We start from the raw sequence: 144,179 nt of genomic DNA, 5'->3' as shown, positions 1-144,179 counted from the left end.
CCCAAACACAGTTAGTCCAACCTGCCTGCTCCTGGCCCATATCCCTCCAAACCTTTGCTATTCATGCACTTACCCAGTTAAACCCTGTAATTGTACCTACATCCACCACTTCCTCAGGAAGTTCATTCCACACATGAACATAAAAAATTGACCCTAGCGTCTTTTTAAAATCTTTCTCCTTTCCCCTTAAATATGTGCCTCAGTCTTGAAATCCCCTATCCTAGGGAAAAGATAACTACCATTAACTCCATCCATACCCCTCATTGTTTTATAAGCTTCTATGAAGTCTCTTCTCAATCTCCTACACTTCAGCAAAAAAAGTCCCAATGTATCCAGCCTTTCTCTATAACTCAAAACTCTCCATCTCCAGCAACATTCTGGTAAATCTCTCCTGAACCATCTCCAGTTTAATATCCTTTTTATAACAGGGCGATCAGAACTGGACACAGTCTTCCAGAAGAGGCCTCACCAATGTCATGTACAACCCCAACATGACTTCCCAACTCCTCTCCTCAAAGGATTGTCTTTTTCAATTTTCTTCACCTAGTGACTCCAGCTCACTGTTTGCTCTTCACCCCTCACCAGTCACCAATATCTCAGGGCACAATTCGGGCAGTATCCATGCACACAAACATTTGCATCCAACACGTACCAGCTGCAGGCCCCCCTTATGGCACACCCTCATGGTACACCCACATGGTGCACCCTCGTGGTACACCCTCATGGTACACCCTCGTGGTACACCTCATGGTACACCCTCGTGATACACCCTTATGGTACACGCTCATGGCACACCCACATGGTACACCCTCATGGTACATCCTCATGGTACACCCTCGTGGTACACCTCCGTGGTACATCCTCGTGGCACACCCACATGGTACACCCTTGTGGTACACCCTCATGGTACACCCTCGTGGCGCACCCACATGGTACACCCTTGTGGTACACCCTCATGGTACACCCTCATGGTACACCTCATGGTACACCCTCGTGATACACCCTTATGGTACACCCTCGTGGCACACCCACATGGTACACCCTCTGGTACATCCTCATGGTACACTCTCGTGGCACACCCTCATGGTACACCCTCGTGGTACACCCTCATGATACACCCTCGTGGCACACTCACATGGTACACCCTTATGGTACACCCTTATGGTATACCTCATGGCACATCCTTGTGGTACACCCTCATGGTACACGCTCATGGTACACACTCGTGGTCCATTTCCACGCCACACTTTGGGTCATATTGGCATCTTGCACTGCGATGCCGCTGTAAGGGTGCCCTGTGAGCGGGGATCTCAGAGATTCCTGCAGGCTGCATCTGAGGGATGCTTGTCCACTTGGTTGCCCCTCACTCTGTGCCTGCTTCTATACTCACAGCGTCTCTGTCTTGCCTTTTTGGCACTTTGTCCTCTCGACCAACGGTGGCGTGGACTCAGTGGTTAGCCCTGCTGCCTCACAGCGCCAGGGACAATCCACCCTCAGGCGTCTGGCTGCGTGGAGTTCGCACTTCTCCTGGGAGCTGCAGTCTCCGTTCCAAAGACATGCAGGTGAGGCGGATGTGGCCCTAGCAAATTGCTCCAGGGTGTGCAGCCTAGATGGGTTAACTACGGTAAGTATGGAGTTACAGGGGTAGGGTGTGACGTTCTTCACAGGCTTGCTGGGTGGAAGGCACTCGATCTGCTCTGTAGGTGACTCTATAGAGTGTTTCCCAGCTTTTTACATCTGCAGTCAAAAATGTACCTCGTGATGAGGAGGTGCTGGTTTTGATTTGTGGATGTTTTCTAATCAGCCTGTTCTCACCTACCCACTGGAGCAGCTGGTACTTCAACCCTCCTGCCTCAGAGGTAGGGAAACTGCAGACTTTAATTATTGAACGTTATCCCTATTTGTTGTGTGAGCCATTCAGGTAATGCAGTTGATAGTTGCCTACAGAACAACCTCATCAGGAAATCAGGACAACAAATGGCAACTCAAACTCTCAACACTGATCTACTGTTCTAGATCATGGCTATTATCTCTCTCAACGCCATTTTCCTGAACAATTTCAGTATAACCTTGATGTTACTTGATATTAGAAATCCAACAATCTGAATCTGAAATGGACTCAATGCATTTTCATAGTTCTCCAGGGTAGGACAATACCAAAGATTTACTCACTTCTGAGTGAAGCACTTAATCTCAAGATGTCATATGAGTGAGAGGCAACATACAGTTTGTGCGCAGCCTTCATAGTTTGAAAAAAATACATGATTTAGTCGTTCTGAGGAAGGGTCATCAGACCCAAAACGTTAATTCTGATTTCTCTCCACAGACACTGCCAGACCTGTTGAGCTGTTCCAGCAGTTTCTATTTTTGCTTCTGATTTCCACCATCCACAGTTCTTTCAGTTTTTATTTTGTGATACAATTACAGCCTAATCGCCTCCTAGTCCAAGCCAGCTCCTTTCCCTGATTGCCAGCTTTATTTCACAGCTGGTATTAGTGGCCTAACACCCTGTGATTGAAGGATCTTCAACCCTTGTAAAGTCCCACAGCCTCGTCGGATTCGAAGCGATTGTCCGAATGCCAAGCATCAACTCAATTTATGACCCGAGCAGCGTCATTTCCTCACCTGCATTAGCAAACATACAGGAGAAATCTACCTGGGAGTGTTGTATACTCCCGTTAGCCAGCACAGAGAAAATGCAGTGCCAATTCATCAGGATTTCAGCCAGGGTGAGAAACTAATTTATCAAGGTCTCAGAGACAGTAGCAGAAAAGTCCAATTTAATGGAGGTTTAGTGAGTTTTGAGAAGATTTATAGCTCAGGTTGAGGTTCTGGATGTAAACCTTCCTGACCCACTCTCACTAGTATCCTTGCATGCAGATAAGGAAAGACACCACTTCGACTGGGACAACACATCCATCCTCGAACAAGCCAAACAGAGACTCGCACGAGAATTCCCAGAAGCATGGCATTCCAACCGGAACTCTATCAACAAACACATCAACTTGACCCCATTTACCATCCCTGAGAAAAAGAACAGGAAATGACATCACCATTGGAAATGACATCACCGTAGGAAATGACATCACCGACCCAAAGCAACCCAAACATATAAATAGAAAGCAGGAAACACCAGCAGTGCTTTGCCTGGAGGCTCACTGAAGATGTGACGAAATGTCTAAAAATGAACATTGCAGCTCAGCGAGCAGACCTACATTCTTATTGTGGTTTTGGTTGGCTGAACAGACAAAGCTTATTTTCAGTCAGGAATAAGGGGTTATTTGTTGTTAGGATGACAATAATGAGGGAATTAGAGAATCATAGAATAATAGAATCTCTTTCAGACCACACTGACCCTCCAAAGATTGTCCCACCCACTCCATAACCCTGCATTTACCATGGTTAACCCACCTAGCCCTGGACACTTCGGGGCAATTTGTCATGGCCAATCCACCCTAACCTATATATCTTTGGACTGTAGGAGGAAACCGGAGCAGACACTGGGAGAACGTGCAAACTCCACACAGTCGTCTGAGGCTGGAATCGAACCTGGGTCCTTGTTGCTGTGAGGCAGCAGTGCTAATCACTGAGCCATTATGCTGCTCCATTACCTAGTGGGTTGTTGGTTTATGATAGAGAATGACTAAGGAAGAGGCCAGTGCACTTTATATGGGAAAAATGGATGAATAATGATAGATGCGCCACTGTAAAAGACAGCAGAGGAATGGGATTAGGTTTATGCTCTGATTAATCACTCATCTTCATCACCTTAACTCTTCACCCTGTTTCCATGGCAGGTCCCCACTGGAGTGGAGCTACTGCATAAGAGAAACTATTCAACTAGTGTTGCCTCCAGTGAAGCACCAAGTCCATCCCAGTCCCCACCATCGAACTACAGGATATAGGCAATGCATGGATGTAAAAAGTGAGGTCTGCAGATGCTGGAGATCAGAGCTGAAAATGTGTTGCTGGTTAAAGCGCAGCAGGTCAGGCAGCATCCAAGGAACAGGAAATTCGACGTTTTGGGCACAAGCCCTTCATCAGGAATCATCCATCCTCAATGTATGGATGTGCACATTCCTCAGAGACAAGGCTCCGAATAATACCTCTTGCATTCGTGGAGTTATATAAGAGAATGGACATTAGGCTAAACATCTTGAAGACAAAGTCCTCTACCATTCTGCTTCTGCCACACCACATTATAATCAACAAACAAGATCCGGTAAGATGACAGTGTGTTAGGGCTTCTGAGCTGGGGCTCATCCACATCTCTTTTCCTTACTCGTTAATGAAGAACTCAGATATAGAGTCATAGAGATGTACAGCATGGAAACAGACCCTTCAGTCCAACTCATCCATGCCGACCAGATATCCTAACCTAATCTCGTCCCATTTGCCAGCACTTGGCCCATATCCCTTGTTAGGACGGTTCTACCGTCCCCGTGTTCGTTTGGATCCCAACACCCTCTAAATCCTTCCTATTCATATACCCATCCAGGTGCCTTTTAAATGCTGTAATTGTATCAGCCTCCACCACTTCCTCTGGCAGCCCATACCATACATGCGCCACCAAACCTACAGAGCAATCTCTCTGGGAGTGATGTGTACTCTCATCAGTGAGCACAGAGAAAATGCAATACCAATTCATCAGGATTCCAGCCAGGATGAGAAACTACATTTATCAAGGAGAGATCTGAGAGACAGAAGCAGAAAATCCTCATGGCAACAGAATTGACAAGGGCACGTAGGCCCAGCATAGACTCGTAGGCAACTTGGCACGGCTAATCCACCCTAACCTGCACATCTTTGGACTGTGGGAGGAAACCGGAGCACCCAGAGGAAACCTACACAGACACGGGGAGAACGTGCAAACTCCACACAGACAGCAGTTAGAGGGTGGAATCAAACCTAGTATGGTTACAAAATGACTGAAAATGAACCTTCCAGCTCAGCGAGCAAACCTATTCCAGAAACTCAACCTGAGCTCCTTGAAAGTGGAGTCACAGGTAGGATAGTGAAGAAGGTGATTGGTATGCTTTCCTTTATTGGTCAGAGTATTGAGTACAGGCATTGGGAGGTCATGTTGCGGCTGTACAGGACATTGGTTAGATCACTTTTGGAATATTGCTTGCAGTTCCAGACTCCTTCCTATCGAAAGGATATTGTGAAACTTGAAAGGGTTCAGAAAAGATTTACAAGGATGTTGTCAGGGTTGGAGGATTTGAACTATAGGGAGAGGCTGAACAGGCTGGGGCTGTTTTCCCTGGAGCGTCGGAGGCTGAGGGGTGACCTTATAGAGGTTTATAAAATCACGAGGGGCATGGATAGGGTAAATAGACAAGGTCTTTTCCCTAGGTGAGGGAGTTAAAAACTAGAGGGCATAGGTTTAGGGTGAGAGGGAAAGATATAAAAGGGATCTAAGGAGCAACTTTTTCATGCAGAGGGTGGTACATGTATGGAATGAGCTGCCAGAGGAAGTGGTGGAGGCTGGTACAATTACAGCATTTAAAATGCACCCTGATGGGTATATGAATAGGAAGAGTTTAGAGGGATATGGGCCAAGTGCTGGTAGGTGGGACTAGATTAATGTAGGATATCTGGTCGGTACGGACGAGTTGGACTGAAGGATCTGTTTCCATGCTGTACATGTATGTGTGGTTTAAGGGAAAACTGTGCCAGTGCAATGAATGAAAGATTATGTAATGTTTAAATAGAGTCATTGAGTCATAGAGATGTACAGCACAGAAACAGATCCTTCTGGCCAACTCGTCCTTAATCAATGTCTGGCACATTGAAACCAGCCCTGTCAGTCTGCAGTCTCTCATATGGTTAGTTATTGATTACTTCCTGACTACAAAGGCCGTTCAATGATTGACAACACAAATCATCTCTGTAAGACGCCTATGCTGAGGATTGCTAGGAGCTGCATTAAGCTGCACTACCTCCTAATAGCCTTACCATCACTGCTGCTAAGCGACAAACACTCTCATTCCTCTGATGCCTTACCAAGAGGCTCTTCATACTGCATGAACCACCTACTGTGGATGTTGCTTGGTTGAAATTGTTTCACTTTGAAGTCTAATCTTGTCCTCGGTCGACACCCACGCAGTTGTATTTTCTAACAGAAGCCAGTATTCATTGTGGAGGACTGTTAGTGAGGCTCCAGCGTCAGAGCTTGTCTTGAAGTTATCTTGTGCAAAAGCATGGTTTTCAGCTCCTACACATGATTAGATATTGATGGTAAACATGGCCACATACACATGGGGGCCCTCAGGGATACTGATGTGCTCAGAGTCACATTGATTGAACCAAGTGTATTGAAGTCCCCCATCTTTATGACATTCCCATCAGGGCACAGCAAATAAGGGTGCCATGGTGGCTCAGTGGTTAGCACAGCTGCCTTACAGTCCCTGGGGACATGGGTTTGATTCCAGCATCAAGCATGGAGTTTGCATGTCCTCCACGTGGTCTAGTCTCCTATCACAGTCCAAAGGTGTGCAGGTTAGGGTGGATTGGCCATGCTAAGTTGCCAAACTGTCCAGAGATATGCAGTTTAGGTGGATTGGCCATGCTATGTTGCTCCATAGTGTTCAAGGATGTGTGGGTTAGGTAAAAAACAAGGACTGCAGATGCTGGAAACCCGAGTCAGGATTAGAGTGGTGCTGGAAAAGCACAGCAGGTCAGGCTGCATCCAAGGAGCAGGAAAATCGACGTTTTGGGCAAAAGCCCTTCATCAGGAATAGAGGCTACGTGGGTTAGTCATGGCAAATGCAGGGTGATAGGGTAGGGAGGTCGGTCTGGGTGGGACACTCTTCAGAGGGTCAACATGGACTTGATGGACTTAATGTAGGGATTCTATTGTATGAAAGATTGAAAATTTGCTTGCAGCTATGTACTTGGTGATATCATACGTGAATTCCCTGTGATACCCTCTATCAATGAGACATTTTACAAATAAATGTCCCTCACTTTAGTGGACCCACCTCAATCATTTGCTGGAAAGGTGCAGCAGGTCAGGCAGCATCCAAAGAGCAGGAGAATCGACGTTTCGGGCATGAGCCCTTCTTCAGGATTCCTGAAGGCTCATGCCCGAAACATCAATTCTCCTGCCCTTTGGATGCTGCCTGACCTGCTGCGCTTTTCCAGCAACACATTTTCAGCTCTGATCTCCAACATCTGCAGTCCTCACTTTCTCCACCTCAATCATTTGTAATGTTCTCTTTGCTAATACCCTGTTGGTGATGTAGAATAGGGACTTTTGTTTTCCAGTTAAAATGAGGTTACTATATATATCTCCTTGTTGCTTTGCTCAGTGAGATGGGGCAGCTTTCAAGGTGAGCAGGTGACTGTGAAGGATGGGTCAGACCCACTGCCTAACTTCCAATCTCTGTACCTGCCTTGGTACGATGCACATGATTTGGTTTCAGTACTCTCCCTGAGTAACATAGAACGGAGGTGGTGCAGGCTTGAAGGGCTGAATGACCTCCTCCAGCATTTATTTTCTATGAGGTTATATAACATTTTCTGCACAGAAATAGACCAATTAGCCGAGCGAGTGTATTGAATAATGGAGAAGTCCTGAGAGGCAAGAAAGCCGATTTCTGCTTCTTTCATTGATAGTGCGTCAGCGCACTAGCGCATCTTACCGTACCAACATATCCTTTACAGCAGATCAGGCAACTTCTGTGAAGAGAGAGAAAGTGAAGACTGCAGACGCTGGAGAGTCAGAGTCGGAAAGTGTGGAATGTCCTGATGAAGGGCTTGTGCCCAAAACAGATCCTTGTGGCACACCACTAGTAACCAGAGTCCGAGCTGAATATTTTGAGACATATAAGATTAAGATTATGAAAGGATTGGACACTCTGGAGGCAGGAAACATGTCTCCGCTGATGGGTGAGTGCCGAACCAGAGGACACTGCTTCAAAATACCGGGTAGACCATTTAGGACAGAGATGAGGAAAAACTTCTTCACCCAGAGAGTGGTGGCTGTGTCGAATGCTCTGCCCCAGAGGGCAGTGGAGGCCCAGTCTCTGGATTCATTTAAGAAAGAGGTGGATAGAGCTCTCAAGGATGGTGGAATCAAGGGTTATGGAGATAAGGCAGGAACAGGATACCAATTAGGAATGATCAGCCATGATCATATTGAATGGCGGTGCAGGCTCGAAGGGCTGAATGGCCTACTCCTGCACCTATTGTCTATTGTCTATTGTCTACTTTCCATCAGCCATCACTCATTGCCTTCTTTCAGAAAGCCAGTTTCTAATCCACACTGCTAAATCACCCTCAATCCCATGCCTCTGCATTTTTTTCCAACAGCCGACCGTATCAAAGGCTTTACTGAAGTCCATGAACACCACGTCAACTGCCCTACCCTCATCCACATGCTTGGTCGACTCTCCTGCTCCACGGATGCTCCCTGACCTGCTGTGCTTTTCCAGCACCACACTCTAGACTCAACATCAGTGGAGAGAGCAGCAGAGTTAATGCTTCTAAAGAGAAATCATACTGGACTTGAAACATTAACACTATTCCTCTCTGCAAAGATGCTGGCAGATCTGTTGAGTTTTTCTGTGTTTGTTTCAGATTTCTTATGTGTCCTTTTTTTCTTTTCTCATTTGTGTGCTTATTTACTTTCCCGTTAAATGCACTTGTCCTGTCCAGCTCAAATTCTCCCTATAAAAAGAAACTTGCATTTATATAGTGCCTCTCACCGTCACTGGATTATATAAATCAATTTGCAGCCAATTAAATACCTTTTGGACTTTGAAGAGTGGCACAAGAAGCAACTCACTGCAACGTGGTCGTGATGGGGAATCAATACTCGATATAAAGAGTCAATCAGGAGCGATTAAGAAAGTAAAATGCCAAGGAAAACACAAATAATTGGAAACCACAGCCGACTGGGCGGCATCCGTGGAGAGACAACAAGCTAATGGTTCATGTCTCGATGACTTGAGAGAGCTCTGACGAAGAGTCATAAAACACAGAACATAGAACAATACAGCGCAGAACAGGCCCTTCAGCCCTCGATGTTACGCCGCCCTGTGAACTATCTAGACTATCCCATCATCATCCATGTGCTTATCCAAGGATTGTTTAAATCTCCCTAATGTGGCTGAGTTGACTACATTAGCAGGTAGAGCATTCCACACCCTTACCACTCTCTGGGTAAAGAACCTGCCTCTGACATCTGTCTTAAATCTATCACCCCTCAATTTGTAGTTATGCCCCTCTCGTACATGCTGACGTCAGCATCCTAGGAAAAAGACTGTCTACCCTATCTAATCCTCTGATCATCTTGTATGTCTCTATCAAATCCCCCCTTAGCCTTCTTCTTTCCAATGAGAACAGACCCAAGTCTCTCAGCCTTTCCTCATAAGACCTTCCCTCCAGACCAGGCAACATCCTGGTAAATCGCCTCTACACCTTTTCCAATGCTTCCACATCCTTCCAGAAATGTGGTGATCAGAACTGTACACAATATTCCAAGTGTGGCCGCACCAGTGTTTTGTATAGTTGCAGTATGATATTGCGGCTCGGGAACTCAATCCCGCTACGAGTGAAACCTAACACACCGAATGCCTTCTTAACAGCACTATCCACCTGGGTGGCAACTTTCAGGAATCTATGTACATGGACTCCAAGATCCCTCTGCACATCCACACTACCAAGAATCTTTCCATTGACCCAGTATTCTGCCTTCCTGTTATTCTTACCAAAGTGTATCACCTCACATTTAGTTGCATCGAACTCCATTTGCCACCTCTCAGCCCAATCCTGCAGTTTATCCAAGTCTCCCTACAACCTGTAACATTCTTCCAAACTATCCAACTTTAGTGTCATCTGCAAACTTACTAATCCATCCACATATGCCTGCGTCTAAGTCATTTATAAAAATGACAGACAGCAGTGGTCCCAAAACAGATCCTTGTGACACACCACTAGTAACTGGACTCCAGACTGAATATTTTCCATCAACCACCACTCACTGCCTTCTTTCAGAAAGCCAGTTTCTAATCCAAACTGCTAAGTCACCCTCAATTCCATGCCTCTGCATTTTCTCCAACAGCCTACCATGTGGAACCTTATCAAAGGCTTTACTGAAGTCCATGTATACCACGTCAACTGCCCTACCCTCATCTACATGCTTGGTCACCTTCTCAAAAATGTCAACAAGCTTTGTGAGACATGACCTACCCTTAACGAAACCATATTGACTATCTGCAATCAGATTGTTGCTTGAAATGCTAGCTTGCTCTCTCTTCATAGATGCTGCCTGACCCACTGTGACCTCGAGAATGTTTTTTTCTTTTCAGTACAGATTCCAGCATCAGCAGTAATTTGTTCCGAGAGAGTTCCAGGTGCTGTCTCATGAAGTGGCTCAGGGTTAGCCAGAAAAGATGCAACAAACAGAGCTTGCAGAACATTAATATGGGTCAATCAGAGGTCGCACCACAGGAGGAAGTGCTGTTTGCAAACTGGACCCAGGATATAGGAGAATAATCGCAACCAAACTGAAGCAGAAATAATGACTCCAGCAGAAACATAAAGGCCTGATGAGAAAGGAGAACGGTAACTTCAGAGTAAGCTTAGCTGTGGACTGAATAGACGTCATCAAAGACGAGGAGAGAATGATGTCTAAATGGTGCATTTGCCAGAAGTAAAGATGTAGGAAAGGCTGATGGTGGGGTGGCATGGTGATTCAGTGGTTAGCACCGCTGTCACAGCACCAAGGACCCGGGTTTAATTCCATCCTCGGGCGACTGTCTATGTGGAGTTTGCACTTTCTCCCTGTTGCCTGTGTGGGTTTCCTCACAGTCCAAAAATGTGCAGGTTAGGTGGATCAGCCATGCGCAATTGCCCACAGCATGCAAGTTACTGGGTTAACTTTGGGAAATGCAGGATTACGAGTCTGGGTGAAATGCCCTTTGGAGGGTCAGTGTGGACTCGATGGGCTAAATGGCCTGTTTCCACTCTGTAGGGACTCTATGAACATCAAATATATTTAATCACTAGGTCATAAACTAATGTGGAAGCTGGTTCGTTCAAACACTGTCAAGAAAAGTATTTCATAGTCAACTATAAAAGGCTCCATTGTATCTGAAAAATGAACAATTTGAGGATAACAATCATCTCAGCAGAACGAGCTGTGACAATAGAGAATTGAGGAAATTCACTGAACAGCATGGGTTCAACATCATCATCGTACCAATACACTACCCAAGGCAGATGTGTTTATAGAAAAGTGTATCTAAACGGTTAAGGTAACACTTACAAATGCTAAGTGACAACAGAAACCCAGAGCTGGCCTTATTTTCACTCCTATCCAGGTGGACCTGAAACCACATGCATTACTATCACACAGAAGACAGTTTGAGAGGCTGTATTAAGTGACCAGGAAACCAACAATTCAGAAATGCATCGCTACAGGCGCGTGCATCAATATGTGACATCCCAACTTGGGATAGCGAAAGGACAAACTGTACAAGATCCAGAGACCCGCAAAACCTGTGGGTGATGCAGAGATTCAAGGTGACACCTCTGTGAGTTGGAACCCCAGAAGCAAGTGGGAAGGAACCGAGTCCGTGATGGACCCATGTCTCAGCTGAAAGAAAGCACAAAAAAGATCATGACGAGGGCCAGCAACTTGACTGACCAACAGACATCATGAGGACACAGTGCAGCACACCCAATGTCACCTGCAAATGACAGCACATTAGCAACCCCAAGGCAAACCTCTGCAGCACCACAACTGTGTGCCTAATAACCCGCCTGTGCAGTGTCTGAGCTCATTGCTGAGCGATGGATGACAACCCTACTGCACAGAAGTGCAACAAACTACTGCATGAGATATTACCTAAGTAATGCAGCATGGGGCTCAGTGCTTAGGACCGCTGCCTCACAACACCAGGGACCCAGGTTCAACTCCAGCCTCAGGCAGACTGTCTGTGTGGGGTTTGCACGTTCTCCCTGTGTCTGTGTGGATTTCCTCTGGGTGCTCTGGTTTCCTCCCTCAGTCCAAAGATGTGCGGGTCAGGTGAATTAGCCATGTTAAATTGCCCATAGTGTTAGGTGCATTAGTCAGAGAGAAATGGGTCTGGGTGGGTTACTCTTTGGAGGGCTGGTGTGGACTTGTTGGGCTGTGGGCCTGTTTCCATACTGTCGGGAAACTAATCTAAAAACAGTGAATTAGCAATGGGTACTGTATCTTTTATTCTGTTAAAATTTCCAACACTTGTTATTCTAAATGCCTCTTTCATTTGTTTGCATTTTTACTGCAGTGTTTCAATAAATTGTGTTTTGCTTAAAGTGGAGCGGTTTGACCAGCTGCTTCACATCTGGAACACACACTTCACATCTGGAACACACACTTCACATCTGCCTTTAAAATAAGAAAAAGTTGGGGTCTAGGCTACCTTCTTAACATATTTTGACAGGGTCTGGCCTGGCCCATAATGGTGGGTAGGGGACAATTTCAAAGTCTACAGATGATACAAAACGTAAAAGCATCATCAACTCTGAGAACAAGAATGTGCAGCATCTAAAGGAACTTGACAATTTGGCAGATTCAACCTGAAAGGCTGAATCCTGTCCCTAACTTTTATGTAGATTTAAACAACTGCCTTAAAGGTACGTGCCTGTAATCTGGAGCTGGAATCGATGTCATAAACCAACAGAGGGAAACAGAGCGAAGATCACCAATGTCATTCCGTGATTAAATTTGACAGGACTATCAGATTCCTGCCTTTATTGGTCAGTGCATTGAAAGGTCATGTTGCAGCTGTACAGGGCATTGGTGAGGCCACTTTTGGAATACTGTGTTCAATTCTGGGCTCCCTGCTATAGGAAAATTGTTGTGAAACTTGAAAGGCTTCAGAAAAAACTTTCAAGGATGTTGCCAGGGTTGGAGGGCTTGAGCTATAGGGAGAGGCTGAACAGGCTGGGGCTGTTTTCCCTGGAGCATTGGAGGCTGAGGGGTGACCTTATAAAGGTTTACAAAATCATGAGGACATGCATAGGGTAAATAAACAAGGACTTTATCTCCAGTGTAGGTGAGTCCAAAACTAGACGGCTTGGGTTTAAGGTGAGAGGAAAGATATAAAAGGGATGTGAGGGGCAACGTTCTCATGCAGAGGATGGTACGTGTATGGAATGAGCTGCCAGAAGACATAGTGGAGGCTGGTACAATTATAACATTTAAAAGATATCTGGATGGGTATATGAATAGAAAGGGTTTAGAGGGATATGGGCCAAATGCTGGCAAATGGGACTAGATGAATTTAGGATATCTGGTCAGCATGGATGAATTGAATCGAAGAGTTTGTTTCCGTGCTGTACATCTCTATGACTCTATGACTCCTGTTATTACCTGCTTTCAAAGCCAAAAGCAGATGTTCCCACTCTTTCTACAGTTAATTGAAGCTGGTAAATCTTATAAAGCAGCAGCCCAACACGAAATATTAAAACACTACACTGCCCTATTGATTAATAAGTCTTGTTGACATCAAGTCAGATGGAGGGAAGAACGTTCTGACATTTACACAGCACCATTTACAATCCCACAGTGCCTTCAAAATCATCGATTCCTGTTGAAAGTGTTGTCTCTGTAGTTGTGGAAATAAACCTGACCACACCGGCGACACAAACAGTATGGAGATGAAAGCTTTCTAATCTGCTGGTTGTTCTCATTTGGGGGATAAATGTTGACCAGGAATTTGAGGAGACAACCATGCTATTTGTGAAATAATGCCATGGGATCCTTTGTGCCCACTTGAACAGGAGACTAGGCCTCTGTTTGATATCACATTTGAAACAGCGAGTGTAGCCCCAGTTATCAGTTTTGTACTGTGTCAGTCAAGAGAATTCACACAAATCCAAACAGGCTTGAAGGTTGACTCAGTGCTGTATTGTCAAACTGATAAAAAAATGCATCAGAGAGAATATCCTCATCATTTTAAACCTTTGTACATCATAAAGGTTATGCGCAGCCTACTTAAAATTCTGAAGTCTCAGTTGCTAACTGAAGAGCAATCTCAGTATTTCCTCCAGCAATATATTGGTTACGACAGCCTGATTGAAACACTGCTGTATCAACTGTGCTATCAAAATGCCCATCGAAATCTGTTGCAGAAATTAAACTGATCAAACACGAAGTCAGTGTTCTCATAATAACAGAGGAGGCCCATCTGAGGGGGAGGGCAATGGCCTAATGGTACTCTCTCAAGATTTATTAATCCAGAATCTCAGCTAATGTTCTGAGGGCCCATGTTCAAATCTTGCTATGGCTGATGGTGGAATTTGACTTCAATAAAGAATCTGGATTTGTAGTGATTGGGACCAGGGCCAGGTGGATCTCATTGTGTATGAGTTCCCTGATTGGGGCTGTTAACCTGGGTCAATCAGGGAGCCCTGGCTGACAGATAGACGCAGGAGATTCAGAAGGTCTCCTTATTCCAGGGATTGGCTTTGATCACAATCCATGTACAGTGCACGTATAAATAAAGGGTGACCTGGTGTCGGGATACCAGCCCCTATTTCAAGAATTGACAGTCCCTTGTCGAAGATGAAACCATTGCCGATTGTCAGAAATACCCATCTGGGTCACTAATGTCCTTTTGGGAAGGAAACTGCCATACTTACCTGGTCTGGGCCTACATGTGACTTCAGACCCCAGCAATGGGGTTGACTCTCAACTGCACTCTGGGTAATAAATGCTGGCTTAATCAGAGATCCCCACATCCAGTGAGTGAATTTTAAAAAAGAACACTCCTTTCTAAGTTATTTGCCTTTGCATTTCTGGAAATGCCAATGTTGATAGTCCATTCCTGAAAAAATTTGAGAAGTGGGTGGTGAGTCAATTTCTTTTTTAAGTGTTATGGTCTGTGGGGAGTATGTCCACTCACAGAGGATTTATAATAACGACTAGAAACTATTGCATAAATGCTGCCCCATCCGAACTTCACATCAGCTCTGATGAAGAGTCAGCTGGACTAGAAACATTAACCTGGTCTCTCTCCGTGGATAAAAGCAAATTACTGCAGATACTGGAATCTGAAATCAAAAGAGAAAATACTGGAAAATCTCAGCAGGTCTGGCAGCATCTGTCAGGAGAGAAAAGAGCTGACGTTTCCAGTCTAACTGACCCTTTGTCAAAGTTCCAACATTTTGATCAGTGAAGAAAGGTGATATAGTTCCAGGTTGAGATTAACAATGGCTTGGAGAGGAACCTACAAGTGGTGGTGTTCCTGTGCTGCTGTCCTGGTCCTTTGTAGACAGGCAGGAGGCTGGAAGAACACAGGAAGCCAGGCAGCTTCAGGAGAAGTCGACGTTTCGAGTGTCACCCTTCTTCAGCCATGGCCCTCTGAGTTGATAGAGGTTGTTGGCTTAGAAGGTGCAGCCTTGACAAGTTGTGACCTGGTAACTAGTAGACACTGCGGCGACTGTGACCCAGTGACAGAGGACATGGACGTTTGAAGTGGTGGACCGGGCACTAAGAAAGTTAACTGTTTTATTCCACATTTTGTTGAGCTTCTTCAGTGTTGTTGGAACTAAACCAGACCCTCATCTACTCTCTCAAAAGGTTGAATATTCCCTATCACTGTTTTGAAGCACGAAAGGGGTGTGGACTCTGGTATCCAGGTTAATATTCCTCTCTCAACTGATATCACTAAAGCAGATGTAGGAGCAAATTACTGCAGATTCTGGAATCTGTACTCATCAAATGCTGGAGATAACAGCAGACCAGGCAGCATCCATGGAGAGAGCCCAAAGAGAGAGAATGCTGGAAAATCTCAGCAGGTCTAGCAGCATCTGTAAGGAGAGAAAAGAGCTGATGCTTCGAGTCTAATTGACCCTTTGTCAAAGCTGGGCTCGAAACGTCAGCTCTTTTCTCCCCTTACAGATGCTGCCAGACCTGCTGAGATTTTCCAGCATTTTCTCTTTTGGTTTCAGATTCCAGCATCCGCAGTAATTTGTTGTTATCCACGGAGAGAGACCAGGTTAATGTTTCTAGTCCAGCTGACTCTTCATCAGAGCTGTTGTGAAGTTCGGATGGGGCAGCATTTATGCAATAGTTTCTAGTCGTTATTGTATAATAAGGGGGATGATGGTCAAGAGGGATTATTACTGGACTGTTAAATCCAGAAAGGAGAAAGTGAGGACTGCAGATGCTGGAGATCAGAGTCAAAAAGTGTGGCACTGGAAAAACACAGCCAGTCAGGCAACATCTGAGGAGCAGGAGCGTCAACGTTTCAAGCACAAGCCCTACATCAGGAATAGAGCTTATGCCTGAAACATCAACTCTCCTGCTCCTCGGACACTGCTTGACCAGCTGTGCTTTTTCCAGAGCCACACTTTTTGACAACAACGTTAAATCCAGAAGTGCAGGGAATGTTCTGGAAGGTTTGAATCCTGTCATAGCAGATGGTGGAGTCTGAATTCAGTAAAAAGTCTGGAATTCAGCGTCTAAGGGTGACCACAAATCCATCGCCGACTGTCACAAAAAAACAATCTGGGTCACTAATGTCCAGCAGGGAAAGAAACAGCCATCCTTACCTGGTCTGGCCTACATGTGACTCCAGACCTACAGCAATGGGGTTGACTCTTAACCGCCCACGGGGCAATTAGGGATGGGCAATAAATACTGCCTAGCCTTCATCCTGTGAACGAACATTAAAAAAGTGTGTGATCTTGCTGTGTGCAAATTGACAGCTATGTTTCATAAATTACAAGAGTAATTCCATTTTATCAGCTTTAAAATACATTCTGATATCACGCAGGATATTCTATAACTTTAAGCATTTTTAACAGAAGTTTTGTAGCAACTTTCAGCTATAAAAAGAAGGTATAAAAAAGAACCCTCCATGATCATTCTGGTTAAGGTAAACTGTTGGCTGAAGTAGACAAGCAGGAGGCTGGAGGAACATAGGCAGCCAGGCAGCATCAGGACCTGAAGAAGGGTTATACCCACAATGGAGCTTTGCCCACCTGCCGACACTGCCTGGCTTGTTGCATTCTTCCAGCCTCCTGTTTGTCTACCTTGGATTCCAGTGTCTGCAGTTTTTATTTGTCTCTAACTCTGTTTCGTTGAAAGCTGCCATACATTTTTCAGCTGTGCATTAATCCCCACTCAACAGCCCACTGGGTCTGCACTGACCCTCCAAAACGCATTCCACCCAGACTCTCTCTATCCCCGTAATCCCACATGGGGTTTTTACCATTGCCAATCCACCTAACCTGCACATCCCTAGATGCTATGAGCAAGGAGTGTGCAGGTTAGGTGAATTGGCCATGCTATATTGTCCATAGTGTTCAGGGATGTGTAGGTTAGATGCATTAGTCAGGAGTAAATATAGGGGAAAGGATTTGGGTAGGATACTCTTTGGAGGGTCGGTATGGACCTGTTGGGCCAAAGGGCCTGTTTCCACACTGTGTGGACTCTATGATTCCATGAATTCCCCACGGCTAATCCAGTCTAACCTGCACATCTTTAGATTATGGGAGGAAACCAGAGCACCAGGAGGAAACACACACAGACACGGGGAGAATGTGCAAACTCCACACAGTAGCACAATGACTATTCAATGTCAATGAAAATATCAATATTGCTGTTAATACAGAGACAAGACCAACCCGGAATTTACTTTTACACCAACGTAAGTGACCGTCCCTGTAGTTCTGGCAGAATTGCCATTTTTCACTGAAATTACTTCTAATTCATCTGAGTAGCCATCTCTAGGTAGCACAAATGATTAATATAAAACAAAGGACTAAGGATGTTGGAAAACCTGAAGAAAACAATTCCAAAAAACGGAAATTGCTGGAGTAATTCAGAATCTGTGGAGTGAAAACAAAATTAATACGTTGAGATAGTGACCCTCTCTCACTAGTATCCTCACATACGGATGAGGAAGGACACCACTTCGACTAGGACAACATATCCATCCTCGAACAAGCCAAACAGAGAGACACACGACAATTTCTAGAAGCATGGCACTCCAACCGGAACTCTATCAACAAACATATTGACTTGGATCCCATTTACCAGAAAAAGAACAGGATATGACATCACCACAGGAAATGACATCACCAACCCAAGGAAACCAAAACACATAAATAAAAAGCGAGCAATACCACCAGTGCTCCACCTGAGGCTCACTGATGATGTAGTAAAAAGTAGGTCTGCAGATGCTGGAGATCAGCGCTGAAAATGTGTTGCTGGTTAAAGCACAGCAGGTCAGGCAGCATCCAAGGAACAGGAAATTCGACGTTTCGGGCCAGAGGCAGCAGTGCTAACCACTAAGCCACCATGGCGCCCTGTGTTCCAATGTAGCAACATCCCATAATCACACCCTTTGGCAAAAACTGAATTCAAACTCAGACTTTTATATGCCGTTCAACATCGGGAGAGATTTCAGAGAAAGTTACAATTAGGAATCATTTCACAGAAGCTTCCAACTCTCCTGCAACTCAAACAGATTCTCAGTGTTACTGCAAAAATAAACGAGAAACCCTGATCTGGCTGAACTGACCTCTCCCCTTTCCATTATCACAATTGCTTTAAAAACAACCGAAGAGCCTCTTGACTGATTGGCTCAGACCATGTCCTGTAGTCACTTCGGCACCTCTGCCTTTATAACCTCTTTTCAAATAAATCCCAGGACAAAATAACCTTTTAAAAGTGACAGCATCATCACGTACCAAGATGTGGATCATTAATATATGTTAGGAAAAGCAATGGTCCTATTATTCATCCACTATAAGCCTTTCTCCAGTCTGAAGAATACTCATCGACTATTCCTCTCTGCTTCCTATCATGGAGGCAACTGTGTATCCATGTTTTTACTTTCCATTTTGTACAGTGGGCTCTAAACTGGTTCACACGAGTGTTGTATGGCATTGTATCAAGCCATCTGGTGCCTCAGTGGTTAGCACTGCTGCCTCATAGTACCAGGGACCTGGGTTTGATTCCACTCTCGGGCAATCTCCCCATGTCTGCATCGGTTTCCTCTGGATGCTCCAGTTCCCTCTCACAATCCAAAGATCTGCAGGTTAAGACCATAAGACATAGGAGTGGAAGTAAGGCCATTCGGCCCTTCGAGTCCACTCCGCTATTCAATCATGGCTGATGGGCATTTCAACTCCACTTACCAGTGTTCTCCCTGTAGCCTTAATTCCTTGTTAGTGTGTGGATTAGTAGGTTAGTGTGGATTGGCGATACTAAATTGCCCATAGTGTCTAAGGATGTGCAGGCTAGTTTGGATTGGCCACGGGAAATATAGGGTTATGGGGTGGGACAGTCTTCAGAGGGCCGATGGGCCAAATGGCTTTCTTCCACACAGTAGGGATTCTAAAACGTCTTGTTTTTTTTGTGTACACCACATCAGCAGCATTATCCGCCTCACGGTATGGCTGAGACAGTGATCTCTTTGTACCAACAAGTTATAAAATTCTAGTGTTAAATCAGATTAATACGGTAAGGTTTACTTTGGATGGGAAAAGCGCTTTCTCCGGTATTCAGTTGTACAATTAGAGCAGCCATACACCAGCTAATTCACTGCATCTCAGGCCAATGCCTCCATCCTCTGACGTTGGCCAATTTCAGTCCCTTTAGTAGTATCTCTGTGACTGATCACTGATCATTATTACTTTGTTGTTTGGGAACTTTGCAGTCTACAAATTGCCTGCTGGATTCCTGATGCTACACAATGTCCTGAGATCCAAACATTACTTGATGGAGTGTACAGTCTTTTACTCATTGCCAGAAAAAACACTCTCCTTTGACTACATTCATCTCATTTTAATGAAAGATGTTGCTGGAGGAACCTTTATACTTCTGAGCTATGATTTTCCTTCAGTGGGAAAGGTGCTCGGTTTCTGTCCAACGCCCCCTCCCTTTCCAGAGGAATGATCAGTGCTACAATCTGCTCTTGCTCCCAGCAAGAAAATTTAATCAATTGTGCTCAAAATTTTGACCCACTTTCGATTCTAACCTTAAGTAGCTATCTCTACCATGTCCCCACTCTTGTGTAAGTCCCTTTTCTGGACCCTAATCATCCCCACTTGGTCATTCACCACACTTTTTACTGAAGTGTCTGTAGACAACTTTGGAATTTCCTTTTTATCAATATGCTGCCAGTCATTTTTCATCATCCCTTTGCTTAGTCACTTCACCAAATCGCAGAATCCCTACAGTGCAGAAATAGGCCAATCAGCCCATCGGGTCTTCACCGACCCTCCAAAAGGGTATTCCACCCAGACCCACTCTATGGCCGTAATTCCTCATGGCATTTTTCTTGTGGCTAATCTGTCCTACCCTGCACATCCCCGTGCACTAGGGGACAATTTCCCAAGGCCAATCCACCCCAGCCTGCACATCCCTGAACACTATGGGACAATTTCCCATGGCCAATCCACCCCAGCCTGCACATCCCTGAACACTATGGGACAGTTTCCCACGGCCAATCCACCCCAGCCTGCACATCCCTGAACACTATGGGACAGTTTCCCATGGCCAATCCACCCCATCCTGCATATCCCTGAGCACTATGGGACAATTTCCCATGGCCAATCCACCCCAGTCTGCACATCCCTGAACACTATGGGACAGTTTCCCACGGCCAATCCACCCCAGCCTGCTCATCCCTGAACACTATGGGACAATTTCCCAAAGCCAATTCACCCCAGTCTGCACATCCCTGAACACTATGGGACAGTTTCCCATGGCCAATCCACCCCAGCCTGCACATTCCTGAACACAATGGGACAGTTTCCCAAGGCTAATCCACCCCAGCCTGCACATCCCTGAGCACTATGGGACAGTTTCCCATGGCCAATCCACCCCATCCTGCATATCCCTGATCACTATGGGACAGTTTCCCATGGCCAATCCACCCCATCCTGCACATCCCTGAGCACTATGGGACAATTTCCCAAGGCCAATCCACCCCAGCCTGCACATCCCTGAACACTATGGGACAATTTCCCAAGGCCAATCCACCCCAGCCTGCACATCCCTGAACACTATGGGACAGTGTCCCACAGCCAATCCACCCCAGCCTGCAATCCCTGAACACTATGGGACAATTTCCCAAAGCCAATTCACCCCAGCCTGAACATCCCTGAACACTATGAACAATGTTCCAGAGCCAATCTACACCAGCCTGCACATCCCTGAACACAATGGACAATGTCCCATGGCCAATCCACCCCAGCCTGCACATCCCTGAATACTATGGACAATTTCCCATGGCCAATCCTTTCAAACTGCACAGCTTTGGACTGTGGGAAGAAACCAGAGCACCCGGAGGAAGATACGGGGAGAACGTCAAACTCCACACAGACAGTCACCTGAGGGTGGAATCGAGCTGGGTCCCGGTGAGGTAGCAGTGCTAACCACTTTGTCTGAGAGGAAGTGAGGACTGCAGATGCTGGAGAGTCAGAGTCGAATAGTGTGGCGCTGGAAAAGCACAGCGGGTCAGGCAGCATCCGAGGAACAGGAGAGTCGACGTTTCAGGAATGTTGGTTTATGCCCGAAATATCGATTCCTCTGCTCCTCGGATGCTGCCTGACCCGCTGTGCTTTTCCAGCGCCACACTTTTTGACTCTGAACGGCAGCATCTGAGGTGCTCACTTTCATCCAGACTTCAAGCAAAAGCAAGTTTTTGGAACCAAAGAGATCGACAGAGAGACATTGAAGGCCTGAAGGTACCCAGAAGGGAAAAGAAACAACAAAATTGTGAATGACACTCCCTAGTCCAACTTGTCTGGTGTACTTCAAAGTAGAGCTCCAGCATGATGTTCCTTTCATTTCCAAGAAGCACTCCTTTCTCATGACATTTTTTTATCTCCCGGGAAAGATTAGGATGAAAACGAAACTTTGTTAGACTGTGGGCTGTGGCAAAGGTGGGTGTTGAGACCACACATAGCTCCGAAATCTAGTTTATACTTAGATCTTATAAGCTTCAGATGATGTCATTGGGGATTCTGAAATGGAGAGAGTGTTAATTCAGGCGGTAGATGTTCGTCTGTTCAGTTGTGAGAAATGAGAAGAGATTCATTTCAAAGTGAAAACAGGGTAAATAAGCATTTTTCTGGGACGATCTTAAATAGTGTTAGAGGAGGACAGGAACTATATGTGCAGACTAAAGCATAATTAAAAGCAACGGCGCTAGAGATTAAGTAATAAGCAAGATGGATAAAATCTTTGACGAGATCTCATGGTTTGAGATTTAGAAGCCAGAAATTAATAGTGTGAACTTGTTAAAAAAAAACTTCGGTTAGACTGTAGCTGGAATCTGTTTATTATTCACTCACGGGATGTTACATTTATTGCCTGTCCCTAGTTGCCCCCAGCCCTTGAGAAGGTGGTGGTGAGCTGCTTTCTTGAACCGCTGCAGTTCACCTGCTGTGGGTTGAGGGAATTCCGAGATTTTGCCCCAGTGACAGTGAAGGAACGTAGATATATTTCCAAGTCAGGATGGGAAGGGGCTTGGAGGGGAATTCAAAGGTGGTGGTGTTCCCATGTATCTGCTGCCCTTGTCCTTCTAGATGATTAGGGTTTGGAAGGTGCTGTCAAAGGATCTTTGGTGAATTTCTGCAGTGCATCTTGTAGATAGTACACACTACTACTAGGGAGCATAGTGGATACAGGGCACTATTGCTTGTGGATGTGGTGCCAATCAGGGAAGCTGCTTTGTGCTGGATGGTATCAAGCTTCTTGAATGTTGTTAGAGCTGCATTCATCCAGGCAAGAAGGGAGCATTTCAATTTGTACTTTGTAGCTGGCGGGACAGGCTTTGGGAAGTCAGGTCATGAGTTGCTTATTGTAATATTCCTGACCTGCTCTTGTAGCCACTGTGTTTTAAAGGTCGGTCCACTTCAATTTCTGGTCAACAGTGAACGCCAGGATATTGCTAGTGGGGCTTTCAATGATGGTAACACTGCTGAATATCAAGGGGTAGTGGTTAAGTTGTCTCTTATTGATGATGGTCATTACCTGGTATGTGTGTGGAGCGAATGTTACTTGCGACTTTGCAGTCCAAGCCTGGACATTCTTCAGGTCTAGCTGCATTTGGACAGTATCTTCAGTATCTGAGGAGTCATAAATGATGCTTGACATTAAGTAATTATAAGACCATAAGGCCATCAACTAACACCCCCACTTGTGATGTTACAATGGAGGGAAGGTCATTGGTGAAGCAGCGGAAGATGGTTAGGCCATGGAAACTACCCTGAGGAACTCCTGCAGAGATGTCCTGGAGCTGAGATGACTGATCTCCCACAACCACAACCATCTTCCTATGAGCCAAGTATGACTCTAACCAGCGGAGAATTTGTCCCCTGATTCCCAGTGATTGCAGTTTTGCTAGGGTTCCTTGATGCCACACTCAGTCAAATGCAGCTTTGATGTCAAGGGCTGTCACTCTCTCCTGGCCCTGGGGGATCCCAAACGGGGCATCACTGAGCAGGTTATTGCTGAGCAGGTGCTGCTCGAGAGTACTGTCATTGACACCTTCCATCGCCTTATTGATGATCGAGGGTAAACTGGTGGGGCGGTAATTGCCAGGTTGGATTAGTCCTGCTTTTTGTGTGCAGGGCATACCTGGGAGATTTTCCACATTGTAAATTAGATACCTGCAATGTGTCTGCACTGGATCAATTTAGGTAGTGTGCAATAAGTTTGGGAGCACTAATCTCCAGTACCACTGCCTTTGCAATATCCACTGCTTCCAATTGTTTCTTGATATCATGTGGAGTGAATGGAGTTGACTGAAGACTAGCATGTGATGCTGGGTACCACTGGAGGAGACGGAGATGTACCGTGGTGTACAATGGTGTATAGTGAATCACACATTGGTGTACATTGGTGTACAATAGTGTATAGTGAATCACACATTGGTGTACAGTGGTGTACGGTAGTGTACAATGGTGTACAGTGGTGTATGTTGGTATACAGTGGTGTACGGTGATGTACAATGGTGTACAGTGGTGTACAATGGCTTGTAGTGATCTATAATGGTATACAATGGTGTACAGTGGTGTACACTGGTGTACAGTGGTGTACAAAGGCATGCAGTGGTATACAATGGTGTACAGCAGTGTACAGTTGTGTACAGTGGTGTACAATAGTGTAAAGCAATATACAATGGTGCACAGCTGTGTACAATGGTGTACAATAGTGTAGAATGGTGTATAGTGGTGTACAGTGGTATACAGTGATGTATAGTGGTGTACAGTGGTATACGACTGTGCAATGGTGTACACCTATGTGCAATGGTGGAAAGTGGTGTACAATGGTATACAGTGATGTATATAGGTGTACGATGGTATACAACAGTGTGCGATAGTGTACAGTGGCGTACAATGGTATAGAGTTGAAAATGTGTTGCTGGAAAAGCGCAGCAGGACGGGCAGCACCCAAGGAGCAGGAGAATCGACATTTCGGGCGTGAGCCCTTCTTCAGAAAACTCTTCCTGAAACCCTTCTTCAGGAGCCCTTCCTGAAGGAGGGCTCACGCCCGAAATGTTGATTCTCCTGCTCCTTGGACGCTGCCTGTCCTGCTGCGCTTTTCCAGCAATACATTTTCAGCTCTGATCTTCAACATCTGCAGTCCTCACTTTCTCCTGTACAATGGTATACAGTGATGTATATAGGTATACAATGGTGTACCGTGGTAGTTTGTAACCAGTTTTCTTATGAAGTGGTAAAACAAAGTTTTCTTTCCAAGCAATTGGATTAAAAAAAATCTCTGAAAACACACTGTGATTATTCCTGTGGCTTCCTTCTAATTGCACTATGTTTTGAGATATCCTGTTCTGAATTACGCTTAGTGACAGTAATTCCCTGCTTCCCGGGAGCATTGGCTGTGCCTGGGCATAAAAAATATTCATAAAAGATGATGCTCCAGCTATGAAGCTATTTCCACAGGCCAGGCACAATTTATCAGAGGCATGATGATCTGACAATTGGGTTTATATCTCTGTAGGTTGGCATTAATTGTTGCTTTGGGCAGGTTTCCCCACAGCTGTCATTGTTTTATACAATGAGAGAACCCTTTTTCTTCCTGATGCAATAAGTCATCAGCTTGTTCTGAGGATATAATAGCTCTTCCACTGACGTCCCTTTGTTTACGAAATAGTCACACACACCTACACAGGGACACACACAGGCAACCATTTATCCACAGCCAATCTTTGTATGTTTCACTTGTCAGTTTTGCTTTAACAGCTCTCAAGCAAAAACCCATCACATCCACAGCTCACTTCTGAAAACCAAATCCATGCCATTAAAGGCTGAATATGTCAACCACCAGTCGCTTGTGCTCACCCGCACAGTGTGATTTACCAGCCTTCATAGCATCTCCGAAAGTTACAGCACAGAAAGAGGCCATTTGGCCCACTCTGCATCTGTCAGCTGCTGTGTTCCAGATGTAATTTGCCTGGTCTAATTACTCGAAGTGAAGAAAAATACAGTTTATTCAAAAACTGTGATTAAAACACAACAAAACTAATTACAGAAGCTGGTATGCACAGCATGGACCATCATGGAATCCAACCTTCCATCCTTGGACTCCATTTACATGGATTGTTGCTGCAGTAAGGCAGCCAACATCATCAAAGACCCCTCCCAACATGGTAATAACCTCCTACAACCTCTTCCATCAGGCAGAAGATACATAAACCTGAACACATGCACCAACTGATTCAAGAACAGCTTCTTCCTGCTGTTATTGGAGTGATGAATGGACCTCTCTAAATTCAAAATAATGTTGATCCTGCTTTATACCCCTCCTGTGCAGTTCTAACCCTGTATACCTCATTCCTTCTAAGCACCCTATGATCTGTATCTCCTTGTTTGCTATGATCTGTCTACACTACTCGCAAAACAAAACTTTTCACTCTACTTAGATACGTGTGACTACAATAACTCACATCAAATCAGATCAAAGAAAGGGGAACTTGGAATAAATCAACTGGATTGAAAAGCTTTGCAGATAATATATACTGTAACTATTACTACAATTGTTGAAGTAAGTTATCCATTTTGTCACAATCCCTGACTCTTTCTGTATTTCCCCCCAAATATTGACCCACTTCCTTTTGCATAGTTATCATTGAGGCTGTTTCTCTTATCCTTCACCTCAAAAAAATCCACACATCCCCTCTGGCTCTTTTGCCAGTCACCTTAAATCTATGTCCTTTACATTATGGACTAAACCAGGTCCCCTGAAAATATATTAAGAAGGTAGCCTAGACTCTAACATTGTCTTATTTTAAAAGTAAAAGTCAGCTGCTGTGTTCCTGAACAATTTGATTGGTCAAACCACTTGGTGTTAAGTAAAAAACCATTCATTCAAACGCTATAGTTAAAATACAACTAAAGAAAGAGAAACTTGGAATAACCTAGCCCTATCTGGGTGGCACGGTGGCTCAGTGGTTAGCACTGCTGCCTCACAGCACCAGGGTCCCAGGTTCAATTCTACGTGGGTTTCCTCCGGGTGCTCTGGTTTCCTCTCACTGTCCAAAGATGTGCAGCTTAGGTGGATTGGCCATGCTAAACTGCCCATAGAGTTAGGTGCATTAATTAGATGGAGATGGTGGGTTACTCTTTGGAGGATCGGTGTGGACTTGTTGGGCCAAAGGGCCTGTTTCCACACCGTGGGGAATCTAATCTATTGAAAAGCTTAACAGAATAATCAATACAGTAACTATTACTAATTAACTGTTCCAATATAGTCACATCACATAAACACACCCTTGGCAAAAAGCCAAGTTCAGAAAATAGATTTGTCTCACTTGCAGTTCTCCAATCGAGGGGAAAAGAACATCAAAAGACAATTCTGAGAGAGTGTGTTGCAGCCAGGAGTGATTCACCGCAAGCTAACGAGAAACCTTGGATCTGTGAGAGCTCGACAACACCCACTCATGCTGCTTCTATTGTTCCAACTTTTAAAATAATCCCCAAGGGCTCTCAAGTGGTTCATCTTCGCATACATTGCTCATCACCTGTCTCCAAATCTCTCTTTATGAAAAAAGGATAAAGCACACCTTTCAAAGCCACAGCAACACCACATTTGGTTATTCATCCTTCTGAGACCAGGTATCTTTCATTTATAGTGTCAAAGTCCTTGGCTGATTTGAATACCTTAGCCAAATCTCTCCCTAATCTTCTCTGTTCCAATGGGAACAAACTTTATTTCTCTGACATCTCCCCATAACTGAAGTCATTTCCATTCCAGCATTCCTGGACCCTCTCAAAGATCCTCTCTAGAATATGACATCTGGAATTGAAACACATCACTCTGACTGAGACCTACATGGTGTTGTTCATCACAATTTATTGTCTTTCATCCTTGACGGCTCTATGATTAAAACCAAAGATCCCTAGAATGTACCTTTTAAATAACCTTAACAATTTTCCTACTGTGATCAATGACTTGTAGAGGTACACTACCTTCTTTAAACGAAATGTGGAAACCTTATAATGGAAGTGGTGTCAACAGGCTTGGACTCATAGAATTAGCAGCATCCAATCAATGTTTAAATACAATAAGAACAGAAACTGTAGAGAAACTCAGCAGGTCTGGCAGCGTCTGTGGAGAGGGAAGCAGAATTCATTTTTCACGTCTAATCGACTCTCCTTCTGAAATGGAAAGGTTCAATGCTATAGAATTTCATCAGTGCCTTAAAAAAGTCATAGAGTCATAGAGCACAGAAACAGACCCTTTGGTTCGACCAGTCTATGCCAAATATAATCCCATACTCAACTAGCCCCACCTGCCTGCTCCTGGCCCATATCCCTCCAAACCTTTCCTAGTCATGTACTTATCCAAATGTCTTTTAAAAGTTGTAATTGTACCTGCATCCATCACTTCCTCAGGGAGTTCATTCCATACACGAACCACCCTCTCTGTAAAAAAAATTGTCCCTCGTGTCTTTTTTAAAATATCTCTTCTCACCTTAAAAATGTGCCCTTAGTCTTGAAATCCTCCATCCGAGGGAAAAGATATCTACCATTAACTCTGTCTATACTCCTCATTAATTTATAAACTTCCAACCTCTCAACCTTCTACGCTCCAGTGAAAAAGGTCCTAGACTATCCAACCTCTCTTCATAACTCAGACCTTCCATACCCGGCAATATCCTGGTAAATCTCTTCTGAACCCTCGCCAGTGTAATAATATCCTTCCCTTAACAGGGCGACCAGAACTGGACACAGTATTCCAGAAGAGACCTCACTCACTAAACCTTCGTAAAGCCAGTGGCTTGTTATGATCACTTTTGTTGATTCTAGCTTCACAATTCCAGGTTTTCTTTTAATCTGAAGTCAAATTCTCAGAACACTTTGAAGTTTGAAGTCATCTGGACCCTCTGTTCTATTCCTTTGGGTAGTTAAACCAATAACATCATTGCACTGGTGTGACCATAGCAACAACAGATCAAAGGAGGGGAGAGTGTGTATTAGAACCATCTGTGTATTCACAATGCCAACTAGTCCTAGCTCTTACACACTCACCTCTGCATTTGGCATCGATGGAAGGAAAGGATGCCAACTAGCCCTCATTCTATAAGTGCTTTGGAATTATCCTGGTGGAATACAAATAGTTCACCAGGAGTAGAGTTCTGAAAAGATAGCTGCCAGGAAATAGGAGGAGAGATTAATAGGTCAAGCATCTGTTAATGAGATGATAAGTCTCAAGTTTTGTTTTAATAAGTTACCAAGGTTTCGAGGGATGTACACTAACAGATGGTACCCTTTCCGTTTAAAATATAATTCTACATCCTTCAATGTGTTGGGTACCAGACCGGGAAAGCAAGGTGGTTTATCACCTGAGCTATGTTTCAATATCAATGAGAGTGTTTGGGCACAGACCAGGCTAGAAACTCTAAACACCAAAAGAACCGCAGCCACTGAAAATCAGAAACAAAAGCAGACATTGCTGGAAAAGCTCAGCAGCTCTGGTAGCATCTGTGGAGAGAAATCAGAGTTAACATTTCAGGTCAAGTGACCCTCCCTCAGAACCCAAACCCGAAACATGAACTCTGATTTCTCACCACAGATGCTGCCAGGCCTGCTGAGCTTTTTTGGTTAAAAATCAGTGTCAAGTGATGTGCAAATATGTTGTGCTTTACTTCAAATGAATGGAGAAAGTGAGGACTGCAGATGCTGGAGATCAGAGCTGAAAATGTGTTGCTGGAAAAGCGCAGCAGGTCAGGCAGCATCCAAGGAACAGGAGAATAGACGTTTCAGGCATGAGCCCTTCTTCAGGAATGAGGAGGGTGTGCCAAGCAGGTTAAGATAAAAGGTAGGGAGGAGGGACTTGGGGGAGGGGCGTTGGAAATGCGATAGGTGGAAGGAGGTTAAGGTGAGGGTGATATGGTGAGGGTAATAGGCCAGAGTGGGGGTGGGGGCGGAGAGGTCAGGAAGAAGATTGCAGGTTAGGAAGGTGGTGCTCAGTTTGAGGGTTGGGACTGAGACAAGGTGGGGAGGGGAAATGAGGAAACTGGAGAAATCTGAGTTCATTCCTTGTGGTTGGCAGGTTCCTAGGCGGAAGATGAGGCGCTCTTCCTCCAGCCATCGTGTTGCTATGGTCTGGCGATGGAGGAGTCCAAGGACCTGCATGTCCTTGGTGGAATGGGAGGGGGAGTTGAAGTGTTGAGCCACGGGGCGGTTGGGTTGGTTGGACCGGGTGTCCCAGAGGTGTTCTCTGAAACGTTCCGCAAGAAGGCGTCTTGTCTCCTCAATATAGAGGAGGCCACATCGGGTGCAGCGGATGCAGTAAATGATGTGTGTGGAGGTGGAGGTGAATTTGTGGCTGATATGGAAGGTCCCTTGCGGCCTTGGAGGGAAGTAAGGGGGGAGGTGTGGGCGCAAGTTTTGCATTTCTTGCGGTTGCAGGGGAAGATGCCGGGAGTTGGGTTGGTGGGGGGTGTGGACCTGACGAGGGAGTCACGGAGGGAGTGGTCTTTTCGGAACACTGATAGGGGAGGGGAGGGAAATATATCCCTATGGTGGGGTCCGTTTGGAGATGGCTGAAATGACGGCAGATGATACGATGTATATGGAGGTTGGTGGGGTGGGAGGTGAGGACCAGTGGGGTTCTGTCCTGGTGGCGATTGGAGGGGCGGGGTTCAAGGACAGAGGAGCGGGAAATGGAGGAGATGCGGTGGAGGGCATCGTCGATCACGTCTGAGGGGAAATTGCGGTCTTTGAAGAAGGAGGCCATCTGGGCTGTACGGTATTGGAACTGGTCCTCCTGGGAGCAGATGCAGCGGAGACGAAGGAATTGGGAATATGGGATGGCATTTTTACAGGGGGCAGGGTGGGAGGAGGTGTAGTCCAGGTAGCTGTGGGAGTCAGTCGGTTTATAGTAAATGTCCGTGTTGATTCGGTCGCCCAAGATAGAAATGGAGAGGTCTAGGAAGGGGAGGGAGGAGTCTGAGACAGTCCAGGTGAATTTGAGGTCGGGATGGAAGGTTTTGGTAAAGTGGATGAACTGTTCAATCTTCTCGTGGGAGCACGAGGCAGCGCCGATACAGTCATCGATGTAGCGGAGGAAAAGGTGGGGGGTGGTGCCAGTGTAGCTGCGGAAGATGGACTGTTCCACATATCCGACGAAGAGGCAGGCATAGCTGGGGCCCATGCGGGTGCCCATGGCAACTCCTTTGGTTTGGAGGAAGTGGGAGGATTGGAAAGAGAAGTTGTTCAGGGTGAGGACCAGTTCAGTCAGTCGAAGGAGGGCGTCAGTGGAAGGGTACTGGTTGGTACAGTGGGAAAGGAAGAAGCAGAGGGCTTTGAGTCCTTCGTGATGGGGGATGGAGGTGTACAGGGACTGGATGTCCATGGTGAAGATAAGGCGTTGGGGACCAGGGAAGCGAAAATCATGGAGGAGGTGGAGGGCGTCGGTGGTGTCCTAAACATAGGTGGGGAGTCCTTGGACTAAAGGGGACAGGATCATGTCAAGGTATGCAGAAATGAGTTCTTGTTCCTGATGAAGGGCTTATGCTCGAAACATCGAATTCTCTATTCCTGAGATGCTGCCTGGCCTGCTGTGCTTTGACCAGCAACACATTTGCATCAGTGGGGCAGGAGCAGGCTGAGACAATGGGTCAGCCGGGGCAGTCAGGTTTGTGGATTTTGGGCAGGAGGTAGAAACGGGTGGTGCGGGGTTGTGGGACTATGAGGTTGGAGGCGGTGGATGGGAGATCCCCTGAGATGATGAGGTTATGGATGGTCTGGGAGATGATGGTTTGGTGGTGGGACGTGGGGTCACGGTCAAGGGGGCAGTAGGACGAGGTGTCCGCGAGCTGGCGTTTAGCCTCAGCGGTGTAAAGATCGGTGCGTCAAACTACTACCATGCCTCCCTTGTCTGCCGGTTTGATGGTGAGGTTGGAGATGGAGCGGAGGGAGTGGAGGGCTGCACGTTCGGAGGGTGAGAGGTTGGAGTGGGTGAGAGGGGTGGACAGGTTGAGGTGGTCAATGTCACGGCGGCAGTTGGCTATGAAGAGATTGAGGGCGGGTAAGAGGCCAGCACGGGGTGTCCAGGTGGATGGGGTGTGTTGGAGGCGGGAGAAGGAGTCGCCAGAGGATAGGCAAGAATCCTGGCTGAAGAAGTAGGTGCAGAGGCGAAGATGGTGGAAGAATTGTTCGATGTCTCGCCGCGTGTTGAATTCGTTAATCTGAGAGCGTAGGGGAATGAAGGTGAGGCCTCTGCGAGGACTGATCTTTCATCCTCAGAGAGGGGGAGGTCTGGAGGGATGGTGAAAATATGGCAGGGCTGGGAGCTAGGACCTGGTGTGGGGCTGGAGCTGGGGGTGGGGGCGTGGTTAGGCATGGGGGGCGAGAATTGGGGCGGGGACGGGGTTAGGCGTGCGGACGGAGATCGGTGGGGGGTGGAGATGCATGCGGCGTAGTCGTTGTGCAGGTGAGTGATGTCACTGGGGGGGCGGAAGTGGCTGCGGTGACGACAGAAACGGTGTTCCTGACAGCCATGGACCCCGCGGAGGCCGTGAATATATTGGCGATGGTCTTCCTGGCGATCGCGGAGGCGGCGAGGTTGGTGGAGGCGGAAGTGATGTCATGGTCTGCGGCGGCGGTAGCTGCAGCGGCCGCATGGTCAATGGTGCCCGAGTGATTTTGGAGGCTGATGGAAGATTCTGGAACAGTTGAGGAATGGTTGGGAGCTACTCAAAGGCAAAGCTGCCTCTCAAGCAGTCCCGTTATAACCACAATTGGAGCGGGCCTCATCAAATTGTGAGTCAATTCATAAAATGTTACTGGTTTAGACCATCCAGAGAATTAACACAATGACTGAGAGGGTCACAGGTCAGGGGTTTAAGTATAAACAAGAGCTTCACGTGGACGCACTGGTTACAAAGGCCCAACAATGTCTCTTCTTCCTCAGGCAACTGAGGACATTTAGCATGACGGCGAATACCCTTGCCAATTTTTATAGGTGCGCTATCAAGAGCATTCGTCTGGATGTATCACTACCTGATATGGCAACTGTACCATTCAAGATCAGAGACGGTTACAGAGAGCGGTGAACTCAGCCCGGACAATCACAAAGGCCACCCTCCCATCTACAGAATCCATCTCCCAGGCCCCGCTGTCAAGGAAAGGCCGCCAGCATTCCTAAAGATCCATCCCACCCTGGCAATGTTTTTCTACAACCTCTACCATCAGGGAGAAGGTACAGAAGCCTGAACGCACACACCAGCCGGTTTCACAACAGTTTCTACACTACTGTTGTTAAAATACTGAATGGACTCACAAACTCTTAACATTCCCCTGTACCTGTGTTTTTGTTATTGCCGTTGCTTACCTATTATTTACTATCGATGCTACTTAACTCTGTGATCTGTCTGTATTGCTCACAAGACCAAAGCTTTTCACTGCGCCTCAGTACACATGACAATAGATTCAATTCAATTCAATTCGCAATCAAGCAGAAAACAATGCTGAGAAATTGCATTCAACAATTGAATTAAAATGATCTAGCACTTAATCCTTGTTAGGGAATGATGGGAAGCATTGAGGTTCAAGGTAGAGTTGGAAAGATTTGGTAATTGAGAATGTGAATAGTAAACTGCACCAACAGTGATTTAAGTTTCACATGATGGGGAGAATTTGAAGAGTGATGATAATGTGTAGACCTTGTGCTAAGCCTAAGGGCATAAAGGCGTCAAGGTAAGTTGAGTGAAAGAATTTGAAAGGAGAGTAAAACGTTTTCATTAACCATTCTCCAGTATCTATATTAAAACTGCAATATCAATCCTCCGTTTTGCTTCTATTCACACAGTTTGTTGAGTGTACATTATCCCATAGTAATGTATTAACAATATAGAAGTGAATAGAGTCATAGAATCATAGAGATGTACAGCACAGAAACAGACCCTTCATTCTAACTTGTCCCCATTGACCAGATATCCTAAATTAATCTAGTCCCATTTGCCAGCACCTGGCCCATATCCCTCTAAGCCCCTCTTATTCATACACCCATCCAGGTGCCTCTGAAATGTTGCAATTGTACCAGCCTCCACCACTTCCTCTGGCAGCTCATTCCATACACGTACCACCCTTTCTGTTAAAAAGTTACCCCTTAGGTCCCTTTTCTATCATTCCCCTCTCACCATAAACCTACACCCTCAGGTTTTAGGGTCCTCTACCTATGATTAGATTAGATTACTTACAGTGTGGAAACAGGCCCTTCGGCCCAACAAGCCCACACCGACCCGCCGAAGCGCAACCCACCCATACATATACCCCTTACCTAACACTACGGGCAATTTAGCATGGCCAATTCACCTGACCCGCACATCTTTGGACTGTGGGAGGAAACCGGAGCACCCGGAGGAAACCCACGCAGACACGGGGAGAATGTACAAACTCCACACAGTCAGTCGCCTGAGGCGGGAATTGAACCCAGGTCCCTGGCGCTGTGAGGCAGCAGTGCTAACCACTGTGCCACCGTGCCGCCCTATGGGGAAAAGACTGTGACTATTTATCCTCTCCATGCCCCTCATGATTTTATAAACGTCTAAGAAGACCCTATACAGACAACAAGCAAAACTAACGTAATTTACAAAATACTGTGCAAAACTGTAACAAATACTATTTTGGACAGACAGACAGAAAACTAGCCACCAGGATACATGAACACCAACTAGTGACAAAAAGACGTGACCCTCTCTCACTAGTATCCTCACATACAGATGAGGAAGGATACCACTTCGACTGGGACAACACATCCATCCTAGGACAAGCCAAACAGAGACATACACGAGAATTCCTAGAAGCATGGTATTCCAACCGGAACTCTACCAACAAACACATCGAGTTAGACCCCATCTACCGCCCTCCTGAGAAAAAGAACAGGAAATGACATCACCAACCCAAAGAAACCCAAACATATAAACAGAAAGCAGGAATCATCAACAGTGATTCTCCTGGAGACCCACTGAAGATGTTACCAAGTAGAGTGATGAAATGTCTGGAAATGAACCTTCCAGCTCAGTGAGCACAAGGGAAAATAGCCGCAATCTATTCAGCCTCTCCCTGTAGCTCAATATCTCCAGTCGCGGCAAGGTCCTTGTAAATATTTTCTGAACCTTTTCAAATTTCACAGCATCCTTCCTATAGCAGGGAGACCAGAATTGCACACAATATTCCAAAAGTGGCCTAACCAATGTCCTGTACAGCCGCAACATGACCTCCCAACTCCTGTACTGACCAATAAAGTGTAATAGGTATTGTTGCTGAATTCTATTTTAAAATTTCTTCCAATATTTTCACGAAGAAGAATACCACATCACGTCCTCATCAAGGGCAAGAGTGTGTACTGCACTGATACATTTTACTACACTTCTGGCTTTCTTAGGAACCCAAAATGAACATGTAGCTCCCTTACCCACAAGAATACTTATAAATCCTCCTGCACTTAAGAAACCCATCAGAGAGTTACCCATAAGAACCATCACTAAAAACAAGTTCCATCTCCCAATGATGGGAATTTCAAAGAGAAAAAAAATTTTTTATTTTTCCAGTGGGTGAAATGTTGGGATTGGAGCGATGTGTGCATACCAAGGTATGAGAGAGAATCAGATGATGAGAGAGGGTGAGGAACATTGAGGTTGTCTTGCTCCATTTGATGTGTTTTTCACATGCGGCATGGTGAGACTCTCACGAGGCAATGATGAGATACCAATTGTTGCGATTTATTGATTGTTAAACACTTTGTTAACGGAGCAACCTGACTCAGGATCACATATTACAAAAACTCACAAAACTCTGGGTACACAGGACACACCAGCAACCCACAGACTGGACCAAGTTACTCATTTGGAATCATAGAATCCCAACAGCATGGAAAGAGGCCATTCAGCCTATTGTGGCCAAACCGGCCCTCTGAAGCAGATCGCACCCAGTACCACTCGTGATATAGCATCTCCCATGCACCTAGCCTGCACATCCCTGGATGCTACAAGGCAATTTGCTCATGGCCAATCCACCTTACCTGCACATCTTTGGACTGTGGGAGGAAACTGGAGCACTCAGCAGAAATAAAGAGAGCGTGCAAACTCCACACACAGTTGCCTGAGGTTGGAATCAAATCTGTGAGGAAACAATGCTAACCACTGTGCCACCATGGTGTCCTCCTAGTGCTTGCTCACTCAGCACCTACCTGCATGGTCACAACAACCTGCCTTGACTTGCCAAATAGCACAGTCAACTGTTCCAATCACGAGATGGGTGCTTATTGTTGCACATAAATTCATTGGCACTGCAATATGAGGTAACGGTGCACTCCAGGGTGCAGCACTGAAATAACAACCAATATTCCAAGTGAGTCAGAGATGTACCATGATGAAATGATGAAGGTGATGCAGGTCTGATGCAAAATGTTGCATCCAGTGGGGTATAGGCAGTTGCTGCCCATGGAGTGTGCCCAGTGTGGTTTTTGGGATGGCTGGTGTGCCAATGCTGTGCTGTTAAGAGGTGTATTTTGTCCTGGTTTCCTTGAAGAGAGAGATTGAACTAGAGCTGTCTGTGATAATGAGGCCTTAGTTTTTTTTAAGTTGGAACAATAGAAGCAGCCTGCCTGGGTGGGGCCAGCTCTCACAGACCAGGACATCTAGCTTTTTTTTTAATTTTTAGGTTTAGCTTTAAGCAGTTGGATTCTCAACAGGGCAGAAACTGCTGAAGTTTTGAAAAAAAAAGGAAGCTGTCTTTTCCCTCTCTCAGTTATAGCTGGAAGGTGGGGTTTCTCTCTGCTGCTGGGTTACCTAGGAGACCAATGTATTTTTCTGCATTTGCCAAGGGGTGTGCTTTTGGATGTTACAATGCTGGCACAGTTATTTAGAATAGTTACTGTATCTATTATGATGGTTCTCAATAGAGTTAAATTATTCTAAACTCCACTGTCTTTTATTATATTTTAATTATATTGTTTAAATAAATTATGTTTTGCTTAATGTTCAGTAGTCCGACCAATTGAATTGCATCTGGAACACAGCATCTGACATTATCTTTAAAATCAGAAAAAGTTACGGTCTAGGCTACTGTTTTAATATCCTGAGGGGGTCTGGTCTGGTCCTTAACACTGGTCAAGATGGAGACCTGAAGAGGAAAGAGCTGAGCTCATAGTGCTAGGTAGCTGACCTGATTTTAATGTGGGCAATTGTCACTGTCGGGTTTCTCTCAGCCTGTGTAAGAGTATGGAAATTGCAAATGAATAAGACAAGAGTCAGGCACTAATGAGATTCAAATGCATGCAAATGGGCCTGTTATCATTCACTAGCAAGACCCTCGTCTTGCTGATCAAACCTTGGGCAGCAAATGGAACTTTTTTTTCATTTTTCAAGATTAATATCTCATTTTTCCAATCTGGCCACATTTTCCGAACTTGACTCACTCACATCAGAATCCGGGAAAATTCAGCCCCATTTCCGCAGTGTGCTTCTTTAACAAGGGATATGAGCCACTCATTCCATCTTGCTTTTCTCTAAGCTCAATTTCACAGCATTGTTACAAAGATGTGTTATTTGAAATGTTAATTTAGAATATCATTGACTTTTTAACGAATCTTGAATGTCTTGAAAGATCATTTCATAAAGGAGGCTAGCTGAGGTGTAGAAAATTGCAGTTGCAATTAGCCCAAGCTTTTTACCTGGAGATGCCAAGTCTATTATACTTTCAGAGTGAGCTCACAAGATCCAGGTCCCAAATATAAAAACAGTTTTGTATTTGAATAGTGAGATGATGCAAGATGACTTGCCTCAAAAACTACAGCTGAAAATATGTTGCTGGAAAAGCGCAGCAGGTCAGGCAGCATCCAAGGAGCAGGAGAATCCACTTTTCGGGCATGAGCCCTTCTTCAGGAATGAGCCCTTCTTTCCTGAAGAAGGGCTTATGCCAGAAACATCGATTCTCCTGTTCCTTGGATGCTGCCTGACCTGCTGCGCTTTTCCAGCAACACATTTTCAGCTCTGATCTCCAGCATCTGCAGTCTACACTTTCTCCTCAAAAACTACAGCCTTTTGATCTCTCTTTGTTTTCCCCACTCTGTCCTTGGTGAGCTGTGAACCCACTGGAATAACTCATTTCCAAAGATGGAGTGTTCCTAGAGGAGCAATCTTCATTCCTGCAACCTGGGTGTTCTCAAAGGAGAATCCCGAAACTACTACTGCTGTCTCCAGACGTAAAGGCTTCAGCCAGCCAGCCCTGATCCAAAATGTAACCGACAGCTTGCATGCAGTGACTCTAACTACAGACCAACATGTGGACAATGTGGGAATTATCCTTTTCTTATGAACATAAGCGTTGCTCATACAAACTACTTTAAGGTAGAACACTGAAAAATTTTTTTTTCATATTTCTCTCAAACTGAAAGGATGTATGTGTTTGTATGTGTGTGCACATGGGTTAGTTTTCAAGAAATGTAGCTGTATATAATAGCACAGTTGAACCCTCCCTATTAGCAATCTTTACATCTTTGCTTGAGTAAATGTTGTTTGCTGGTTCTCAATCTTTCACTTAAGGACCAAGCCGGTTGTTTCTGACACTGAGCTATATACTGTCTGACCAACACAGACCAACACAGACGATATGTCATTTAAATTCAGACTTTGTTGAGGCCAGTGGAGATGTTGGACAAAGGAAAAAATCAGTTCATCCCTAGTAACTTGGTCATAACAGGTTTCAGGCGCTGCTAGTTGTAGAATCACAGAGTGTAGAATAAAATGGTCTTATTGAGTAGACAGGTCTGGTTGAAGATTTGTAGCTCGGGTGTCCATTGTTGTGGTTCTGTTTGCCGAGCTGGAGTAGACAGGCTTCAGTTTCACGACACTAAGATATCAGAAAATCAAAGACAATTGCATTCCATTAACAAATGGAAGATGGAGTGTTTAACATAAAAACATTCCCTTAAACATTCTACCAAGCAAGAAACAGAGTAAAGAGTTTTGGGGAATCAATGAACTTGCGAAATGTTATTTTAAATCTTTTCATGATATTCTTTATCACAATGAACTATAATTACAACAAGTCCTGAAATAAGTTATAACTGAGAACATCATAGCCTCCTATTTATTCCCAAGAAACAAAGGTGTTAACTTGTGGCAAATGCTTGCGGTTACAGTGTAAAAAGAAAACATACACGGAAGTTTGAATTGATTTTTTTCATGCCACTTGTGCTGAGATACAGTGAAAAGTCTTGCATAGTGTGCTATCCAGACAAAGCATCCCTTCCATATGTACATCAGGGTAACAGGACAGAATGCAGAATATAGTGTTACAGCTACAGAGAACTCTAATATACAAGAGGTCTGTTCATAAATCTGGTAAAAACAATGACTGCAGATGCTGGAAACCAGATTCTGGATCAGTGGTGCTGGAAGAGCACAACAGTTCAGGCAGCATCCGAGAAGCAGCGAAATTTGCTGTACTTTGAATGCTGCCTGAACTGCTGTGCTCTTCCAGCACCACTGATCCTGTTCATAAATCTGACCGCAGTGAGGCAGAAGCTGTTCTTGAATCAGTTGGTAAGTGTTTTCAAACTTATGTATCTTCTGCCCGATGGAAGAGGTTAGAGGGAGTATAACCGGGTGGGAAGAATCTTTGATTCTGTTGCCTGCTTTCCTGAGGCAATGGGAAATTATAGACAGAGTCAAGGGAAGGAAGACTGGTTTGCATAATGGGCTGGGCTGCGTTCACAACTCTCTGTAATTTCTTGCAGTATTGGGCAGAGCAGTTGTCATACCAAGTTGCTCAAAGTTTGAGTCCACAATCTTTTGGCTGCGGTAAACATTGTTATCAGTGCACATTTGATAAAAGCTGTGTGAGTTTAAACACCAATGCTCAGGACTTGACGAGATGTCCCTGAACAGAGCCCTTTACGTCATAGACAAAATGGGATGAAAGGTAATTGCTGTCGGTATTGTATTGCTTAGGTTATGCAGTGTACACATTTGGTACAATAAACAAGGGTAGTACTTGCACAATTAGTTATAGAGCCATGGGTAGTGTTATAGAAAAGAGGGATCTAAGGATTCAGGAACAAAGTTCTTTGAAGTTTGCACCACACATAGACACGGTGGTTAAAATGAAGGCATGTTTGCCTTCATTGCACAGTCCTTTGAGTATAGGTGTTGGGACATTATGCTGAGGTTGTACAGGATGTTGGTGAGGCCTCTTCTGGAATACTGTGTCCATTTCTCGTCGGCCAGTTATAGGGAGTGTATTATTAAGTTGGAGAGGGTACAGAAGAGACTTGCCAGGATGTTATTGGGTATGGAAGGTTTGAGTTATATAGAATGGCTGGATAGGCTGGGACATTTTCAATGGAGTGTAGGGAGTTGACAGGCTACCTTACAGAAGTTAATAAAATAATGAGGGGTATTGATAGAGTGAATGGAGGGTTTTTTTCCCCCGTAGGATGGGGGATTTCAAGATTGGGGCACATTTTTAAGGTAAGAGGAGAGCAATTTAAAAAAGACATGAGGGACAATTGTTTTACACAGAGGGTCGTTCGCGTGTGGAATGTACCTCCTGAGGAAGTGACAGCTGTGGGTACAGTTACAGCGTGCGTGTGGGAAAAGATTTGCTAACCCACGATAGGCCCACAAAAGCAAATCGGCCAAATTGTACCAGGACACCCAGAATTCCCGAGCAGCTCCCGAACGGGTCAGACAGCACGCAGATAATGGAATACACTTTAAGCTCCCATGGACATGACAGAGATCTCAAAGTCCTGAGGGCAGCTTCACAACCCAGCAACACCGAAGCCACACAAAGAGTAGGACAGACAGACAGGCACCAACAGGACAATGAAGCACCTCACCACTTCAGTAAAGACGATAACACCTACCTGGGAAGGTGAATGGAACCATGATACTGTCAGGCTGTTGCACTGTGTGAAGGAACAGGGCATTCATCCGATAAACTGTTTGCCAATTTGAATCCTTGCAACTGAATTACTCCATTCTCAGAAACATTGTATTTTCCCATTTCTTAATCAGTGTCATTGTGCAGCATTACTATAAAACTGGTCTCATCCTCAACTCTGGGAGGAGAAATCAGATTCTCTGTGCAGACTGTCAGTTCTGTGTCAGCTCATCTGTTCTCTCCTCCAGCGATATCGCTCGCAATAAACGGTTTGTCAATTTCACTTCAAGCTGTGTTTTGTGATCGCTACTCGGCAAATTTCTCCGACAGTTCGAAAGGCATTTGAACAAGTACATGACTCAGAAAGGTTTGGAGGGATACAGGCCAGGAGCAGGCAGGTGGGACTAGTTTAGTTTGGGATTATGGTTGGCATGGACTGGTTGGGCCGAAGGGTCTGTTTCTGTTCTGTTTGACTCTATGTAGTTGGGTGTGTGTTATGTAGTTATTGTGCTTGTGCTTCACTCAAACCACAAAATAGAACATGAGGCAGATGAGGGTAAACTTGATTAATCGATTATTATGGGTTCTCTCAGCTCCATAGTTGGTTCTACACTGCCTTCGCAAGCTCTTGATCCAGATCAGCTGACCCAATCTCTTAAAGAGGAATACAGCTAACCACATACATAACAGGGTAACATGATAATGTCGGATTTCCTACCCTTGCAGACCACAGCCCTGCACCCCTCCCCATCATATCCATAGGGGGTGACGTCTGTTATGGACTAGGCCAGACCACTCAAACCATTCTAACGCAGGCAGCCCAGACCATAACTTTGCAATTTGTTTCAGTAAGCATACAGTGAAAATTACCCAGAGTAAGTTAGCTAGGCTGACTACGAGATTTTAAAAAGACAAAAATTTATTCACAAACTTGCACAATGAAACACAAAGAACAGAATAAAGAATCCCTATCCAAACTAAGCTTAATTATGGTGTTCCAAATATACAGAACAGTCCCAAAAAGCAAACTCCCTTTAAAACCAGTATAAATGGAACACATACTTACAGGTTGAATTGAAAGGCAGTAATAGAGAGAGAGAGTGTCCACACAGCTCACTGTTAAACTCCTTGCCAGTTCAGGACTGAACTAAACTGCTCAGCTAAAGAGCTGACCACTCCCCTTTCATTATACAGGTCACTTCTAAAACATGACCACTTTGGGCTGAAATCTCATCTGTTTACATATAAACAAAAAGGCCTCTCAAAATCCTTTCCATCTCTGTACCAAACCAGACTGATCAGAGCCTGGCATGGTTTATTACCCCACTGAAAAAAAGCAAAGACAGAGTCTCCTTGAGCCAAGGAACAGTTTCTAGAAAAAAGAAGAGACTAGCTTTGTGACATCTCTGAACCAGAGGGAATCTCTGACGCTCCCCATTGGCTTCCTACCTGGACCTTTAGAAAATAGGCTAGCAATAGGGACAAAAAATGAGGTCTGCAGATGCTGGAGATCACAGTTGAAAATGTGTTGCTGGTTAAAGCACAGCAGGTTAGGCAGCATCCAAGGAATAGGAAATAGCAATAGGGACAGCACAGTGGCTCAGTGGTTAGCATTGCTGCCTCACAGTGCCAGGGGTTTGATTCCAGCCTCAGGTGACTGTCTGTGCAGGATTTGTGTACTCTCTTGTGTCTGTGTGGATTTCCTCCGGGTGCTCCGGTTTCCTCCCACAGTCCAAAGATTGCAGGTTATGGTGAATTGACCATGCTAAATTGCCCGTAGTGTTCAAGGATGTGTAGGTTAGGTGCATTAGTTAGGAGGAAATGTAGAGTGATAGGGGAGTGGGTCAGGGTGGGATACTCTTTAGAGGGTCTGAAGGGCCTGGTTCCACACTGTAGGGATTCTAATTCAATATACAAAAGAGGCTGAAATGCTCAAGCACTTTTACACTGAAGTGGGGCAGCTGCCACCAAAACTCCCCATGAATCCCCTAAAGTCTGAATTTGAACATCTCGAGACAAGCTATGCTTCGGTCTTGTCATCATTGCACCCCTCTACTGATCATTGATAATTGTTTCTTTGTGTTCGAGGATGTTGATCTATCCAGAAGGTATCACATTAAGCAATGTAAGGAGACCATTTTAATTAATGTAGCTTTCTATTTTGAAAAATTAACTGCAGTTTTGATTTTTCATACCCACTGCGTGATGTTTATCCTTGTTGTCTTAGCTAATTGCCCACCAGCAGCAATATAAGAGTTCAGAGTGAAGCAAATCTAGCTTTGGAAACTAGCCAAATGTATTTTCAATGCTAAAACATCCCTGTAATTATGATGGTCCCCATTATCTTGATCAAGAACAGAGTATGCTGTTAAGACAAGCATTGATTAGCACATCCTCATAAACAATGATGGATGTAACTCTGTCTCTTCTCAAATATAGAAGCAAATTACTGAGATATAATCTTAAGTTCCATGAACCTTGAAAGTAGGTCGCTATTGCTGACTGGAGCTGTTTTACCTGAGATGAATCTTATTAACACACAAGAATCATGTTCAGGGGTACAATCTTACTGAACAGAAATGGATACCAAGTGTTTATGAGCCTGACAATATATATGAAGCAGGATGGATTTTACAACTCCAAGCTCATGTGGATGGAAATTCCTTCACTAACATTATCTTCATAACCAAGATAAACGCTCACAGGGTTATGAATGAAGTCTCTCTCTGTTGCTCAGCTCATGAGAAGTCTCTTAGTCGTAGGCTGGTCAGATGCTCATGGTGATAAGGGTGAGACCTGATGAAGCCAATAGCTGTTCCCATGGGATGTAGCCACATAGGGTAACACGAGCAAACATGACCAAGTCAGCCAAACGAGGACATTTGTGTAACCGTGTCCTTGTTTTGTGAGAAACTTTGGTGGAAATCTGTCGGACATGGACCTTCTCCGACATGGGAAGGTCAGTAATTTGAAACAAAAACAGAGAGCACTGGAGAGAGTTAGTTACAGACCTGACAACATCTGTGGAGACAGTAACAGAGTCAATGTTTTGAGCCAAGTGTGACTTTTTTTTTCTCCAAAAGGATCTGGAAAATGCTGCTTTTAATGCAGTTGTCATTGGGGGAGGGAGAGTAAGTGTCCAGTTCAAATGGTAATAGCTGTGATAATCTTAGAATCCCTACAGTGTGGAAGCAGGCCATTCGGCCCATTGAGTCCACACCAAGCTTCTGAAGATCATCCCACCGAACCCCAAACCCCCCGCCCCCCTAACCCCACCCCAACCCCCTTCCCAATCCTATCGCCACAACCCTGCATTTCCCATGGCTAATTCACCTGACCTGCACATCTTTAGACTGTGGGAGGACCAGAGCACCCCATGGAAACCCACGCAAACCCGGGGAGAATGTGCAAACTCCCCATAGATAATCGTCCGAGGCTGGAATGGAAAGGAAGTGATAGAGATGCATAATAGGAGCAAATGATAGGTGTGAAAAGAGGCTACTCTGCTGAGAGCAGAAACACAGCACAATGCAGCTGCTGGTGTGAGTAAACGAGAGCTCAGAGGTCAGACTCTGAATTTGTGGAGCTCAATGTTGGGTACTAGAGACTATAGTGCCCCGAGTGGAAAATGAACTATTGTTCCTTCGTTTAACCCTGTGATTCATTGGAACACTGTAGCAGGCATAGGACAAAAATGAGAGCAAGGGGGCTTATTGAAATGGTAAGTGACTGGAAGCTGAGAATCATTTCTGCAGACACAGTAGGGGGTGTTCCGCAAAGCAGTCACTCAGTCTCATTGATGCGAAGGAGACCACGTTGTGAGCATCGAAAGCCGATGACCAACTTGAAAGAAGTTCAAATAAAACATCGCTTCACTTGGAGGGTGTTTTGGGGCTCTTGGATCATGGAGGCAACTGTTACACCCTTTGCAATCTTTTTCAATCATCCTCAGGATGAGGATGTCACTGACCATGCCAGCATTTACTGCCCAGAGGGCAATTAAGAGTCAACCCACATTCCTGTGGGTATGGAGTCACATGTAGGCCAGACCAGGTAAGGATGGCAGTTTCCTTCCCTAAAGAACATTAGTGAGCTGTTTTTTTTTTCTCTCCCCCAACAAATGACAAAGGTTCCATGGTCATCATTAGACTATTAGATTCTAGGGTTTTATTGAATTCAAATTCCACCATCTACTATTGCAGGGTTTGACCCCGGGTCCCCCAGAACATTTCCTGGTTCTCTAGATTAACAGTCCGGTGATAATACCACCAGCCCATCACCTCCTTCCCAGGAACTGTCTTGGAAGATGCCGTTGTGGGGTGGGAAAATGTAGAGAGTGATGAGATCAGGGTATCACAGAGGCAACAGTCCTAGTGGAACACTGACTGAGGAGGGGTTGGCAAGATTGGATGTGTTATGTTATTCAGGTGGATATCCTCAATAGGTATGGGTTACTACCGGATTAAACTACAGTACCTCGGGCATATACCTGAGGCCGTTACCTGTCAAGTTTACCAGTGGTCCCTATTGACTGTGTGGTCCTGATAGCTACAAACTCGGCTGGGTTTATCGCAGGTCTCTAGGTCCCTTCAGTTTATCCTTTCACCTAGGAGTGAGAGGGATTCACTTTAAGTCAATCCTAATGCCTTCTCAGCCAAGTTCTAGACTTAACATACCAACACAAAGGTAAACATATCTTATCAAATAAAGGTTCGGCGAATACGAAGTGTGTGGTGTAAAATATAATAGAAATTTATCAATATAATAAGTTGAATACTCACAATCAGATGTTTTCAGTTAATCACAATCGTTACAGCCTTTTTGAATGTTCTTAAAAGATACCTAGGATAAAAGCAGAGCTTAATACCTGAGTGTCCCAAATGGGATCTTCTTAGACTAGCGTGTTTCAGCTAGTTGGTTCAGATTGTATCTTCTTCAGGCTAGAATGCAGTGCCTCAACCGAGAATCTTTTAGGCAGGCATATTTCAGCAAGCTCTTAGCCGTCCGTATGCTTCATCCGATCGGTCTGTATTTTGCACAAATGTGTCTTTTCTGCAAGCCTGGTGGTTCAGAGGATCTGCAGTTAAGCCGAGATGGTTGGGTGACTCATTGTCTGTGTTTCAAGACAAGAGTGAGTTCTGTCTGTTTTAGCTCTGCTTTTATCCCTTACAGTCTAAGTTAAGCAATTACATCATTTGTTTAAAGAACTGGAATCTCAAACTGTGCCTCGGTCAGCATTGTTTAAAGGTCGCGTTAAACACTTAATTAGCTGAGAAAACAATAAGTAGCTGATAAGTAGCTGGTAAAGAGCAGCTGCCACGTAGTCATAGTTATACTTAATTGTTGCTAGGCTAAAATACAATAAAGAGTTAATAGTATCATTGTTGCTACAATCTAATATAATCAGGTAAAATTCCACAGAAGAATTGAGTTTTTTCATGAAGAAGTAGACGGATCCCATGACACTTAACGAGTTAATAGCATCATTGCTGTTAAGCTTAATCTTATACAATATAATATAATCAGGTAAAATTCCACAGAAGAATCGAGTCTTTTCATGAAGAAGTTAATGGATCCCATGACACTTAACGAGTTAATAGCATCATTGTTTTTAAGCTTAATCTTATACAATATAATATAATCAGGTAAAATTCCACAGAGGAATCGAGTCTTTTCATGAAGAAGTAATGGATCCCGTGACATCCCCCTCTTGAAAAGCGAGATTTCCCCATGTGTCTTTAAAAAGTTCAAATGATAGCTGAACAGAGTTCTACAATGATTGTTGTACCAATAGCAGCATGTATCAGGAGTTTTTCATTTTTCTGTGCTCCATTATTATTATCTTCACTTTATTCACCAGCGGTGTAATTTGTTGCAGTTGACGCTCTTATTATGAGAGCTATTGTGAGTTAAGCGGAAAAGGCAACATTAAATCAACGCATACATTTCATTTAATTATGCGAAATCATTCTGAGTCAGACTTCCCATGACGGGTTTCATGATCAGATTCAGTTGTTGGGGTTCCGACGAATTTCATCAGTGGATTTCGTTTCCAATCATGTTGGCGGTCAAAGAGCCGGACCTCTGGTTTCCATGTTGGTTTTGGATCGGGGCCTTGACAGCCATCGTGTTTCCAATTGTACCATGAAGTTTGTTGGACCATCCGTTTTGGTCTTTCATTCAGAATCCTCATTTTGTACTCATGGTAGTCTTTGAGATCCTGTTTGCGGTCTCTTTCGCATGCCATGTACGGGGATATTTTGTGTTGTCTCCGGAGTTCCCTCAGGAGGCAGTCATTGTATCCAGGTGGGTTCTTATATTCTCTTTCCGTCCATTTCCAATCAAGGGTCGGTGATGTATAAGTTACCACCGTTTCTATGGCTTTAGGTGACCATGTCCATTTTGACCATTCGGTTATCATATCGATTTGTGGATGAGGTAACGGTCTGTTGGCTTCTCTGGTTACGTAATTAAACTCGTCTTGTTTTATGTTAGATCGGAGCATGTTTAGGTCAGTTAGGTTTTCTTCATTCCGTTTTTGTAATTTTGCAACATAGTTCAGACAGTCCACAAAGGTATATTTTCCTTTGGAGAGTATCATTAAGTGTTCAGCCAGGTTATGGCCTCTTCTACGGTCATACTGTACCATATATTCTTTTGAAAGGGGTGTTTGTCGAATGCGTTCCCCTTTGATCAAATCTGGGTCTGGCAACATCTTTGTTGGTTTGCATACAGAAAGTAATATGTTCATATTCAATTCTTCGAATAGCATTGAGCAAAATGTGCATATTAGTCTCTGTGCCTTTTTACGTCCATTACAATTTAAACATTGTCCAATGTTGTGTTCTTTTAGAACTGTTCTTGGCTCAGTCCACCATCCGTATTCCGTGTGGTGTTGGTTTCCTTCTTTCTAGTTACCCATTCTTTAATTTTTGGATATTGATAAAGGAATATTGAGGTTGTTTTTTTTTCGCATAGTTGCAGAGGGTTTGTTGAGTTCCAGTAATGTAAGTTTTTGGTTCCATTTTGGTACACAGGTTTTCTGTGGTTTTGGTTTCTTCCAAGGTGGTAGCTGCTTGGACTTACTTTGTTTTTCTGGTTTAGCGTCACCCAGAGACGGGTCGCGTCTGTGTTTCAAAGGTTTGGTTTGGTTTTTGGTTTGGACAAACGAAGGTTTATCTTGGTTCGAGGTCTGTGTTAAGACCGAATGACAGACAATTAATGTTTTAATTCATGATTCAATTAATGAATCAAGTGAATGGTAGCACAATAAATGGCCCATTCTGGTTCATAATTAAAAGATATGATTATGGTTGAGGAGATCAGTGTTAAAAATGATCCCCATTCTCCCTTAGTAATTTCAAATTTTCTTCGTTTAAATTCAAAGCCAATCATAATTGTGAGAATTAGTCCTATACCTAGGGTCAAATGGACCCATTTATATTCTACCAAGCCCCAAAGGAGCTGGAGTCTTATCAGAATGTTTCCTCCTATAATGGGTAGGTGGTGGCAGTAGGCGTCCCATAGACTTACGGGCATGACTACAGGGCTAAATTGTTCTTTCATGTGGGAGAAAATACCACATTGGTTCGAGGAATTCCCGTTCCTTCACAATAGTTCAAAGTCCCAAGTAAGTCTTGGTTTTGTTTTCCCAGGAAGTCTAGGACTTCTTGGTATTTGGTTGTGGTTTCATCCATGCTTGCCGGTCGAGGAAGCAGAATGTGGTTTATTTTTGTTCTGGAATCAATCCCTCGATTAATGGCTTGAGAAATGGCCAAATTACGACCACAAACACCCAGAGTAGGATAAGTCTCACTAAGAGCGGTGTATATTGTTCTAGGCCAAGCCATGATAGAATCCAATAAATCCAATCATAGATTTGCACCCAAATGTTTGCAGTAGTTTGTAATACTGACATAGTCCCTGCATTAATATGCAAGTTATCATACCAATTTTTTCTTGATTCTTCTACACATATTTTTATCTCTTCCTGTAGAGTTTTTTGGTCAGCCTTCCTTTCTTTTGATATTAGGTTCTGGAGGGTCTTTAGCTTCTCGTCATCTGTTGGGCCCGAGAAGGTTATCTCCATCCATTGCTTTTCTGAATAGATGGTTAGCATTCTTTCAAAATGTTCTAGGTCAGGTTTGGGTTTTTCTATTTTTAGATTAATTTTTTCTGCCGGGTTCTTATAAGTTTCTCTGTTTTGTCTCATAATTTTGCCATTACATCCGACATGTCCTGTCGTAACATTAAATTCTCCTGACTGGTTTGTTAGCCAGGTATTTCCAGATGGAAGTACTCTATCTGGCAATCTTTTTTAACATATTGAACCGTGTTATTATCACAGGGTTTTAATAGGATTAAATTAGAGAATTCGATCAGTTGAGGCTGATTGTTAATTTGAATACATTTTTCCTTTTTCAGCCACCCATTTTTTAGGCTTTGCCAAATTGGTTGTTTTATTTTAGTTTCGTAATTTTCGTTTGTGAGAATGGATTTGATCTCTACTAGTGAGATCTTTAGTTGTTGATCTTTGTTTTCCATGTGGGATCTGTATACCCTTGAGGTTAAATCAGCTGTTGTCCTGTTTTCTGTTCTTACGGTGTTATGCAACCATCGTCTAGTTATTACATTTAATTGATTTCTAAGGTCATTAAAGGCAATTTGCCAGGCTTGGTCTTTTTTGATTGTTATCACCTCTATTATTAGGTTTTTTGAGTTTTCCCATTGTATTTTCTGATTTTTGAATAAATCCTTAATATATGCTTCTGCCTGTTGTTGTCTATTATTATTATTATTATTATTATCATTATCGTTGCTGTTATTGCTTTTTTGATTTGTGGTTATCACCAGCCATCTATCAGGAGAAGATTGTTCCCAAAAGGTGGCATTCTGCTTTGTTTTGTAGCAGTACATCCTGCCCCAATGGTAGCAGTACAGAGTTGTATTTTCTACTTTTATTTCAGTTCCCTGTCTTTGTGGGTCCTTTTAGGAAGTATCTTAATTTTTTCCAGTCTTGATATACTGATTTCCATTTAGATGTTTGATTTCCATCTGGGTTTTCTGCCTCAGTGTTATACTTTTTGGTATTATTTTCATAGTAATTATCCTAAGGAACTTCATAAGTGTATCCACATTTAAATCTACCGTGTTCTATATATACTACTTTTCCTGAGTTGGGAATTTTGCAGGACCATGGTCCATGGGTTTCATTTCTTTTTGCTCTATTATCATTTGGGCGGTTTTGGAGGAGAGCGGTATTGTATCCTGATGGACTATAACATTGTGTGGCTTTATCGGTGCATCCAATTATATGGGTGTTATTTTTATAATAATAGTAACAGGATTCATTTGTTTGTCTCTTGTGGTTTACATCTTCCCATTCTTTCCCTTGGGTCTCTTTAGGTAAGGATAATTTTGCTTCATACCCTAAGGCAAAGTGGTTACAGACATCTATATCTTGTCTGAATAACTTCGTAAAGTTTACTGGTTTCTTTAGTAATTCTCCTATTTCTTCTCTGGACTTGGATTGGTTAAAGATGGTAGGATCGCATATTATCAGTGTTTCGTTTTCTTTAAACATTTTCTTAAGGTAATAAGTTCCTAATCCTTGAACTTGCGTATCATCTTGTCCTAGTAGAGTGAGGTAAACCTGATCCATGTCACCTGTGGCATTCCATCTTTGTCCTTGGTCACCTCCTTCTTGGTAGTGCCAAGTAGAGTTTGCATATAGTATTATCGGTTGGTGAGTGTTCATATTATTTAGGGGGTTGCCAATATTTGGATAGGAGCAGTTATAGTGGTTTTTCGATCCTGGACTCTGATAGTCTGAACAGTTATACGTTTTGTATAAACAGTAGAGCCATCTATCTCTCTCTGAGGTTTCTTCATTTGTTGTAACATTGTGTATACTATAAGATAGTAATTCGTCTATCCAATTTTGTATAAGATTATCTATTCTTTGATCTTGTTCTTGGTTTTCATTCCCAAGCTCCTGTTTTAAGACTATTATGTCTAAGGTGTATGTGTGTCCTATAATTTCTTCTCCTATTATTTCTGCTGAGGGTCTTGGATCTGTCCAAGTTTCATATTTTTGAGCTTGCGCAACATTTATCATAATTAGTCCTAACATTTCTAGGGCCATGTTAGATAGGGTTAATCCTCCTATTATTAGAGGCATTCCTGCTGAATTTGTCGAGTTACTGTTGCTGTCGGGGTTATTACCTGTGTTACATTCCAGGCTGCGCTTTATTACTGCCTGAAGTATCCATCCTATGGTTAGAAAGGCTAATACTATAAATAGTAGGGTGTGTTGAACTATATTACACTTAGAGCAGTGTTCTGCCGTGAGTTTCTTTTGTTTAATCGTCTTAGTCTCTTCTTTCTTGGGTTTTTTTGATTTAAGTTTAGGAGGGTTTTTTACTTTTGGTATCCTTTTGCCTTTCCCTAATTGTCCTAACTCCATATTGTTCTGTTTTTGTTTTTTTTTTCTTTAAATATTTGTTTCCAATTTTTTTTTCATTTCTGCTGTTTACATCTCTCTTGGAGGTTAAAAATCCCTCCATTTGTTCCCTGTGTTTCTCTTCTTCTCCTAAATATACAGCCATCCAATCTGCCATGTTCTTAGTCTTTGTTAACTGGTCTTATATTATCTACAGATAAAGTCCTTTCCTTGCCTTCCTTCCCGACTGTCACTGTCCTATTTCCTACTTGGATTATCTGTTGAGGCAAATGATAGCGGGCTTTAAAGGCTGTTCCTGATTTATTTTGTTTTTTCTCTTGTACCCAATCTCCTACTTTAGGTTGCCAAAATTTTCTGTCTTCTTGAATTTTCTGTTCCCTTTGTTGTCTTAATTCTTCTTTTTTAGTTTTTAGGAGATCTATCCATTCTTTTTTAAGTTTAGTTTGGGTTTCTATTTCAGGCTTATTTTCTGTATTCATTTGTACTCCATATCTCAAATAGTGCGGAGTTATATGGTTCTCTGCTCCTAAGAGATCTATGGGTGTGTTATTGATGGCCAGCTGCACCTCTTTCAACCATTGACTCCAACTACCACCGCGAGTGCACAATAATTTTGCCAAGGCTAGTTTGACATCTTGGTTTCTCCGTTCTACCTTTCCTGCCGATTCAGGATGGTAAGGTGTGCTAAACGCAAGCTGTATCCCATGAGCGGTACACCACATGTTAAAGTCCTGGTTTTTAAAGCCAGCTCCTTGGTCTGTATGAATGACTCTGGGAGGCCCGTTAGCGACCAGAATCAACTCACTAGCTTCTATAACATCTTGTGTCCTACAACTCTTTGTTGGGATCAGGGTGGTGAATCCGGTACATTCATCAATACATACTAGGCAATATTTATTCGGTCTTTTAAATGGCTTTTTCCCATGAGAGGTCGGCAATGGGCCGATAAAATCCATTATCCATTTATCCCCGGGCTCCATATTTTGTGACCGAATAATTTTCGGTTCTTTTTTAGTTCCTCCCTTGATATTATATTTTAGGCAAGTTTTGCATTCATTACAATATCTTTTAACTTCTGCATTCATCCCAGGCCACCAGTATTTCTGCTTTAGGTGTGACCGAGTGGTTTTTATTCCTGGATGCACGGCCCCTAAGCCTTCGTGGGCCGTCTTGATAAGTTCTTTTCTCCCTTTCCTAGGGGGTATTATCTTAGCCTGTTCTGTGGTTTGATCTTTAAATTTGGTTTTGACTACCCCATCAGATTCTTCCCAGTAGTCCTGATTTTTAGGGTATCCTTTTACTTCCTTGCCCTGAAGTAAGTCTTCCAATTCTTTGTCCTGATTCTCTTTTTTCATTTGCCTAGTTATTACTCTTATTTTATATTCTTTTCCCAAACTTGCAGCTTTGGCTGCTCGGTCAGCTAGATCATTTCCTTTTTTGTGTTCACCTTCTTTCTGGTGTCCTCTGACATGTATTACTTTTACATTTGGGAGGTTTTCTTTTAATCGAGCTATTTCTTCCCATATTTGTCTATATTGTATGGGGTGATTCCTACAATCATGGAATCCTTTTTCACTCCATTTATCTAGTTCCTCGTTATAGCCTCTACTGGCATAAAAGCTATCTGTACAAATGAGAATTTGGAGTTCTGCAGGAAATTGGCTTGCTTCTTTTAAGGCTAATTCTAACGCCTTTACTTCTGTTTTCTGGGCTGAACCTCCCAGTGGTCCTTTTATTTCTAAGACCTTTTCTTCTTGGAACTCATTGTTTAGTTTTGTACCGATTACTATTCCTATTCCTGTTAATTTTTCTTCTTTACCTTGTTTATTCAGGCCTCTTTGGGCACTACCATCTGTATAGATGTACACATCTGGATTGAATTCAGTTTTTTCTTCAGTAGCAGCTAGTTTATATTTCGGTGTCCACCAAGTATCTGTTTTTCCTGTAAGGGGCTGTATTTCTATAGTGGGGTCAGCTAGTAGGATATCCCATTTTTCATACCTGGCCGAGTGGACCCTTTGGCTCCTTTCTATTTTTTGTTGTTTGGATTGTAATTCTGCCAATTCCGTGAGGATTATTATCTTTCCTTCCCCTTGGATTTTTCTGATGGGTTCCACTGCTCTAGTTATGGCTACCCATGTTTTTTCTAATTTTGGGTATTTCCTCTCTGTTTCTGTAAAGTTTAAAGAGATATCTTGGAAGGGTTTGTTCTGTCCTTGACTGGTTACTCTTACGGTGGCACTTTCATGCCCTATAATTACTTCTAGTGTAATGTCTTTCCCTGGTTCATGCTTTCCCATGTTTTCTGCTTTATTTAATTGGTTGATTAGTTCATTTAGGTTATTTTGATCTTCTTCAGTCCATGAGAATACTTTCTCGGTTAGTTTTTTGTACAGGGGTTTAGATATTTCTGCATATCCTGGGACAAAGTCTCTGGCATAGTTACATAGGCCTAATATTGCTTGTAATTCTTTAATTTTGGTAGGAGGTTGAATATCAGCTATTTTTTCACTGTATTCTTCAGTTAGTCCTTTCCCTTCATTGGTTAGTTCCACTCCTAAGTATTTTACCTTTTCTCTGGCGATCTGGGATTTTGCTAGTCCAATTATATATCCCTTATGGTACAGGTGTTCCATTATTCTATGTAGGCAGGCAAAATGTTCTTCTAGGTCACCATGAGTGATATAAATATCATCTACATAGCATTCTATTTGTCCTGGCGGAGCTAAGTTTTGTACTGTTTTTCTGACTTCTGCAGAAAATATTGCTGGGCTGTTTAGGTATCCCTGAGGGAGTCTGGTCCAAACTAATTGTCTCCCTAGGGTGTCTGTTATGGCTGTATATGGCCATTCTTCTTTTGGGATTGGATGACTCCAAAATCCATTTGATAAGTCTAGAGTAGTCTTATATTTCTCCCTTCTTAAGGTATTCAGTGTAGTCTGAGCTCCTTTAAAGTATGACGAGAAGGGCACTGATCCTGAATTCAAGTCTCGGTAGTCACAGACAACTCTGTACTTTCCTGGCTTATCAGGCTTTGGTATTCCAATTATGGGTGTGTTGTATGGGGATCCTTTTTCTATTAGGACTCCCTGTTCCTCAAGTCTTTCTATGACTTTTTGGATTTCCCTAGCTATCTCTGGTTTGTTGATGCCATACTTCTTTTTGATTTTGAAGTGTCCCATTCCTGTGGGAGTGGGATCAATGTTTAGATTACCGCAATGGTATGAGTCTTTTTGCCAGATTTCCCAGTGAGTTTGCACTAGGTATTTTATTTTTGCTCTGATTTTGGGGTTGCTTTCTTTATCTAAAATTTCTTTTAAGTCTTCTGTTCTTTTGTCTTCTGTTTGTTCTAGTAGTTTGTGTCTTTTAATGTCTTCCCATCCAAATATTACTGGTTCTCCCTGGTCTTTTAGACCTTCTATAATTAGAGCTTTAGTCTCTATTTGTTTTCCATTTTTTAGGGTTAATTTGATTTTTCCTACATCTGCCCATTTTACAGGTGCTCCTATGCCCTGATAAGGTTCTGTTCCTACTTTTGGTATGTTTAGTTTTTCTGCCAAACTTTTGTCCATTAATGACATTTCTGCCCCTGTGTCTAGCATTATTGTGAGCCATTGCTGTCTGTGGGGTTTATACCCCTCTATTTTTCCTTGTTCTTGAGGGTAGCATGGTTCTGCTGCTGTCTGTCTGGGTTTTCTCACCATCCCTGTCTGGTGGATTCTTTGCCCTTCTGTATTCCTTTCGTCCCCTTGTGCTTGCACTCTGGCTGATCCAGAGGTTATTGCTTGTCCCTGACTGTTTCTGGGTCTCAGGTTGTATCGTTCTTGTTGAACTTGTCCATTTGGAGGCCTAGGTCTAAAATTTTGTTGGGGTGGCCTATATTCCCGAGGTTGTTGTGGTTGCTGGGCTGACTGTAGTGGAGGTTGGTATCCCCCTCTAGCTCTTGGGTCTTGATAATTCGGAATGGGGTTTCTCCCTAAATAGTTTGGGCTTACTCCTGGAATTGGTCTAGGAGGTAGCTGCTGTCGGGAGGTCCCTGGTTTCTGGGTTGGACTTTTTCCACTACCTGAACCAATGGTTCATATTGGGGTCGGTATGTCCATGGTTTTCTTTGGTTTTGTTGGCGTCCTTGCGCCTTGGATTTCTGGGTTTCTGATTTAGGTTTTTCTGATTTCCTTTCCTTGGCTTCTGGTTGAGGTCCGTGGGGATTTTGTTTTCCTATTCTATCTAGGGATAGATTGAGGACTTCTCCTAAGTTGATTAATTCTTGTCTGAATACTTGCCATGGGTTTTGTCCCTGTCCTAGTGCTCTGTTTGTGGCTTCCCTGAGCCTGTTTGCATGGCCTTCGTTCTGGAATTGTCTGAATAATTGCGACCTGACTTGGACATAGTTTATTTCTAGATCTTCAGCGGATTGTGCTACCTGGAGCATTGTTCTCCCTGATTCCAGGAGTGTTTTGAATATCTTGTTGGCTGCTTCTGCTCTTTGGGTTCCATATACCCGGTTGTGGGCTTCATGGAGTATGGTAACTAGATTTATGGTGGTGTGCGGTTCCTGATCTAAAGCAGGACAATCCAGGGCTTTAAATAAATCTGAATTTTCTTGGGGGGTTAGTCCTTCCAAGAAGGCTTTTAGTTTTTCGAAATGTTGAATTATATATTTTATTGCTGCTCTGTCATCTGAGGGAAAGTCTAGGAAGCAGATTTTAAAATTCTTCAGTGAGGGATCACCGTACACACGGCGGGCTGCTACCGGTTGTGGTGCTTGTCCGGCTTGTCCGGGCCTGGGATTATTGATTAGCCATCGGGCTTTTTCTACAGCATGTTGTGCCACTAGGACTTGTGCTGCTACTCTATTTAGTTGGGGTATTTGGAGCACTCTGTCTGCTGCCACTATAATTTGCTGAGCTATATCTTCTGCCCAGGCATGTTCTGACATGCCTGGTACTAGTGGTACTTCTCTTCCCCTTAGGTCTGTTTCTCTTCTAATTACTGTTACCGTATGTTGAGCTGGTAGAATGCCAACGGTATGCTGGTGGGCTGGTTCTAGGGGGTTTCCAGTTCCATCTGCTGGTATACATCCATCATAGTGATGGTGAGTTCCATCTACATATTCTATTCTGAACCTGTATCGGAGTCTTGCTGCTATAGGTTCTCCACTGAGTCTGTTTAGTCCTTCTAGGACTGACTCATCTGCCCTCAGTCTTACCTCCTGACCTCTTAGGTTAGGTGGGGAGACTATATTGTTGTTTCCTGCTGCGACTATTTCTGCCCAATCATTTCTAAAATAATAGGCAGGTATATTGGCCATTTTCTTTTTCTTTTTGAGGGGCTTTTATTTTTTTTTGTACTATTCGCTATATCCCTACAGAAGGAGTTTATTTGGTGACAAAGATAATATTTACGCCGTGAGGTTCAAGATAGTGCAATCTCTCGATCCCCACGTTGGGCGCCAATTGTTATGTTATTCAGGTGGATATCCTCAATAGGTATGGGTTACTACCGGATTAAACTACAGTACCTCGGGCATATACCTGAGGCCGTTACCTGTCAAGTTTACCAGTGGTCCCTATTGACTGTATGGTCCTGATAGCTACAAACTCGGCTGGGTTTATCGCAGGTCTCTAGGTCCCTTCAGTTTATCCTTTCACCTAGGAGTGAGAGGGATTCACTTTAAGTCAATCCTAATGCCTTCTCAGCCAAGTTCTAGACTTAACATACCAACACAAAGGTAAACATATCTTATCAAATAAAGGTTCGGCGAATACGAAGTGTGTGGTGTAAAATATAATAGAAATTTATCAATATAATAAGTTGAATACTCACAATCAGATGTTTTCAGTTAATCACAATCGTTACAGCCTTTTTGAATGTTCTTAAAAGATACCTAGGATAAAAGCAGAGCTTAATACCTGAGTGTCCCAAATGGGATCTTCTTAGACTAGCGTGTTTCAGCTAGTTGGTTCAGATTGTATCTTCTTCAGGCTAGAATGCAGTGCCTCAACCGAGAATCTTTTAGGCAGGCATATTTCAGCAAGCTCTTAGCCGTCCGTATGCTTCATCCGATCGGTCTGTATTTTGCACAAATGTGTCTTTTCTGCAAGCCTGGTGGTTCAGAGGATCTGCAGTTAAGCCGAGATGGTTGGGTGACTCATTGTCTGTGTTTCAAGACAAGAGTGAGTTCTGTCTGTTTTAGCTCTGCTTTTATCCCTTACAGTCTAAGTTAAGCAATTACATCATTTGTTTAAAGAACTGGAATCTCAAACTGTGCCTCGGTCAGCATTGTTTAAAGGTCGCGTTAAACACTTAATTAGCTGAGAAAACAATAAGTAGCTGATAAGTAGCTGGTAAAGAGCAGCTGCCACGTAGTCATAGTTATACTTAATTGTTGCTAGGCTAAAATACAATAAAGAGTTAATAGTATCATTGTTGCTACAATCTAATATAATCAGGTAAAATTCCACAGAAGAATTGAGTTTTTTCATGAAGAAGTAGACGGATCCCATGACACTTAACGAGTTAATAGCATCATTGCTGTTAAGCTTAATCTTATACAATATAATATAATCAGGTAAAATTCCACAGAAGAATCGAGTCTTTTCATGAAGAAGTAGACGGATCCCATGACACTTAACGAGTTAATAGCATCATTGTTGTTAAGCTTAATCTTATACAATATAATATAATCAGGTAAAATTCCACAGAGGAATCGAGTCTTTTCATGAAGAAGTAATGGATCCCGTGACAGATGGTGGGGCATCCTGCTGGAGTTGGTGGAAATGGAGGTTGTATGACCCTTTGATCTTTTACTATAAATTCTGTGTCCGATGTATTCCCACTCACTAACCGCCTGAGGAAGGAACAAGGGCTCTGAAAGCTTGCGGTTTCAAATAAACCTGTCGGACTATAACCCGCTGTCATGTAATTTTTAACTCTGTCCACCCCAGTCCAACACCGGCACCTCCACATCCTGGCTTCCTGACAAGGCCTTTTGACAGTGACAGGAATGTTAGCAGCTGGGTGACCCACTGATGGATGGTACTTACTACTCCGCCACGGGCACTGTGCTCTCTACAGGGGGTCCTGTGACCCACTAGAGAGGCACGTTGGCAAAAGAGGCATGGGTGCCAATGACCTGCCCCAGGCCCAAGGTGTTACCTGTAAAGCAGAACCCTTCACCCCTGCTCATCACCAACCATGTCAACAAGAGTGCCCTTTGCTTTTTGGACACCCTTCCCATAGAGCTGAGCTTTCATTAATAGCCCCTACCACCAGTGCTAAAGATAGGGAGCTGCCAGCCCTTTGATTGGGCCTGCTACTCCTGAGTAATGGGCCCTCACCTTCAATCAGACAGAAGTCCCACTGGGCCAGGATCCTGCCAGAATACTGTCAAATCTCCTTTCTGAGCTCGTGGTTGAATTTTAACATCTTCAGTCCCATCAATGCTGTTTTTATCCCCATGCATGCTTCCCAAACCAGTGAAGGCAATCATGCCAAACGCCTTCTTCACCATGTCTACCTGTGATGCCATTTTAAGGAACCATTGTTATGGACTAGGCCAGACCACTCATAACATCCTTGAGCAGGCAACCCAGACCATAACTTTGCAATTTGTTTTGTTAGTGGACAGTGAAAATTACCTGGAGTAAGTTAGCTGGGTTGACTACCAGGTTTTAAAACAGACAAATATTTATTCACAAAATTACAAAATTGAACACACAGAACGGAATAAAGAATCCCTACAGAACTCAGTCTATCCAAGCTAGACTTAATTATGTTGTACTGAATATACACAACTGTCCCACTAAGCAAACCCTCTTAAAGTCCATTTTAAAAAAAAGGAACAGATGCTTACAGGTTGAAGTTAGAACAGCAGAAAAACAGAGGGTTTATTTCCACTCTACTGAGCTCCAAACTGATTCTGGACTCAGCTAGAGAGCAGACCACTCCCCTTTCATTATGCAGTTCACTTCTGAAGCATGGCCACTTTGGCCTGAAGTCTCATCTGTTCACGTATAAACAAAAAGGCCTCTCAAATCCCTTTAATCTCTGTACCAAACCAGTCTAATCAGAGCTGGGAGCATTTTATTATCCCTCTTAAAAAAAAAATCAAGGCCAAAGAATCCTTGAGAAAAGGAACAGCTTTCAGAAAAAAGGGACCAGCTTTATGCACTACGTACTGAACCCCTAAGCCTCTCTGTACAACAATACTCCCCAGGGTAAAAACTGAGGTCTGCAGATGCTGGAGATCACAGCTGAAAATGTGTTGCTGGTTAAAGCACAGCAGGTTAGGCAGCATCCTTCCTGATGAAGGGCTTATGCCCGAAACGTCGATTCCTGATGAAGGGCTCTGGCCCGAAACATCGAATTTCCTGTTCCTTGGATGCTGCCTAACCTGCTGTGCTTTAACCAGCAACACATTTTCAGCTGCAATACCCCCCAGGGCCCTACCATTAACAGCGTGACTCCTGCCATGGCTTGTCTTACCAAAATGAAACATCTCACATTTATCTAAATTTAACTCTATCTACCATTCCTTGACCTATTGGCCCTTCCCATTATCCCCTTGGTTAACAGTATCATCTGTTTGAGGAGCTGCAGTTGGTGAAAGCACACGTCTTTATGTCTCTCACATTCCTAAACACCAGACACCACAATTCCAATGTTGTGCCTTTCTCCTTTCTGATATATCTTCAAACAATAACCTTAGTCATCCCTTTGTTGTCTTATGGCTCAGGGTAGATTCCAAGCTGCTATAGCATGCAGGGATCATGGTTGCTGCCTAGATAGTGGGTATTGTGCTGCGTGGTGCAATGGATGTAGTCATGCACCAGCCCGGGAGCTGGGAGAACCCAGACCCTTCACCTATAGGAGCGCGCAGGGTTGCCATGTGCAATCTGCAAGGTGAGGTGGACCCAGTCAGCAGCACTCCACATGAGAAAGGCTGCAGTCCTTGCAAAGTTGCATGTTCACTTCACTCATTTCTCTCTAGGAAGGCAAAATAAAACGCATTCAGCTCCCTTTGCATTGATACCCTGAACAAACTTTCTTATACCACTGTGGAGGGAAAACAGAGAATGTTACAGACATAGCCAGCACCAGCCTGTTAGAGATTGACGTGTAAAGGGCTCATGTTCACCTGCACAGTACTGCTGGTCCTGCTCTGTTGCTGCAAGTTTGGCTGCAGCAGGTGATAATTTTCAATGTGAACATGCTTACTGAAGCATTGACATCTTACGCCTCGTTCCGCACTGAGCTTTAGGTCAGATCATAAATGGGTCCCAATTCAGGTCAGGTAAATAGACAAGGTTTCTTCCCTGGGGTGCAGGATCCCTGAACTAGAGGGCATAGGGTTAGGGTGTAAGGGGAAAGACTTTAAAGGTTCCTAAGGGGCAACGTTTTCATGCAGAGGGTGGTGCACGTATGGAATGAGCTGCCAGAGGAAGTGGTGGAGGCTGGTGCAATTGCAGTATTTAAAAGGCATCTGGATGGGTCTAGGAATTGGAAAAGTTTAGGGGGATATGGGCCAAATGCCGGCAAATGGTACTACATCAGTTTAGGATATCTGGGCGGCATGGACCAAAGGGTCTATTTCCATGTGGTATAGCTCTGTGACTATATGACCTTATGATTTCAGAATTGGGCAGCACTTGCTGAACAACACAAAGTGCACCAATAATGATCCTAACATCAAATTCATGATCTGTCAGGCTCATAGCATTTACCTTCGCTCGAGGCAACGTACATTTATACTCAGACTGTAATTCTGTGCAAATGTATGGAATGTGTTACAGAGATAAAAACAATGACTGCAGATGCTGGAAACCAGATTCTGGATTAGTGGTGCTGGAAGAGCGCAGCAGTTCAGGCAGCATCAGAGGAGCAGCGAAATCGACGTTTCGGGCAAAAGCCCTTCATCAGGAATAAGGAGCCGATAGCTTTCCGAAGTTTTCTCAATTGTGATGCCTCAGCTAATCATCGTCAACTTATTAGCTCATCAGAACCCTTTCATGTAAGCTGTTGTGATCATTTGAAATTTGCCATTCTTGCATCTGCCCTGATGAGTGCAAGGCGACTTTTTTTTAAAGGAGAGAACTTGCAGATCAATGAAGAGAGGGATTGGAAGGTGAAATGCATACGAAAGCTCATTGAAAGAGCCAGTACAGGCGTGATGGACCGAACGAGCTTGTTCTGTGCTATATCATTCTGTGATTCAATAAAGTGGACTGAAAAAAGTAAATTCTGATCCCATTTATTCAGGCATTCCCAACAGATTTAAGAGCTGCAGTCAGCTGTATGTCAATTTGCAGCATTATGTGTACTCAGCTATAGGGTCTCTGTGTGACTGAACAGGCTGACTTTCACCTCACAGGTCTCTGTGCTTTGGGACAAGGACAATGCACAGCTGCAGGATGACTGTGATTTTCTATCCTGTTCGGTCATTCCTTGGCCCCATCATTTGGGCTTTTGATGCTAACTTGATGCACACGTTGTTGTGATTTTGAGCAATTGTTCGTAATCTTATCCTAATCATTCACATATCATAGAATCCATACGATGCCATTTGGCCCATCCAGTCTGCACCAACGCTTCAAAGAGGAGCATCCCATCCAGACCCACATCCCATCCTGTACCCATAATGCCACACTTCCCCTGGGCAACCCACCTAACGTTCACATCCCTGGACACTAGGGGACAGGTTAGCACGGCCAATCCATCTTAACCCGCACATCTTTGGACTGTGGGAGGAAACAGGAGCACCCGGAGGAAACCCACGCAGACACGGGGAGAATGTGCAAACTCCACACAGTCAGTCACCCGAGGCTGGAATCGAACCCGGGTCCCTGGATTGTGAGGCTAACCACTGAGCCACCCTCTGTGGCCATACTTCAAGGAGAACTACGAACTGTGCACATACCTCATTCAGTTGTCTCAGTCATAAATACCTCTTCATATGTTTGAGAATCTAGGGGTACAGTTAGCAATGTGGACACTGAGACCCAGCTGGGATGCACTGCCCAGTCGTTTCCTCCCAAACCAGGGGTTTAGAATTAAAATTCCTCAACCAACACCTTTTTCTTCTGGTCCACCTGTTCCAAGCTTCACATAAAATCTTCACTCGGACCCCCGTCTCTTCCATCCCGTCCTTTGTTGCTCACAGTCTATTCTGAGGCTCTAACACAATAGCAGCATGTTGGGGGAGGGGGAACTGTGCACAGTGCTCCCTACTCTGAGGCCCTAACACAATAGCAGCATGTTGATGATTGCTGTTGGAATGGCAGCAAACTCAGCTCTGATGTACGAACTATTGATTGCTGCCATGTGTAAACACAATGATCCAATCTATCTGAGGAATAGTTCGATATCTGGTATGGCGAACTGTTTTCTCTTGATACATGCTGCTTAACCAGCATTCTGGTCATACAGCATTGAAACAGACCCTTCGGTCCAACCCGTCAGTACAGAGCATGCTCCCAAACTAAACTAGTCTCACCTACCTACTCCTGGCCCATATCCCTCCAAACATTTCCTAGTCATGTAATTATCTTATAAATGGAAGTGGTGGAGGCTAGTACAATTGCAACATTTAAAAGGCATTTGGATGGGTATATGAATAGGAAGGGTTTGGAGGGATATGGGCCGGGTGCTGGCAGGTGGGATTAGATTGGGTTGGGATATCTGGTTGGCATGGACGGGTTGGATCGAAGGGTCTGTTTCCATGCTGTACATCTATGCCTCTATGTAATTGTACCCACATCCAGCACTTCCTCAGGAAGTTCATTCCACATGGGAGCCATCCTCTAAGTAAAGAAATTGCCCCTTCTGTCTTTTCTAAATCTTTCTCCTCTCATCATAAAAATGCTCCCCCAAGTGTTGAAATTCCCCACTCAAGGGAAAAGATAATGGCCATTAACACTATCTATACCCCTCATTATTTTATAAACTTCTATAAGGTCTCCTCTCAACTTCCTACGCTCCAGTGAAAAATGTCTCAGCCTATCCAGTCTTTCTTTGTAACACAGATCTTCCATACCCGGCAACATCCTGGTAAATCTCTTCTGAGCACTCTCCCGCTTAATAATATCCTTCTTTAATAATAACTGGGCAATCAGAACCGGACGCAGTATTCCAGAAAAGGTTTCACCAATGTCCAGTATAACCTCAACATGACTTCCCAACCCCAAGGTCAGCCTTCAGCCTCCGACGTTCCGGGGGGGAAAAACATCCTCGATTATCCACAATAAGATTGTTAATAAAATCAAAGCAAAATACTGGCGGACATTGTAGATCTGAAATAGGAACCAAAAGTGCTGAGGCAGCATCTATGGAAAGAAAAAAAATACAGAAGACATAGGAACAGAAATTAGGCCATTCAGCCCATCGACTCTGCTCCTCCACTCAATCATGGTTGATGATTTTCTAAACCCCATTGTCCCACTTGCTCCCTGAAACCCTTGATTCCCCTGAAAATCAAGAACCCGTCTACCTCTGTCTTAAATACCTCTGGCACTCAAAGGACCAAGCACTGGAGGCAAGCATGCTAAATGTCTTTTTAAGCATTCTGTCTATATGTGACACAAACTTCAAAGGATCATGTGCCTGAACCCTTCGGACCCTCTGCCCTACAACACTACCCAAGGCCCTACCATTAATTGTATAGGTCCTGTCCCAAAAACAAATGCCTCCAATTTATCCAGATCGACCTGCACGTGCCAGGTTCCAGTCCATTCAAGCTTTGTTGCCGATTTCCAGCATCTGCAACATTTTGCCTTTTGTGCTGATTTAATAATCGCCTTAATGATTGGGCTGATTGACAGGCCACTGGAGAGCTGTGTGCAATTAAATGCAAATTTCCCTGTTCCTTTTTAAATTACCCTCCGATTCAGTTGTGTGCTGAAGACTTTTAATTGAGTGCTTGAGGGAGAATAGGGAGTTCGAAATGAATGGCTTTAATCCAGTCGCACATTTGGCATTCCCTGCTTGTATCGGACTCTGTCAGGCAAAGTAATTGAACATTGGGTGAGAATAGTCTGCAGCTGTCTTCGACGTGGAGCAGTCCAGTCTGAATGTCAATGAGACTGATTCCATACTTCATACACGGGAGTGTTTATATGGCCCTAACACTTGTTTCCCATAAGTTATTCATGAAGAGGGTTTGCCAGGACGACCAACTGTCCCAACTATATTTGAGTGACTTGTCCTGCATTCCAGATTGTCTCTTACCGGGATGGTCTTTTCCCATAAATTCTGCTCCCACCGTGTAGCACACTAACTCCACCCGCACTCTTCCCTGCCGCTCCAGTAGCTCCTGCGGCAACCCCTATAATCTGCCCTCATCCAATCTGTCGCCGAAATGTGGAATCCAAAAGTCATCCTGGTTTGATCTCGCATTTTTGGGGGACACTGAGGCACATTCAGCAGCTCAGCTTCTCATCAGCTCAATGTGTAACACCCCAAATCTCATCCACGTGACCCTGTCTGAAAACCAACTGGAGGGAATAGGTTTCAGGTGAGAAGGAAAAGTTTTAAAAGGAACCTGAGGGGTAACTTTTTCACTCAGAGGGTGGTACGTGTACAGACTGAGCTGCCAATGGAAGTGGTGGAGGTTGGTACAATTGCAACATTTAAAAGGCATCTGGATAGGTATATGAATAGGAAGGGTTTGGAGGGATATGGGCCAAATGCTGGCAAATGGGACTAGATTAGGTTAGGATATCTGGTCAGTGTGGATGACTTGGACCTGTTTTTGTGCTGTATAAGTCTATGATTCTATTCAGGTAAAAAGTGAGGTCTGCAGATGCTGGAGATCAGAGCCGAAAATGTGTTGCTGGTTAAAGCACAGCAGGTTAGGCAGCATCCAAGGAACAGGAAATTCGACGTTTCGGGCCAGAGCCCTTCATCAGGAATTGATGATGAAGGGCTCTGGCCCGAAACGTCGAATTTCCTGTTCCTTGGATGCTGCCTAACCTGCTGTGCTTTAACCAGCAACACATTTTCGGCTATGATTCTATTCATCCCAACAACACAACCTGAACATCAGGCAAGCTTTTTGTTTCCTTTATTCATTCACGGGATGTGGGCATCGCTGGCCAGGTTAGTATTTATTACCCAGAGAGCTGTTAAGATGCAACCCCATTGCTGTGGGTCTGGAGTCACATGTAGGCCAGACCAGGTAAGGATTGCAGTTTCCTTCCTGAAAGGATGTTAGTGAAGCACATGGGCTTTTCTGACAATTGAAACTTCGACACTTAATTCCAGATATTTTTTAAATTCAAATTCCAACATCTGTCTTCACAGGATTCAAACACAGGTTGCTACAACATTGCATGGCTCTCTGGATCAACAGTCCTGCCCATAATACCACTAGACAGTGTTACAGGGAAAGGGTACAGAGGTGAGTCACTCTTCAGAGAGGGCGGAATGGCCCATTTCCAATTGTAGAATATTTTTACAATCCCCACAGTGTGGAAACAGACCCTATGGCCCAACAAGTTCAAACCATCCCTCTGAAGAGTAACCCATCCAGACCCATTCCCCTACATTTACCCCTAACCAATGCATGTAACCTTCACTTCCCTGAACACGATGGGGCAATTTAGCATGGCCAATTTACCCTAACTTGCACAACTTTGGACTGTGTGAGGAAACCCACACAGAGAATGTGCAAACACCACACAGACAGTTGCCCGAGGCTGGAATCGAACCCAGGACCCTGGTGCTGTGAGGCAGTAGAGCAAACCACTGAGCCACTGTGCTACCCAAAGGGATTCTATGATCCTAGGCCATTGCCTCCCCACCCTCTGTTTGATGCTGAAAACTAGCAGACACTGATCTGCACAAAGCCTCATGAAAGATGCAAGTCAAAATGTTCCTCACCTTTCTTGAAATAATCTCTGTCGTTCTCCCCTCTCCTCATTTCAGCTCATTTTCCATTTGTACTCACAGTTCTAAATGAGCTCTCAGGCTGTTTATGTTAAAACTTATTTTGTTGATTATGCACCTGGATCCTGGATGTATTTCCAGGAATATCGTCCCTCGGCACAGCTGTAATGCTATCCCTTATCAAAAATGTCATTCCCCCCTCTCTTGCCTCCCTTTCTATCCTTCCTGTAGCATTTGTATCCTGGAACACTAAGCTGCCAGTCCTGCCCATCCCTGAGCCATGTTTCTGTAATTGCTATGATATCCCAGTCCCATGTTCCTAACCATGCCCTGAGTTCATCTGCCTTCCCTGTTAGGCCCCTTGCATTGAAATAAATGCAGTTTTATTTATTAGTCCTACCTTGTCCCTGCCTGCCCTGACTGACTCGCTTCTGTTCTCAACTGTACCAGTCTCAGATTGATTTCTTTCCTCACTATCTCCCTGGGTCCCACCTTGCTAGTTTAAATCCTCCCAAGCAGTTCTAGCAAATCTCCCTGCCAGTATATTAGTCCCCTTCCAATTAAAGTGCAATCCATCCTTCTTATACAGGTCAGTTCTACCCCAAAAGAGATTCCAATGATCCAAAAATGTGAATTCTTCTCCCATACACTAGCTCCTCAGCCATGCATTCATCAAACCCTGAAACCCTGGCAACATCCTTGTAAATCTTTTCTGAATCCTTTAAAGAAGAGCAAGCATGTTCTTACAGATTTTCAACCGGCATCAGATTGTTTGGTCATCTTAACATAGTTGCTAATGTCAGCATTCTGTGTACAAATTGGTTACTGAAGTTACTACATTCGAATAGTAGATACACCTCAACGGTACTCATTGGCTGTAAAGTGTACTCAAGAAATCCTAAAGAGAAGAAAGGTGCTACATAAACCCTGAGGAAGGGTCACTCAACCCAAAATGTTAACCTTGATTTCTCTCTGCAGATGCTGCTCGACCTACTGAGCTTTTCCGGCAACTTCTGTTTTTGTTTCTGATTTACAGCATTTCGGTTTTTACCATATAAACATACATTTTCTTGTTAATACAGGCCTCAGTGACCAGTATCCAACTGGAAGGCACTGGTCTCTCCTCTGCTATTTCTCACATCGGTGCCGCTGAGTTCTAGAACATTCCAGAACTGACAAGAACTGAAGCTGGCCACTCACAGTTCTTTGTTTTACCTGCTGACCCCCATGTTTGAGCTGTCTTTGTAGTTCTCTTCCTCTGCCGTTGTCTGGGATTTCCCAATTCAGTATCCCTGCAACACTTCCCTAGTTAGTTGGGAAGTCTGATCTTCCTACTATGATATCACAGCACCAGGCTGAGTTCAATTCCCACCTCGGGTGACTGTCTGTGTGGAGTTTGCACGTCCTCCCTGTATCTGTGCGGGTTTCTTCCGGGTGCTCCGGTTTCCTCCCACAGTCCAAAGATTAGGGTGGATTGGCTATGCTAAATTACCATAGTGTCCAGGGATGTGTAGGTTCAGGTGGATTAGTCAGAGAGAAATGGAGAGGAATGGGTAATGGGTTTGGGTGGGATACCCTTCGGAGGGTTGGTGTGAACTTGTTGGGCCAAATGGCCTGTTTCCTCACCGTAGGGAGTCTAAGATTCCAAGTGAAGCAGGAAAGTGCAGAGTTTGTGAGTGGCCAGCTTCAGTTCTTGTCAGTTCTGGAATGTTCTAGAACTCAGCGGCACCGATGTGAGAAATGCCAGCAGCCTGAAACAACCCCCCCCAAATAAATCTTTGCTGAGATCTTTAACAGAACAAGCCTTGCCTGTGTGATGTTTCTTTTCAAATCAGTAAGATATTTTGGCTATGAGAGGTACCTCAATTACCAGGATAATTTCCATAAGGTCCACAGGGAATGACTAATTAATCTCCTCATGTAACTCATTAAGTCTGATTACCCCAGTAACAGACAATGGCCGGGCCCATTAGAACTCATCACCTGAGCCTTTTATAATGCAGACCCAGATTGGACTGTTGTTGCATAGTGACAGTGTCCCTACCTCTGGACTAAGAGACCCACGTTCAACTCCCACCTGCTCCAGAGGTGTATAATAATGTTGCTGAACAGGTTGATTAGAAAAGTAGCTCAAACGTTTCTTAAAGTTATAAACCAACCCTAGGTTTTGGGATTTCAGCCCAGGGGCAAGGGAGAGTGTGTGGGATGGAGACCTAGATCTTTGGAGAACAAGGCAGGAGAATATTTGTTACAAACTGAATTTGCCTTTCTCTAATTTCTCTGCTTTATGAACAGCGAAGAGATTTTCTCTATGTCTCCAGTCCCAGGACATTAGGAGGCAAGGACTTACCAAACAAAAAGCATACCCAGGAGACACTGTGGTGCAGTGGTAGCATCCCTGCCTCTGGAAGAAGAGGCCTGGGTTCAAGTCCCACCCAATTCCGAACATCTCTGAACAGGTTGCTTAGGGGCAATAATATAGCAGATCCAGGTGACTTGCGATAGAATCCCTACAGCAGTTGGCCCATCACGTCCACACCAAACCCCTCAGGAGCATCACACCCAGACCCAACACCTTCACTATGCATGTAATCCTGCATTTCCCATGGCTAAGCCATCTAAGCTAGATATCCCAGGACACAGTGGACAATTTAGCATGGCCACTCCACCTAAACTTTGGACTGTAGGAGGAAACCAGAGCACCCGAAGGAAACACAGCGAGAATGTACAAACTCCACACAGACAGTCACCCGAGAGTGGAATTGAACCTGGGTCCCTGGCACTGTGAGGCAGCATTGCTAACCAATGAGCCACCACATCTTTCCACTCTCCCTCTCCCTCCCTGCCTTTTGAAGATCTGTATTGCCCTTAATAGGCTTAGCATGTAAATAGTAATTGGCTGCACGGGTGTTTTAATGGTGGTGGGTCATAGTTAAGAACCAAAACAAAAGTCACAGTGGGACAGTTGGTGTGTGAGAGAACATAGAATATAGAACATTACAGCGCAGTACAGATCCGCCATCCCTCCACGTTGCACCGACCTGTGAAGCCAATCTGAAGCCCATTTAACCTTCACTATTCCATTACCATCCATATGTTTATCCGATGACTGTTTACATGTCCCTAAAGTTTTCAGACATAAGGAAAAGAAAACCGACGCAGGGATCAGCCTGTCCCAGTTGGGACTAGGTTATGCAACACCACGAGTAGTGGCTCCATTTTGATTAGATTAGATTCCCTACTGTGTGGAAACAGGTCCTTCGGCCCAACAAGTCCACATCGATCCTCCGAAGAGTAACCCACCCATTTCCTCCTGACCAATGCACCTAACACTATGGGCAATTTAGCACGGCCAGTTCACCTAACCGGCACATCTTTGGACTGTGGGAGGAAACCGGAGCACCCGGAGGAAACCCACGCCGACACGGGGAGAATGCGCAAACTCCACACAGAGACCGTTTCCCAAGGCTGGAATCGGTATTTTGGAATTTTGGTGTAAATGATATTTCTTTCCAGCTGGGTTTCCTAATTTGTTACGTTCTCAAAGTTTAAAAAAACAAATCAGACAGAATTCTCAGCCAACAGAAATGATTGCTGGCAAAATTCAGATCAGGCAAAATGCTACCACACACTGTTAGCTTGAACAGGAGAGTTTAATGAATGTTCTTTTACAGAAAATGAAGTGCAAATTTGTGCAAAGGTTACAGCACAGCGGCAATTTACTTTTATCTTTTTGCATTTTGCAAAACACTGATGTCATCAGGGCGGCACGGTGGCACAGTGGTTAGCACTGCTGCCTCACAGCGCCTGAGACCCGAGTTCAATTCCCGACTCAGGCGACAGACTGTGTGGAGTTTGCACGTTCTCCCCGTGTCTGTGTGGGTTTCCTCCGGGTACTCCGGTTTCCTCCCACAGTCCAAAGATGTGCGGGTCAGGTGAATTGGCCCTGCTAAATTGCCCGTAGTGTTAGGTAAGGGGTAAATGTAGGGGTATGGGTGGGTTGCACTTCGGCGGGTCGGTGTGGACTTGTTGGGCCGAAGGGCCTGTTTCCACACTGTTAATCTAATCTAATCTAGAAGATTAGATGAACATTCGAACTGAATTCTATTTGGATGCGTCACAGTTTGGTGCAATAACTGCCCCGCCCAGGACCGTAAGGAACTATAGAGAGTGGTGAACACAGTCCAGTCCATCACACAAACCATTCGTTGCCTCCATCTACACTTCCCACTGCCTCAGGAAGGCAGTCAACCTCATCGAAGACCCATTCCACCCTGGTTATAGTCTCTCTCCCACCCTCTTCCATCAGGGAGAAGATACAGAAGTTTAAACACACACAACAACAGATTCAAGAACAGCTTCTTCCCCGTTGTTATTAGATTTCTGAAATGGAACTCTCAAATTTCAAATCTAATGTTGATCTCGGTCTCTGTGCATCTTCTCTGTGACTGTAACATTGTATCCCTCGTTCTGTCCTATTACCCTAATGCACTTTGTATGGTATGATCTGCCCATACTCTGTGCAAAACAAGACTTCTCACTGTACCATGTGACAGCAATACATCAAATCAAAGAGGATAGAACCTTAGCTGTACAGTCATTTCTCAAAAGGAGACAAAGTAATTGAGAATATTTTTAACGCTGATGTTGTGCCAGACACTTTAGAACTTTTAAAAGCTGTGTATTAGTCAGCACTTTACAGAAACAGTAACATGACGGCTATTTCTCAACGGGATACATGTGATCATCTGAATAAGTGCTAATTCCAGAGAGAAGGAAGATGAGTCAACTGTTATAATTTGGGAACAAAACCGGATGTTGCTGGAAAAGCTCAGTAGGTCTGGCAGCATCGATGGATAGAAATCAGAGTTAATATTTCAGGTCCGATGACCCTTCCTCAGAGCACCAGGCCCCCCCCAGAACTCAGATCACTGGACCTGAAACATTAACTCTGATTTCTCTTCACAAATGCTGCCAGACATGCTGAGCTCTTCCAGCAACTTCTGATTTTTTAGATTAGATTCTCTACAGTGTGGAAACGGGCCATTCGGCCCAACAACTCCACACTGACCCTCCGCAGTCACCCATCCAGACCCATTCCCCAACCCAATATTTGCCCCTGACTAATGCACTTAACACCATGGGCAATTTTGTTTTGTATTTACCGCACCCATATTTCTTTTGGCTTTTATTTAGTGTTACAACTTGGGTGAGGCTCAGAAAAGGTACAAGCATAGACAGCGTCTGGCAGTGAGGCTGATTGCAGAACATAATGCATGACAATATGCAAAGTGAGTACCGCAAACAGTGTAAATGATAATTTGGAGAGGCCGGTGTTGGGCTGGAGTGTACAAAGTTAAAAATCACACAACACCAGGTTATAGTCCAACAGGTCACCACCCTGCCCCCCCCCCCACCCCAAGCTTATCTCTCCACGCTTCAGTCTCTCTGCCTTTATTCCTGATGAAGGGCTTTTGCCCGAAACGTCGATTTCGCTGCTCCTTGGATGCTGCCTGAACTGCCATGCTCTTCCAGCACCACTAATCCAGAATCTGGTTTCCAGCATCTGCAGTCATTGTTTTTAACAGGTTTAATTGGAAGCACACTAGCTTTCAGAGCGCTGCTCCTTCATCAGGTGGTTGTGGAGTACACAAATGTAAGACACAGAATTTATAGCAAAAGTTTACAGTGTGATTTAACTGAAATTATACATTGAAAAATACCTTGACTGTTGGTTAAGTCTCTCATCTGTTAGAATAACCATGATAGTTTCACTTCTTTCACGTGTAAATCGCCAAACATTCTTTAAAAAGTTACATTCTTAGGTTAACTTTAACGATTGGTGTCAGCTCACATAATGTGTTGAAGGTGTTAGCCCCCTGTGTGCTGTTGTCTGTGCCATAATGTTTAGACTGATTCTAACCTAAAATAATGAGTTAACAGAGACTTACATGAATTCAAATGATGGCATTGCAAAGCAGTTGGTAACTTGGGAGAATAAAAACAATGACTGCAGATGCTGGAAACCAGATTCTGGATTAGTGGTGCTGGAAGAGCACAGCAGTTCAGGCAGCATCCGAGGAGCAGCGAAATCGACGTTTCGGGCAAAAGCCCATTAATCTTGATGAAGGGCTTTTGCCCGAAATGTCGATTTTGCTGCTCCTCGGATGCTGCCTGAACTGCTGTGCTCTTCCAGCACCACTAATCCAGAAATTTGGGAGAGTGTTAAGTGGTGAGCACTGATCAATTGGTCTGTGTTTTTTGATGTGCAAATCATCCTGTAGCTCCACCAGATTGGAATCTGGATGGAATTTTCTCTGACTGAGACGGTTTATGAAAGTGGGGGGTAAATGAGGAGGGGCTTCTGCTCAGGGAGTGAGGGAGAGTGATAGGTTTACACGTGCAGTTAAGCCACCACTAGCTCATTGCATATTCACGTGTGGGTCAAACACCACAGATACTGGGAACAGGTTGGCTCCGTTAGGGAACCTCCGGGCTCCAGTACCCATGCACCATATCGAACACACACCCAGACACCACTTCACTCTCAGCAACCCAGGAGCATCACTCAACCTCTGCTCCCCACTCACACCCACCTCCCGGTTCAGAGGTCAGACAAGCCAGAACACGGCCACACCTTAGCTTGCCGCTCCAGAGGAGGCCATCCTGGAGAGAAAGAGCATTATTTTCCCAAGGGATGGCTATCTCGACTGCTGAAGACAACTGGGACAGTGGTGACTGTAGGGGTCAGTGCCTGTGGGCAGCTGAACAGAATCCAGCTCCAGTGTCTAAACAGGATGAATGATTATGGAGTCCCTACAGTGTGGAAACAGGCCATTTGGCCCAACAAGTCCACACCAACCCTCCAGAGTATCCCACCCAGACCCATTCCTCTATCCTATTACTTTACATTTCCCCCTGACTAATGCACCTAGCCTACCATCCCTGGACACTTTAACGTGGCCAATCCACCCTAAACTGCTCATCTTTGGACTGTGGGAGGAAACCGGAGTACTCAGAGGACACCCATGCAGTTATGGGGAGAATGTGCAAACTCCACACAGACAGTCTCCCGAGGCTGAAATCCATAAGACCATAAGACATAGGAGTGGAAGTAAGGCCATTCAGCCCATCGAATCCACTCTGTCATTCAATCATGGCTGATGGGCATTTCAATGCCACTTACCCACACTCTCCCCATAGCCTTTAATTCCTTGTGAGATTAAGAATATATCAATCTAACCCGCTGCCCTGGTGCTGTGAGGCAGCATCTGCTGTACTCTGCTAGGATCTTTGCTACTGTTCCCTCAGTACATCCTGCTCCTGTGTGAGTCAGCATTGAAAGGTTGCTCCAGCAAAGATCTATCTCCCAGGGGTCAGGTGGCCAGGCATCGTTATCAGATGCATCACGTGTAATCACTGCCTGTCGCTTCACGACAGTTATAAATGCAATGCTGATGACACCACAGTGGTTCTGCCACTCACACATCCACCAGCGTTCATACTGAAAAGCTAGACAGCTCTTACCAGACTTACAAACGGACATAGGTGATGGCCTTGTGGTAATATTGCTAGACTGTTACCCAGAGGCATGGATAACATACTGAGGTGAAAATGTGGTGCTGGAAAAGCGCAGCAGGTCAGGCAGCATCCAAGGAACAGGAAATTCAACGTTTCGGGCATAAGCCCTTCATCAGGAATCCTCTTGCAAGGATGCCTTCCTTGAAGAATTCCTGATGAAGGGCTCATGGCCGAAACATTGAATTTCCTGTTCCTTGGATGCCGCCTGACCTGCTGCGCTTTTCCAGCAACAAATTTTCAGCTCTGATCTCCAGCATCTGCAGACCTCACTTTCTCCTCGAAGATAACATACTGAGGACCTGGGTTCATAATCCTACCACGGCAGATGGTGGCATTTGAATTCAATAAATATCTGGAATTAAGCATCTAATGATGACCATGAATCCATTGTTGATTGTCAGAAAAAAAACCATCTGGCCCTTTAGGGAAGGAAGCTGCTGTCCTTACCTGTTCTGGCCTACATGTGACTCCAGACTCACAGCAATGGGGTTGACTCTCAACTGCCCTCTGGGCAATTAGGGATGGGCAGTTAATACTGCCTAGCCACTGATGCTCTCATCCTGTGAATGAATAAAGAAAATATACGTATAGATAAGAGTTGATCTTTCTCTGTAGATGTAACTCTATATTTTGCATTCTGGTCTATTGCCCTGATGTACTTACATAAGGTATGATTTGTCTGGGTAGCACATAAAACAGTACTTTTCACTGTATCTCGGTACATGTGACAATAATAAATCAAGTCAGGCTAAATTAAATCAGGAGGGAGAACATGCAGAAGCTCACACACAATCAGCTCACAATGAGGAGAGGGTTCACATCTGATAGCTTTCCATTAAAGACATGAAGAAGAGAATAGCCCTGCTGTGATCATAGTGGGATGCTACACAGCATCTGGAGGAGGAAACAGCAGAGGAAGATCCCAGGGCTGGCCAGGGTCCAGGGGAGGAAACAGCAGAGGAAGATCCCAGGGCTGGCCAGGGTCCAGGGGAGGAAACAGCAGAGGAAGATCCCACAGGCTGGCCAGGGTCCAGAGGGGGAAACAGCAGAGAAGATCCCACAGGCTGGCCAGTGCCCAGAGGGGGAAACAGCAGAGGAAGATCCCACAGGCTGGCCAGGGTCCGGGGGGGGAAACAGCAGAGGAAGATCCCACAGGCTGGCCAGGGTCCAGAGGGGGAAACAGCAGAGGAAGATCCCACAGGCTGACCAGGGTCCAGAGGGGGAAACAGCAGAGGAAGATCCCACAGACTGGCCAGTGCCCAGAGGGGGAAACAGCAGAGGAAGATCCCATAGACTGGCCAGGGTCCAGAGGGGGAAACAGCAGAGGAAGATCCCACAGGCTGGTCAGTGTTCAGATGGCGAAAGAGCAGAGGAAAACTCCTCCATGGAGTTGGAGGAGAATGACCATATCCTGAAACTATTGGTCTCACTGTCATTATCAAGCAATGTACTAGCAATTCCAAGATGCCAGACTGAACCTCATTGAAATATGTTTCCCGCCGGGTTTGAAGTTATTTTTCATTGTGCTACTTTCTGCTGTTTATACAGCAAGGAGCCCGTGGACTACTTAAACTTTACTGTGAGGAATAAATGTTTTCATATCCATACCTGTTGCTTGTTATCTTCAAACAGTCCCACTGTAAAGTATCTCTACTTTAGGTCCTCCTCCCTGCCTGGAATTGAGCTACAGTCACTGAGACAGGGCACTGGTGTGGTGCTGAGGGCAGGGAGCTTTTAAGGCATCGGTCAACGTTTGATACCCAAGTGTTGCTCAGTGCAGCCCCTCATGACAGGCAGCAGGGTGGGCATCAATCCTGAGACACCTCTTTTCCACCCCTCATTAGTTAGTCCTCAACATTGCAGGCATTGTGTCAATTGCTAACCTGCCCTGAAATGTTTGACCATACTTTCGGAGAGCGTTTAACTTGAGAGCAGGCAGTACAATGTGCAGCTTCCCTTGATGTCATTGCGCTATGAGGGAGGGTGGAGATGGACATCTCCCACCCTTCGGTGGCAGTGTACCACCTTAAAAAACCGCTGAAAGACAGAATGAAACATTAGGTGCAGAGGGGTGTGGACCCATCACCCTGTTGTCTAGTTCCTCCTCAAATAAGTTAAACAATTCTGATCACAATGTTATGGGTAAACTTTCCCAGATGATTCACAGTAACAGTGGTCAAATCAATACAAACACAAGCCAGTACCAATGAGATATCGTCCAAACTTTATTCGGAACAAAGTTACAATAATTTTCAATATGAAAGTACGCTCTGATCCTACTTGGCCCCTGACGGTTACAATACTTCCCCAGTCTCCTGTAGATTTACTCAGTCACTCTCTCCGTGGCTCTGTCTCTGTGTCTGTGAAACTGCTTTCCCCAACCCCCAGATCCCCCCTTCCCTCTCCACACCCTCCTCTATCCCCTCCCCTCTCACTCTGCCCCCCCCAAGCCCCTCTCCCCACTCTCCCTCCATTCCCTCCCCCACTCTCCATTCCACCACCCACCCCCCACCCCCACCCATCTCTCTCCACCTTCTCTCTCTTCTTCTTTCTCTCCTTTCCTCTCTCTCTCATCCTCGGTCTTTCTCTCCCCTCTGTCCCTCCCTTCCTCTCTCTCCCTCTCTCTCTCCGTCCCTCTCTCTCTCTCTCTGTATTTCTCTCTCCTCTCTCTCTCTGTCCCCTCCCCACTCTCCCCCCTCTCTCTCTCCCTCCATCTCTCTGCTCCCCTCCAGCCTCCACTTCTCTCTCTCTCCCTCCCTTTCTCTGGATGGTCAGCTGATCTCTGCCTCATACCATCGCTGGTCTCCTTGGGATGCCTCAAGTGAACCCTGTTTTTGCACCTTTTTGACAGTTTTCTGGAACTTACTACAGTTCTGTCCAATCAGGGAGATACTTAATAGTTTGAAACAGAGTCAATTGTTTGGATGGCCTGCTGTTGGCAGTGTCTTTGTATATCAGGACCTTGAGCTTTTCTGCCTGGGCTCTCCTTTGTTTAGTGGATGAGTTGTTGGGGGTGTCTTTCCAGAATAACTGTTGCCTTTTACATTATGCTAATGTTATTCCCACCTGGCTGCTGTGTTTGCACTGTGTCTGGGTTTTGGGATTTCAGGGATTCACTTGGCCAACATACCCAGCATCCCTTGCTGTTTGGCCAAGTTAGCAAGCTATCTGTGTTTTAACAGCCAGGACGCTGCTACAACCCATGTTCTGACTCACAGCATGGGTGTGGGTCTGGATTATCTTTGCTGGGCATCACTACACACTGCCTTCAGCCTCGGTATTGTGCATGTTAAAGCGCAGCGCCCCACCTACATTAGAAACTGAAAAAGAATCCTTGAGATCTGAAGCTGTCTGCAATCAAGGAGTCAGGTGCTTGGGAAGGATGAACGAGACTTGGCCATTTCAACATGGAACCTCTGAAAAGGCCATTGATGTCTCAAATTCAGCAAGTCATGGGCAGCATGGTGGCTCGGTGGTTAGCACTGTTACCTCACAGTGGCAGGGAGCCAGGTTCGTTCCTCCCTCGGGTGACTGTGTGCCCGTGCCTGCTCTAGTTTCCTCTGGGTGCTCTCATCTCACACAATCCAAAGATGTGCAGGTTAGGGTGAATGGGCCATGCTAAATCGCCCATAGGGATGTGTAGATTAGGTGGATTAGCCGTGGGAAGTGTCAGGTGGGTGGGATGCTCTTCGGAGGGTCAGTGTAGACTGTTTGGGTGAATGGCCTGCTTCCACTCTGTGGAGATTCTATGATCTACAAAGTCCAAAATGCTTGCTCTGGACACTCACCATTGAACCAACCCAGTGACGATGATAACCTAATGATCTGAACACAGGAGACGAGTATAATGGATCTTTATTTGATCCCACTGTTGTGGAATCGAGTAGGGTGTGTGATTCAATAGACAATAGACAATAGGTGCAGGAGTAGGCCATTCAGCCCTTCGAGCCAGCACCACCAATCATTATGATCATCCACAATCAGTATCCTGTTCCTGCCTTATCCCCATAACCCTTGATTCCACTATCTTTAAGAGCTCTATCCAGCTCTTTCTTGAAAGTATCCAGGGACTTGGCCTCCACTGCCTTCTGGAGCAGGAATTGTGGATTCTGGATATTCCAGGGAGGCTGACGATAGCAGAAGGGGCAAAGATAAAGTGCCCAATGGGCAGATACTGAGCACTGGAAGGTGTGCCAGTGAGCAGTCTGCTTCCAACTTTCAACAGCACTTCACACAGAGGACCTTTATCAATGTGGAAGCTCCATAAAAAGAGATTGAACAGTTTAGGCCTATACCCTCTGGACGTATAGAAGAGGACAGAAGAACGAGGGCAGATCAAATTTAGGTATTCAAGATGATTATAGGCATGGATACAATAGACATGGAGCGGATGTTGCCTTTTGTGGGGCATTCTGGGATGAGAGGTCATCGTCTTAGGATAAGGGGACAGCAAATTTAAAACAGAGTTGAGGAGGAACTGCTTCTCCCAAAGGGTTGTGAATCTATGGAATTCACCACCCCAAAAGTGTGATGGATGCTGGGACAGTGAGTACATTTAAGGAGGAGTTAGATAGATTTTTAATTGGTAATGGGATGAAGGGATATGAGGAAAAGGCGGGAAAAGGGGGTAAGGAGCATATCACAGTCGAGAGTGTGATGCTGGAAAAGCACAGCAGGTCAGACAGTAACCGAGGAGCAGGAGAATTGACGTTTCAGGCAGAAGCCATTCATCAGGAAGGAGCATATCAGCCACAATCGAACAGCAGAGCAGACTCGATGGGTTGATAGGCCTCATTCTGCTCCTCTATCTTAATGAATTCATGACTAGTAGGGCCGGTTGGTTTGGAACATGCTATTGAAGGAGCTTGCTTGCAGATGGTACACACTGCTGCCACTGAATCACAGAATCTCTACAGTGTGGAAACAGACCATTCAACCCAACAAGTCCTCACCAACCCTCCAAAGAGTAACCCACCCAGACCCAGTCCCCCACTCTATTACTCTACATTTACCGCTGACTAATACGCCTAACCTTACACATTCGTGAACACTGTGGACAATTTAACGTGGCCAATTCACCTGACCTGACATCTTTGGACTGTGGGAGGAAACCGGAGCACCCGGAGGAAACCCACGCAGACACGGGGAGAACATGCAAACTCCACACAGACAGTCGCCCAGAATTGAACCTGGGTCCTTGGCACTGTGGGACAACAGTGCCAGCGACTGAGCCACAGTGCCACCTGATCCAGGGGTGGTTGGAGTCCAGTTGGTGGTTAATAGGAAGAGTCGATGACAAGAATGGAAGGGTGGAAGAGGAGCTGGTAAGGGAGTTGGGGGATGGGAAGGACGATTATTTGAAATTGGGGGACTCAATGTTGAGTGCTCCGGGCTGTAGGCAGAAGATAAGATGTTGCTCCTCTAGTTTGCAGTGTGGTTCATTGCGGCAATGGAAGAGGTCATGTTGGGAAGGGCATGGGAAGAGGAATTAAAATGGGAGGAGACTGGGAGGTCTGGTTGACCTCTGCAGGCCTGGCTGAGATGCTCGGCGAAACGTTCCCTGAGTTAACGTTTGGTCTTTCCGATCAGAAGTACGCATCGCAAGCACTGGATGCAGTAAACTAGGTTGGAGGAGAGGCAGGTGGACCTCTGTCTCACCCAGAAGGACTGTTTGGGGCCCTGCATGGAGGTGGGGGGCGTTGTGTGCAGGGGAGGGTACCTGGTGATCCAGGAGTGTTGGGGGTGTGTGGTGGGAGAGTGGTACAAACCAAGGATTGGCGAAGGGAACAATCCTTGTGGAAAGCAGAGAAGGATGGGAAGGGGAATGTGTTCTTGGCATTGGATGTGGAGACTAGTAGGGTGTTAGGTGAGGACAAGGAGGGAATGTGCAAACTTCACAGAGACAATCGCCTGAATCCAGGTCCCTGGCGCTGTGAGGCAGCAGGGCTAACCATTGAGCCACTGTGCCACCCACATGATGAAACATGACCACACGATGAAACAAACGCGCTACTATAGCCACATGATATCCCTCAGCTGCTGTCTTCACAACCATCTCATTCCTTATGGCTACAGGTACCTTTTAAACCCACCAAATTTGGACGCACCTTTGATGCTCCATCCTTGCAGTGCCTTCAATAGCTCTATGAACAATTGTCTCTCCAGATTCTCCACTGGACCTTCTCGGCTGGGCACAGGCACCTCCATACAGTCTCCTCATCCCTCCCCCAGCTCAAGGCCTCCTTATCCCAAACGGGTGGTGGTCCTCCACCACTCTCGATCAAACACAGAGTCCACCGTGTGGGCGGCACGGTGGCACAGTGGTTAGCACTGCTGCCTCACAGCGCCTGAGACCCGGGTTCAATTCCCGACTCAGGCGACTGACTGTGTGGAGTTTGCACGTTCTCCCCGTGACTGCGTGGGTTTCCTCCGGGTGCTCCGGTTTCCTCCCACAGTCCAAAGATGTGCGGGTCAGGTGAATTGGCCATGCTAAATTGCCCGTAGTGTTAGATTTAGATTTAGATTACCTACAGTGTGGAAACAGGCCCTTCGGCCCAACAAGTCCACACCGACCCACCCATACCCCTACATATACCCCTTACCTAACACTATGGGCAATTTAGCATGGCCAATTCACCTGACCCGCACATCTTTGGACTGTGGGAGGAAACCGGAGCACCCGGAGGAAACCCGGGTTAGGTAAGGGGTAAATGTAGGGGTATGGGTGGGTTGCGCTTCGGCGGGTCGGTGTGGACTTGTTGGGCTGAAGGGCCTGTTTCCACACTGTATGTAATCTAATCAAACAGTTCTTAGGCTTCATATCTGACATTAAAAAATCAAATGTTTGCAAATCTCTGCTCCACTCATCTCCAGTCAGGGAACTCACTCACTGTTGGATATCCGCGCCCTGGTTCAGTCTGCCACCCCAAGCTGCTGCTGTCTCCAGGCTCTGGTTTGGCTTTTTTTAAAATTACCATCACCTCTAGCACATAGCGTGCACGTTATGGTTCCATCGAGCCAGTGTAACGGTGCCGGATGTGATCAGACAAGTACAGAACAGGCCATGTTGCACCGAAACCGATATTCGGAATGCCAAAGCCGCCAAGGCTACAGAACCAAATGTCCCCAATTGTGAATCTTAAAATTCAATTGTGTTATTTAGATTCCCTCAGCCAATATCTAGGTTGTGCAAATTGGGTGTGCAAATTCTCCCACTTCCCCTCTGTAAATTCAATGCAAAAGCAGAAATTGCGGGAAAAGCTCAGCAGGTCTGGCAGCATCTGTGGAGAGAAATCGGAGCTAACGTTCTGTGTGGAGTGATCCTTCCTCGGAACCCTGAAACTCGCAGCAAGCGAGGACTGCAGATGCTGGGGGTCAGAGTCAGACAGTGTGGCGTTGGCAAAAACACAGCAGGTCAGGCAGCATCCGAGGGGCAGGAGGATCGATGTTTCGAGCTTTTCCTGATGATGGGCTTATGCCCAAATCATCAGCTCTCCTGCTCCTCGGATACTGTCTGGCCTGGTGGCATTTTTCCAGCGCCACACTTTTTGACTCAGAAGCCTGAAATGTTAACTTTGCTTTCTCTCCACAGATACTGCCAGACCAGCTGAGATTTTCCAGCAATTTCTGCCTTTGTTTCCGATTTTCAGCATCCTCAGTTCTTTTGTTTTTTTTGTTTAATTTAGTAAATTCAATGTTAAAAAAAACTGCAGAGATGGACCGGATTGGGAGTGCTCATCCAAGATGTGCACTAATCCACTCCTGAAATTATTGCGTTCAAAAAAAATGTGGCGATGGATTTTACACAATTGTCTGCCTGAGCTCTGTCTAATGGACCAGTAACTCTCAGCCTGAAACCTTACTTAATACTTTATTGACGCTTTAGCCTCTGTAATTATAGAGCTGATATATTGTATTCTTCATTACTTGGTGGCTCATTAGACAAACAATGCTTCTTTATTACACCACAGGACAGAGAAACAAATACTGATCGCTCAAAAGCAGTGACTAGAAACAATTTATCACCTTAACAGGTCTTTTAAATAGACCCAAATGCTTTACAAATCCAGACTGATTAATTCTGAACCAGTGCTCTCTGATCTGTATTTCTGTTGCAGAAATAGTGGCTTAGAGTTCCTTCCATTATATATCTGGGTGTAATTAGACCACCAGCAAGAACATTGAAATGTTTGTTGACATTCAATTGTTTAATAGTCCCCACTTCAGATTTTGCTATTCCATTAATTTTGCAGCAGGAATTGTACCCAGTGTCAAAAAGAAATACTTGCACTTGTTTGTCATAATCTCAAGGATAGCAAAGCTAATTAAGCTCTTCCTGAAGCGTTAGTCACTCTTCAAAAGATGGCAGCTAATTTGCACACAGGGTCCCACAGCTCAGCTCTGAGATAATCACCAGTGATGATTTTGTGAAGTTGGTTAGGGATAAAGTGTTACCCAGGGCAAAAATATCTTTGGAATATTGTCACAAGATCTGTAAAGTCTATCTAAGAGGACAGATAGGTTTTAAAATTATTGTGAACCACAGCAACTCCAATAGCGCAATTTCCCCTTATGGTGTGGCAACTCTGACAGTGCAACACCCCCTCAGTGTCACCATGGCCTGAGGGTCTACCTGTCCCCGGTAGGATGGGGATGGCCTTGTTGCTACGGAATGCTCCGAGCAGTTGGACTGTTCTGTATCACCTGTCCTTCGTGAAAAAATCTACAAAAAGCAAACTCCTTTGACCACCAGCCCGTCAAAAAGCGATCAGCACGCAGCGTCCGCGAGACCCTGTGGGAAAAGGAGAGGGTGGATCCTGTCAAGCGGTTTCCAGAGCAGACTGGCAAAGTCATTTGGCAGAAACGCCTCATCACCAGAACTTTCTAAGGAGCACTAAGACATCGCTCGGCTGGTGGTGAGAAGGGGAATACCGGGGAGATCCTTCACGTGCGCCCGGGCTTTCTGTGTCACTGCACGCTGCTCTCGAAGTGGTTGTGGGGGTCAGGGTTTCGGGTAGAGATGGTCACCCATCTCCTTCTGGAATGTGCATTTGTAAAGGAAGTCTGAAGAAACATGAGTGATTCATGTCGAGGTTCATCTTGAGCAGCTCTGTGATGTGGGACTCTGTGCTCTACAGTCTGTTCCCCAGAAAGCAAACTGAGACTAACATCGACTGTGTCCGGAGGACTGTCAACTCAGTGAGAGATGCTTTTTCTTCTGCCTGAGACTTGTTGGTCTTCCAGAGCAAGGAGTTTGCCCTGACTGAGTGCTGTGGACTGGCACATTCCAAGGTCCATGGCCTATATGCGAACGATGCACTAAAGCTTGGGGCAGCTACCGCCAAGGCACAAGGGGGAAAGACCACTGTCTGAGGGCTTCCCGCTGAAGGGAAATGGAGGTCTGTTCAGTTATTGGACCCTCCTAGTGCTCCAAATATATGTGAATATTAAGTATTGTATGTATAAGAGAGGTATTTGGTTTGTTGGATAGAGTCAATGTCCAACTTTTGATGGTTAACTTGATATGCATCTATATAAAGCTGCATTTGCGACAATGTATGTACACAGAGACTTTTTAATGAATAAAGTATATTTTGAGCTTTATAAAATCCAGACCCGCGTGGCACACCACCCCCTCATGGTGTCCTCTCTGATCTCAGGTCTCTGGAGCGTGTTGAGATGGGGATATGATTGCTTCTCATTGTGCACACAAAAAGGGTTCTGTTTTTTCCTTGGCATGTAAGAAATGATTATTTATCGATACATAATCACAGCTGAATGCAAATAAAGTCAACTAATTGGTACACCCTTGTTTTGCCCAGGCACATTTTATTTCAAATGATCAAACTCTTAATAGTCAATAAAATCGTCACAGCCAGAATTGAACAAGTAATAATGTTTACATCAACTGAAGTGCACTAAACTTCAAAACTGCTTGCGACTCATTTTATAAATAAATACACAGCTAGTCTTAACAGTAAGAAGCAGATCACTCACGGCAATCAATCGTCAAATATTTAACATTGCAATGATTAACCTGAACAACACAAACACTAAACAGCCGCAAGAAAAAGACTACAGCTTCAGGACAAACAACACGCACAGTGCAAAATGATCCACTTCAGTCAATGAGTTATACGATAGAGAGAAAGTGAGAACTGCAGATGCTGACGAATATATCAGAGTTGAAAAGTGTGGTACTGGAAAAGCACAGCAGGTCAGGCAGCATCCAAGGAGCAGGAGAGTCCACGTTTCAGGCATAAGCCCTTCATCAGGAATGTATGATACAGGCACATCCATTAATTCAGAATGGGACCAGTGAAAACAGAAATACAGATGGGAAATCGGGCATTCACTCTGTGAATTGCAGAGCAGAGAGTGTGCTGCTGGAGAAATTTGGACGCATCCTTGCAGTGCCTTCAACACCTCTATGAATAATTGTCTCTCCAGATTCTCCACTGGACCTTCTCGGCTGGGCAGAGGCACCTCTATACACTCTCCTGATCCCTCCCCCAGCTCAAGGCCTCCTTATCCCAAACGTGTGGTGGCCCTCCACCACTCTCAATCAAACACAGCAGGTCAGGCAATATCTGAGGAGCGGGAGAACTGCAGAGGCAGGACTTCACATTTTCAAGACCTTTTTGTCAAGGTTGTGATCGGTAAAAGATAAAATACTGCAGATGTGGAAAACTGAGTTAAAACAGAAAGTGCCTGAGAAACTGAGCAAACCTGACGGTGTTAGTGGAGTTAACATTGAGAGTTCGATCACTGCTTTCCAGGACTCAAAGAGGATAGTCAGAGGGAGGTTTTACACCGTTGAGAAAGGGGAGGAGGGGGCGAATGGTGTCTTTCTCTTTTTGCTTAGGGCACACTCACAATCTGTTCCCCTTCCTCCCCCTCCCCATCTGTCTACAGCATAAAACCCACCATGTGACAGCTCCTTTCTGTTCTGAAGAAAAGCAATACCATCCCAAACATGCACTTAGAATGGGTTGCAGGTTTCGATTCATTAATGTGTAAATCCCAGAACTTCTTTCAAGTTACATTCCCAAGATAACTTAAGGTTTTATTAAAAAAATCTGACTCAGCATTGGGATACAGACAGACTAGAACCTCACATCTTTAATTTACTGTCACTTTTTTTAAAATAAAAGCTTAAGTTATCTTGGGAATGTGGCATGAAAGAAGTTCTGAGGTTTATGTATAATCAATCCAATCCAATCCATTCTAAGTGATGAAAGACTTCACAGCAATCTAGGTTTGTTCAGTACATCACATCAGTTGCCTGACACTTTGATCTTTTACGAGAGATAGTGTGTCCTATGATACTGCTCGCTAGCTACCTGACAAAGCACTCCAAACGCTTGTACATCCACATAAGCCTGTTGGACTATAATCTGGTGTTGTATGATTTTTAACACTGGAAAGATGTCATTCTAAGGGAATACTACAAATCATTTCCCTTGGAGTACTGACTCCTATTCCACGCAAGAGTGAAGCCACATATCAACAGGTACAGAAGAAATAGTCAACATTTCGATCTGATCGGGTTATGCGAAGCTAGCCTTTCATTTCCAAAAATTGTTTGCTTGATTTTTACTCCCTTACTCTGCAGGTAACAAGATCCTGGCAAAAGACAACTCCACAAGTGTTGATTGCCCTCACCACCACACACCACCTTTAACGTGTGAATCTGAACAGGCTACTTAGCTGTCAATGATATCTCTGGGCTCAGCTGCATCTCAATCCAAGATCAGTGTACGTGCACTTAATCCCAGGTCAGTAACTAATGAACATCAGCTTGAAATTACTGCATTTTACAGAATGCAGCACTTAAATGGTGAACATTCTTGAGTTTAACATCAGTGGTCACATTTCTGCTGAAAGAAGAGAGAAATCATGGATAGGCATATTAATAATCTTCAGCTTTTATCAGACATAATTATATCAGGTCCTCACACTGTCCACCCATTATAAAAACTGTGCATTAATTTCAGTGAAAAGGAACATAGGGCAATATTTTAATAACAGGTGAACCACAGATTTACACACATCCAAATTGCAAGTTAAATATCTACCTCACTCTGAGCAAAGCTGAATTCATAGAATCCCTGCAATGTGGAAGCAGACCATTTGTCCCATCGAGTCCACATCAATCCTCCGAAGAGCATCCCACCCACTCCCTGTAATCTCTCATTCCCCATGGCTAATCCACCCTAACCTGCACAATTCCCCATGGCTAATCCACCCAACCTGCACAATTTCCCAGGGCCAATCCACCCAACCTGCACAATTTCCCAGGGCCAATCCACCCTAACCTGCACAATTCCCCATGGCCAATCCACCCTAACCTGCGCAATTTCCCAGGGCCAATCCACCCTAACCTGCACAATTTCCATTGGCAATCCACCCTAATCTGCAAAATTTCCCATGGCCAATCCTCCCTAACCTGCACAATTTCCCAGGGCCAATCCACCCTAACCTGCACAATTCCCCATGGCCAATCCACCCTAACCTGCGCAATTTCCCAGGGCCAATCCACCCTAACCTGCACAATTTCCATTGGCAATCCACCCTAATCTGCAAAATTTCCCATGGCCAATCCTCCCTAACCTGCACAATTTCCCAGGGCCAATCCACCCTAACCTGCAAAATTTCCCATGGCCAATCCACCCTAACCTGCAAAATTTCCCATGGCCAATCCATCCTAACCTGCAAAATTTCCCATGGCTAATCCTCCCTAACCTGCACAATTTCCCAGGGCCAATCCACCCTAACCTGCACAATTTCCCAGGGCCAATCCACCCTAACCTGCAAAATTTCCCATGGCCAATCCACCCTAACCTGCAAAATTTCCCATGGCCAATCCATCCTAACCTGCAAAATTTCCCATGGCCAATCCACCCTAACCTGCACAATTTCCCATGGCCAATACACCCTAACCTGCACAATTTCCCATGGCCAATACACCCTAACCTGCACATCTTTGGACTGTGGAAGGAAACCAGAGCAAACCCACGCAGACACAGCAGGAATGTGCAAACTCCCCACAGACAGTCACCTGAGGCTGGAACTGAACCTGAATCCCTGGCGCTGTGAGGCAGCAGTGCTAACCACTGAGCCACCATGCCACCCCACTGGCTCCTCTAGTTTGCCTTTAGCAAACATTTAATGGTGATTTAATAAGCATCTTTTTCTGTTCAGCATGGAAATTTTCAGAATGTATTTTACTTATTGCCATCACCTTTCTGACGATGTGCTCTGCCTTGACTCAGCCTTCTCCAAAGTGAGGATTAGAGTGGTGCTGGAAAAGCACAGCAGGTCAGACAGCATCTGAGGAGCAGGAACATCGATATTTTGGGCAAAAGCCTTTCATCAGCCCCTCATGATGTAGGGCTTCTCCATGTCTATCTGTTCCTGCTTTTTAATTGCCAATATCTTCCTTCAATTTTCAAGCAGTCCAGCACAAAAAACCATCCTTCATTTTCTTTTCCTTACATGTTCCTCGCGTAACATCTCTTGTCAGTATTTTTGCTCTTAAAATATGCCCTATCCAGTCTCTGTGCATCATGCAGCATGGAAACAGACCTTTCAATCCAACTCTCTATGCTAACCACATTTCCCAAACTAAGCTAGTTCCCTGCATTTGGCCCATATCTCTCTAAACCTTTCAGATTCATGTACCTATCCAAATGTCTCCTCCCTTGTCTCCTGCAGAATTCTGGGATAGATCCTATCAGGCCCAAGGATTTGTTGTAGAGTCATAGAGATGTACAGCACGGAAACAGACCCTTCACTCCATACCGACCAGATGTCCCAACTTAATCTAATCCCATTTGCCAGCACTTGGCCCATATCCCTCTAAACCCTTCCTATTCATATACCCATCCAGATGCCTTTTCAATCTTGTAATTGTACCAGCCCCCAGCACTTCCTCTGGCAGCTCATTCCATACACGCAACACCCAAGAACTCCTCCTTTTTCATATTATCATGCCCTCGAATCTCAACATATCTCTATCTAGAGTCACCGTCCATCATGTCCTTCTCCTTTGTGAATACTATTCGTTAGGGAGCTCACCCACATCCTATGGTTCCTTGCATACATTTCTGTTTTTGTCCTTTAGTGGACTTAGTCTTTCCCTGGTCAATCTCTTACTCTTTATGTACATATAAAAGGCCTTGGGATTTTCCTTAATCCTGTTTGTCAAGGTCATTTCATGGTACCTTTTATCTCTCCTAACTCCTTGTTTGAATTCTTTCCTGCTTTGTTTGTATCCCTCCAGGGATCTGTCCATCTTCAGTTTTCTCAACCTTACACACACCTCTTCTTCCTTCCTAACTAAAGCTCACAATTTCTTTGTCATCCCAAGGTTCCTGAATCTTGCCATTCTCATCCTTCACTTTTACAGGAACATGCTGGTCATGAATTCTAATTGACTGGCCTTTAAAAGTTTTCCAAATGCCAGACAAAATAAAAATCCAAAGAACTGTGGTGTTGGCAAGATCACTATTAGCCTAGACACTAACTACAACAATTCTGCTCCTCAACATAATCCTTTACATCAACCCAAACAGAGATGGAGTCTTGTTTAATCTCACCTGAGAAATGGTATGTCTGACAGTGAAATACTCACTCTGCATTGCACTGGAGTGGGCACCTGGAGTGTTTCCTTCGGGTGCTCTGGCTTCCTCCCACAGTCCAAAGATGGGTCAGTTAGGTAGATTGGCAATTCTAAAAACAAAATGCCCCATACTGTGCAGGTTAGGTGAGTCAGTCATGGTTAAAAACCCTATGTAGGATTACAGGGATTGGGTGGAATGATCTTTGCACCAGATATCCTAATCTAGTCCCATTTGGTGCAGACTGAATGGCCTCTTTCTGTGCTGTAGGGATTCTATGATTCCAAGTAATTTAAAGCCTACAGAATTATGGTCACTGTTCCTGGAATGCTTGCCCACTGAAGCTTGGATCACCTGGCTGGGTTCATTCCCCAATGCCAGATCTACCATGGTCCCTTCCCGTGTTGAACTATTTACATATTCCTTCGAGAAGCCCTCATGGACACACCTAACAAATTCTGCTCCCCACACTCTCATTCAAGCCCCAGCCACTAAGGGAGTCAATACTGAGGACATTAAAATTATCTACTACATTAATCCTGATGTTTTGCCATAATCTGCCCTTATATCGGTTCCTCTATCTCCCTGTGGCTGTTGGGAAGACTATAGTACAACCCCATCAGAATGACTGTACTCTTCCTATCCCTGAGCTCTATCCTGGCCCTTCAAGGCGTCCTCCCTCAGTGCAGCTCTGATACTCTCCCTAATCAGTAACACATTCCCAATTCTTTTACATCCCTCCCGACCTCGCCTGAAACAGCTAATCGAAGGCATGTTGCTGGGTCAAATTTTAAGGTTCTCCATTCCATATCTAACATCTATTCTGCATCCCTCAGATCTCTACCTGACTTCAGGATGCTTTGGGACTTCTATTCTGAGAGTCTCAAACCTTTGGAAGAATATCAAACTCACACAGAGTCAAAGTTAAGAGTCATACAGCAAGGAAACAGACCCTTCGGCCCAACTCGCCCATACCAACTAAGTTTCCCAAACTAAATGAGTCCCATTTGCCTGCATTTGGCACATATCCCTCAAAACCTTTCTTATCCATGTACCTATCCAAATACCTTTCAAATGTTCTAACTACCACTTCGCTGGGGCAGTTCATTCCACACACACACCGCCTCTGTATGAAGAAGTTACCCCTCAAGTTCCTTTTAAATATTTCTCCTCTCATCTTCAATCTATCCCCTCTAGATTTGAACTCCCCCCGCTCTAGGGGGGAAAAAAACCACCTGCTATTCACTGTTTCCATGCCCCTCATGATCTTATATGCCTCTATAAGGTCAGCCCTCAGCCTCCGACGCTCCAGGGGGAAAAACGTCCTAGATTATCCACAATAAAATTGTTAATAAAATCAAAGCAAAATACTGGCGGACATTGTAGATCTGAAGTAGGAACCAGAAGTACTGAGGCAGCATCTATGGAAAGAGAAACGACCATAAAACATAAGACATAGGAGCAGAAATTAGGCCATTCAGCCCATTGTGTCTGCTCCGCCATTCAATCAAGGCAGATAAGTTTCACAACCCCACTCTCCCACCTTCTCCCATGCCCCTTGACAATCAAGAACCTAATAAGACCATAGGAAAACTAGATGAAAGGTTTGAAATGTTGACACAGTCCCTCTCTCCAGTTGCTGAGGGTTCGCAGTGTCTTTATTACAGTGGGAACAATGTGTTTCCATTGTGTTAAGTGGGTGTCACCTATTAAGAGAGCATTCACACTGAGCTCTTACACTCTATCTCTACGCTTTCACAGGTACCAGCCCTTCTGGTGGTGGTCAACTTGACATGAGAGGTGGAACTGCTTTTCGCCACTGTGCCACACAAACGCTCTTGGAAGGTCTTTGTGAAGAACAGGAGAACGAGAGGGTTGACACAGCTGTGAGCATAGCTCAGACAGATGCTAACGTGATAGATGTAAAGAAAGAGCAAGGTGGGGGTCATGGAGGTTAGGTTGAGCACCTGCATCACGTGAAAAGGCAACCAACAAACCAGAAAGACACCAATCACCATGAGAACAGTCTTGGTCGCTCTCTTTGCCTGCACGGATTGCTTCCTGCCAACTCTTCGGAGTGATTTAAAGACGTGGAAGAGAGTCATTGAGTAGAAAGTGCTTATAATAATCAGAGGAATGATAAATCCCAGTATGGACTGGTAGAGTGTATACCAGTACATGTCCTTTACTCCAGAGGGCAGGTCCAGGGCACATATTTCCGAGCCTCCTGCCTGGATCGTCCTGGAATACAGCATGACTGGGATTGTCAGTAACAGGCTGCCAAGCCAAACAAGGACATTTACAAGCACTGTCCGACAGATGGTCCGTTTCTCCGTGGTAGGGTGCACAATTGCAATATACCTGTTGAAGAACAAAAGAATTCATTCATTACGGTTGGAATACAGTGTTAATTTACTACATTATTTGGATCATGACCAGAGAGATATCATGAGCCTTGCTCTATTTCTGAGCCCTCTGTCCCTCCCCTGTTCATTTGTAACCCTCCCGCTCACCTCTTGCCGTGCCCTGAATTGGGAAGCACGGGCAAAGTGGAATCAAACTGTTTTGTCGAGGTCTTCTACAATTTCTTGACCTTTGTAATCAAAGTCTTGATGTCCAAAACACGCAGGGTTCAGAATGACCACAAGCCAACCTTCCATCCACTGGCTCCATCTACACTTCCCACTGCCTCGGGAAGGCAGCCAACATCATCAAAGACCCTTCCCACCCCGGTTATAATCTCTCCCACCCACTTCCGCCAGCCAGAAGATACAGAAGCTTAAACACACGCACCAACAGATTCAAGAACAGCTTCTTCCCAGCTGTTATTAGATTTCTTAACGGACCTCTCAAAATCTAATGGTGATCTCGCTCTTTGTGCACTTTCTCTGCAGGCATAACATTGTATCCCTTGCTCTGATCTATTACCCTAATGCACTTTGCATGGTATAATCTGCCTGTACTACATGCAAAACAAAACTTTTCACTGTATCAAGGTACATGTGACAAAAATAAATCAAATCAAACAACCATGGCTGTGTCAGGAAACTGTACACAAACTGATCATTCATATTATGAAACTGGCTCTGTTTCATGGCAAAAAAACCCGAAAGAACTGAGGATGTTGTAAGTCAGGGACAAGAACAGAAGTTGCTGGAAAAGCTCAGCAGGTCAGACAGCGCCTGGGGAGGAAAAGAGTCGACGTTTCGGGTTGCAGGGTGACCCGAAAGGGGTTTATAAAATCATGAGGGGTATAGTTACGGTGAATGACACAGTACTTTGCCTTGGGTGGGGGAGTTCAAAACCAGGGGCCATATTTTTAAGGTGAGAGGAGAAGGATTTAAAAAGAGCATGAGGGGCACCTTTTTTCCACAGAGAGTGGTTCATGTGTGGAATAAACTGCCAGAGAAAGTGGGGGGAGTAAGTACAGTTACATCATTTAAAAGACGTTTGATGGACACATGAATAGGAAAGATTTGGAGATGCCGATGTCGTACTGGGGTGGACATAGTTAAAAATCACACAACACCAGGTTATAGTCCACCAGGTTTTTTTGGATTTGCAAGCTTTTGGAGGGCTGCTTCTTCATCAGGTTGCTATCTGACAAATGACCAGTATTCCGAAAGCTTGTACTTCCAAATAAACCTGTTGGACCATAACCTGATGTTGTGTGATTTTTAACTATGAATAGGATATGGACCAGGAGAAGGCAGTGGGACTAATTCAGTTTGGGAACACGGTCAGTGTGGGCTAGTTGGACTGAAGGGTCTGTTTCCATGCTGTAGGACTCGATGAAAACACTCATCAACTAGACACCACAGTATTTAAACAAGACGAAAGTCACAAGTTAGGAACAAATACGTTTTTAAAACAACTCACACAATTTTCACAGAATCACACTCCAGAAGAAGTTAAAAATCACACAATACCAGGTTTTTAACTCTGAGTTTTAACTTTGTCCATTCCAGTCCAACACCGGCTTCTCCACATCATTGCTAACATCGAATCCAGAAGGAGGCCATTCGGCCTTTTGTGATTTTATTGGTTTTTTTTCAAAAGTGAATCATTACCTTGTGCCAAACACCTGCTTTGTCCCTATCTCCTTGGGCATCATTCCACCAAAATAAATGCCTAATTCTCTATTAAATGCTTCAATCAAACTTGCATCCATCACTTTCTAGGCAATGCATTGCGGACCCCAACTACTCGCTTTGTCAAAAAGGCTTTTGTCACATCTCAGTGATTCCTTTTGCAAATCCTTTTAAATTTACACTCTCCCATTCTTTTTCCATCTCCAAATGAAATTAGTTTGTCCCTATCCACTCTATCCCATTCACTGATGTGGAGGTGCTGGTGTGTTGGACTGTGGTGGACAAAGTTAAAAATCACACAACACCAGGTTATAGTCCAACAGGGTCATTTGGAAGTACTAGCTTTTGGAGCGCTGCTCCTTCATCAGCTAACTGGTCAAGTAGGATCATAGCACACAGAATTTATCACAAAAGACCACAGTGTCATACACTGATGCGATATATTGAACAAACCTAGATCGCTGTTAAACCTTTCACCTTTTAGAATGGGTTGCAGGTTTCAATTCATTAATATGTAAATCCCAGAACTTCTTTCAAGTCATATTCCCGAGATAACTTAAGGTTTTATAAAAATAAAAGGTGACACCTCAGCTCAGACAATGCATTAAAGGTGTAAGGTTACAGTCTGCCTGTATTCCAATCTTGAGTCAGACTAGTTCTATTTCCAAAGTAGGAATGTATAAAATGTCACATGGATTATAAAAAAAATTGACTGCCCTGCATATTGCATGCTTTTTGAACAAAATAAAATATATTTGCAAATGGAAATTCATCCCATAGATTACATGTGTGTATGTGAATGTGAGGAAGAGAGAGAGAGAGAGTGTGTGTGTGTGGTGTCTCAGTGTGTGTGTGTGGGGTCGATAGAGTATATGCCTGTGAGAGGTTGTTAGTATTTTGTTCAAACAGCACACAATCTGTAGGCAGTCAATAATGTCTATTATTTCCAGAGCCCAGTACAACATGAACTTCAAAGGTGATTAGGCAGTGAAGTGGCAGTACCTGCCCTGATTCTGATCAAACACATTGTGTTGTACAACGAGCACTTTTTCATCTGCACTTTGGAGCAGGGTTTTGAAAATAAATCAAATCGCACAAACAAGCTGCTTGGTTTTGGCTTCTTGAAAAATAGCAGCTAATCCTTCTCTCACTGGCTGCTGTTCTACAGCCAGTAATATCAGGCTGTGTCTCTGTGAGACACATTGGAGACAGGGAAAGGATGGAACATATCGGAAAGGAAATGGAGAGAAGCACAGCACGTGTTACTCTGCACCGATAATTATCCTGCGTTGTTCCGGTATAAACAAAAGCAGTACGCTGGTTCCCAACTCCAGATAGCACCTTGCCGATTGTCTCCATGGGAAAAGCATCAGCTGTACTTGAGTGAAATAAAGGCTGCTACCTCAGTCAGTATTCGAGATATTTTCTACTCAACGCATGCAGCAAGGCAGTTACACACCTTTGGAACAGGTGGGACTGGAACTTGGGAGTTGGTAAGATTTTAGAATCCATTATGAGAGATGATGTGGTGAAATACTTGGTAAAATGGGACTGAGTCAGCAATCTTCATCAAGGGGAGGTCATGCCTGTCAAATCCGTTAGACTTCTTTGAGGACATAACAAACAAGTTAGACAAAGGGGAGCCAATGGACGTGATCTATTTGGATTTTCAGAAGGCCTTTGACAAGGCGCTGCGTTCCAGAGAAGATTTACAAAAATGATCCTGGGGATGAAGGGCTTGTTGTTTGAGGCCTTTGGGTCTGTACTCGATGGAGTTTACAAGGATGGGGAGGAAGATCAGCTCTATAGAACACTGAGAGGCCTGGGTAGAGTGGAGGGCTGTGGAGGCCAAGTCATTGAGTGTTTAAGACCGAGATAGATTCCTAATTAGTGAAGGGAATGAAGGATTCTGGGGAGAAGGCAGGAGATTGGAGCTCAGAAATATATCAGCCATGATTAAATGGCAGAGCAGGTTGATGGGCCAAATGGCCTTAATCTGCTGCTATATCTTATATGTTTATGGAAATAACCTGAACTGAAGCCACAGATTACACTCCACGGGATTGTGATAAAGGATAAAGGATCTCACCTCCGCCTTCTCGCCCTGTTTTCTAACTTGGTGACAGTCTGGTATTAAGCCTGGACAAAGTGAGGACCGCAGATGCTGGAGATCAGAGTCACGAGAGTGGTGCTGGGAAAGCACAGCAGGTCAGGCAGCATCCGAGAAGCAGGAGAATCGACGTTTTGGCCAAGAGCCCTTCATCATGCCTCACAGCGCCAGGGGCCCAGGTTCGATTCCAGCTTCGAGTGACTGTCTGTGTGGAGTTTGCACATTCTCTCCGTGTCTGTGTGGGTTTCCTCCGGGTGCTCCGGTTTCCTCCCACAGTCCAAAGGTGTACAGTTTAGGGTGAATTGACCATGCTAAATTCCGAACGAAGGGTTCTTGCCCGTAACATCGATTTTCCTGCTCCTCGGATGCTGCCTGACCTGCTGTGCTTTTCCAGCACCACTCTAATCTTGATTCTGATCTCCAGCCCTCACTTTCGCCATGCTAAATTGCCCATTGTGTTCAGTGCATTCGTCAGAGGGAAATGAGTCTGTGTGGGTTCTTCGGAGGGTCGGTGTGGACTTGTTGGGCTGAAGGGCCTGTTTCCACACTGTAGGGATTCTAATCTAATTAAGCCAGTCTGGTCACCTCCTTGCCATCCCACGTCATCCTGAAATGAGTTTCCAACCTTATTTTCAGGTCATCAGTAAGCTGCCTGTTTCAATCTGTGTTAAATCGTTCCGACTTAGCTTTCCACTGCTTATTTTGCTGCTGAAACCCACAACCATTCTTTCATTAACTCATTGTATTCCATACAGATCTCTCACATTCTGTCCTCCTGAAGACATCCAAAACTCTGTTGTCTGTGTTTTAACTTGCACCAAGCCTGGTTTCCCTATTACCCCCTTGTGCTCCCAACTTACGTCGGCTTCCTGTCCAGCCACTGTCAAAATTCTCACTCCTTTATCCAAGTCCCTGCGTGGCCTCCTTATTTCTAGAATCTCTTCCAGCACCATAACCCACTAAGTTATCTGCATTTGTGTATAATCCGGTCTTATTGCTCCACTCCCTGGTGGTCATAGATTCCATGGCATAGGCCTCAGCCTCTGGAATTCTCTCTTCACATCTCTAACTCACTTTAATCTTCATCTGATTATGAAAAGATCCTTCTGGGCTTTGGGCTGACCTCGTGTTCCATAGAGATCCTGCGAAGCACCTTGGGATGTTTCTCTACATTAAAGCTGTCACTTAAACGTCAAGTTAGAGTCATAGAGATGTACAGCATGGAACAGACCCTTCGATCCAACCCGTCCATGCTGACCAGATATCCCAACCCAATCTAGTCCCACCTGCCAGCACCCGGTCCATATCCCACCAAACCCTTCCTATTCATAAACCCATCCAAATGCCTTCTAAATGCTGCAATTGTACCAGCCTTCACCGCTTCCTCTGGCACCACATTCCACACACGTACCACCCTCTGTGTGAAAAAGTTGCCCCTTAGGTCTCTTTTAGATCTTTCCCCTCTCACCCTAAACCTATGCCCTCTAGTTTAGGACTCCCCTACCCCAGGGAAAAGACTTTGCCTATTTACCCTATCCATGCCCCTCATAATTTTGTAAACCTCTACAGGGTCACCCCTCGGCCTCCAATGCTCCAGGGAAAACAGCCCCAGCCTCTCCCTGTAGCTCAAATCCTCCAACCCTGGCAACATCCTTGTAAATCTTTTCTGAATCCTTTCAAGTTTCACAACATCTTTCCGATAGGAAGGAGACCAGAATTGCACGCAATATTCCAACAGTGGCCTAACCAATGTCCTGTACAGCCGCACCATGGCCTCCCAACTCCTGTATTCAATGCTCTGACCAATAAAGGAAAGCATACCAAATGCCTCTTCACTATCCTATCTACCTGCAACTCCATTTTCAAGGAGCTATGAACCTGCACTCCAAGGTCTCTTTGTTCAGCAACACTCCCTCGGACCTTACCATTAAGTGTATAAGTAATGCTAAGATTTGCTTTCCCAAAATGCAGCACCTCGCATTTACCTGAATTAAACTTCATCTGCCACTTCTCAGCCCATTGGCCCAACTGGTCAAGATCCTGTTGTCATCTGAGGTAACCCAATTCGTTGTCCACTATACCTCCAATTTTGGTGTCATCTGCAAACTTACTAACTGTACCTCTTATGCTCACATCCAAATCATTTATGTAAATGACAAAAAGTAGAGGACCCAGCACTGATCCTTGTGGCACTCCACTGGTCACAGGCCTCCAGTCTGAAAAACAACCCTCCACCACCACCCCCTGTCAGTTTGAGCCAGTTCTGTATCCAAATGGCTAGTTCTCCCTGTATTCCATGAGATCTAACCTTGCTAATCAGTCTGCCATGGGGAACCTTGTCAAACGCCTTACTGAAGTCCATATAGATCACATCTACCACTCTGCCCTCATCAATCCTCTTTGATACTTCCTCAAAATATTCAATCAAGTTTGTGAGACATGATTTCCCATGCACAAAGCCATGTTGACTATCCCTAATCAGTCCTTGCCTTTCCAAATACATGTATATCCTGTCCCTCAGGATTCCCTCCAACAACTTGCCCACCACCGAGTTCAGGCTCACTAGTCTATAGTTCCTTGGCTTGTCCTTACCACCCTTCTTAAACAGTGGCACCATGTTAGCCAACCTCCAGTCTTCTGGCACCTCACCTGTGACTATCGATGATACAAATATCTCAGCAAGAGGCCCAGCAATCACTTCTCTAGCTTCCCACAGAGTTCTCGGGTACACCTGATCAGGTCCTGGGGATTTATCCAACTTTACCCGTTTCAAGACATCCAGCACTTCCTCCTCTGTAATCTGGACATTTTGCAAGATGTCACCATCTATTTCCCTACAAAATATATCTTCCATATCCTTTTCCACAGAAATTACTGATGCAAAATACTCATTTAGCATCTCCCCCATTTTTTGCAGCTCCACACAAAGGCTGCCTTGCTGATCTTTGGGGGCCCTATTCTCTCCCTAATTATCCTTTTGTCCTTAATATATTTGTAAAAACCACTTTGGATTATCCTTAATTCTATTTGCCAAAGCTCTCTCATGTCCCCTTTTTGCCCTCCTGATTTCCCTCTTAAGTATACTCCTACTGCCTTTATACTCTTCTAAGGATTCACTCAATCTATCCTGTCTGTACCTTACATATGCTTCGTTCTTTTTCTTAACCAAACCCTCATTTCTTTAGTCATCCAGCAGTCCCTATACCTACCAGCCTTCCCTTTCACCCTGACAGGAATATACTTTCTCTGGATTCTTGTTATCTCATTTCTGAAGGCTTCCCATTTTCCAGCCGTCCCTTTACCTGCGAACATCTGCCCCCAACCAGCTTTCGAAAGTTCTTGCCTAATACCATCAAAATCGGCCTTTCTCCAATTTAGAACATCAACTTTTAGATCTGGTCTATCCTTTTCCATCACTATTTTAAATCTAATTCCCAAAGTGCTCCCCCACTGACACCTCAGTCACCTGTCCTGCCTTATTTCCCAAGAGTAGGTCAGGTTTTGCACCTTCTCTAGTAGGTACATCCACACACTGAATCAGAAAATTCTCTTGTACACACTTAACAAATTCCTCTCCATCTAAACCTTTAACACTATGGCAGTCCCAGTCGATGTTTGGAAGGTTAAAATACCCTACCATAATCACCCTATTATTCTTACAGATAGCAGAGATCTCCTTACAAGTTTGTTTCTCAATTTCCCTCTGACTATTAGGGTGTTTTTAATACAATCTCAATAAGGTTATCATCCCTTTCTTATTTCTCAGTTCTACCCAAATAATTTCCCTGGATGTATTTCCAGGAATATCCTCCCTCAGCACAGCTGTAATGCTATCCCTTATCAAAAACGCCACTCCACCTCCTCTCTTGCCTCTCTTTCTATCCTTCCTGTAGCATTTATATCCTGGAACATTAAGTTGCCAGTCCTGCCCATCCCTGAGCCATGTTTCTGTAATTGCTATGATATCCCAGTCCCATGTTCCTAACCATGCCCTGAGTTCATCTGCCTTCCTTGAAATAAATTTAGTTTAATTTATTAGTCCTACCTTGTCCCTACTGCCCTGACTGACTCACTTCTGTTCTCAACTGTACCAGTCTCAGATTGATCTCTTTCCTCACTATCTCCCTGGGTCCCAAACCCCACCTTGCTAGTTTAAATCCTCCCAAGCAGTTCTAGCAAATTTCCCTGCCAGTATATTAGATCCCTTCCAATTTAGGTGCAATCCGTCCTTTTTGTACAGGTCACCTCTACCCCTAAAGAGATTCCAATGATCCAAAAATGTGAATCCTTCTCCCATACACCTCACTAGCTCACAGCACTGGGAGTAATCGAGATCTTATTACTCTAGAGGACCTCTTTTTTAAATTCCTGCCTAACTCCCTGTAATCTCCCTGCAGAATCTCGACCTTTTCCCTTCCTATGTCGTTGGTTCTAATGTGGACAATGACCTCTTGCTGACCCCTCTCCCCCTACGAGAACATTCTGCACCCTCTCTGAAACATCCTTGATCCTGGCACCAGGGAAACAACACACCATTCTGCTTTTTCTCTGCTGGCCACAGAAACGTCTGTCCATACCTCTGACTACAGAATCCCCTAACACAATTGATCTCTTGGAAGCTGACGTACCCCTCGTTGCATTAGAGCCAGTCTCAATACCAGAAACTTGGCTGTTTGTGCTACGTTCCCCTGAGAATCCATCACCCCCGACATTTTCCAAAACAGCATACCTGTTTGAAATGGGTGTATCCACAAAGGACTCCTGCACTAGTTGCCGACCTCTCTTACCCTTCCTGGAGTTAACCCATCTATGTGACGGTATCTGAGACTTTCCCCCCTTCCTATAACTGCCATCCATCTCATACTGTTGCTGTTGCAAATTTCTCATTGCTTCTGTCTCTCCAACCGGTCCACTCGATCTAATAAGATTCACAGCCAGCAGCATTTATAGCAGATATAATCTGCAGTAACCCTTAAACTCTCTTTAAACTCCCACATCTGACAAGAAGTCCATATCACTCTATAAAAGGCCATTTTTGCTTCACAATCTACAGACCCAAAAAGTAGCACCGTCTTATTCCTCTACAAAACACTGCCCCAGGTTAGATGAACAGTTATGGCTTATATCTTAAGTTTAATCAAGAGACATATCTGCAAAAACATATAATCAAGAAAGAACCCACGCTACACACTACTGCAGATTCTCTGTAGGCCACACTTAAAACAACGATTAACTTATCTGATTCTGTGCTGTGAACTTTGCCCAACAGTTCCTCTAAGATTAGTTGCGAATGTCACTGTTTTTAAATTTTCCCAGATGCACTCCAATGTCCAGCAATGCATGAATTCAAACAGTGAAGGCAGTAACTATGCAGGTTCTCTATCTCTCTCTCTCCTGCAATGACTTCATCATGTGCTTCCTTCGTCTGTTCTTCTCCCTTTTAAAACTGTTGTTATTTTGACATCTTTTCCCCCAAAGTTCCAAAACAATGCAACAGCATACAAAGCAGTAATTGCTGCTCCTGGAATTCGAGGAAATCACCTCCAACACCAGAAATACCGCAAAAAAGGAACAGCTGTTACAGCCAGAAATATTTCCCGTCCTCCATCTTGGATTACCCAGAATCCTCTATTTGCTCAACTTCAAAGAGACAGGTGAGGTAGTTTCTGAGAATTATTGAACACACATGAAGGAAAAGAAAGAGGTTTGCAATAGAGAGAGGAGTTAATGCTGTAAAGATGTTGGTCTCTGGGGTTAAAATATAGAAACACTTTCACCCTCTCTACTATAACCTGACCAGATGCCACCCTGACCCAGTCCATGAGACCATAAGATATAGGAATAGCCATTAGGCCATTCAGCCCATCGAATCTGCTCCACCATTCAACTATGGCTGATCAGTTTCTCAATCCCATTCTCCCGCTTTCTCCCCTTAATCCTTGATCCCCTTGATACTCAAGAACCTATCTACCTCTGTCTTAAATATTCTAAATGACCCGGCCTCCACAGCCTTCTGTGGCAGTGAATTCCATAGATTCCCCACTCTCTGGCTGAAGAAGTATCTCCTTCTCCCCATTCTAAAAGGTCATCCCTTTACTCTAAGGCTGTGTCCTCAAGTCCTAGTCTCTCCAACCAATGGAAATATCTTCCCAACATCTACCCAGGCCATTCCGTACACTGAAAGTTTCAATGAGATCGCCCTCATCCTTGTAAACTCCATCGAGTATAGGCCCAGAGTCCTCAAACGTTCCTCATACGTTAAGCATTTCATTCCTGGGACCATTCTCATGAACCTCCTCTGAACATACTCCAGGACCAGTACATCCTTCCTGAGATATGGGACCCAAAACTACGCACAATACTCTGAATGTGGCCTGACCAGAGCCTCAGAGGCACATTCCTGCTTTTATATTCAAGTCCTCTCAAAATAATGCCTCTCATTGCATTTGCCTTCCTAACTATTGACTCAACCATGAGACAATCCTGGACTAGGATTCCCTTGACTCTTTGCACTTCAGATTTCTGAAGTTTCTCCCTCTTTAGAGAATAGTCCATGCCTCTGTCCTTCCTATCAAAGTGTGTGACCTCACACTTTCCCACGTTGAACTCCATCTGCCACTGCTTTGCCCATTCTCTTAAAGTGTCAAATCCTTCTGCAGCCTCCCCACCTCCTCAATGCTATCTGTCTCTCTACCTATCTTTGTATCATCTGCAATCTTAGCCAGAATGCCCCCACACAACTGAGGTACTATTACCCTTCAGTAGCAGGTGTGTCAAGTAAGGTGTGGTAAACCACACTCCATGCTCAGACAATTTCAGACCAAGACTTGCATGTTTGCAGACGGCATTGTCCCACAATCAAAATCAGGATACTTATCCATTTTTTCCACTCCCTAGCCCTGGACCATCTGGAATGTCTATCTGGCTGAACACACAGAAACCAGACAAACTGCAAACCCAGGTTTAGAGCCTTTGCATCCCACTATGCTAACTGATAGCAGCTAACTCATCCACGAATGTCCGGCTGTGACTTTCACAGACTGTACGCCTCATCACAGTACCTCTGAGACTGACACATTTCCTGCAGCACACTTCATTATGAGCTCTGTAATCTGTGTTATGTGTCGGCAAATATCACTGAATGAAGCACCTATGCTCCACTCCTCTCAGCATTAAAAATGTTCCTTCAATTATCCGCAACAGAGTGACCTCATATGTTCAGTTAATCTGCCCTCGCCTCTGCAAATTCATGTGTGACCTGGAAAACTACAAAGGCAAGTACAAATAACACTAGCTGTGCAGTGAATGAAGCAAGGTGAACCAACGATGGGTCTGTCAGAATCTTCCCTTTCTTCCATGCGGCTCATTACAATCTGACAATCAGTTGCTCTCTGCATCCTCGCTAGCTTTCCATGAATAAATCTGTTACAGATATACCCAGTCAACCAGGAGTTCACACAATACCTGTGTGTTTATTATATAGAGACAGCTACATATAGTCAGGTGCAATATGGGGCAATCTCCATAATTAGTGCATTAAACAAATCAAGCGCTTGGTTAGGCACTTTTAGCAAGAGGTTTGAATTCCTGTGGCGCCAAAGAAACTGAACATATCGACATTTTCTCTTCATTTTTTCTGTTATACTCAATGTACTGATTGACACTGGCCTTTCATTCTATACATTCTATAAGCTTACCCGCAGAATCATTCATGTATGAACCTAAACAATATAGACTGTTCTAGTATTCCGTGCATTTCATCAGCGCAAATTGGCTATAATGCAATTGATGAATGGCAGACGGTGTTTGGATAACACAAACTTCTACTAAGCAGGCAGAGTGATTTCCTATCAGTGATCTTCAACAGCGTGATTTTCTACAGCGGTTTTCCGAAGTGCGACTTTCTATAGCGCGGGTTTGCAGAGGAACGTGTATGTCATGTTGTAGCAGGATGAGCTTTGTGAGTTGAATCACATTCCAGAGGAGAGCTGAAGATGATAGCCCTTGACATTAAAGCAACGTTTCAGTAAGTGGGGACAGCAAGGATTGTCCCCAGCAGTGCTGTGACGCGGGGCTCTGTGCTTTATGGGCTGTTCCCCGGGACACACACTGAGACAAACGTCAACTGCGTGTGGAGGACCATCAACTCCGTGAGGGACATTCATTGTTCTGCCCAAAACCTGTTGGTCTTCCAAAGCAAGGAGTTGACCTCGACTGAGTGTTGCAGACTGGCACATGCCAAGGTCCAGGACTACGTGCTGAGGGACGCACTAAAGCCTGGGGCAGCTCCTATCAAGGTGCAGTGGGGAAAGACCACCATCTGAGGGATTCACACTGAAGGGAAATGGGGGTCTGTTCAGTAATCACACCCTCCCAGTGCCTCAAACATATGGAAATATAGACTCGTATCTGTAAGAGAAGCCTTTAGTTTGTTGAGGTAGAGTCAAACTCCAATGTTTGTTTGTGCATTTGATACGCTACTGTACAGATGAAACTGCGTTCGTAACTATGTAAATATATAAAGACAGTTTTTATGATTAGGGTATATTTTTGAATGGTAAAAAGTGAATAAAATTAGCTTAACTGTCACACGTACTCATCATGAGTACAGTACATCAAGACAAGACATCACGTACAATGCCATCATGGGTATAAGGTACCTGGGCACAGATTCTGCAGGTCAATTTCTGAGGCAAAAAAAGTGGAAAAATAAAAAAAAATAAAAAGACGCAGATGGTAGGAGTAAATTAGACAGGAGAGAAACGCCACACTAATAGTCCCATGACTACAGTCCACACCAACACCCAGCCTCCAGTACACACCAACACCAAGCCCCCAGCCCACACCAACACCAAGCCCCCAGCCCACACCAACACCCAGCCTTCAGTCCACACCGACACCCAGCCCCCAGTTCACACCAACACCCAGCCCCCAGTCCATATCAACACCAAGCCACCAGCCCACACCAACACCCAGCCCCCAGTCCATATCAACACCAAGCCACCAGCCCACACCAACACCCAGCCCCCAGTCCACACCAACACCCAGCCCCCAGTCCACACCAACACCCAGCCCCCAGTCCATATCAACACCCAGCCTTCAGTTCACGCCAACACTCAGCCTCCAGTCCACACCAACACCCAGTCCCCAGTACACACCCGGCCTTCACTCCAGACCGCTCTCCAGGCCGGAGTTGGCTCTGGAATCACTTCTAGGCTGGAAGTCAATGCTGAGGCCACGCCAGGCTGAAAGACCCACACATACAGTCGAATGACCACCGCACTGTGCTGAGTGACCACCGCACTGTGCTGAGTGACCACCGCACTGTGCCGAGAGACAAAAGCTAATTAGCATCTCAGCAAGTTTAAGAGATTGGCCCAAACTTTCCAATGGTCAGATAGTCATTCCTGCAGCATGGATGGGATATGCACATTGGACTCTGTGGAATCACTCCACAGTCATCTCCAAGTAATTTGCTCACAACGTTGAAGACCCCCTTGTGATTTGATTCTTAAACATATCCACTCAAACTGGGGAACCTCACTGCAGTTCGGCAGATGTTTATCTTGTGGGAGGTTAGACAATTCAAAAACTGGTCAAACTCCTGGTACCTATTAAACTGAGTGCCCTAAATTATCACATAGTGCCAACCTCTCACAGCTCCTTACACCTCCCAGACCTTGACCTGAAACTACTCCATCTCCCCACGGGATCTGAAATCCCGAGAGGGCTCCCCCACCCTGCACGTGGGAAATGTGCTCTCTGGTATCCTCAGAAAAGTTAGGATTTTTAAAAGTGCACAAGATTACCCATTTTACCTGTCTTCCTGACTCAGGTTGACAGAAAGCATAGAACACCCAACTACATCCATCCTTATACAAAAACAGAAATTGCTGGAGAAACTCAGCTGGTCTTGCAGCATCTGTGGAGAGAAGGCACAGTCAATATTTCAAGTCCAGTGATCCTTCCTCAGAGCTGAGACTATGCCCTTTGGTCCATGCTTTCCATGGTGGAATATATCTGTGCTGAGTGTTATGGAATTTTCCCTTAAAATTTCTCTTCCCACATGGAAAGATTAGCCAAGGAAGCACAGGCCAGCAATATCACTTGGTATAAGGATCAATTTGAGAATGATTTCTTGTGCCATGCTAGGGGTGATCTCAATTTGGAAACGTATTCGCTGGTAGCCTATTTGCCGGTGTCGGTAATCAGATTTCCCAAGTCTTCTGCAGCCGCACTGACTTGAAAGGGGTCACTCAGAACAGAGCTGTCATCAGGAATTATCAAGACTTCAACAGTCTCTAGGTCACCTCTTTTCAAAGATTGCCATCTTGCTTAGCAACTGAAAATGGTCATAATTTCCCACCAGGAAGCAGTAATAAAGGTAACAGGCTCAGTCCTTTTGACTTCCCTCTCCTGTGCAGCGCAGCTCAGCCCCTATTGCATTTATAATCGGGAGCATTGCTGCACACATTTGTGTCTGCAAGGACACAATGCAACTACGGTTGTGTACAATGGATCCCAGTCTACAGTTGGGGGATATGTGACGGTACTATGGCTTTCAGAGGTCTTTTTTTTTGGAGAAATGTTGAGGGAGAGAGATAATGAGCAGTCTACTCAGAGCCACTAGAGTAAACAGTCTATGGGGCCTTGGGTTTTGTTAAAAGTTGAAACAATAGAAGCAACCTGAATGGGTGTGGTGAAGCTCTTACAGAACTAGGATTTTTAATTTGAGTTTACCAGCAGCAGCTGTTGGGTATTGAAGCTTCATGTGGAAACTCTTATTTCTCTATCAATTGCAGTTAAAAGCTGGGGACCCTCTTCCTGCTACTAGAATTGCATGTGAGTCCATCTGTTTTACTGAATATGCCCTTTTGTTTATGAGATGTTACTATTTTGGAACAGTAGTTATTTAGTAGTTAAGTAACCTATTATTCTGTCAAGTTTTCCAAAAGGGTTAAGCTTTTGCAATTTCTTCTTTATTTTATAAACGAAAACAGAAGTTGCTGGAAAAGCTCAGCAGGTCTGGCAGCATCTGTGGAGAGAAATCAGAGTTTACGTTTCAGGTCCGGTGACCCTTAATCAGACCGGATGAGTTTTTCCAGCAATCTCTGTTTTTGTTTCTGATTGGCAGCATCTGCAGTTCTTTCGGTACTTTGTTGTATTTTAACCGTTGTCAATGAATAAAGTGTGTTTTGCTTCAAATCTGGCAGTTTGACTAATCGAACCGCACCTGGCACGTAATACCTGACACTTGACTTAAAAATAAGAAGAGGTTAAGGTCTGGGCTATCTTCTTAAAGTATTTTGAGGGGGTTTGGCCTAATCCATAACAGTGGTCATAGATCATAGAGGTCTACAGCACTGAAACAGGTCCTTGCGCTTACTGAGTCTGTTCTGGTTAAAAACAAATACCTAATTACTCCAGTTCCATTTTCTAGCACCTTGCCCCCAGCCCTGGCATCTTAATTGAACATCTAAGTACTTTGTATGCATTATGTGCCAAGCAGATGCCCAGACTATCATTGTTGCTCATCCCTTTCTGTGAGGGAGGGACTGAGGGATCGGGGTGAGGGAGGGGGCTGAGGGATTAGGGTGAGGGAGGGACTGAGGGATCGGGGTGAGGGAGGGGGCTGAGGGATCGGGGTGAGGGAGGGGACTGAGGGATCGGGGCGAGGGAGGGGGCTGAGGGATCGGGGTGAGGGAGGGGGCTGAGGGATCGGGGTGAGGGAGGAGGCTGAGAGATCGGGGCGAGGGAGGGGGCTGAGAGATCGGGGTGAGGGAGGGGGCTGAGGGACCGGGGTGAGGGAGGGGACTGAGGGGGTGAGGGAGGGACTGAGGGATCGGGGTGAGGGAGGGACTGAGGGTTGGGGTGAGGGAGGGGGCTGAGGGATCGAGGTGAGGGAGGGACTGAGGGATCGGGGTGAGGGGGGGCTGAGGGAACGGGGTGAGGGAGGGGTCTGAGGGATCAGGGTGAGGGAGGGGGCTGAGGGGGTGAGGGAGGGGTCTGAGGGATCAGGGTGAGGGAGGGGTCTGAGGGATCGGGGTGAGGGAGGGGGCTGAGGGATCGGGGTGAGGGAGGGGGCTGAGGGACCGGGGTGCGGGAGGGGGCTGAGGGATCGGGGTGAGGGAGGGGTCTGAGGGATCGGGGTGAGGGAGGGGGCTGAGGGTTGGGGTGAGGGAGGGGGCTGTGGGATCGGGGTGAGGGAGGGGGCTGAGGGAACGGGGTGAGGGAGGGGGCTGAGGGTTGGGGTGAGGGAGGGGGCTGAGGGATCGGGGTGAGGGAGGGGGCTGAGGGAACGGGGTGAGGGAGGGGGCTGAGGGAACGGGGTGAGGGAGGGACTAAGGGTTGGGGTGAGGGAGGGGACTGAGGGTTGGGGTGAGGGAGCGACTAAGGGTTGGGGTGAGGGAGGGGGCTGAGGGATCGGGGTGAGGGAGGGACTGAGGGATCGGGGTGAGGGTGGGGGCTGAGGGTTGGGGTGAGCGAGGGGACTGAGGGATCGGGGTGAGGGAGGGGGCTGAGGGACCGGGGTGCGGGAGGGGGCTGAGGGATCGGGGTGAGGGAGGGACTGAGGGATCGGGGTGAGGGTGGGGGCTGAGGGATCGGGGTGCGGGAGGGGGCTGAGGGATCGGGGTGAGGGAGGGACTGAGGGATCGGGGTGAGGGTGGGGGCTGAGGGTTGGGGTGAGGGAGGGGACTGAGGGATCGGGGTGAGGGAGGGGTCTGAGGGATCGGGGTGAGGGAGGGGGCTGAGGGTTGGGGTGAGGGAGGGGGCTGAGGGATCGGGGTGAGGGAGGGGGCTGAGGGAACGGGGTGAGGGAGGGGGCTGAGGGAACGGGGTGAGGGAGGGACTAAGGGTTGGGGTGAGGGAGGGGACTGAGGGTTGGGGTGAGGGAGCGACTAAGGGTTGGGGTGAGGGAGGGGGCTGAGGGATCGGGGTGAGGGAGGGACTGAGGGATCGGGGTGAGGGTGGGGGCTGAGGGTTGGGGTGAGGGAGGGGACTGAGGGATCGGGGTGAGGGAGGGGGCTGAGGGACCGGGGTGCGGGAGGGGGCTGAGGGATCGGGGTGAGGGAGGGACTGAGGGATCGGGGTGAGGGTGGGGGCTGAGGGTTGGGGTGAGGGAGGGGACTGAGGGATCGGGGTGAGGGAGGGGTCTGAGGGATCAGGGTGAGGGAGGGGGCTGAGGGTTGGGGTGAGGGAGGGGGCTGAGGGATCGGGGTGAGGGAGGGGGCTGAGGGAACGGGGTGAGGGAGGGGGCTGAGGGAACGGGGTGAGGGAGGGACTAAGGGTTGGGGTGAGGGAGGGGACTGAGGGTTGGGGTGAGGGAGCGACTAAGGGTTGGGGTGAGGGAGGGGGCTGAGGGATCGGGGTGAGGCAGGGTCTGAGGGATCGGGTGAGGGAGGGGGCTGAGGGATCGGGGTGAGGGACAGGGTTGGGGGTTAGGTGTGAGGGTCTGGAATAAGGCAGTCAACTGCGTTCTACTTAAATGATGAAGCACAGGTATGACGTTTCCAAACTGCTGTGTAAAACCTGTCAATGTTTAGAATGTACCTGGCAGCAAAACCATTTTAACCAATTTGAAATTAAAATGAACTCGCCCGGACAGCGAGCCACCCACCAGGCAGCACCAGACCTCTGTATGCTGACCTACTGCTGTACTTCAAGGGGCTATTTGACCTGCACCTCACCCACTCGACTAAGGTTGACCCATCCTGCCCGGGGAGAAAGTGAGGACTGCAGATGCTGGAGACCAGAGTCTTGAGTGTGGTGCTGGAATGGCTGTCTGACCTGCTGCGTTTTACTAGCACCACTATACCTCTCTGGGCCATAGCACTCAGCCCCAGGCCTGGCAAACTTCAAAATCCTGCACAGTCTCAATCTCAAGGCTACTTATTTCAACTTTAATCTGCAGCTACAAACACATTTAACACCATAATACACAGGAGCAGAAATTAGGCCATTCAGCCCATCGAGTCTCTCTACCAATCAATCATGGCTGATACATTTCTCAACCCCATTCTTCTGCTTTCTCCCTGTAACCCTTGATGCCCTTGATACTCATGAACCTATCTATCTCAGTCTTAAATATACTCAATGGCCTGGCCTCAACAGCCTTCTGTGGCAGTGAATTCCAGAGATTCCCCACTCTCTGGCTGAAGACATTTCTCTTTACTTCTGTTCTAAAAGGCCTTCCCTTTACTCTAAGACTGTGCCCTTGGGTCCTAGTCTCTCCTATCAATGGAAACATCTTCTCAATATCTACTCTGTACAGGCCATTCAGTATTCTGTAAGCTTCAATTAGATCGCCCCTTGTCCTTCTAAACTCCCATTGAGTATAAACCCAGAGTCCTCAAGCGTTCCTCAAATGGTAAGCTTTTCATTCCTGGGAATATGCTCCAGGCCTTACTGAGATATGGGCCCCAAAACTGCTCACAATACTCCAAATGCGGCCTGACCAGAGCCTTATGGAGCCTCAGAAGTACATCCTTACTTTTATATTCAAGTCCTTTCGAAACGAATACCATAATTGCATTTGCTTTCCTAACTACTGACTCACCCTGCACGTTTACCTTGAGACAATCCTGGGCGAGAACTCCCAAGTTTCTTTGCACTTCAGACTTCTGGATTTTCTCCCCATTTCGAAAACAGTCCATACCTCTATTCCTCCTACCAAAGTGAGTGAACTCACATTTTCCCACGGTGTACTCCAATGAAGCTGCAACGTGGCAGCAACATCTAATTTCAGCACGATTCTGAGATCCCTCTTAGATCCCCCCCAAAATCTTCATCAATCTATTTGGATATTATGTCGAAAAATGAGCTTTCATGAGGATCATTTTTAGGAAATTCGAATGCCTTTCTGTCCATTGTTAATGCAGTGTGGTCACACAGAAATTACAAGTCATTGAAATGCTTTATATTTTATACATTTTAAATAAAAACTAGGGGGATCATGAAAGCAGGATTGAAACTGAAGAATGTCATGCACATTAATAAAACAAATGGAGATTACTGACGCTGAGATGACCAGGCAGCACAAATCAAAGCTGAAATGGGAATACAATTTACCCATCTCACAGGAGCTGGGCAGTCTTGTACAGGTTAGCTGGAAATCCTTTGTTAATTATAACAGATATTGTTGGAAATACACGCCATGTCTGACAGCATCAGTGGGAATAAAAAGATTTAACATTACAAGCCGATGACCTTTATCAGAAAACGGAGGAATAGATCAGCAGGTTTCCAAGTGGTTGCACACAATATCGAACAGTGCAGCACAGGAAGGGGCCCTTTGGCCCATGATGTTGTGCCAAACATGACGATATGTTAAACTAATCTCTTCTGCCTGCCCTTGGTCCATATTCCCCCATCCCTTGCATACTCATGTGCTTATCTATAAGCCCCTTAAACACCCCATTTGTATCTGCCTCCACCACCCCTAGTAGCACATTCCAGGCACCTATCACTCTCCGTGTAAAACATTTGCTTCTCTCATGTTCTTTGACCTTTCACCCTGCCGTACCTTAAATGCAGTGAATCGAGAAAGAAGATGTTGTTCCTTCAGTTTCTGTTGAGTGCAAATATTAGGAGCAGGATGGTCACAGTGAGATTATGTTCCCTGTAATGCCAGAGTGAGACTATGTTCCCTGTAATGCCAGAGTGAGATTATGTTCCCCGTAGTGTCAGAGTGAGATTATGTTCCCTGTTATGTCAGAGTGAGATTATGTTCCCCGTAATGTCAGAGTGAGATTATGTTCCCTGTAATGTCAGAGTGAGATTATGTTCCCCGTAATGTCAGAGTGAGATTATGTTCCCTGTTATGTCAGAGTGAGATTATGTTCCCTGTAATGTCAGAGTGAGACTATGTTCCCTGTAATGCCAGAGTGAGATTATGTTCCCCGTAATGTCAGAGTGAGATTATGTTCCCCGTAATGTCAGAGTGAGACTATGTTCCCTGTAATGTCAGAGTGAGATTATGTTCCCTGTTATGCCAGAGTGAGACTATGTTCCCTGTTATGTCAGAGTGAGATTATGTTCCCAGTAATGTCAGAGTGAGACTATGTTCCCAGTAATGTCAGAGTGAGACTATGTTCCCCGTAATGTCAGAGTGAGATTATGTTCCCTGTTATGTCAGAGTGAGATTATGTTCCCTGTAATGTCAGAGTGAGACTATGTTCCCTGTAATGCCAGAGTGAGATTATGTTCCCCGTAATGTCAGAGTGAGATTATGTTCCCCGTAATGTCAGAGTGAGACTATGTTCCCTGTAATGTCAGAGTGAGATTATGTTCCCTGTTATGCCAGAGTGAGACTATGTTCCCTGTAATGCCAGAGTGAGATTATGTTCCCCGTAATGTCAGAGTGAGATTATGTTCCCCGTAATGTCGGAGTGAGACTATGTTCCCTGTAATGTCAGAGTGAGATTATGTTCCCTGTTATGTCAGATTGAGATTATGTTCCCTGTAATGCCAGAGTGAGATTATGTTCCCCGTAATGCCAGAGTGAGATTATGTTCCCCGTAATGTCAGAGTGAGATTATGTTCCCCGTAATGTCGGAGTGAGACTATGTTCCCTGTAATGTCAGAGTGAGATTATGTTCCCTGTTATGTCAGATTGAGATTATGTTCCCTGTAATGCCAGAGTGAGATTATGTTCCCCGTAATGTCAGAGTGAGATTATGTTCCCCGTAATGTCAGAGTGAGACTATGTTCCCTGTAATGTCAGAGTGAGATTATGTTCCCTGTTATGCCAGAGTGAGATTATGTTCCCCGTAACGCCAGAGTGAGATTATGTTCCCTGTTATGCCAGAGTGAGATTATGTTCCCTGTAATGTCAGAGTGAGATTATGTTCCCTGTAATGCCAGCTGCTACCATTCGACGTTTAGGATGGGTTCCTGTCACTATTCCCTCTCGTTGACTGGGTATGTGGGTCTCGTTGGTTCATAGTGGTGGAGGAAAACCACTAGCCATCTTAACGAGGAGAAGCTCGGATGTTCTGACGAGGGGTCACTGGACCTGAAACGTTAACTCTGATGTGTCTCCACAGGTGCTATCAGACCTACTGAGCTTTTCCAGCAATCTTTGTTTGTGTTCTTCTCTTCAACGTAATGTAGTTTATTTCCTAACAGCAATCAGATAATCATAACGACAGTAAGTCAGATATAAGAATAGTGTGAGACCTGTAGGTATAGGTCTTCATTCCAAACTATCCTAAGATTTTTAAGCCATGCCCCATCCAAGCCCTCAGATTGGGTGGAAGTTAATGCAGTCTCCAACAGCTACTTTTCAGAAACATTACTTTCTACAACATTGTCCCCATCCCAAAGCTTCTCCCCACAGTTTTCCATAGTTAAGAATTATAGGCTAACATTAAGGTTACATTACAGAATTATGCGTACACTGCCCCATCTGACTCTAATACTCTGATAATTGAACTGTTTTGCAGAGCTTCCCAGTCCTTTATAATTACAGATTACACAATGATTTGTGGGATCCTCAATCTTTCTTGAGATCTCTGGCCACCACAGGCTGTTATTATGGAGCAGGCCAGGCCCCCTCAAAAGATGGTAGACCAGATCCTAACTTTCTCTCATTTTTAAAGGCAAGGGTAGGGTGGAGGCAGATACGATAGGGACGTTTAACAGACTTTTAGATAAGCAAATGAATATGCAAGGAATGGAGCATATGGACCAAGGGCAGGCAGAAGGGATTAGTTTCATATGGCATCATATTCATCGCTGCATCATGGAATTAAATTAGATTACTTACAGTGTGGAAACAGGCCCTTCGGCCCAACAAGTCCACACCGACCCGCTGAAGCGCAACCCACGCAGACCCATTCCCCTACACCTCACGCTACTGGCAAATTAGCATGGCCAATTCACCTAACCTGCACATTTTTGGATTGTGGGAGGAAACCCACACAGACATGGGGAGAATGTGCAAACTCCACACGGGGAATCACCTGAGGCGGGAATTGAACCCAGGTCTCTGGCGCTGTGAGGCAGCAGTGCTAACCGCTATGCCACCGTGCCGCCCACAATCTGTCACAATATATCACAATCTTGAAAAACACCATCAAATTTTCCAATGCTCCAAGAAGGTCAAATCCCACTCCTCTAATTTTCTCATTGGAACCTCTCATCACTAGAAATTTTCTTGTAAATCTCCACCATACCTTCTCAAGGAGACTCACATCCCTCCTAAAGTTTGGTGATTAAAACTGGATTAATATGCTAACTGTAATATAACCAGAGTTTAATTCTCCAGATATCTAATCAATACCCCCATGTTCCTTTTCACTGCAATTAATGCACAGTTTTTATAATGGGTGGACAGTCCTGGCTCACTGGTATTTTGTCAAAGGCTTTCTTAAAATTCAGACACACAACCTCAACACTCGACTTAATTCATCCTCTCTGCTACATCATCAGATCACTTCAGTTAGTCACACATGATCTGCTTTTGTAAAGATCAGTGGTTAGCACGGCTGCCTCACAGCATCAGGGACCCGGATCCAATTCCAGCCTCAGGCAACTGTCTGTGTGGAGTTTGCACATTCTCCCCGTGTCTGTGTGGGTTTCCTCCGGGTGCTCCGGTTTCCTCCCACAGTCCAAAGATGTGCGGGTCAGGTGAATTGGCCATGCTGAATTACCCATTACTCAGGGGTACCCATGGAGAATGGGTCTGGGTGGGTTACTCTTCGGAGGGTTGGTATGGACTTGTTGGGCCGAAGGGCCTGTTTCCATACTGTAGGTAGTCTAGTCTAATCTAATCTAATCTAATCTATGCTGGCTCTCCATAATTAACTCAATTTTTCCCCTGTTTATTCTTTCTATAATATCACTCACCGCTGATGTTAAGCTGACCCGCCTGTCATTACTAAGAATGTCCTTACAAGCTTTCATGAATAAGAGTACCATATTTGCCAACCCCGTTCCTCCAGCACCTTATATCTGGAGAAGATTGGAGTATAACAGCAAAGCCTTCCAGTATCTCCGCCTTCAATTCAGTTATCAACTGTCGATACCAACCATCCAGACCAGGTGAGTTATCAGCTCTGAGCTTAGGTACCACCATTCCAGGAGATCCTGTCAATTAGATTCTTTTCCACCCATTATCTTCACTACTTATGCTTTTATTGCTATGTTACATTCTCTGACTCAGTAAATATTGACACAAAACGTTGATTGAATATGTTACAGATCAGATCAAACCCTCTCAAAATATTTTCAAAAAATCATCTCGACCCTAACTTTTTCTTATTTGAAAGGTATCAGGTATTGTGTTCTAGATTCAATTTAATTGGTCAGATTATCAGATTTAAAGCAAATTTTACTTATATGCTATAGTTTAATAGAACAAAAGAAAGAAGAAATTAGAATTCTATTGGAAAGCTTAACAGAATAATTGATTAGTTCACTGCTAAACAGTGACTGTTCCTATATAAGCAGAAGGTAAAAACAATGACTGCAGATGCTGGAAACCAGATTCTGGATCAGTGGTGCTGGAAGAGCACAGCAGTTCAGGCAGCATCCAACAAGCAGCGAAATCGATGTTTCGGGCAAAAGCCCTTCATCAGGATTTTGCCCGAAACGTTGATTTCGCTGTTCGTTGGATGCTGCCTGAACTGCTGTGCTCTTCCAGCACCACTGATCCAGAAACTACATAGGCAGAAGTATATGACCCTAGGTTATAGTCCAACAGGTTTATTTGAACTCACAAGCTTTTGGAGCACTGCTTCTTCATCAACACTGACACCTCCAAATCTTGTTTCAATAATTATAACATCCCATAAACACACCCTTGGCAAAGGCAAGTTCAGTAAAATAAATTGTGTCACAGGCAAACCTCCAGTCCAGTAGGAAAGAACATCAAGAGAAAGCTCTGAGGCAGAGGGAGAGATGTTACTGCAGCTTCCAAACTCAGCTTCAAGACCCCAGCAACTGCTACTGTAAAGGGTAAAAGTCCAGGGTCTATGAGCTTGACCCCACCCATTCAGGCTGCTTCTATTGTTCCAACTTCGACCGAAAAACCTTAAGCTCCCACAATCTATTTCCTTTCTGAGCTTTGAAGCAGACACCTCATCACCCCTGATCTCAACCCTTCTTCATAAAAATAAAGGATAAAAATACACTTCTTAAAGCCATAGTACCGTCACAAATATTCCATTTCACCCCTTATCTTTTGTTGCCTTGAAGTAGTAAGATTTATTGACCAAAAATCTTTTTTTCCTCAATGTGAATTTCTGTTCAAAAAGAGATTGTTCCCTTTACCTGGTGTGTTTGCGACTGCTTGCATGCTTGTGTTTTGTTGAGTTATTCAGAGTTATTCATATTACAAATCATGCTTCCCAGTTTTGAAATAATAATAGGGTTCATCCACAATAAATTAATAAACTTCTGTATACTGGGCAGCATGGTGGCTCAGTGGTTAGCGCTGCTGCCTCACAGCGGCAGAGAACTGGATTTGATTCCAGCCTCGGGACACTTTCTGTGTGGAGTTTGCACATTCTCCCCGTGTCTGCGTGGGATTCCTCCAAAGCTTAGGGTGAATTGGCTATGCTAAATTGCCCATAGTGTTCAGGGATGTGGAGGTTAGGTGCATTAGTTAGGGGTAAATGTAGAGTAATAGGGTAGGGGAATGGGTTTGGGTGGGTTACTCTTTGGCGGGTCAGTGTGGACTTGTTGGGCCGAAGGGCCTGTTTCCACACTGTAGGGATTCTATTAAAGAAACTCGATCGATCTATTTTTTTGCCAGGGAGCAGATAAAACAATTCAATTTGTGTTGTGAACTAAGGAGTCGTGGGACAAGAGAGAGAAAGTGCACTCCTACCATCTCAGTTATTACACAGTCTGTCCATTCTAGTCATTATTATTTCTCTATTTGAATGAGCTTTTTACCCTGGAGAATTTCAATTCATGGCATACTCTGAAAAAGTTGAAGGTAGGTGTCAAAGTCATCTTATAAAAGCTTTAATATTTAGGTGTGTGAGATAAGAGCACTCCCATCAGCTTGAATCTAATGTTCAAAACACTGACAGAGGCAGCTTGCATTGGGTGAAGATTGATGAGTGATCCCGGTTAACAAAAAGTCTGCTTGGGTCAAATATTAAACACAGCAGTGGAGGACTCCATCCTTTTTAATTAATCTCTTGCTACTTGCACTGAATTAAATTGCTGGAACGACAAAATCTGCTAGGCAACTCAAGAGGTTCGAGGCTGACAGATTAGAATGCACTTTTTTTTATAGAATCCCTACAGTGTGGAAACAGGCCCTTTGACCCAACAGGTCCACACCAACCCTCCGATGAGTAACCCACCCAGACCCATTCCCCTGTATTTACCTCTGACTAATGCACCTAGGTTACACAACCCTGAATATTATGGGTAATTTAGCAAGGCCCATCCACCCTAACCTGCACATCTTTGGACTGTGGGAGGAAACCGGAGCACCAGGAAGAAACCCACACAGACACGGGGAGAACGTACAAACTCCACACAGTCACCCGAGGCTGGAATCGAACCTGTGTCCCTGGCACTGTGAGGCAGCAGTGCTAACCACTGAGACACCGTGCAGCGGCAGTGCCAGCAGCAAGTCCCCGGAGTGGCGAGTCCTGGATCATTGCGATAAGCCAGCTCCCGGGCAGATACCGGCCCAGGGCAGGCCATCCCGGGACTTACCCAGGGGCAACTGAGTGCTGGAACGGAGCAGTCTGGGGCTTGGAGGGGAGCGGGGACAGCTGTTAGACTGAGGTCTGGCACTGGTGGTCAGACCACGTGCAGAGACCCAGTGCTCAGCTGTTACACCGTCATGTCTATTTGAAGTTTCTCTATCTTACTGTAACATCGGCCCTTTAAAGGTGTCCTATTTTTAACTTATTTTTCAGCTCTGTAACTACTTTTATCCGTCTGCTGTATCTAGGAATTGTATCTAGGTACTTGTACCTGAGATGTCACCATAAGAAGGCAAGACAGCATAAAGGTTTTACACTGTGCTCCAACAATGGAGCACACATGACAATATAAGGATATTGTGTTGATATTGTATTGCATATTGTCGTGTGGCAAGATGTGTTGACCACCCAGAGAACAAAGGTTATGCTAGGCACATTGTGGGACATTTGTACTAGTCGAAACTGCTGGTCCCACTGTATCAGTGAAAGGAATTACTGAAGGTTTCAGTGAATGAAAAGGGAATTGTCATGATAAAATCATCTTATTATGACAAAATGAGTTGTTCTGATAGAGTGCAGATATCGTGGTGATTATGCAAAGTCTGACCTCAGCGCTACTCAACTCAGTATTTCTCACTCAGCCCCTTTCATAGACTCATACAGATGTACAGCATGGAAACAGACCCTTTAGTCCAACTCGTCCATGCTGACCAGATATCCTAACCTGACTTAGTCCCATTTTCTAGCACTTGGCCCATATCCCTCTAAACCCTTCCTATTCATATATCCAACCAGATGCCTTTTAAATGTTGTCATTGTATCAGACTCCACCACATCCTCTGGCAATTCATTCCCTACACGCACCACCCTTCGCGTGAAAAAGTTACCTCTTCAGGTCCCTTTTAAATCTTTCCCCTCTCACCCTAAATCTATGCCCTCTAGTTCTGGACTCCCCCACCCCAGGGAAAAGACTTTGTCTATTTAACCTATCCATGCCCCTCATGATTTTATAAACCTCTGTAAGATCACCCCTCAGCCTCCGACGTTCCAAGGAAAACAGCCCCAGCTCATTCAGCCTCTCCCTGTAGCTCAAATCCTCCAACCCTGGCAACATCCTTGTAAATCTTTTCTGAACCCTTTCAATTTTCACGACATCCTTCCTTTCAGGCAGATCATTCTATCCTTTATTTCCCACTTTCACCTTTCTTAACATCGCTTGCTGGATTCCCACCTAGTGAAAAGAATCCTTTCTCACCTTTTTCCAACAGCTCCTGTTCCTTCAGCTGACTGACACTGTGTGACACACACCTCTGGATATTTTGACAGATATTACTGAACAAATGATTCGGGCTCAGATCCAACTAGCAAAGAATTTAATATTACTTAATTTAGTTGAAATGTGGTGCAGGTCCTAAACATAATTTTGTGAAAAATGCAACTGCGACATCAGCCCTCAAGCGGCTTCTCGATATTATCAGAGTTCTGCAATGTTTATCACCTTTCTGAACATGCTTGGTCTGTTTAAACTATATATAGCCCAAAAAGATGGCGCATTAAAAAAAGATAATTAGCGCAGGTTTTGCAAATTCCTCTCCTTTCCCCTTGTCACCTCCGTCATAGCAGCGAACAATATTTTCAAGGTATGAGGAGAGAGATTTTAAAAGGGACAAGTTTTACCACTGAGTGTGGAGTGATCTTCCTGAGGAAATGGTGGATGTGGGCACAATTATAACACTTAAATGGCACTCGGATAAGTTACATGACTAGGAAAGGTTTGGAGGGATATGGGCTAGAAGCAGGCAGGTGGGACTCGGTCAGGTTGGGATTATGGACTGGTTGGACCGAAGGGTCCATTTTTGTGCTGTGTGGCTCTATGAGTGATTCGAGTGCCTGAAATATCTTGGTTCACCGTTGCTGGAACACATGAGCTAAACTGGAGTGGTCAAAGGCAGTAGGGATGGAGATATATTGGAAATTTTGAGAAATATTTCACTGTTCAGAGCCCAGTTGTGCACAGGAGAGTTCTTTGGCTACCAGCAAGGATTAGGTAGTCTCTGAGGGTACCCTCTTTGGTACATACAGGCATCTGTGCAAAACTTAGCAGAGGTCTGGATAGACTGGACAGGAAGGACCAATTACAGAGATTCATAACCTGGGAATCACACTGTTAAAGCTAATTGAGGGAAAGGTTTGAGGGAAACTGAGGAGGGTCACTAATCACTCAGAGTGTGGTGGAGCCTTGGAACTCATTGCCTTAAAGATGGGAAGAACTGAAAATCTAATATGCACTTGAGTGTTCTAAGCTAATAGGCTACAAAAACCAGAAAATGGGAATTGGCTGGGTAACTCTTTCTCAGATACAATGGGTGGTCTGCCCTCCTTTCACTGCTATAAAAGGAGAAAGTGTAACATTTCTACATTCAGAAGGGCTATTGGAGATTTAAAACTCTTTGGCAATTCTGGCAACACCTTCAGTGTTTGAATGGCCTGTCAGTTCAGTTGATATATTTATTGCATCTATGCCCTTTTCCTTACATTATCCCTGAAAAATATTGGCTTGTCCCAAGGATTCCCTGCGAATTAAAAGGGCACTAAAATTGGAGGTGTAGGGGTCAGTGAAGAAGCTTACCTCAGATTGCAATGGGATCTTGACCAGATGGGCCAATGGGCTGAGAAGTGGCAGATGGAGTTTAATTCAGATAAATGCGAGGTGCTGCATTTTGGGAAAGCAAATCTTAGCAGGACTTGTACACTTAATGGTAAGATACTAGGGAGTGTTGCTGAACAAAGAGACCTTGGAGTGCAGGTTCATAGCTCCTTGAAAGTGGAGTCACAGGTAGTTGGAGAGTGAAGAAGGCGTTTGGTTTGCTTTCCTTTATTGGTCAGAGTATTGAGTAAAGGAGTTGAGAGGTCATGTTGCGGCTCTACAGGACATTGGTTAGGCCACTGTTGGAATATTGTGTGCAATTCTGGTCTACCACTTATTGTAAAGATGTTGTGAAACTTGAAAGGGTTCAGAAAAGATTTACAAGGATGTTGCCAGGGTTGGAGGATTTGAGCTACAGGGAGAGGCTGAACAGGCTGGGGCTGTTTTCCCTGGAGCGTCGGAGGCTGAGGGGTGACCTTATAGAGGTTTATAAAATTATGAGGGTAATAGATAGGATGAATAGATAAAGTCTTTTCCTGGGGTGGGGTAGTCCAGAATTAGAGGGCATAGGTTTAGGGTGAGAGGGGAAAGATATAAAAGAGAGGGTGGTATGTGTATGGAATGAGGGTGGTGGTGGAGGCTGGTACAATTGCAACATTTAAAAGCCATGTGAATGGAACTATGAATAGGAAGGGTTTGGAGTGATAAGGGAGGGTGCTGGCAGGTGGGACTAGATTGGGTTGGGATATCTGGTCGATATGGACGGGTTGGACCGAAGGGTCTGTTTCCATGCCGTACATTTCCTTTGTAAATTATTGAAATATCAGCTCTCAAAATACAACAGTGTGGAGAAATCGCTGCAAAAAAGGTTTTATTAGTGTACAATGACAATCATTACTCAGCAGCAAGTCAAAAAAACGGAAAATGCTGATGAGGCAAAGACAATATTCTCACTGTCCTCCCACCCTCCATAAGGTTGTTGTGGAAATAAACTACTTGGGAACCTCATAAATAAACATGCAAAATAGCAGTGGAAGTGGATAATTCAGTTCCTGCAGCCTGTTCCAATTAATAGGATCACAGTTGTTTTATTTGTGTTTGAAAACACTCCTGTCCATTCTCCATAAGCCACAATTCTACTGCTAACCAAGAATCCCCTCACTTCTGTCTCAAAACCGTTCAATGATCCCAGCTCCACCACGTCAAAAGCAGTGATCTCCAAAGTTGCTCAACCCTCCCGGAGGAAGTATTTCTCACCCCTCTCTTGACTGATCATTATAAAAGGTGTCCCCGGGACTCCCCCACAAGAACAAACATCCTTTCCTTATCCACCCAATCATGGCCATTGAGGATCTTATATGCTTCACTCAAGTCATACAGTCATCCAGCACAGAAACTGACCCTTCGGTCTAACCAGACCATGCCGAACGTAATCCCAAACTAAGCCAGCCCCACCTGCCTGCTCCTGGCCCATATCCCTCCAAACCTTTCCTGTTCACATTCACATTTTCCCACGTTATACTCCAACTTCTCAATTTGTCCCCACTCACCCAAACTATCTGCAGGGGAACCTCAATTATTTGAACAAGGTGGGCTGCAGCTATTTCGTTCGGACAATTGATTATTTCGTTAATCGATTCGATGCCTTTCCTCTGACACTCGGAGTTTTCTGTTAAGTCTGGTCCCCGTTCAGGAGAATAGGCAACAGCACAGCAAGTGAGTCCTCGCTCGCCCCCAACACCGCTCTCCTCCCGCCCCCAACCAACACCGCCACCGCCCACTGCCCAGCCCCCAAACCCCACCCAACACCGCCTACTGCCCACCACCCAAACCCCACCCATCACTGCCCACCCACAAACCCCATCACCGCCCACCCCCCAAACCCCATCCATCACTGCCCACCGCCCACCGCCAAAACCCCATCCATCACCGCCCACCGCCCACCCCCAAACCCCACCCAACACCGCCCACCCCCAAAACCCCATCCATCACCGCCCACCGCCCAAACCACAACCAGTACTGCCCTGCCCACCCCCCAAACCCCAAACAACACCACACCCAGCCCACCCCCAAACCACAGCTTAACACCACCCCCGCCCACCCCCCCATACCCCAACCAACATCGCCCACCGACCACCACCCAAACCCCATCCATTACCACCCACCACCCAACCCCCAAACCACAACCAGCACTGCCCCCACCCACCCCCCCAAGCCTCAACCAACACCGACCACCGCTCACACCCAAACCACACCCATCACGCCCACTGCCCACCCCCAGACGCCACCTATCACAGCCCCCTCACCCGCCCCACAAACCCCAACCATAACCACCCCGCCCACCTCCAAACCCAATCAATCACCGCCCCCACCCACCCCCTAAACCACAACCAACACCACCCCCACACAGCCCCAAACCCCATCCATCACTGCCCCCACCCACCCCCAAACCCCATCCATCACCATCCCCGCCCACCCCCCAAAACCACAACCAACACCGCCTCTGCCCACCCCCAAACAATTCCGCCCACCTCCAAACCTCAACCAACACCAAACCCCACCCACACCAAAAACCCAACCAACACCGAACCCCGCCCACACCTCAAACCCCAAACAACACCACCCCTGCCCATCCCACAAACCCCAGCCATCACCGCCCCCACCCACCCCCCAAACCACCACCAATATCGTCCTCCCGCCCACCACGCAACCCACCAACCATCACCCCATCCATCACCATCCCCGCCCACCTCCCAAACCCCAACCATCACCTAAACCTGCCCACCACCCAAACACCAACCAACACCGGCCCCGCACACCCGCCAAACCCCAACCATCACCACCCCTGCCCACCTCCCAAACCACAAACAACACCGCCCCCCACCCATTCCCCAAACCCCAACCAACACCGAACCATGCCCACCCCAAGCAACAACCAACACTGTCCCCGCCCACCAACCAAAGCACAACCAACACCGAACCCCGCCCACCCCACAAACCACAGCCAACACCGCACCCGCCTACCTCCAAACCACAGCCAACACCGCACCCCGCCTACCTCCAAACCACAGCCAACACCGCACCCCGCCCATTCCCCAAACCCCAACCATCACCGCACCCCGCCTACCTCCAAACCACAACCAATACCGTCCTGCGCCCATCCCCCAAACCCCAACCATCACCGCCCCCCGCCCACCCCCAAAACCCCAATCTACACCGAACTCTACCCACCCCTCAAACCACAACAAATACCGTCCCCCGCCCATCCCCCAAACCCCAACCAACACCACCCCCGCCCACCCCCAAACCCCAACTATCACCAAACCCTGCCCACCCCCAAACCACAACCAACACTACCCCCACCGCCAAACCCCAACCACCACCGCCCCCACCCACCCCCAAACCCCAATCATCACCAGCCCCGCCCACCCCCCAAACCCCAACCAACACCGCCCCGCCCACCCCCAAACCCCAACCAACACCACCCACTGTCCACCCCCAAACCCCAACCAACACTATCCCAGCCTACCATCAAACCTCAACCATCACCGAACCCTGTCCACCCCCAAACCACAACCAACACCGTTCCCGCCCATCACCCAAACCACACCCATCACTGCTCACCGCCCACCCCCCCAAACCCCAACCAACACCGCGCCTGCCCTCTCCCCAAAGCCCAACCACCACCGCACCCACCCTCCCCCAAACCCCAACCATCACCGCCCCTGACCATTCCCCAAAGCCCAACCATCACCACCCCGTCCCCCACAAACCACAACCAACACTGCCCACCGCCCACCCCCCAAACCTCATCCATCACCTCCCACCGCCCACCCCCCAAACCTCATCCATCACCGCCGACCGCCCACCCCCCAAACCTCATCCATCACCGCCCACCCCCCAAACCTCATCCATCACCGCCCACCGCCCACCCCATAAACCACAACCAACACCGCCCACCGCCCACCCCCAAACCACAACCAACACCGCCCACCGCCCACCCCCCAAACCACAACCAACACCGCCCACTGCCTACCCCCCAAACCACATCCATCACCGCCCACTGCCCACCCCCAGACGCCACCCATCACAGCCCCCCCACCCACCCCCAAACCCAACCATAACCACCCCGCCCATCCCCAAACCCAATCAATTACTGCCCTCACCCAACCCCCAAACCCCAACCAACACCACCCCCACGCAGCCCCAAACCCCATCCATCACCACCCCCATCCACCCACCCAAACCTCAACCAACACCGCCCCTGCCCACCCTCAAACAATTCCACCCACCCCCTAAACTGCAACCAACACCGCCCTGACCACTCCCCAAACCCAAGCAACACCGAGCCCCACCCTCACCAAAAACCCAACCAACACCAAACCCCGCCTACACCTCAACCCCCAAACCACAGCTAACACCACCCCCGCCCATCCCACAAACCCCAGCCATCTCCGCCCCCACCCACCCCCCAAACCCCAACCAACACCACCCCCGCCCACCCGCCAAACCCCAACCATCACCGAACCCCGCCCACCCCCAAACCACAGCCAACACCCCCTGCTTACCCCCAAACCACAACCAACACCGCCACCCCACCCATTCCCCAAACCACAATCATCACCGCCCCTGCCCACCTCTCAAACCCCAACCAATACCGAACCATGCCCACCCCAAACCACAACCAACACCGCCCCCGCTTACCTCCAAACCACAACCAACACCGCCCCCGCCCATTCCCCAAACCCCAACCATCACCGCGCCTGCTCACCCCTGAAATCCCAACCAACACCGTCCCCGCCCACTCCCCAAAGCCCAACCACCACCACACCCACCCTCCCCAAACCACAACCAACACTGCCCCACCCACCCCCCAAACCCCAACCATCACCGCCCCTGACCACCCCCCAAACCTCAACCATCACCGCCCCCGACCATTCCCCAAACCCCAACCATCACCACCCCTGTCCCCCCCAAACCACAACCAACACTGCCCACCGCCCGTCCCCCAAACCCTAAACAACACCGTCCACCCCCCAAAACCCCATCCATCACCGGCCCCACACACCCACCAAACCCCAACCAACACTGCCCAATGATAACATCCAAACCACATCCATCACCGCCTCCCCGCCCAACCCCCAAACCCCAACCAACACCGCCCACCCCCCAAACCCCAACTATCACCGCCCCCGACCATCCCCCAAACCCCAACCAACACCGTCCCCAACCAACCCCAAACCCCATCCAACACCATCCCCTCCCACCCAAACCCCATCCAACACTGCCCCTCACGCCTCTAACCCCATCCAACATCCCCCGCCCCCAAACCCCAACAAACAACACCCCCTGCCCCAAACCTTATCCAACACAATCCCCTCCCACCCCAAGCCCCATCCAACATTGCCCCCTCCCGCCCCCAAACCCAAACCATCACAAACCATCACCACCCCATCCTGCCCTCACACCCATCCACCACCGCACCCCGCTCCCCCCAAACCCCATCCATCACCGTCCCCCTCTGCCCCCAAACCCCATCCATCACTGCAGCCCACCCTCCCTCCAAACCAATCCAACACCAACCCCTCCCACTGCATTCCTCCTCCTGCCCCCAAACCCCATCTACAACTGCACCCTGCTCCCCCCCGAAACCCCATCCAACACCTTCAACTCCCCCCCCAAACCCCATCCAACGCTATCCCCTCCAATCCAACGTTGCCCCTTCCCACCCCCAAACCCCACCCATCACCGCCCATTGCCCACCCCAAATCACAACCAACACTGACCCTGCCCACCCCCAAACCCCACCCATCACCGCCCATTGCCCACCCCAAACCACAACCAACACTGACCCTGCCCACCCCCAAACCTCAACCATCACCGTACCCGCCCACCCCCCAAATCCCAACCAATACCGAATCCCGCCCACACCCCAAACCCGATCCATCACTGCCCCCACCCACCACCAAACCCCAACCAACACCGCCCCCACGCAGCCCCAAACCCTATCCATCACCGCGTAAAAAGTGAGGTCTGCAGATGCTGGAGATCAGAGCTGAAAATGTGTTGCTGGTTAAAGCACAGCAGGTCAGGCAGCATCCAAGGAACAGGAGAGTCAACGTTTCTTTTGCTCGAAACGTCGAATTTCCTGTTCCTTGGATGCTGCCTGACCTGCTGTGCTTTAACCAGCAACACATTTTCAGCTATCCATCACCGTCCCTACCTACCCCCAAACCCCATCCATCACTACCCCCGCCTACCCCCAAGTCACAATCAACTCCACCCCCGCCCACCCCCAAACCCCAAACAATTCCGCCCAGCCCCAAAACCACAACCACCACCGCCTCTGACCACTTCCCAAACCCCACCCACCCCAAAAACCCAACCAATACCGAACCCCGCCCACGCCCCAAACCCCAACCAACACCAAACCCCGCCCACCCCAAAAACCCAACCAATACCGAACCCTGCCCACGCCGCAAACCCCAACCTACACCGCCCCCGCCTACCCCACAATCCCCAGCCATCACCGCCCCCACCCACCCCCTAAACCACAACCAGTACTGCCCCCCCACCCACCCCCAAAACCCCAACCATCAATACCCCTGCCCACCCCCAAACCCCAACCAACACCGAACCCTGCCCACCCCCCAAACCACAACCAATACCGTTCCCCCGCCCACCCCCAAACTCCAACCAACACCACCCCCGCCCACCCCCCAAACCCCATCCATTACCAACCCTGCCCACTCCCCCAAACTACAACCAACACCGCCCACCGCCCACCAGCCAAATCCCAACCAACACCGGACCCCACCCACCCCCCAAACCACAACCATCACTGTCCCCGTCCACTCCCCCAAACCACAACCAACACTGCCCATCGCCCACCCCCAAAACCCAACCAACACCGTCCTGCCCAACACCCAAATCCCCAACCATCACCGCCCCCGCACACCCTCCAAACCCCAACCAACACCACCCACCCCCAAACCCAACCAACACCACCCACCCCCAAACCCCAACCAACACCACCCACCCTCCAAACCCCAACCAACACCGCCCACCCCCAAACCCAACCAACACCACCCACCCCAAACCCCAACCAACACCACCCACCCTCCAAACCCCAACCAACACCGTCCACCCCCAAACCCAACCAACACCACCCACCCCCAAACCCCAACCAACACCACCCACCCTCCAAACCCCAACCAACACCACCCACCCTCCAAACCCCAACCAACACCGCCCACCCCAAACCCAACCAACACCACCCCCCGCCCACCCCCAAATCCCAACCCAAATCGCCCGCCCACGCCCCAAACCCGATCCATCACCACCCCCACTCACCCCCAAACCCCAACCAACACCGCTCACCACCAAACCCCAACCAACACCGCCCCCACGCAGCCCCAAACTCCATCTATCACCACCCCCACCAACCCCCAAACCCCATCCATCACCACCCCCGGCTACCCCCCCAAGCCACAATCAACTCCACCCCCGCCCACCCCCAAACCCCAAACAATTCCGCCCAGCCCCTAAACCACAACCAACACCGCCCCTGGCAACTTCCCAAACCACAACCAACACCGAACCCCCTGCCCACCCACAAACCCCAACCAGCACCACGCCCGCCCACCCTCCAATCCTCAACCATCAATACCCCTGCCCACCCCCAAACCCCAACCAACACCGCACCCACCCACCCCCAAACCCCAACCAACACCGCACCCACCCACCCCCAATCCACAACCAACACCGCACCCACCCACCCCCAAAACCCAACCATCACCGATCCCTGCCCAGCCCCCCAAACCACAACCATCACCGCCCCCGCCCACCCCAATCCCCAACTAACACCGCCCACCCCCAAACACCAACCAACACCAGACCCCACCCACCCCCCAAACCCCAACCATCACCGCCCCGGCCCACCCCCCAAACCCCAACCACCACCGCACCCGCCCACCCCCAAACCGCAATCAAAACCACACCTGCTCACCCCCAAACCACAACCAACACCGCCCCTGCCCACTCCCCAAAGCCCAACCACCACCGCACCCGCCCACCCCCAAACCACAACCAACACCGCACCCGCCCACCCCCAAACCACAGCCATCACTGCCCCATCCACACCCAAAACCACAACCAACACCGTCAACCGCCCATCCCCCAGAAACCCCAACCATCACTGCCCCGTCCACTCCCCCAAACCACAACCAACACCGAACCCTGCCCACACCCCAAACCCCAACGAACACCACCTCCCGCCCAGCCCCCAAACCACAGCCAACACCGAATCCCGCCCACCCCCAAACCACCACCAACACCGTCCTGCCCAACACCCAAATCCCCAACCATCACCGCCCACCGTCCATCCTCCAAACCCTAAACAATACCGCCTACCCCCAAAACCTCATCCATCACCGCTCCCTCCAACCCCGCAAACACCAACCAACACCGCCCCCGCCCACCACACAAACACCAACCAACACCGCCCAATGCCAACACCCAAGCCACATCCATCACTGTCCCCCGCCTACCCCCCAAACCCCAACCATCACTGCTCCCGACCATCCCACAAACCTCAACCATCACCACCCCCCCACACCCAAACCCCAACCAACACCACCCCCCCACCCCCCAAACCCCATCCAACACCACCCCCTCCCACCTCAAACCCCATCCAACACTGCCCCCTCCCACCCTCCAAACCCCATCCAACACCGCCCCCTCCCACTCCCAAACCCAAACCATCACTGCAGCCCACTCCCCACCAAACCTTATCCAACACCCTCCCTTCCCACTCCAAGCCCCATCCAACACCGCCCCCTCCCGCCCCCAAAGCCCATTCAACACCACCCCTCCCACCTCCAAACCCCGTCCAACATCACCCCCTCCTGCCTCCAAACCTCATCCAACACCGTCCCCCTCTGCCCCCAAGCCCCATCCAACACCACCGCCTCCTGCTCCCAAACCCCATCCAAAACCGCCACCCTCCCGTCTCAAAACCCATCCATCACTGCCCCCGCCCACCCTCAAACCCCATCCAACACTGCCCCACCCCAAAAACCATTCAACACCGCCCCCTCCCACCCCAAACCCCATCCAACACCGCCCCCTCCCGCCCCAAACACCATCCATCACCGCAGCCCGATCCCCCTCCAAACCCAATCCAACACTGACCCCTCCCACCGGAAACCACATCCAACACCGCCCCCTCCCGCCCCCAAACACCATCCATCACCGCAGCCTAATCCCCCCGAACCGCATCCAACACCGTCACCTCCCACCCCAAACCCCATCAAACAGGGCCCACCCTCCCGCCCCCAAACCCCAACCACCACCGCACACCCCTCCCGCCCCAATCCCCATCCAACACTGCCCACCTCCTGCCCCCAATCCCCATCCAACAAGACACCCCTTCTGCCCCCAAACCCCATCCAACACTGACCCCCCTCCGGCCCAATCCTCATCCAACACTGCCCCCCTCCAGCCCCCAAACCCCATCCAGCACTGATCCCTTCCCGCCCCCATTCCGCATCCAATGTTGCCCCCCTCCTGCCCCCAAATCCCATCCTCTACTGACCCTCTCCAGCCCCAAAACAACATCCAACACTGCCCCCCACCCAACACCGCACCCCCCACCCCCAAACCCCATCCAACTGCCCCTCCCGACTCCAAGCCCCATCCAACATCACCTCCCTCCCGCCCACAAACCCCGTCCAACAACACCCCACTGACCCAAACCCCACCCAACACCACCCCCTCCCACTCGCAATCCACATCCAACACTGTCCCCTCCTGCCCCCAAACCCCATCCACAACCACACCCCGCTCCCCCCAAACCCCATCCAACACTGCCCCACTCCGGCCCCCAAACCCCATTCACGACCACCCCTCTCCCGCCCCCAAAACCAATCCAACACTGCACTCCCCTCCCGCCCCAAACCAGATACACCACCCCCTCCTGCCCCCAAACACCATCCATCACTGCCCCCCATCTGCCCCCAAACCCTATCCAACACCACACCTTCCCGCCTCGAAAGCCCATCCAACACCACCCACTCCCACCCCCAAACCCCATCCAACACCACCCCCTCCCACCTACAAACCCCATCCAACAGCACCCACTCCCACCCCCAAACCCCATCCATCACCACCCCCCTCCCATCCCCAAACCCCATCCAACACTGCACCCCTTCCCGCCTCCAAACCCCATCAAACACCATCTGCCTCCGGCCCCCAAACCCGATCCAACACTGCCCCCCTCCTGCCCCCAAACACCATTCATCATCGTCCCCCCTCCCGCCCCCAAACCCCATCCAACACTGCCCCCCTCCTGCCCCCAAACACCATTCATCATCGTCCCCCCTCCCGCCCCCAAACCCCATCCAACACTGCCCCCCTCCTGCCCCAATCCCAATTCAACACTGCCCGCCAATAGCCCCCAAACCCCATCAAACACCACACCCTCCACCAACCTCATCCAACACCATCCCCCTCTCGCCCCCAAACCCCATCCAACACAACCCCCTTTCCACCCCAAAACACCATTCAACTCTGCCCCCCTCCAGCCCCTAAACCCCATCCAACTCTGCCCCCCTCCAGCCCCTAAACCCCATCCAACACTGCCCCCCTCCGGCCCCCAATCCTGATTCAACACTGCTCTCCTATAACCTCCAAACCCCATTCACCACCACCCTCCTCCTGCCCCCAAACCCCATCCAACACCATCCCCCTCCTGCCCCCAAACCCCATCCAACACCGCACCCCCTCATGCCTCCAAACGTCATCCATCACTGCCCCCCTCCCGCTCCCAAACCCCATCCAACACCACCATCTCCCGCCCCTAATCCCCATACAACACTGCACTCCCCTCCCGTCCCAACCCAGATACAACACCACCCCCTCCCGCCCACAAACCCCATCCAACACTGCCCCACTCCGGCCCCCAAACCCCATTCACAACCACCCCTCTCCTGCCCCCAAAACCAATCCAACACTGCACTCCCCTCCCGCCCCAACCCAGAATACAACACCACCCCTCTCCTGCTTGCAAACCCCATCCAATGCTGCCCACTCCCGCCCCAAATCCCATCCTACACCAACCCCCTCCCCCCCAAACCCCATCCAACACAACCCCCCTCCAGCCACTAAACACCATCTATCACCACCCCCCTTCCCGCCCACAAACCCCATCCAACACTGCCCCCTTCCGGCCCCCAAACCCCATTCACGACCATCCCTCTCCTGCCCCCAAACCCCATCCAACACCACCCACTCCCATCCCCAAACCCCATCCAACATCACTCCCCTCCCATCCCCAAACCCTATCCAACATCACTCCCCTCCCATCCCCAAACCCCATCCAACATCACTCCCCTCCCATCCCTAAACCCCATCCAACATCACTCCCCTCCCATCCCCAAACCCCATCCAACATCACCCTCTCCCGCCCACAAACCCCATCCAACAGCACCTACTCCCACCCCCAAACCCCATCCATCACCACCCCCTCCCATCCCCAAACCCCATCCAACACTGCACCCCTCCCGCCTCCAAACCCCATTCACCACCACCCTCCTCCTGCCCCCAAACCCCATTCACCACCACCCTCCTCCCACCCCCAAACCCCATCCAACACCGTAACCCCCTCCCACCCCCAAACCACATCCATCACCGCACCCCCTCACGCCTCCAAACGTCATCCATCACTGCCCCCTCCTGACCCCAAGCCCCATTCAACACCACCCCTTCCCGCCTCCAAACCCCATCAAACACCATCCGCCTCCGGACCCCAAACCCGATCCAACACTGCCCCCCTCCTGCCCCCAAACACCATTCATCATCGTCCCCCTTCCCGCCCCCAAACCCCATCCAACACTGCACTCCCGTCCTGCCCCAACCCAGATACAACACCATCCCCTCCTGCCCCCAAACACCATCCGTCACCGCCCCCTTCCCACGCACAAACCCCATCCAACACCGTCCCTCATCTGCCCCCAAACCCCATCCAACACTGTCCCCCTCCCACCCCCAAACCCCATTCAACACTGCCCCCCTCCAGTCCACAAACCACATCCAACACAATCCCCTTTCCACCCCTAATCCCCATCCAACAATGCCCCCCTCTGGCCCCCAATCCTGATCCAACACTGCCCCCCTCCTGCCCCCAAACCCCATCCAACACCACCCCCCTCCCACCCCCAAACCCCATTCAACACTGCCCCCCTCCTGCCCCCAAACCCCATCCAACATCAACCCCCTCCCACCCCCAAACCCCATTCAACACTGCCCCCCTCCAGCCCCCAAACCCCATCCAACATCAACCCCCTCCCACCCCCAAACCCCATCCAACACCACCCCCCTCCCACCCCCAAACCCCATCCAACACTGCCCCCTCCAGCCCCCAATCCTGATTCAACACTGCTCCCCTATAACCCCCAATCCCCATTCACCACCACCCTCCTCCTGCCCCCAAACCCCATCCAACACCATCCCCCTCCTGCCCCCAAACCCCATCCAACACCAATCTCCTCCCGCCCCCAAACCCCATCCAACACCGCACCCCCTCACGCCTCCAAACGTCATCCATCACTGCCCCCCTCCAGTCCCCAAGTCCCATCCAACACCACCCCCCTTCCCACCCACAAACTCCATCCAACACCGCCCCCCTTCTGCCCCCAAACCCCATCCTACACCAACCCCCTCCTGCCCCCAAACCCCATCAGACACCACCCCCCTCCCGCCCCAAACGCCATCCAACACCACCCCCCTTTGGCCCCTCAATCCCGATCCAGCATCACCCCTCCTTCCCACCCACAAACCCCATTCAACACCACCCCTCCCGCCCAAATCCCCATCCATCGCCGCCCCCCTCCCGCCTCCAAACCCCATCCAACACAGCACCACACTCCCGCCTCCAACACCGCACCCCCCTCCCGTCCCCAATCCCAATCCAACACCACTCCCCTCTGGCCCCCAATCCCAATCCAACACCGCACCCCACCCACTCCCAAACCCCATCCAACACTGCCCTCCTCCAGCACCCAATCTCGATCCAACACTGCCCCCCTATAGCCCCCAAACCCCATTCACCACCGCCCTCCTCCTGCCCCCAAACCCCAACACCGCACCCCCTTCCCACCCCAAACCCCATCCAACACTGCCCCCCTCCCGCCCCCAACCCTATCCAATTCCACCTCCACTCCAGCCCCCAAACCCCATCCAACACTGCCCCCTCCCACCCCAAACGCCATCCAACACCAGCGCCCTCCCACCTCCAAACCCCATCCAACACCACTCCCTCCAGCCCCCAAACTCATCCAACACTGCCCCCCTCCCATCCCCAAACCCAATCCATCACCGCCCCCTCCCGCCCCCAAACCTCATCCAACACACCCCCCTCCCGCCACAAACCCCATCCAACACCACCCGCTCCCGCCCCCAAACCCCATCCAACACTGCCCCCCTCCTGCCCCCAAATCCTGTCCAACACCAGTCTCCAAATAGCGCACACGCGCGCGCGCGCGCACACGCACACACACACACACACACACACACACACACACACACACACCCCTGTGCCCTGTACAGGGCAATGTTGGAGAGATTATCTGGGGAGGCGGGGTGTTTGTGCACGACTGTGTAGATCTCCAGGGAAAGTGTGAGAAGAGAGAGAGAGAGAGAGAGAGGGTGGGAGGCCGGTCATTTAGAGACGGTGCCTGTGCTCCCATCACTCCAGGACTGTTCTTGGCAGCACTTCTAATCACTGTAAACAAAAGACACGTTCAGTGTTGGAAGCACGATTTTGATGTAATGTTTCTGTCGGGACCTCGAGATCTCCTTTGGATAATCCCATTTTCAGATAATTGGTATTCGGATAATCGAGGCTCCTCTGTATATCCACCTGCACCCTCTTATGCCTTCTACGCTATATACCTCTCCACTACATCATGAAATTTTATTTTCCACAATAACCTTTGATGTTATGCTGTCAAGTGCCTTCTAGAAACCTAAGTATAGTACATCATTTGGTTCTTCTTTGTCTACAGCACATATTACTTCTTCACTGACTTCTAATAAATTGGTGAAACATAGTTTCCCTTTAATGATTCTTTTCTAAGTTTACTAAGTGTGCAACTTAGATGATTGATTCTAACACTATCCCCAAGAGAGATAATTTCCTGTTTCCTACCTCTCTTCCTCATGGAATAGAGGGGTGCGTTTGCTACTTCCCAGTTTAATGGAACTATGCCTGAATCTAAGGGATTTTGACAAATCAACACCAAGTATCTATTTATCTCATTAGCAGCCTCGTTAAGACCCTTGGATGAAATCCATCTGGACCTGGATACTTGTCAGCTCACAACTCCATCAATTTAATCCATACCCTTCTTCTCATGCTTTTTCTAAATTCCTCTTCTCTTCCACCTTCTCATTTACTAGAATGTTTTTTTTTGCATTCTGTATAGTGAAGACAAGCAAAATATTTTTGTTTAATGTATCCACTATTTGCTTATTATCAACTATCAACTGCCCATTCTCACTCTCCAGAGAACTTGGTATTTTTCTTGCTATCCATTTTTACATTTCCACCTTGCACCCTCACATACTTCAATTCTTGCCTCTTCATTACTCTTTTAGCCATTCTCTGCTGTATTATCACTAATCAACAATATTTAAAAGGCATCTGGAAGGGTAGGTGAATAGGAAGGGTTTGGAGGGATATGGACCAAATGCTGGCAAATGGGACGAGATTAATTTCAGATATCTGGTCAGCATGGACATGTTGGACAAAGGGTCTGTTTCTGTGTTGTACATCTCCATGACTCTATCTAACCTGTCACTCAACTTTTGCACAATTATTTCCTTTTTCCTTAAGTTTAGTACTTGCCCTAACTTCTTTAGTTAATCACAGATTCTGGCTCTTTCCTTTAGAATTTTTATTTATACTACGAATACACTTATTCTGAAATATCCCTCAAATTTCAGCCACCACATCCCCAGTGATCTATTCCCTGGTGAAGAAAGATCAGCTTCCATGCCCTTACTTCGGTTTAAGATACTGGTCTTAACCCCAACCTTTTCCCATTCAAACTCGATGTAAAATTCAAGTCATTCGAGTTGCTGCTTCCTAAGAAAGCAGGCTTAACTCTGAAGCTGTGAATTGATCTAGTCACATCCCACAATATCAAGTTTGATAAAACCAGTCCTCTGTCAGTTCGACAACCGACTGTTAGAAGAAAGTATCAGAAAAGCATTCCAGGATTCCTTACTCAGACATCTCCCGGCTAATCTGATTTCTTCAGTTCATACATTGTTTAAAATCAGCCATATTTATTGATATTTCCTGATCATATCTTTCCTTATCATTCCTTCACTAGATTGATCCCAGAGTCGAGAGGTTTGTCGTATGAAGAGAGATTGAACAGTTTAGGCTTATACCCTCTGGAACTTGGAAGAACAAGGGGAGATAAAACTGAGGTATTCAAGATGATAAAAGGTATTGATATAACAGACGTGGAGCAAATCTTCCCCTCGTTATCCAATCATAGTCCTTTTTGCTTCCCCCACTCCTTCTGAATGGCTTTTAACACACCAATACGGTTAATTTGCACTTCCAATCCAAAGTCCTGACAGGATGAGAGAACCTCACACCTGCTAGACTATAGCAGAGGCTGACACTCCTCCCTACCTGCCTCACTGACAGTCACAGAGGCATAGAGTCCTACAGCAAGGAAACAGACCCTTCGGCCCATCCAGTCCACGCTGACCATTTTCCCAAACTAAACCAGTCCCACCTGCCTTGACCTGGCCCATATCCCTCCAAACCTTTCCTAGTCATGTACTTATCCAAATGTCTTTTAAATGTTGCAATTGTACCCATATCCACCACCTTCTCAGGAAGTTCATTCCACACACGAACCACTCACTGTGTAAAAATGCTGCCCCATACCCCTCTAAACCATTCTATTCTTATACTCATCCAGATGGCTTTTAAATGTTATAATTCTCCCTACACCCCCCACCCCACCCCAGGGAAAAGTCCTTGTCTATTTATCCTATCCTTGCCCCTCATGATTTTATAAACCTCTATAAGGTCTCCCCTCAGCCTCCGACGCTCCAGGGAAAACAGCCCCAGCCTATTCAGCCTCTCCCTATAGCTCAAACCCTCCAACCCTGGCAACATCCTCGTAAATCTTTTCTGCCACTCCTCAGCCCATTGGCCCATCTGATCAAGGTCCCATTGTACTCTGAGGTAACTCCCTCGCTGTCCTCTGCACCTCCAATTTTGGTGTCATCTGCAAACTTATGAACCAGATCTCCTATGCTCACATCCAAATCATTTATATAAATGTTGAAAAGCAGTGGACCCAGCACCAGATCTTGCAACACTCCACTGATCACAGGCCTCCAGTCTGAAAAACAACCCTCCACCACCACCCTCTGTCTTCTACCTTTGAGCCAGTTCTGTATCCAAATGGCTAGTTCTCCCTGTATTCCATGAGATCTAACCTTGCTCATCAGTCTCCCATGGGGAACCTTGTCAAAAGCCTTACTGAAGTCCATAGAGATCACATCCACTGCTCTGCCCTCATCAATCTTCATTACTTCTTCAAAAAACTCAATCAAGTTCGTGAGACATGATTTCCCACACACAAAGCCATGTTGACTATCCCTAATCAGTCCTTGCCTTTTCAAATGCATATAAATCCTGTCCCTCAGGATTCTCTCCAGCAACTTGCCCACTACTGACGTCAGTTTCACCGGTCTATAGTTCTGCGGCTTGTCCTTACCACATTTCTTAAATAATTGCACCATGTTAGCCAACCTCCAGTCTTTCAGCACCTCACCCACTGCTATCGATGATCCAAATATCTCAGCAAGGGGCCCAGCAATCACTTCCATAATTTCCCACAGAGTTCTAGGGTGCAGCTGTTCATGCCCTGTGGGATTTATTCACCTTTATGTGTTTTAAGACATCCAGCACTTCCTCCTCCTCTGTAGTATGGACACTTTTCAAGATGTTGCTATGTATTACCCTGCATTCTATATCTTTCTTGTCTGTTTCCACAGTAAACACTGATACAAAATGGTTGTTTAGGATCTACCCTATCTGCTGTAGTTCCACAAATAAGCGGCCTTGCTGATCTTTAAGGTGCCCTATTCCTTCCCTAATTATTCTTTTGTCTTAATATATTTGTAGAATCCCTTTGCACTGTTCATAACCCTATTTGCCGAGGCTATTTCATGTCCCCTTTTTGCCCTCCTGACTTCCCACTTAAGTATACTCCTACTGCCTTTATACTCTAAGGATTCACTCGATCTATGCTGTCTATACCTGACATATGCTTCCTTTCTTTTCTTGACCAAAATCTCAATTTCTTTAGTCATCCAGCATTCCCTGTACCTACCAGCTTTTTCTTTCACCCTGACAGGAATATACTGTCTCTGGATTCTTGTTATCTCATTTTCCAATCGTCCTTTTACCGGCAAATATCTGCGTCCATCAGTTTTTGAAAGGTCTTGCCTAATACCATCAAAATTGGTCTTCCACCGATTTAGAGCTTTGACTTGTTGAAGCTTTTCGCAGTATTTTACTGTGTTGTTCACAGCCCATTTATCTCTCCACCCTGGGGGCTTCCTGTCTCTATTCCTGACGAAGGGCTCATGCCCAAAACGTCGATATTCCTGCTCCTCGAATGCTGACTGACCTGCTGTGCTTTTCCAGCACCACTCTGATCTAAACTCTGGTTCCAGCATCTGCAGTCCTCACTGTTGTCCACTGTTAAATGCAGGTGATAATAAATAAATCCCTCATCGACTCATTCAGTGGTACTGACTGCCTGTTTCGGGACCCACCCTTCACCTGCTTCTCTCAGCAGTACTGTGTTTCTGATTGTATTTTCTACATTACAGACCCGGTGCTGAAAATATTCGCACACTTTCTCTGCAGAGAGAAATCAAGAGTTTACGTTTCAGGTCCAGTGACCCTTCCTCAGAACAGGACCTGAAACGTTCAACTCTGATTTCTCTCCACTGATGCTGCCAAACCTAGAGCTTTTCCAGCAATTTATTTTTATTTTCTGATTTCTAGCATTCACAGTTCTTTCAGTTTTCACACCATTTGTTCCTGGTGAAAGAGAAATCTCTGATTATACAGATTCACAGCAGAGAGCGAATAAGCAATCTCTTTTATTTTCTGCTCCTCTGATTTCTGTTTTGTTTTCATCAACCTCATCCCAAAAGCATGTTCCATGCAGATGTAGATGGCATTTAGTTAATTACTCAGAATAATACCTCTTCAAAACAAAAACAACAATGACTATCAATCTTCTCGGACTGTGGGGGGGCCAGGGTATTGTTGGTAAATGATCAGTTCCAGTCTGTGCAGTTAATGTCAATTTTTTTTTTATTTGGAATAGTTGGAGTCATAGAGTCATAGAGATGTTCAGCACAGCAACAGACCCTTCTGTCCAACTTGTCCATGCCGACCAGATATCCCAACCCAATCCAGTCCCATTTGCCAGCATCCAGACCTTATTCCCCTAACCCTTTCCTATCCACATACCCATCCAGATGCCTTTTAAATGTTGTAATTGTACCAGCCTCCACCACTTCCTCATTCCATACATGCACAAACCTCTGTGTGAAAAAATAGCCCCTTAGGTCCCTTTTAAATCTTTTTTGTCCTACCTTAAACCTCTAGTTTTGGACTCCCCCACCCCAGGGGAAAAAAAACCATGGTTATTCACCTATCCATTCACCCCCATGATTTTATAAACCTCTGTAAGGCCACTCCTCAGCGTTCAACACTCCAGTCTATTCAGCTCAAATCCTCCAACCTCAGCAATGCCCTTGTAAATCTTTTCTGAACCCATTCAAGTTTCACAACATAGAGTCACACAGCATGGAAACAGATTAGATTAGATTCCCTACAGTGTAGGGACAGGCCCTTCAGCCCAACAAGTCCACACCGACCCTCCGAAGAGTAACCCACACAGTTCCATTTCCCTCTGACTAATGTACCTAACACTACCGGCAATTTAGCATGGCCAATTCACCTCATCTGCGCATCTTTGGACTGTGGGAGGAAACCGGAGCATCCGGAGGAAACCCACGCAGACGCAGGGAGAATGTGCAAACTCCACACAGACAGTTGCCTGAGGCTGGAATCGAATCTGGGATGCTGGTGCTGTGAGGCAGCAGTGCTAACCACTGAGTCAGCACACTGCCTCCTCGGTCCAACCAGTCCATGCTGACCATAATCCCAAACTAACCTAGTCCCACCCCCCTGCTCCTGGTCTACACCCCTTCCAAACCCTTCCTATTCATGTACTTATCCAAATGCCTTTTAAACATTGTAATTGTACCCACACCCACCACTTCCTCGGGACGTTCGAAGTAAATAATTGCCCCTTGTCTTTTTTTAAAATCCCTCTCCTCTCACCTTAGAAATGTGCCCCCTCGTCTCGGAATCCCCCATCCTAGAGAAAAGACATCTCCCATTCCTCTCACTCCAGTATTAACTGAAGTAGGACGTGGCCCCTTCCCAATCCCCTCCAAGATAAAAACAAAACTTTTTCTCTAAACACTTTCTAACTTTAGCAAACACTCAACGGTCTTGAAAGTTTTGTTTTTATCTTGGGGGGGGGGGGGGTTGAAGGATGTGTGTGTGTTGGAAAAGGGGAGGATGAATTCTCATTGAAATGCCTCCTCCTTTGCCCCCCCCACCACCACCCTCTTTCCAATGCACTTACCTGTCCACACACAGTACGGTGACAATGCCCACTGTGGTGAATTGGTTGGTGACATCTAGCACAGTTATGGCCTTGCACATGAACTGGCCGAACACCCAGTGCCTGTCCCTGACCAGTTGGTGGATTGTGAAGGGCATCCCCAGGAGAAACAGCAGGTCTGCAATGGCCAAGCTCAGAACATAGATGTCTGAGACCCCCTTGGCTTTGCAAGCCAGCAGGGTGTAGATGACCAGGCAGTTCGCCCCGACCCCGACAATGCACAGGACCCCGTAGACCGAGGGTAAAATGTGCATCACGGTGTTCTGGTCTAACAGCTCGACATCCCCAGCTCCCGAGATATTCGCTGTGCCAAATCCTGCCGAAGCGTTGAAGCCCCAGCTCCCTGTCAGATTCTCCATATCCGGGGGGGGGGGGGGAACTCCTGTTTGCAAACTGCACAGAGCTTCCCTGGAAAACTGTTCCCAGAGGGAATTCGATTTTGCAGGGATCGCGATGCACTTGGTCAGCTATCTGCTTCCATTCTTGAGACCACTGCAGCTTTTAGTTCACATTAATGCTGCAGTGAAATCCCACTTGATCTCCTGGCTGAGTGCATCCTTATATATCCATCAGGGCTGCTGCTCCAGCCGTGCACCGGGGAGAGGGGGGTGTGGGTGGGGGCGGGAGCTGAGTTTGTGAAGTAAATGTTGAGCGATGATTCGCCTGAGGGAGGATTCTGTGTAACTGCCCTGCACAGCCCCTTCAAAACCTCAACTCTGGAAGTCAGACAGGAAAGGGGGGTGTCCAGGCTTGAACTGAAAGGGGTGGGAGGGGGGAGAGCAAAACATACTAATGACACACAGACATACCAGAAAACATGCTAGGGACACGTAGAACTCATATTGATTGTCATGAGCTGTATATGCATGGTAGCAGATCCTTCAGTGACCAGATATCTTAATTAATTTAGTTCCATTTGTCAGCACTTGGTCCATATCCCTCCAAACCCTTCCTATTCATATACCCATCCAGATGCCTTTTAAATGTTGTCATTGGACCTACCTCCTCCACTTCCTCTGGCAGTTCATTCCACACAGGTACCACCTCTCAGCGTGAAAATGTTACCCCTTAGGTCCCCTTTATATCTTTCCCCTCTCACTTAAACCTATGCCCTCTAGTTCTGGACTCCCCCACCTCAGGGAAAAGACCTTGTCCATTTACCCTATCCGTGACCCTCATGATTTTGTAAACCTCTATAAGGTCACCCCCCAGCCTCTGACGCTCCAGGGAAAACAGCCCCAGCCTGTTCAGCCTCTCCCTGTAGCTCAAACCCTCCAACCTTGGCAGCATCCTTGTAAATCGTTTCTGAACCTTTTCAAGTTTCACAGCATCTTTCCGATAGGAGGGAGACCAGTACTGAACACAAAGTGGGGCCTTTTGGGGAACAGCTGATATTTACCAGGGGGTACCTCAGTGATCTGGGCAAAACTCCTCCCTGTCCTGTTTTAGTGGGGGCAAGGAGGGACTCCCTACTTTGCTGCTCTGTTCATTCCCACTAATATATTTGAACCTGTTTTCACTGTTGACATAATGCAGGAAATGAGTTCCCTGCAACAAAAAGATGTGCATTTATACAGTGCCCGTCACATCCCGGGACCATCACAAAGTGCCTCAGCACTGATTAAGCACCTTTGAAGTTTAGTCACTGTTGTAATGTCAGAAATGGAATTCCCAATTCTGCGGGTGTTTTGATGATAAACTGTCTTGATGGTAAACTTCTGATTAGCACAGAAATCCTGAATTTGTGGTCTAGCCAGCTCAACTCCACAGGGCCCAGGAATGGAATCACAACCTCTGCTATGTTATTACCATTTCTGGAACCCCCACTCACCACTCGCCATCTCCAACCCTTCCCACATCCTTTGTGAGTCCAGATTGGGTACTGTAGTCACGGTGGGGTGGAATTGTTTATGTAAGTTGAAGAAAATCTCTTTACTTTTTTGCCTGTATTTCTAAATCCTATGAAAAACCCATTACAACTAGTGCTTAGTCTGACAATTACACACAACTCGGTTGTTCATATATGCAACCAGTTGTGTTACTTTGAACCTGGCCTTATGTAATATCCAGATAAAAATAATATCCAAACAACTTGAACATCAAGTTCTGCCTCACCTATATAAATACAGAATCATAATACTGTGCATAGATGGGAATATGTTGAATTAACAGTATTCTATTGGAGCATGATCTCTGGTTTCACTTCCAAATTTGAAAATTGCAAAAAAAACATCCAATAACTATGATGTGGAGGGGCCAGATATCCTGGTGTTGTGTGATTTTTAACTTCCAATAAATAAGCACTAACCAGCCCACCTGTAATAATGCGCTCATTCTATTCACCAAATGGACTCTGTTAACTGAGGTGATACATTTTGGTACAAAGGTGACACTAAAACATAAAGGGATGACTCTGAAGGGTTTGCATGAGCAATGTGAATCATGTGCGTATGTGCAGAAGCCATTAAAGATATCAGGACAAGTACATAGACCTGTCAATAAACCATATCGTATTCTGGCTTTCATTGTAGGAAACATAGATTACAAGAGTAGGATGTACAAAGTAAAAATCACACAACACCAGGTTATAGTCCAACAGGTTTAATTGGAAGCACACTAGCTTTCGGAGCGACGCTCCTTCATCAGGTGATAGTGTGCTATCAGTGTGCATTATCAGCTACATTACACTGCAAATTTTGCTATAAATTCTGTGTTACGATCGAACCCTCCACTATCACCTGATGAAGGAGCGTCACTCCGAAAGCTAGTGTGCTTCCAGTTAAACCTGTTGGACTATAACCTGGTGTTGTGTGATTTTTAACTTTGTACACCCCAGTCCAACACCGGCATCTCCAAATCAAGAGCAGGATGGTTATGCTGAACTTGTATAAGACACGAGTTAGACCTCAGCTGGAATGTTGTGCACAGTTCTGGGCATCACACTATAAGAAGGATGTGAACCCATTGGAGAGAGTATACAAAATGTTTATGATGATGTTTCCAGGGATGAGAAACTTCAGTTTTGAGGATGGGTTGATAAAGTTAGTACTGCCTTACAGGGAGAGCAGAAAGCTAACAGAAGGTTTTATAGAAATTTTCAAAATCACGAGGAGTCTGGACAAACACTGCTCCCACTTTTAAAATGATCGAAAACCGCCACAAGTTCACCTGTACCTCCACACACATCATCTATTGCATCCGCTGCACCCGATGTGGCCTCCTCTATATTGGTGAGACAGGCCGCTTACTTGCGGAACGCTTCAGAGAACACCTCCGGGCCGCCCGAACCAACCAACCCAATCACCCCGTGGCTCAACACTTTAACTCTCCCTCCCACTCCACCGAGGACATGCAGGTCCTTGGACTCCTCCACCGGCAGAACACAACTACACGACGGCTGGAGGAGGAGCGCCTCATCTTCCGCCTGGGAACCCTCCAACCACAAGGTATGAATTCAGATTTCTCCAGTTTCCTCATTTCCCCTCCCCCCACCTTGTCTCAGTCGGTTCCCTCAACTCAGCACCGCCCTCCTAACCTGCAATCCTCTTCCTGACCTCTCCGCCCCCACCCCACTCCGGCCTATCACCCTCACCTTGACCTCCTTCCACCTATCCCACCTCCATCGCCCCTCCCCCTAGTCCCTCCTCCCTACCTTTTATCTTAGCCTGCTTGGCTCTCTCTCTCTTATTCCTGATGAAGGGCTTATGCTCGAAACGTCGAATTCTCTATTCCTGAGATGCTGCCTGGCCTGCTGTGCTTTGACCAGCAACACATTTGCAGCGAAAACCTGGGGACACAGAGTTAAGGTGTTTTTGAAAAGAAGCAAATACAACACGAGAAAAGAAACAGCTTGTGACGCAGTGAGTAGTTAGGATCTGGAAAGCGCTGTCTGAAAGTACAGTGGAGGCAGGTTCAGTTGAAGCACTCCAGAGGACATTGGAAGATTATTGAAATAAAACGATCCGTGGGCTTACAGAGAAAGGATAGGAGATTGACAATAAGTCCAATTCTCAGGGAGCTAATACAAACATAATGGGTGACAAGGTCTCCTTCTACACCAGAACAATGCTCTGATTCCGTGATTCAAAATTGGATACATTGCCTCACTTGCTGTCTCTCACACACACTTTCTCACACAGCCTGACTCTGTCTCTCACACGCACACTCACAGACTCTCACTATCTCTCTCACTTTTTGCAGATTTAATGATGAAGCCCACACACTTCAAGTTTCTTTTCCCAACTCTGCAGCCTCATCATTCCTAATATCCCAATGGAACTACAATGCTCATTTACGAAACATTTAATATCCTTTCTATCTATGTGAGTATGCTTCAAAGCTGCACCATAATCCTAAACATAATCTAATCATGATCCTGTGGGATTCCAATATCTTTTCATTTCTTTTGTATTGTGAACAACAAGAATTCATGACACTAAGTACTTGTAGAACATTTTTTTAAGAATCTGAAGATTTGTGAAATATAATTTCTCTGCTCAGTTCCTTTCTCCATTCTCACTGCACATCTTGTTTTTATCACTACAGTGATAGGAAGCAGGCCATTCAGCCCATCGAGTCCACATCGCTCTTCCAAAGAGCATGCCCCTGAGACCCACCTTATCCCTGGAGCCCTGCATTTCCCATGTCTAATCCAACGACACTGCTCATTATCGGCAATTTAGCATGGTCAATCCACCTAGCCTGCACATTTCGCGCTGCACCTTTTCAATCACCAACCTGCTATAGTTTTTCACAGCTGGCACTCACAGCTTTACTCATTCATCGTCCAGTCTGGGCTGTTTGGATACTCATGTCACCATGGAGAAGGCCAAGATGGCTGACTGGATGGACAGGTGATGCTTTCTCTCAGCCTCCAACCCTGGCAACACCCTTGTCTTCTAGTTAACAAGGTATAACCAATTGTAAGTTAGTAACTAGCTAGAGGTTGTGACAGAGAGTTTGAGGAGATTCACTTCTTCAAGTCTCTTAGCTTTTCCGGTTGTGTGTCAGATGACATCATCCTGATGGGTGATGCTGATGTCACTCCTCAGTATTAACCCTTTCCAATCCTGTACACCATCTCCTCGCAAGATATTTTTCTCATTCTTATTATTGATGTTGCATATTTGTGCATTTAATTACATGCACCACTCACTTGTCTCCCCCTTTACAAATTAATCTGAAGGTTTCATTATTCTCTTCAGATGTGGAGATAGGTAGTTTGTTGGGGAGAATACTGCTAACTTCAATTCTTTTCCTGACTGTTGTAGACTTAGATTGAGATTACTTACAGTGTGAAAACAGACCCTTTGGCCCAACAAGTCCACACTGACCCTCCGAAGAGCAACCCACCCATACCCACACTCCTACACTTAACCCTTCACCTAACACTATGGGCAATTTAGACTCCAGACTGTTTCAGTTCAGTTTGAGCCCTGTGCATTATCACATTCATCACTTGATCAATGGTGGACATTTGACTCATCACGAGATGATATATCTGTTGTTCATTCATATGACCCCTTTAGCAGTCTGAACTGTACCTGATCTCTGCAGGCCTGCTGCTTCTTAGATGACTGGATATTATCTGCTCAGATCTTCTGCCCTTACCTGTTTCCCCTGTTCTAGGTGTGACAACTCTCTCACCTGATAGTGTCTATTGTGTGTAAGGTGTTAGTTAGAGGATCATTCTTTATTAAATACATCTTGAAATTCTTCCGGACATAACTGTGGTGTCAATCTCTTTTGTAGGGTGATAAGTTCAGTCTTCAGCCTCCTGCTCATCAGCAATTCTGATACTGCTGAAGCATATCAGAGTTGAGTGGAGTTAATCTTTAATTTATCAGTGTTATATCAAAGTCAATATTTATGTTCCAGAGCAACTTACCTCGGCTGTCCTCATGCTTGGCTTGCCAT

At 46.3% G+C, this 144,179-nt stretch overlaps 1 protein-coding gene across 1 annotated transcript; it reads right to left on the bottom strand.

Moving 5' to 3' along the window:
• Window positions 1-89,651: 89,651 nt before the first annotated feature.
• mchr2b (melanin concentrating hormone receptor 2b) lies at window positions 89,652-138,622 on the bottom strand. The gene is made up of 2 exons (XM_060837469.1): window positions 138,225-138,622; window positions 89,652-90,291 (listed from the first exon to the last, which is right to left on the bottom strand). Exons 1-2 carry the CDS (start codon window positions 138,620-138,622, stop codon window positions 89,652-89,654), a joined length of 1,038 nt encoding a protein of 345 aa, XP_060693452.1.
• Between the last annotated feature and the right edge of the window lie 5,557 nt (window positions 138,623-144,179).

Source organism: Hemiscyllium ocellatum, chromosome 16 (assembly GCF_020745735.1).
Source record: "Hemiscyllium ocellatum isolate sHemOce1 chromosome 16, sHemOce1.pat.X.cur, whole genome shotgun sequence".
In the NCBI taxonomy this organism is placed as follows: domain Eukaryota; kingdom Metazoa; phylum Chordata; class Chondrichthyes; order Orectolobiformes; family Hemiscylliidae; genus Hemiscyllium; species Hemiscyllium ocellatum.
This window is presented reverse-complemented; position numbering and strand designations above follow the sequence as displayed.

Bases quoted from the DNA above. Each gene is read 5' to 3' on its own strand.
- mchr2b (XM_060837469.1), bottom strand. From the start codon at position 138,622: ATGGAGAATCTGACAGGGAGCTGGGGCTTCAACGCTTCGGCAGGATTT. The intron at 90,292-138,224 runs GTAAGTGCATTG...GTTCTTCAACAG, and splicing joins ACCGTACTGTGTGTGGACAG to GTATATTGCAATTGTGCACC.